Here is a 123221-nt window from a genome sequence, read left to right as displayed (position 1 = left end):
CAACATAAATGTTTCCATATAATGTGTTCAAATCTATCAAATAAGAATAATAAAATAATCAATGAAAGACATGTGGATATGCCTGTATACTGATATCACCAGCACCAGCATATAGAAAATTCAGCAAAGGAATTTCCTCTCTGAATTTACAGTTACAAATGTTGTTATAACATACATACCACATACACAGGGCCGGTTGAAGCCCATGTGTGAGGCCTTAGGAAAGATGTACTGCTGGCACACACCCCCCGGCAAGTTTCAATGACCAATTTCATTACGTCTTGGGGCAGGCGGAGGGGAGGTGTTCGCTAAGCGGCATCCCCTCAGAATATGGTGACCTTGGCAGCCAGCTGTTCTGCCTCATGGGTTCACTAGCCTGCAGATACATACTAATAGCATGAAATCATGTTTAAATACATAGTATAGTTCAGGTGTTAATAGATATAGTTTTCAACTGTTACAATTTTATTAATACGAAACATTTTTATATTTTAGTAAGACTACTTCTCAGTAAAGACAGGGGATATTCTGTTAATTAACCCACAAAAAGCATAGTTTTTCAAAACAAGGTAAAACTGATCATCCCGTAAACCATATATCAGGGGGTTAAGACATTTAGGCGCGAGAATGAAGGCAAGATAATTTAAATATCTGATGGTTACAAATAGCTCCAGATTTCCGATTTGAAGCACAGCCATTTCTATGAAAGGGCACCACAGCTGGAACAAGCTGAGCACAAGCTGAAAACCATGAAGAATAACAGTTTTGAGGCATTTGGAGGTGGATTTCTTCTTCGTATCCGTTGAGGCCATTTTTGCAGCATTCAAGATTTTGATGTAGGTGAAGATGATGGTGCTGCTCATGATGAGAAAGTAGAACTGCGAGGCTGCAGACTTGAGGTGACTTTGCCAGCTGTTCACTATGAGCATTTCCACGCTGCAAATCCTGTATGTGATGTAGAACCTGAGTGGGACTGAGGCTACAAAGATTGGAAGAACAACAAATGACTGGAGGACACTGAAAGCGTGGATGACCAGGATGCCATACAGAGCTCGGTGAGGAGTAGAGATCTCAGCATGTCTCAGAGGCATACAGATGGCCACGTAGCGCTCCACACTCATGGCCGTCAGGGTGAGCGGTGTAGCGAAAGTCAGAATGATCATTACCACGCAGATAATGACGCACAGTCCAGCAGGCATTGGGATTTGGAAGTAGCTCATTACAAGCAAAAGGTCAGACATGAAAAGGAAAACACAGTCACAAATCAGGGTGTGAGCAAAGAAAATGTAACGTGTGTTGGTGTAGAAGGTTTCCTTTTTGAAGAAGGCGAAAATGAGGAGAGAGTTGATATAGAGGAAGACCATCACTAACACTTGCACTATTAATACTTGCTCGTTGATTATTCTTACAGAAGAGTTGATGACATTAGAATGCAGTGTTGTATTATTCAAAGCCATCACATTTCCTTGGAAGGGAAAATACCAGGTTGTTAGCGTCGCTTGACTTCCATTTCAAAAGTCAATACGGAAAAAGATAGACACATATACACACTTTTTGTACACCTAGAAATAAAACACTACAAGCACAATGAGAAGAAATATTTGTTGCACTAGAAAGTGTAAGTCAGCAGATAGAAGGAAAAAAGAAAAATAACAAAAAATGAATGAACTAAAAATAAATTGAATCTCAAAAGTAGTTTACTGTGCTTTTAGTAATTAAAAAAAAGAAAGTTTTGTTGTTCTTATACATTAGAAAGTACCAAATGTTTCCTAGTGTCCTTAAAGTCCTCTTAAGTACCACACTGACAACATGGTGCTAAAGGTGGTGCATTTATAGTCTAAACTTACCCCAGGATGAATTATTCATAGGTATACCTGAACAATTGTGTACAAAGTGGATCTAAGCAACAGGTGTGTAAATTCCCACCTGGTGGCAGTTTACAGGCACACCTCTGATTCTTTACCCTACAGTGTTTTCGAGACTCAAGTGCAAACACACCATATCTGAACACCGAATACTTTATATGTACTGGTTAAAGGTTTCTAACTGACATAATCACATATTTCAGGCATTTTAGGGGCATAGTTCACCTGACCAGATATTGTAGCAGAGCAGGAGCAAACCAGACACCCCAAAAAATGTTGGATTTAAAGCACCCGAACAGAAGGTGTGAGGCCATATTATTAATTAAATCCATATTAAACAAAATTACATTTTAATTTAGTTTCAACATTTATGGATTTTTTTCTCAGATGTCAAAAATGTATATGGTATATTAAGCTGTTAAATGGCAGTCTGTACATTAGTTGGCAGAGAGTTTGTTTGGTGCTAATGTGCTGTGACATTTTTGAATTAGGCCTCTGTGAGTTTATGTGTTTGTGAGTTAGGCTTCTTTGTGAGTTTATGAATTAAGCCTGTATGTAAGTTAGGCCTCTTTGCATGTTTCTGAAATAGTCCTAAGTTTTCAGGGCTGAGTTTGAGTCACCTTAGTCAAGTCTGAATCAAGACTGTATCTTTAACAACTCAACAAAACAAGACCGAGTCCATTACTGGAGCAATGAATACAGAAAAACACAATTTCAATTCTAGACAATGAATCTGAATTCAAAAATCATAAAATTATGCCTAAACAAATACCTGAATTTTTTATGTTCATTTTATATAATTTATAAATATTTATAAAAAATTGAAATCATTATTTTCAACTAAGAAATTTGATTTCAACTAAGATAATAGTTGACTAATTTCAACTAAGATAAAGTGCACACACAAGTTTGTAACACTATGCATGGCACACACACACATATATATATATATATTCTCCACACTAAAGCAATGACATGTTGCTTTCTATAAATACAAGTGGTGTGAGCATTATTTGTGTTAAACGTGCAGGGATGGGATGTCATGCTGATGGCAGCAAATCAATCACACCATTATTAGGCCTATGAGGGGGTGACTGGGCAAAATTGCTGATGCAGATGAAAGAATGTATGTTTTTATTTACAGTGGGATACGTACAAATGAAAACTGAAAACATGAAAAGACCTTAGTTGTCGAAAATCCGCATAGGACTTGAAATGTTCCAATGCCGAAGTATACTTTCAAAGCACTGTCAATCAAAAAGATGTCCGGCCACTTTGACAGTTTCTCCAATCACCATTTACTCCAAGATGCTGAACTTGAAGCACTTGTCCAATAAACATCTAGCTTTTCTGCACTGAAAGCAGAAGTGCCACTGAAGTCTATTTAAGCTGCACTTGAAAGGGTTTTATTGGATCAGGCTGCCACAGGAATGTATTGTATGAGAAACAAAATCACGTTGGACAACCTGCAAGAAATAGCTGATTCTGAATGAACTACCTATGAACTATGAAGTTGAACTTGTTCTACCACACTCTTTGTAATAGCAATGTGAAAACAACAGGACATATTTGACAAAAAAATTTGTGACATTTTTGAGGAGGCGGAGCTTCCCTTGTAGTCTTAGAGTAGTGATCACTGGTGAATAAGCATAACCAGAGATCTCTAGAATACAGTTAGAGACACACATATAATAGGCACATTCAATATTTAAAAATTGAATCTAAATGAGACATTTTTGTTATCTTAGTTTAAGATTTAAGGTTAAGAAAGCATGCTTAGTTGTTGAATGGCAGTCCATACGTTAGTTGGAAGAGTTTTGTTAATGCTGAAGCGTTGTGACATTTGTGAGTTAGACCAATCTGTGAGTTTGTGAGTTAGGTCTCTGTTAGTTTGTGAGTTTGACAGGCTGTACATCAAACTTTTTCCTTGTGCTGTGTGCTTTGTGATTAGGCATAACTGTGTGCCTTGTGAATAGGCATAACATATCTCTAGAGTACACTTAGAAACACACACGTAATAGGCACATTAATTATTAACGGTTGAGCCCTGAGCAGTGCCTTGTTACATCAGAGTGTTTGCGCTTTTGCTAGGCAAACAGGATCTCTCAGTGGGGTTCTACCACAGCAGGCTAGAACTGGATTCCTCATGGCCACACTGAATGGTGAATATACTGAATATTACTATTTTTATACGTCCATTCTATATTTCATCTGTCTGTCCATCCATCCATCCATTTTCTCTACCCACTTAATACTATTCACGGTCACAGGGGGTTAGGGTTAGGGTCTATCCCAGAAGCTACGGGCACAAGGCAGATGATAACTTTAAATAGGCTAATGCAATGCAGTCCAAAACAACACACAATAAAATCTTTCCGTTCAAGTTAATAACTGTATATTGCAAATTTTATTGTTTTGACATTTTTTTGATGACAGGTAATTTTCTCATGGTTATTTAATAATAAATAGATTTCAAAATGCTGTCTATCTGCTGAGCAACACATGGTCTTCCTATTCATCCTGGCGATGGCTTTGTTCCGCTGATATAATCATGTTACCTTGTTAGCTTTAACATGTGGTGACATTTCAGTGACATTGTTTTAAAATACTGTAATTGGTGACTACAGTAAAACAGAACACATGTAAGGTGATTAGAGGCTACTTAATACTAATAAAATTAAGAATGTCAACAAAACAAAATGAGCCTTTAACTGTTTAACTGTTAAAGAAAGTGTTTATGTTTGTAGCTACAGTACTTAAACACGTGTTGGCATAAGCGCATGCAGTTTACGACCATACGCTTCTCCATCACCTATCAAACACTAGGCCAACGGAGCTTAGGCAACCACAAAACCAACCAGAAAAATATCCACATGCTTCTGGGGGATTTCAATAGTTTTGTACGTTTATTTATTTTTTAATGTGATTAGGTTTTCTTCTAAACCATGTATGTACTGAATGAAAAATCCAGCAAGCTGGAAGACCAGCTACAAATGTTATTGCTAGCCAGCTCCCTATAAGACTCAACAAAACCCTGGTGTTGACAGCAGCATTAAGAGCAAATATATACAATCCTGGCTAAAGTGTCTCAGGGATAGTTGATAGTTAGCCGCATCTTAAAAATGTAAAGGCCCCACCGTTCGCAGCGTTAAATTAGCAGGGTCACCTTGTAGGTAAAACCAACATTTCCTGAAAAGCCGTCTTTATGAAAAAATAAGTAAGGCTTTATTCTTTAAAGTTTTTAATGTGTTTTAATGTGACTGCTAAATGCAGTTTACTAGCTCCTACTGTTATAAATTAAATGCTATTAAAACAATTGTGGAAAACTCAGCATATAATGAATGGAAAGAATGGTTACAGATTCGTTGATACACAAAATGTTGGTGGGTCGTTCTCTGGACCTGACCCTACACTGGGTACATGGGGACCATTGCTGACGTAAGGATCTATTGCATACTGTAGGTGTCAAGTCTCATCTCATGGTTAAAGCCCCAGTCCCCGTGTGGCTCAGGGATCAAAAGCTGGTAAAGATTGGTAGATTCCACGTGAAGTGCTGTTTTAAATACGATTTATTCCCACCACCCCCCAAAATTAGTACATTTAAAAAACACGACCATGCTGCATACATACTGTATGTACAACTTTTATTTTGAATACTAAAACACCTGTACATGTTACATTTTAAAACTCATTTTTGTACAAGTTTGAAAAATAAAACACATGTTACATTTTAAAACACTTGTGCAACTTCCATCCATCCATCCATCCATCCATCCATTCACTTCCGCTTATCCGAGGTCGGGTTGCGGGGGCAGCAGTCTCAGCAGGGAAACCCAGACTTCCCTCTCCCCGGCCACTTCATCCAGCTCCTCTGGGGGAATCCCGAGGCATAGTCCCTCCAGCGTGTCCTGGGTCTCCTCCCAGTGGGACATGCCCGGAACACCTCACCAGGGAGGCGTCCAGGAGGCATCCTAATCAGATGCCCGAGCCACCTCATCTGACTCCTCTCAATGCGGAGGAGCAGCGGCTCTACTTTAAGTCCCTCCCGAATGACTGAGCTCCTTACCCTATCTCTAAGGGAGAGCCCAGCCACCCTGTGGAGGAAACTCATTTCGGCTGCTTGCACTCGCGATCTCATTTTTTCGGTCACTACCCACATTTCGTGACCATAGGTAAGGGTAGGAACGTAGATCGACTGGTAAATCGAGAGCTTCGCCTTTTGGCTCAGCTCCTTCTTTACCATGACAGACCGATGCAGCGCCCGCATCACTGCGGACGCCGCACCGATCCTCCTGTCGATCTCCCACTCCATCGTCCCCCCACTCGTGAACAAGACCCCGAGATACTTAAACTCCTCCACTTGGGGAACCCCATCCCCGACCCGGAGAGAGCATTCTATCCTTTTCCGGCTGAGGACCATGGTCTCGGATTTGGAGGTGCTGATTCTCATCCCAGCCGCTTCACACTCGGCTGCGAACTGTCCCAGCGAGACCTGAAGGTCACGGCCCGATGAGGCCAACAGGTAAAAAACTAAAAACTATGAACAGAATCGGTGACAAAGGGCAGCCCTGACTCAGTCCAACCCTCACTGGAAACAAGTCCGACTTATTGCCGCCAATGCGGACCAGACTCTGGCACCGGTCATACAGGGACCGAACAGCCCTTAAAAGGAAGCCCGGCACCCCATACTCCCGGAGCACCCCCCACAGGACTCCCCGAGGGACACGGTAGAATGCCTTCTCCAAGTCCACAAAACACATGTAGACTGGTTAGGCAAAAACCCTCCAGAACTCTGCGGAGAGTATACAGCTGGTCCACTGTTCCACGGCCGGGGCGAAAACCACACTGCTCCTCCTGAATCCGAGGTTCGACAATCCGGCGGACCCTCCTCTCCAGAACCCCCGAATAGACCTTACCAGGGAGGCTGAGGAGTGTGATCTCCCTATAGTTGGAGCACACCCTCTGGTCCCCCTTCTTAAAAAGGGGGACAACCACCCCGGTCTGCTCCAGAGGCACTGCCCCCGATGTCCACGCGATGCTGCAGATGCATGTCAACCAGGACAGCCCCACAGCATCCAGAGCCTTAACCTTAAGGAACTCCAGGCGGATCTCATCCACCCCCGGGGCTCGGCCACCGAGGAGCTTTTTGACCACCTCAGTGACCTCAGCCCCCGAGATAGGGGAGTCCACACCCAAGTCCCCATACTCTGCTTCCACATTGGAAGGCATGTCGGTGGGACTGAGGAGGTCTTCGAAGTACTCCTTCCACCGACCCAAAACGTCCCGGGTTGAGGTCAGCAGCACCCCATCCCCACCATAAACAGTGTTGATGTTGGGCAGGTTCCCGCCCAGAGCTGCCGGATGATGGACCAGAATCGCCTCGAAGCCATCCGGAAGTCGTTTTCCATGGCCTCACCAAACTCCTCCCAAACCCGAGTTTTTGCCTCAGCGACCGCCGAAGCTGCATCCTGCTTGGCCTGCCGGTACCTGTCAGCTGTCTCTAGAGTCCCACAGGCTAAAAAGGCCCGATAGGACTCCTTCTTCAGCTTGACGGCATCCCTCACCACTGGTGTCCACCAGCGGGTTCGCGGATTGCCGCCGCGACAGGCACCGATAACCTTATGGCCACAGCTCCGGTCAGCCGCCTCCACAATGGAGGCGCGGAACATAGCCCATTCGGACTCAATGTCCCCTGCCTTCCCCGGGACATGGGAGAAGTTCTGCCGGAGGTAGGAGTTGAAACTCCTCCTGACTGGAGATTCCGCCAGACGTTCCCAGCAGACCCGCACTATACGCTTGGGCCTGCCAGGCCTGGCCAGCTTCCTCCCCCACCAGTGGAGCCAACCCACCACCAGGTAGTGATCAGTTGACTGCTCCGCCCCTCTCCTCACCCGAGTGTCCAAGACATGCGGCCGCAAGTCCGATGACACGACTACAAAGTCGATCATCGAACTGCGGCCTAGGGTGTCCTGGTGCTAGATCATGGTCTTATGCCTGAACATGGTGTTCATTATGGACAGTCCATGACGAGCACAGAAGTCCAACAACAGAACAACACTCGGGTTCAGATCGGGGGGGCCGTTCCTCCGAATCACGCCACTCCAGGTCTCACTGAACAAGAGAGTCCCGAGAATGAGTGCTCTCCAACACCCCTTCCAGGGACTCTAAAAAGGGTGGGTACTCTGAACTGCCACTCGGCGCATAAGCACAAACAACAGTTAGAACCCGTCCCCCCACCAGAAGGCGAAGGGAGGCTACCCTAACGTCCACTGCGGTAAACCCCAATGTACAGGTGCACAGCCAGGGGGCAATAAGTATGTCCACCCCCGCTAGGCGCCTCTCCCCGCAGGCAACTCCAGAGTGGTAGAGAGTCCAACCCCCTTCGAGGAGACTGGTTCCAGAGCCTAAGCCGTGCGTCGAGGTGAGCCCGACTATGTCTAGCTGGAACTTCACAACCTCGCGTACCAGCTCAGGCTCCTTCCCCATCAGAGATGTGACATTCCATGTCCCAAGAGCTAGCTTCTGCAGCCGAGAATCGGACCGCCAAAGCCCCCGCCTTTGCCCACTGCCCAGCTCACAACGCACCCGACCCCTATGGTCCCTCCTATGGGTAGTGAGCTCATTAGACCCCTTATGATGAATTATAACATAGATCCACATTCTTCCTCACCTGGACGCGGGTTGATGTCGAGCTCCTGGTGGCCTGGTCGGGCACAGCCCAAAGAAGGCACGTGGGTCCCCCCTCCAATGGGAGCCAAAGGGATCGGGTGCAGTGTGAGTTAGGCAGTGGTCAAAGGCGGGGACCTTGGCAGTCTGATCCTCAGCTGCCGAAGCTAGCTCTAGGGACATGAAATGTCACCTCTCTGGTGGGGAAGAAGCCTGAGCTGGTGTGAGGTTGTGAGGTTCCGACTAGATATAGTCGGGCTCACTTGGACGCACAGCTTGGGCTCTGGAACCAGTCTCCTTGAGGACGGTTGGACCCTCTTCCACTCTGGAGTTGCTCACGGGGAGAGGTACCGTGCAGGGGTGGGCATACTTATTGCCCCCTGGCTAGGCCCTCGTACATTGGGGTTTACTACGGTGGATGGGAGGGTAGCCTCCCTTCACCTTTGGGTGGAGTGACGGGTCCTGATTGTTGTTTGCGCTTATGCGCCAAATGGCAGGTCTGAATTCCCACCCTTTTTGGAGTCCTTGGAAGGGGTGTTGGAGAGCGCTCCCCCTGGGGACTCTCTTGTTCTGCTGGGGGACTTCAATGCTCACATGGACAATGATAGTGAGACCTGGAGGGGCGTGATTGGGAGGACCACCCCCCCACCATTCTGAACCCGAGTGGTGTTTTGTTATTGGACTTGTGCTCGTCACGGATTGTCCATAATGAACACCATGTTCAAGCATAAGGGTGCCCATATGTGCACTTGGCACCAGGACACCCTAGGCCGCAGTTCAATTATCAACTTTGTGGTCATTTCATCAGACTTGCGGCCACATGTATTGGACACTCGGGTGAGGAGAGGGGCGGAGCTGTCTACCGATCACCACCTGGTGGTGGGTTGGCTCCGCTGGTGGGGGAGGAAGCCGGTCAGACCTGGCAGACCCAAGCGTATAGTGCGGGTCTGCTGGGAACATCTGGTAGAATCCCCTGTCAGAAGAAGCTTCAACTCCTATCTCCAGCAGAACTTCGCCCATGTCCCGGGGGAGTCCGAATAGGTCATGTTCCACGCCTCCATTGTGGAGGCGGCTGACTGGAGCTGTGGCCGTAAGGTGGTCAGTGCCTGTCGTGGCAGGGATGCCTTCAAGCTGAAGAAGGAGTTCTATTGGGCCTTTTTGCCCTGTGGGACTCCGGAGGCAGCTGATGAGTACCAGCGGGCCAAGCAGAACGTGGCTTCAGCGGTCGCTGAGGCAAAAACTTGGGTATGGGAGGAGTTTGGTGAGGCCATGGAGAAGGATATCTGGACAGCTTCACAGAGATTTTGAGACTCTTCAAGATGGTGGACCGGAGGGTGTGTTCCAACTATTGGGGGATCACACTCCTCAGCCTCCCTGGTAAGGTCTATTCAGGGATGCTGGAGAGGAGGGTCCGTCAGATAGTCGAACCTCAGATTCAGGAGGAGCAGTGTGGTTTTCGCCCAGGCTGTGGAACAGCAGGGTCCTGGAGGGTGCGTGGGAGTTTGCCCAACCAGTCTACATGTGCTTTGTGGACTTGGAGAAGGCATTCGACCGTGTCCCTTGGGGAGTCCTGTGGGGAGTGCTCCGGGAGTATGGGGTACCGGGCTACCTTATAACAGCTGTTCGGTCCCTGTACAACTGGTGTCAGAGCTTGGTCCTCATTGTTGGCAGTAAGTCGGACGCGTTTCTGGTGAGGGTTGGACTCCACCGGGGCTGCCCTTTGTCACCGATTCTGTTCATAACTTTTATGCACAGAATTTCTAGGTGCAGCCAGGGTATTGAGGGTGTCTGGTTTGGTGACCTCAGGATTAGGTTTCTGCTTTTTGCAGATGATATGGTTCTGTTAGCCTCATCAGACAGTGACCTTCGGCTCTCACTGGAGCAGTTCGCAGCCGAGTGTGAAGTGGCTGGGATGAAAATCAGCACCTCTAAATCCGAGACCATGGTCCTCAGCCGGAAAAGGATGGATCGGTGCGGCGTCAGCAGTGATGTGGGCGCTGCATCGGTCTGTCATGGTGAAGAAGGAGCTGAGACAAAATGCAAAGCTCTCGATTTACCAGTCGATCTACGTTCCTACGTTCCTATACCTTACTTAGATGGTCTAGTAGCCAGTAGAGAGGGAAAATTACTTCCCTCTGAATCCTCTACAATGGCAGGATGAATAGTCCTCAAATGGTGCATCATGGCGGATATATTGTTGCAGTACACAAGCTACCTATCACAAGTCATACAACTCACTTTATTTGGGTTTTCTAAATGGAAATGATCCCATACTTGTGATCATGGTCTCTAATGTGGATTCTCCATCTGTCATATTTGTAGTGAAGGTAAGGGAAAGATGGTGATGATCTACTTAGCGACTCCAAGTCATCAGGGGTTTATTGAATAAACTGAGCACATGGGGGAAAGCACCAAAACAACAGGACCGCAAGGGGTCAAAACAGACTAAACTTTAGACCATTAACTAATCACATGAAGGAAATTAGTGCATTACCGTTTGCTTTTTCGCTTTCGCGAACGAACACTGACTGCCACATTTCAAATGAAAAAGCAAAGTCCATTTGCAATTGCATTTCCCATGTCTTACAAGGAACATCCCGGACATTTTTCAAAAGGAATTGTGAATGCAATTTGCAGTTGCATTTGAATAATGTCCGGGATTTCCCTCCATACACTAACTCATTCATGCAACAGAAGTGAAATCCAAGCGCTGTTTTGCAAGGTCGCGTCACACGTTATCGAAAGCGTTATCAGATCACAAAAAACACAATAGGATTCTGGGGATGCATGACTTTCCCGTCCCTTAGTCACCAGTTAGCGCTCATAGTGGCGGTGTTAGGCACTGCCCATTAAAACACATAGGGAGGGGAAACGTTGCCCCAGCACGTAAAAAAAGCCGAAAACGTGATCACAGCACGTTTAAATAGATTTTATGTCGTGATGGCTGCACGAGAATTCGTGAGATCGGGTTGGGCAGAGGCCCCTCTGCAGGAGATCTTCAACTCACACTACAGGCTTCTCTTATCTTCTCTCCCGAGGGAGTCAGGGGACATGGGGCCTGAATGGGCCATGTTCTGAGACTCCATTGCTGAGGTGGCAGTGGGAAGCTGAGGCCGTGAGGTTGTTGGTGCCAGTCGTGGCAGCAATCCCTGAAGCCGGTGTTAAACACGAGTGGTAAAGGAAGCTGTCAGGCTGAAGAAGGAGGCCTTCAAAGCTTGGTTAGCATGTGGGACTCTGGAAGCAGCGGACAGGTACCAGCAGGCTAAGCGGGAAGCGGCTTGGGCAGCTGCTGAGGCAAAAACTTGGGTGTGGGAGGAGTTTGGTGAGGCTATGGAGAAGGACTTTCAGTTGGCCCCAAAAAGGTTCTGTCAAAATGTCAGGTGACTCAGGAGGGGGAAGCAGGGCTTCGCTGATGCTATTTACAGCAGGGATGGAGAATTGTTGACCTGGACTGGGGATACAGTCGGGCGGTGGAAAAAATATTTCGAGGATCTCCTGAATCCCACTGATATGCCTTCCTCAGAGTAAGTAGAGCTGGAAGACTAAGAGGAGGACTTGCCCATCTCTAGGGCTGAGGTCACTGAAATAGTCAAACAACTACTCGGTGGTAGTGCTCCGGGGGTGGATGAGATTCGTCCTGAGTTCTTGAAATCTCTTGATGTTGTGGGGCTGTCTTGGCTGACATGCCTCTTCAATATTGCGTGGACATCAGGAACAGTATCTTTGGGTTGGCAGACTGGGGTGGTGGTCCCAGTCTTTAAGAAAGGGGACTGGAGGATATGTTCCAACTTTAGGGGGATCACACTCCTCAGCCTCTCTGGGAAGGTCTGTGCCAATGTACTGGAGAGGATGGTCCATCCATTGGTCGAACTTCAGATCCAGGAGGAACAATGCAAATTCTGTCCTGGTCGCAGAACACGGGACCATATTTTTACCCTCATAATGATACTGGAGGGTTCATAGGAGTTTGCCCAACCTGTCTACATGTGTTTTGTGGACTTGGAAAAGGCATATCACCCTATCCCTTGGGGGGTCCTGTGGGGGGTGCTCCAGGAGTATGGAGTACAAGGTCCGTTGTTGTGGGCCATCAGACCCCTGTACAAACAGAGCGAGAATTTGGTTTGCATTGACAGCAGTAAGTCAGACTTGTTCCTGGGGGGGTTGGACTCCTTTGAAACTCGCGCTTTGTCACTAATTCTGTTCACAACATTTATCAATTATTAATTTAAAATTTGGATTTCTAAAAAAATATAGAGTGGTCTCTTCATTTTTTCCAGGGCTGTATGTTGTTTTAAAAATAATGTAAACCAGGGGTGGGAAACCGGCGAACTGAGCGCCGTATCCGGCTCCCTTTCTTCCAGCTTGCTCGCTGAGCACAAATATTAAATATATGTTTTATAAATTAACTAAATAAAAACATTTTGAACTGAATAATAGCACATCATGCTGCCTGACCACTATCAGGAGCTGGAAACAGTTACCAAGAGAAATGTTAAACAGTAGTGGTCAGCTGAATATCTGCATGAAAGGAGAATCCAGAAGGAATAATGTGTGAAGTCGACTGCCATCTGATCATTATTGGGATTTTCCGTCTTTAGGGCTTTTCCGTCATTTTCCTTCTGTGTGTTTTATTACGGGTGTTTTAAAATCTCTTGTGCTTGGGTGTTAATACGGTGCCAAAATAGATACCACCCATGCCTACTTAGCTCATGTCCTTACCGCAGTTCACATCGTGCTTACTTTTTTTCCCTAGTGTGCATTTTGCATTATACTGCAGTATACAGTATTTTGGTGGTATTTTCAAACAATATGTTGATTTATTGTTAACAAATAGGCCTATGTGAGACAATGCATTAGTGTTATTTTATGTTAATTTAAGATGCTCTGCAGCCTTAACTACAGAAAGTTGTAGGGTTAGGGTGTAAATATACTACGTTACAAAATAAATGCAACTAAAATGGTTGCAGTACAATTTTTTATTGCTTGCATGTACTGGGCCAAAACTGGAGTGGCTACTCAGGATGTAGATGGACCCCCCCACCGAACAAATTTGAATGGCCCTGTCATAGCTGTTAATACATTTTATAGCTTGACTAAAGACCAAAGCTGCCCATCCCTGATGTAAACAACAAATAAATCAGTAAATATAAGATAATTCATAGACATACTTACCATAAGCTAAACCTTGTCATGTCCCTTCAGGAGGGCTGAGAACTAAGACAGACTTCATCTCCTGTCAATCTCTTCATATTACACGAGAACCATGTGACCTGTGTGATGTCACTGCACATCGTCAGTAATGTTCAGTCTCTAATTTGAAGTGAATCAACAGCAGCATCTTGGTGGGATGTGGAGGGTAATTTAAATAATCCCAGGTGCTCTGGAAGAACTAGGAACATTGAAGATGGGCACATGTCTGGAAGGCATGTCAAGGCAGTGCTGTCTCATGGTGCTTTGTGAAATTTTCAGCAAGCTTCACACGGGGCCTGCTGGTTAGCTAGATAACTTGTCTGATTTAAGGTACCCCAGTTTAACTGGAATTTATCTTTGTTCTACATTTAGCCCATGATACCTTAAATCCGATAAATTATCTCGCTAACCCAAACATCCAGCTTCAGGATACAGACCCAGGGCCTCTGTTATGCTTTGTTTAGAAACACCTGGTTATGGAGCATTTCATCAATCCCAATAAACGCTATTTTTAACATTTTACAATTTATAATTCATATCTTCCAATTTTCCAGAACTGTTCATCTCTGAGATAACATGATAGAAAAATGAACTCAGCTGTCATGCCAGCCATTTTTGTTACTGTCTGAATTGATGAATGAATACCAGACCGTTAAGGACACAAGGCATGTTTGCTTTCACTTTGGTAATGATGTACACACTAACTGCTGTAGTTATAAACCTTTGGGCCCATGGACAGGCTGCTCTTACCAGCTGAAGATGGTTCTCATATTTAGTATATTGCACTACTGGCAAATACTTCACTGATGTTGTTCTTACTGAGAGGGGAATATGAGACAATGAGGTCATCTGTTTGCATCTAGGATGTGTCAGATTGTGCTGTATGGACACATAATTTGCTCCCATGAAACCAATCAAGCTACCCAATTAACCAAAACTCATTAATTATTGGAGAGATCTTAAGACAACTCATTCAAGGGAATTATCTTGGCAAAAAAATTAGATGATGTAACTGCTCCCAAGGTGGTAAATTTGTTTGCACAACAAGCCTTAAAATTAAATGCATTCATCAGAGTTAATTAATCATTAAAATCATTTGTGATCAAAGCATTTGTTTTATAGCATTTAATGAAACCCAGTTATACATTTGAGATTCAGCATGAACTCCCACTGAAAGAGACCCTGAGTCAGTTCCAGAACATATGATGATGTCAAAAGAACTTGGATTGAATCTTTGGTTAAAGTTATGGCACAATTTTGCCTTGTTCTTGTAAGCATGACACATGAATATAGATAAATGGTGATATAAGCTAAACAGAATTTGTGACATACAGGCTTGGGAATACGTATTGTTATGTGTTGTTATGAGATAATAGAAGAATCGAGGATATATAATCCATTCATGTGGTCTGCTGTATTTTGGAGGAAGAAGGGGGGCCAAAACAAGGCCTTTTAACATGTGTTATGTGTTTCAGGGAGAAGAAGCAGTAGAAAGGGTCAATATTGGGATAAAATGAAAGGAATCATAAATAATGTAGTTTAAAATCTGAATCTCCATTTAATGGTAAGCAACATTTACATTACATTTACACTTTTATCCAAAGTGACATACATCTGAGAGATCAGGGTCTGCCAATCCTTGGGGCATCTAGGCTTAAGGGCCTTGCTAAGATCATAGGGACAGCATACTAACCCACTGAGCCAGCCAGCGCTGCCTACAAATGCATGTTCCTTCGAGCCGGAATTGAACCTGCAACCTGTCCAGCTTTATGCTTCTATAGCCCTCCACATTACAGACTGAGGCTTCAAAGGGGGCAGAGTAAAAGTATTACGGGTCACATTCTGCATTTGACCAAACAGGCCAACAGTACCAGTTTTGCATTCAGTTAAGATATCTTAATTAATCATAGCTGTGCCACATATGTCAAAATGTCAGCATGTTCTCCTTGTCAATTCACATAGCAGCTGTCATTTAAGCTATAGGAATTTGGCCTGTGTTTACAGCTTAGAAGGTTCAGACTGTATTGATTGCAAGATAACACAAAAGTAAGATTACCACCAAAAAACAGTTTTCATTGGATATTTGAAGAGATTATTGCCTATGGTGAAATGTCTTTGATAAAAAAGGCACCCCTTACTCTGTTTACAGCCAACTAAATGGGTAAAATGTGAATAAGGAAATAAATATGGCATAAATTAAATTATAAACGAAATGTGTTGTTTGCCAGATTAATAAAGTCATGTCTTCAGCATAAACCCTGAGAGATATATAACTCCTAGCTTATTAGTCAACATCCACAGAGAGACCTTGTTTATCCAACAAAAGAACAAACCAGGCAGTTAGGTTTTGTAGGTAAGTGTTAATGAGTGAGTAGGGGAGACACCGCCCCCTAGAGCTTTGGACCAGACACTCCTGGTCTGTGCTGTGCATGCAACTCACACGCAACATCAAGTTCATTTTAGCTGACTGTTGCAATATACTTGTAGGAGTTTCATCACGCATGACTATGACATAAAACTGTGTGATAAGGTGAAGTCATCTCTCTTCAGACTGTGTGGGGGGCGTCAAATTTATCAAATGATAATTTCTGCAACACCAGAACTGTGATTGCTGCTGTTCAGGTTACCACTTCTGCTACACAAGATTTAAAGAACTGAATCCACTTTAAAGAAAAACATCTTATAAAACAAGATTTGCAAAGTCACAGGTACGCAGGGATGCAGCCATGCACACGTCCATGTCGAGCTGACTCAGAGAGTTCCTTGAAAAATACCAAATTGTAAACACAATCCTAGCTGATCTTTCAGACAGACACATTCAGGCAGGTAAATGGGGAACCGGCTTCAGAGCTCCCTTCATATGAAGATGAACAGCATATCTGAAGGAGGTGCATCCCTCTCTCAGGCTCATCTTCTCTCTGCTCTGCCATTCTCCAACCATTCACTGACTGCTCTGTACAACTGATCACAGACACTGTTTAGTAGATGCATTTATGCAGTTTAAGATGTCAACAAGTCAACAAGATGCATTAAGGATTGTGCAAAACACAGGTGTTACTCTTTGCTAAAAAATCTATAATTTGATGGTGAGAGCACGTTTGATTTCAGACTATTCCAGGTAATAATAGGCAGTTCACTTATCTCAGATTCACAGTGATTTGAACAGTAGAGGCCCACCAACACCGATGAGAGACACTGTAACTGATCAACTCCTACTAAGTGCACCCATTTTTATTATTGATTGGATATCCATCCATCCATCCATCACATAATCGCTTAACCCCAACTGGGGTTGCGGGGGGGGGCGGAGACGTCCTTTAGAACTGCCTCCAGAAACTGAGAATCTGCTTAGCAAATTAATTTAAGCAAAACCCACACTGGATCTTATTAAGTAGTTTAGGGAACTGAAAAAGTACCACCTTAAATCCAGTACCATAATGAACATCAATCAAATTGATATTACAAGCTAGGTATTAACTGGCTATGATAAGGGTGAACATGCATCTTTGCAGTTAACTCAGACAGGGGGCGCCAGCAGTGAAGCTGGCCTAGGGCACCATCTTGTGAGGAGGCGCCCACTTAGCCAGTCAGCCTCACTTTGTCTGTCTCAGATGGCATGTGGCGCTCTGCATGCTCCCTCATGTCTGACATTCTTTCATTGGTATGTCACTGTGGCTCCTTCACTGCTGGTGTATGTGACACCTGGGCTCGCACTGCGGTTTGCTCCTAATGCTCCTCTGGATGGTCCCCAATAGCATTCTATACCCGCAATGTTATGTGGTATTTAGTCACCTGCTACTCATTTAGGGGTGGAATATCTTTGATGTAATTATCTTTCTGTCTGTCAGTTAACATTGAATCTTTTGGGGGATGTAGGGGGATATTAAAATCATTTGCCAGTTGCACAAAGCAAGACAATATAGTTATTCTATATTTCTATCTAACTTTTTGATGTTCGTTATTATGTATCTCATCTCATATGTTAGGCTGGCAGCTGCATGGACAGCACTGCTAAACGGACCCAAATGCCAGTTTCCCTGTAGTGACACCCCAGATGCCAGAGGCCATTTGCTGACATTATTGTCAGAATGGGACGTGTGGGGCTTGGCCACCGTCCATCCAGGGAGGGGGGGGGGGGATTGAAGCAAATCAGTGTTTGCACTGATTCCTTCCACCTGTTCATCTTTACCGGAAATCGTATACAATGGAAACCGCTTATAGAGATCACGGTTATAGTGCTCAACCACTTATATGGATCAAAAAGCTTGGGACAGAATCATTCCTGTACAAATACTGTTTAAATAATTTGTTTTTAGTAATCTGTAGTCTGCTTAGTGTTCATTTAGGGTCTTTTTAAACACGACAATATATGGAAAAGTTTTAAACTGCGTTTTTTTTTTCTTACTTTGATCACTCTACTTCGCCTTGCAGTGACCCCCCTGCTTCTCGTTAGCTACCCGAGGCTAATGCTGCATGAACAGAAAACATGATGGGAAAAAGAAAGTCATTCTCTCAATGACAAATATAGACTCATCAAAGCTTATGATAAACTGCCAAAAACAAGCCAACAACATGCAGTAGCGAAACTACAATATAAAGACTTTGAGACAATATAACGTTGTGAAAATGCACTGGATAAATAAAATTGAATTGAATATTTGTGTAAAATACTTTACTGTATTATAGCGTATTTGAATTATACACGGTTTAGTAATTTAATTTGTGCAGTACTGTAATTTAAAAAGCGTTTGAAACAGCTGTACTGTATTTTGAAATCGTCAATAAAATTGATACATAGTGACGCTGTGTGTTTTATTAATTTATTCATGCAATATACAAATGTCAATTAGATGGCAATCTGCCTGAGACATAAAGAAAAAGGAAAAATCAGTTATAATGATCATCCACTTATAGTGATCAATTTCATCCAGACAGATGTGATCACTATAAGTGGTTTCCACTGTATATGAATTTATCTTCCTTTTGTTTTTATAGTAATCCTAGAACACAACCATTTTATAGTGTCTGAGCTATTAAATACTTGCAGTTGTATTGTACCTTAATAAGAAGGATTTTTGTTGTTTATGTTTGTATTTTGTCCAAGATTCAAGCTACTTTTGAATATGGCATTCAGAAATTAGAAAAGCTCACCTGCTCACTGGCTACTTACTAGCAAAGGCTGTGATGTTCATAAATATGTGGCAATTTATATAAAAATGAATATTAAATTTCATACATGTATATATGTTACTCTTTGGTATTACATGACAATACATTTACATTAACTATAACAACTGACATTTTACATTTTTCGGTGTAGTCTGCATTGCTGAGTTTTAGATGACAGTACATATTTGTACTAAATTCTTACCTCTGACTATCATGTTAGTGATTACAAATTAGTAGTAGTTCATAGTATAATACAAAAAACACTCTCATTATATACTATTATTTTTTCCTAGTCCTTGTGTTAATGGTACATTTAGAGCCTATTTCTCTTCCAGCATCTTTTTGTTCCTTCTGTTGGGTAAAGTCCACCATCTTGTGGTGGAGTAGAAGTTAAATCAGCAAGAGTACTCATGGCACCTGGCCTCTAAAACTAGCTATGCATCCATCCAGTTTCCAACCACTTACCTGGTTAGGGTCATGGGGGGGGGGAGGTTACACAAGCCATCACATGCAGCATAGGGTACAGTGGATGGAATACTACTTCCTCGTAAGGCACACATTTTTAGTCTTCTGATTGCAGTTATAGATTTTTATAAAATTTAATTTCTCCTTGTGGGGACCAAATAAAGGTCAAAATGTCAAATAACAGGTTTTTATCACATTGTGGGGACATTTGCGTTCCACAATGTAATGTATATCTGACCCTCACACAAACATGCACGCACACACACACACACACACACACACACACACACACACTGGCCTACCTATCTAATTGGGGACTGTCCATTCATTTCTATGGGAAAAACCCTAATTCCAATCATGACACCCTTAACCTCTACCCATCCCTAACTTTAACCATAAGTAACCAACCCAAAAAGAAGACTTTTGGCATTTTTACTTTTTGATTGCATTCACAGATTTTAATAAAGCTGAGGTTATCCAAATGGGGTCCTCAAAAGATGCCACGAAAGTGGGGAAATTTCAGGTTTTTCTACACTTTGGTGACAATTTGGTCCTCAAATGTGATCTATGCAACCTCCCCCCTCCACACACACACACACACACACACACACACACACACATTTGTATTCATCTCTCTGGGGACTGTCCATTAATAATCCCAATGACAACCTTAACCTTTAGTCAGCCCTAATTATAATCATAAGTAACAAAACAAAATACATACATTATCAGTTTTTTGATTGCAGTCAGACTTTTATAAAATTGAGTTTCCCAGGAGACTGAAAAAATGTCCCCACAAGCTCAAAATAATAGGTTTTTTTGTCACATTTAATGGAAATGTAATATATTCATGACCACACAGACACAGACACACACACACACTATAGGCAGTATGAACATAACAAGAATGATCAGTCTCGCTATATAGTGGCCTATTACTATCACTAATTGTTAACTCGGTATGTAATAATTGTATGGAATAATTAATTTTTTACAAATGCTGTGATTAAAGACGGAACACTGAAACAGTATAGGCATGAGAACTAAAGTCCATAGAGTGATTAGGCTACATATTAACATTGTTGATGCTGGTCCTGTCTGTGAAAGTGTGTACCCTGTGCATGTGAGGATAAGCCATAGCACGTAGTTCATGTTTAAACAGAACACGTTGTTTTGACAAGCAGGTAAACAGATCGATGGAGCGGTCAGTGGAGTCATGGTGAAGCTCGCATAAATACTTCAGGGTCACTCTCATACAGTACATTACAAACATTGAGAGAGAAGAAAGAGAGCTGCTTTATACAATCTTCCGCCAGGTGTCGACATTTCGCCGCAACAACAACAAACTTGCATCAAAAACAAACAAAAATTAGCTATTTAGGTTTGTTCAGCAGTATAGGTTATTTTTAAATACTGGTAAGTATTTACCAATTTAACGGAGAAAATGCAGGCTCTTCGAAACTGTGCGTTGTGTTCAACGGAGGGACTACTATGTAGTCGGACCGACTTCCTACAGCTTCGGAGCAACATGGCGGTATTTGCGCGAGGGTTCTCCTCTGTTGGTTTATTAAGGTATGTAGCGGATCTTTCAAAATCAGTAAAAACCAAAATCTATGTAAATGTAATGTGTCACTCCATCCATAGTAATTTATCTGTAAAAGTGATAACTGCAGTGGTTAACTGAACATTGAACAATGTGCATCGCTACTACCATATTATTCGGGGATGCACAGAACTGGTGCACAAGTAGAAAAGTACGCATTCTTCCTATAAAGCGATACGCGAGGCAATTTCTTGTCGTAGCAGCTCAAATGCACATAAAATTTACACTCATTTGCGTTGTTATGACAAAATATTACCATATATTTTAACGTTTATACCTCAATTGAATTACGCATTGACTGTGTCACGGCGAATGGGTAATTGCGTACCAGTAATGTGCATCCTTGCATATATTATAATGCAGCTTATGCACATTTACCCATTTCAGTCATCGGAAACGTTGAAGTTGAGTAGTTATTTGTTGGCTGCTTTTTTCTTAAGTGTATGACATCTTCATGCAATTTCAATGCAGTTACTGAAACGTCGGTGAAACTTTAACGCTATTTTGGGAAAAATGCACTTAAAGTTGTTTTTTTGGGGGGGGATCTAGGAACACGGCATGCATACTAAGCAGCAGGAGAGCCATGCGACGGAAGCTCCCCGCGTGGACACGAGCCGATTGCATTTCCCTAAGCGTCTCCGGGGGACTGTGCGCGCTCCCTTTCTATAAGGTCCCTTTACTCGTCTATACAGCACCTCTTATACCTATTATAACGCAATGTACAAAACGTTTGAAACCTAAAATGTATGTACAGGATTTGTTGAACAGTGCAAAATAGTAGACGGTGCGACAATATATCAAAGAAATGGAAATAGCAGAATTAAATACGGGAAGTCGCCTTTTATTCAGCTATTGGCACCTCTGATATGTTTTTTGCACCAATACCTTTTTGCACTCTTTTGCAAATGCTGTACATATATTTATATTTCAAATACAAAGGAAGCAAAAGCCTGTTGTGTAGGAGCTCTTCATATTAAAAATGAATGAAGATGCAGTTGTCTGTCAGTATGGCAAAACTGAACTTAAATATCTGAATTTAAACGTCACATCACAACTTATGTATCAGAACAGCAACGTAACAACAAAAGACGACATCCACAGGCTCACTTAGTAATGCATGTTTAGTCTTAGAGAACTATATTGCCATTCAGCTTCTTGGAGTAGCCAGAAAACAAAAATTTTCTTCTTCTGCACATCATATTTTAACTGAGTGCACTGAGTCTTCTCCCTGTTTTTCCCCATCAGCAAGTGGAAGACCTCTCTCATGAAGCCATAATACGCAGAGCATCATCTCTGGTAACAGACAGTGCCAACACCTACCTGTCGCAGACCACCCTGGCTCTTGTGGATGCCCTCACACAGTATACCCGAGTAAGTAGCCAACATCCCGCAAAACACTGATTCAGGCAAAGTATCAGTCCTGGTTTTATTGGATCTAAGTGCAACATTTTACACAATCTATCACAAAATACCCTTGGATAGGCTTGCGCTTTGGGTGGGCCTCACTGGAACAATCTTGAACTGGTTTAGGATATACTTTGAGAGCAGCAGTTGTTATGTTGAAATTAGCAGTTGTAAATTGAGGTGTCCACCCAGTAATTGTGGAGTCCCACAAGGGTCTCTCCTAGAGTTCCTTTATTCAACCTCTATATGCTTACTTTAGGTAAAATTCAGCAAATTCACAATATGACTTATCATAGATACATGGATGACACACAGATCTACCTGCTCTGTCACCCAAGTCTTTTGCCCCATCTACTCCCTATGTTAATTCCTTGAGCAAATTAATTGCTGGATGCTGCACGATGTGCTCTAGCACAACAAAGAGAAAACTGAGGTGATTGTTTTTGAGAAGAGAAAGGTGTGACTGAAGGTTAGTGCCTAGAGTCTAAGGCCATGAAGACAAAGGAGCTTGTCAGAAATCTTGGCGTCCTGCTTGATGAAGATTTGTTTCACGACCATATTAAGGCGCTATAAAAAATCTTCCTTTTCTCACCTTAGGAACATCTCTAAAATCAGAAGCCTAATGCAGGATCTTGAAAAATGTATCATATACCTTGTCTCCAGTCAGGAGATTATTGGATTATTGTAACGCTGTCATATATGGATTTACCAAAAATACAGTTTACATCACAGATATTCTGATTGAATATGAACGTAACCGGTCGCTAAGATAATTAGCAGCTGGTCAACTAATAGTGCAGAATGCAAGGTCAAATGGCATTCAGCTATTTCACCATTCATAACTTGAACCGACTCCCTAAGTAGAAGAGAAATGCACCAATTGTTGCCACCTTCAAAACCAGGCTTAAAACATTGTTATTCCACAGTGCCATTGATTAGCGCTCCTAATTAATGTTGATGCTTTTTCTTTCGCTGTTAATTTGGTTTTCTTTAACTTGTAGTTTTTAATTATTATTTTAATTGCCTTTTACTTGTACATTTTAATTGTTCATTTAATTATTGCTGTTACCCAGTTTTATATAATGCATTTTGAATGACCTCTCTTTGAGAATGTGCTGTATAAGTTGACTAGACTTTGTGAAGCTGCTTTCAGGCATTATTCTTCTGAAAAAGGTGTTATAATAAGACCCAGGCGCTGGCTTTTACTTTGTAAAATTCTGTGTTGTTGTAGGCATTAGGGATAAATATTGTGCTCTGACCAAGTCTGCCTCTAGCATCTGTTTTTTTTTTTGTTTTTGCTATTTAACACTAAAGATAAGTATTTTGTAAGGCAGGAAATGTCCAGTTTCAAATAACCTTGGGGTCACATTGGCACATGCACACATCGCTGCTGCCTCTGGCCCTACAAACAAGGCCGCAAAGCACTGCTTGCTTTGGTAACTCAGGGTTTTGGCCACAGGCTCTGCACACGCTGATCGCTCTGCAGAAAAGATACCTGACGTCTCTTGGAAAGCTCACCACAGACGAGGAGGATGCTGTCTGGCAGGTGATAATCGGCCAGCGTGTGGAGGTAGGTGCCATTCCGTTTGAACTGGATTCTTTCCCCCATTATATCCTCAGTTAGAAGTACTGCAAATAAAAATGTTAGTTAATTCAGCCCGGCTGCACCAGGATTTAGGGGAGTTTTGAATGCCGAATTCTGCTTCTGCAGTTCAAAGTAAGGTACCACTTTATAGATAGGCTCCCTTTTACCACTTATAAATGGTAGTTACTTATAAATAATAATAAAAAATGGTGTACATTGTTTGCAGTTGTCTATTAATGATTTACAAAGTGTTAACAACCTAATTAATAACCTGATTATAAACCATTCATAAACCCTTTATAACGGTTGTCAATGTGAAGTGTTACCCAGAGCCATATATTTATTTCAAATTTACATTTACAGTGCAAGTATTTTAGTGACCCCACCATGAACTGCTTTGATCCTAAGTTTGAAAATGATTGATGTTGAAATCACATGTGTGCCTTTCTAATTTATTTTCCATCTCTCAGGTGGGTGACAAGCTGGAGGAGTGCAAGCGATATGAGGCGAATTGGGCGAATGCCACCAGCCTGTGCGAGTTGGCTGCTCAGGCAGCACACAATGCAGGTATGTCTGTCATTTTGTGCAGGTTTTAGCTGTCTGTTAGTGGGAAATGGCTGATGATTTTTAATATAACACGAAAACCAAAGTCCCTTGGATTTACAGCACCGTCGCTCATCACACCTTATGTTCGCAGGGGCAAATGAGGCATCTGCAACAACCCAGAGTAACCTGCAGGTGGCGCAGTCACAAGTAGAGCAGGTTCGGCAGCTGTCACTGGTGGCGGAGCGGAAGCTGGCTGAGACTAAGGCTGAGGAGATCCAGAGGGTTGCTGAGTTTGCGGCCAGTATGGAGAAGAGCGGGGAGGATATGCCAGAAGCCTACCTTCGAGAGGACTGATTGCAATAAGCCAATAATCCCGACCCCCTCGCCCCATACAGAAAAGTCAGCTTGTCCAGAGCATTGGTGGGTACATAGTAGTGTAATGATTGGGCCCACATGTGAATGAAAGATCTACCACATGGCTGTAGACAGTTTGCTTTTGCTTACCCAGAGTGGACTTTTCTGCAAATCAGTGTTTTATATAAAAACAAATCTTTGTTACTATAAATCTGTTTGGAAAGATCCATTAGCTGATGCAGGCAGAAATATTGAAAACCATGTAAGTTAGTGCTCAGCTATAGAGCAGTATGCCTGTATAGGGGGCGATGTGTGGCACAGCAGGGTAGGCCGCTGTGCCCGTGGTCGGTGGTTCAAATCCCAGGGTCAGTGGAGTGATGTCACTGTTGGGCCCCTGACCCCCAATCACTCCAGGGACCAGCTTATACTACTTCCTAAATTGTATGTCACTTTTGGATTTGGATCAGCTAAATAAATTTAAAAATATATGAGAGTAATAGACTAAATAATTTCTTACAACAGAACTTAATGCTACAGTTAATATTACTCTGTTTAATGCAAAGGATGACCTGCAGTATGCAGTAATTGTATTTTTCATTTTTGGATGCTAGATTGTATTCGGCTGTGTGTGTCTGTGTCTGTGTGTGTGTGTGTGTGTGTGTGTGTCTTAGGTGCTTGTGGCCTGGATCTGGCCTGGACTGTGTTATAATTATTACATTGTGAGGACCAAATTTCCCCACATTGTGATAAAAACCTGTTATTTTGACCTTGTGGGGTCACAAAGATAACCTCAATTTTATAAAAATCTTTGACTGCAGTCAAAAAAGTTTTGTATTTTGTTTGTTTACTTATTGATAAGTTTAGGACTGAGTAAGCGTTAATGTTATCATGGTTGGGATTATGGTTATAACCACAGAAATGAATGGAGAGTCCCCATAAGTGTATGAATATGTGGACTCTGTGTGTCTCTGTACTGTATGTGTGTGTGCACTGTGGACTCGCATTCTGTCAAGGATATACCATAGCCTGGCATAGGCTCCACTCATGCAATCAGCTGAACATGAAATAAAGATATTTATATGGATATAATGTGAACCTTTTTTATTCTAAGAAACATTAAGTTTTATACAGAAAAGTCAATGGATAGTACTACACTGGTAGCCTTCAGCAGGAGCGGTAACCATAATAGAAGGAAAAACTTATTTCCATTTAATTAAAACACGTTTCACTTTTCAAGCTGTGTTGTTTTACCTTTGACTAAAAGCAAAAGCATTTTTGAAAATATATAAAAAATTTAATTGCAATTGAAATTTGTAGTGCTACAAGTGGCTGAGACGACAGGCCCCAAAAAAGCAGAGGTGGCGCGGTATCCCTGCAGTGTGAGTGACTGTACCGCAGCAGGCTGTCTTGAAGGACCCTGCAGCAGTGAAAAAGCATTCACAGATACGACAGTGTCTCCCAGGTAAAGACCTCCCCATGGTCTGTATAGACTTCAACCCTTCCAATGAAGGAATTAACCCAACAAACAATTAACATGCATAATACAAAACACTGCTTATTAAGTTTTAAAATCAGTATTAAAAGGTAGTAAATCACATAAGCAAAAATTAAAGCCATTAAAAAGTATTAAAAGGTATTACACGCAAATTTACGAGGTATTAAATGTTAGATTTTTTTAAAGCTACAAATTGTCCATTTGTGTTTTAAAGTTTATCTGCTAAATTTCTCGCAAATTATTTTAAATGTGGATTAGGCTCATTCCTTCATTCATAGATGATCTCTGTGATGCTGACGTCATATTCGGTGGTCGAGCGACGTAAATATCACCTGGATGGGGGTTAGCGCTCTCTGGTCGCATATGCGATGCACAACTCATAAATCAGGAATGCCTGGATGAGAGCAGTTAGTCAACTGGTGCAAATCGACAAACTCATTGAAGAAAAAGCCAAACAATTAAGACACTTGCCATGAATAGCCTAGTGGATAAAGATATGGACTTGTGACTGAAGAAGTTAAATGCAAGATGTTTTCAAAATCACGGTCACTAAATTTATTCTGTTGACCCATGTTCCCTATTTAAATTCTGTTGTACAGGCCAAAATTGTGTAACATTATAAATCTTTAAATCAGTTTGAAACTTGTTTAAAAACGGTTGCAACTCAATGCCGTGCGGGTTTTAAAAAACATTGAGAAAGTATTAAAAAAGGTATTAAAAAGTGTTAAATTTAACCTCTGGATTTCTGTATATACCCTGAAAATGTACAATTCCAAAATACAATTGTATTTAAATTTATTAATAAAACTTAGAATTTTCATTATAACACAATCATCCTCTTAACAGTTTGGTTTTGCCCATCAAATGGCGAACACCCCTATCAGAAAAGTGTAATGGTAGCATCCCCTCAAGCTTCACAATTACAACAGTGATAAAGCACTCTTCCGACTGGAATTCAAGTTACTAAACTTACTACCTCCCAGCCATGATCTCCCCCCTTAGCAATCAATGCAAGTACCAATACTGCACTTTGTCTTGTTAGATAGATACCTTAAAACCCAAAGCCAGTCAAAACTGGAGATTATCAATAAAGTGTCAGAACAAAACAATTATAGTCGTACAGGGTTGACATTAGACGGTTTAAGTTTCGTAAGTTTTCAGTGACTACATTCATAATTATGTTCACTGTAAGTGTTTCCAGCATTTTATAAACATACCATGCAGTCACCATTAGCATTATGGTCACAGTCCAGTCACATTACAATCCAGTGATTTTATAATTGTGTTTTCATTCATGTACCTTGCAATTGCTCAGCCTGCCCTGGACAGCCTGCAGACTCACGGGAGGCAAAGGCAGGGAAACTCCCTGGACAGGATGCCAGTTTATTGGAAGCACTCACACTAACACACTATGTTGGGTTTAGAGACACTGACTGGCCTAACCACAGGAATGAGCCCATTTGACACAAGGACATGCAAATCCTGCAGTCAGAGAGAAGGACTGAAGCCCCCCCCCCCACACCTAGAGGTAAATGGAGAAAAACTAGATTAGAAATACATCTACGTATTTATAAGGAGTGTGTTTCAATTTACCAGCATGCCATACATAAAGCACGACTGGCATACTTTCCAAAAATGATTGCTAACAACAAAAACAATACTAGAGTACTATTTTAAACTATAAATAGGCTCCTCCCCCCTTCACAACCTGTGGTACAAGAGGCATCTGCTGAGAAATGTGAGCGATTCCCACTGTTCTTTAAAACTAAAATGACCAATATTAGAGCCTCTATAGTACCAGCTTATGATCCATGTAGCTCTGATAGCAGAGCCCCGTTCTTGCTGGATTCTATTTGAGATTGTCATGGAATGCTTGGAAAGAATCACACAGCTGCAACCATCCACATGTTGCACTGACCCAACACAGTTTTTAGTCATTATGCACCCAAACTACGGCCACAGCACCAGTTAGAGAGGCTGAGTCACTTTCTTGTTTTAAAAAGCTTTTAAAAACGTATTATTTACCCTGACTTCTAATATTTAGTATTTGTCCCTGTATTCTTTTTATATAATTCTGTTTTATGCATAACTATTATCAAAGTTTAGATCTTGATTTTGATCATATTATTTATTCTAATTTTTGTATTTTATTCTTTTATACCATCTTCTTACACTCATTTACTCTCCCCCCCCTTATATATATTTGCACTGTAAAGCACTTTGGGCTGCATTTTATGTATGAAAGGTGCTATATAAATAATAAAGATTAAATAAAGATTATGACACAGAACTTTCTAGCATATCAATGAAAGGAAGTAGAAAGTGCGAGCCCAAAGCGCCCAGTGCCTTGTTTGTCTGGGCTCTTCCTGCTCAGGTTTTCACCCAAACAGGGACAATGTGGCTCTGTTGGGCCTTTGAACAAAGCGTTTAACCCCAGAAAGCCTGGAAAAACGTCTCAACCTGCGCACTAAGCACAAGTTTCGCTTTCACATATAAGAGCTCATACGTGCTACCTATACAATGACAATAAGGCATTCTGCTAAATGGCACTAACCTTTACCTTTGTGAATGGGGGACCAATAATCCTAGATAGATGTCTGAACCACCTCAAATGGTTCCTTTAGATGTGGAGGAGCAGTGGCCTCCCAAATGTCCGAGCTCCTCACCCTGTCTCTAAGGCTGAGCCCAGACCCTTTGCCAATGGAGCTCATTTCTGCTGCTTGTTATTGATCCCCATCGGGAAATTCTCTTTTCTCCTGCCTCATCTTGCACTCCATGATACACTTATGCTCACGCTTTTATACTTAAACTCCTCCGCTTGTGGCAGTAACTCATCGCCCACCTTGACAGGGAAATCCACCCTTTTTAGGTTGAGAACCACGGCCTCAGGCTTGGAGATGCTGATCCTCATGCCAGCCGCCTCACACTCAGCTGCAAACTGCGCCAGTGGCTGCTGCAGGTCACAGCATGAAGCCAACAGGACCACATCATCTGCAAAAAGCAACAGTGCATCAGTCACGGGACCGATAAAAGTTATGAACAGAATCGGGTCGCCCTGGCGGAAAACCACACCCACCCAGAACAGGTCTGGCTTACTACTGGCAATGAGAGCCAAACTCTCACTCCAGTGTCCTTATGAGATTAAAGAGATGGTCCAGCACTCCATGATCAGGACAGAATGTGCATTGTTCCTCCTGAATCCAAAGTTTGGCCAACAGACAAACTCCAGTACTCTCCAGTACCCCTGCATAGACCTTCCCAGGGAAGTTAAAATTGAAACACATCGTGCAGTCCCCTTTCTTTAAGATTGGGACCACCACCCCTGTCTGCCAGTCCAAAGGCACTGTCCCCAAAGTCCATGCAATGTTAAAGAGTCGTGTCAGCTAAGACACCACTCTCCTTATGTTTCCAAAAAGTCCTTAAAAGCTGAGCTTGAATTAAATTCCCCTATAATAAATTATGCAGAATACTGATACAGTGCGACACCAAGAAATAGGAACTGAAATAGTGGACATAGTCAGTAAAAAATGATCAACTGCTGGCGACAAGCATGGCCGAAAATATTAAGCACCAGGGAACCTAGGGGGAGAGCTGAACATGGATTCCCTGACTGAGTGGAGACCTATGGTGGGGATTCCCTGGATGGTGTGACTAATGTGAAAGGGAATCCCGGAGTGATGTAGATGGGGCCCTCCCAGGCTGATCTGATACACTGCTCTTGTCTACAGTATATATATCATGAACAGGTACATATTGCTCTTCTGTTTTGCTGATCCATCCATCCTTCCATCCATCCATCCACCATCCATACATCCATCTTTCTTTTGTTTAGAACAAGGTCATGAGGGGGTGGAGCCTATGCTGGGCAGGGGTTTATCCTCAGAATGCGAGTCCATTGGGTGCGCTCACACACACACACACACACACGCACACAGGTTTGTAATTATATCTTTGTGGGGACTTCATTCATTTCTATAGGGAAAACTCTAATCCCAACATGACAACTTTAACCCCTACCCAGCCCTAACCTTAACCATAAGGAACCAAATAAAATATAAGACTTTGGCATTTTTTTGGCATTTACAAATCTTTGTGAGGACTTGAAAAATGGTCATCCTTAGCCTCCGATACCATCTTCCTTTCAACACTCCTCTTAGCCAATCTAATATTATTTTTTAACTTTACCTGTAGACTTAGATACTCTTGCTTTATTCCGACATCATTAGTTATTTTCCATTTGTGGAACAGAGCCCTTTTCCTACTGACTTTATTCTTAATTTCACTAATAAACCACCTTGTTGCAGTTTCCTAGATTTAGTTTTGCTGGAATCAGGTATAAAGTCCTTTTGCACTTGCAATAATGTGCTTTTAAAAAATTCTCATGCCTCTTCAATAGTTTTGTTATTTGAACCCATTCAGTTTACAGTTTCTAGTTTCAGTCTCATGCCATTAAAGTTAGCCTTCCTAACATTGTATACTTTTAATTTAGACTTTGCTCTTTGGACACTAAAATTAACCTCAAATTTAACCATGTTATGATCACTACCGTCCAGTGGTTCTAAAACCTCTAATTTTCCAGTTATTAGAGAAAATAAGATTGAGAATGGCTTATCCTCTGGTAGGGGTTTTAACGAACAGAGTAAAAAAATTCCATCATCTGAAGTTCATACCCCCCCACCACACACACACACACACACACACACACACGTAGGGTAAACATATCCTTATGGGGACCGCTCATTCATTTCAATGGGAAAAATGCTAACGCTAACTATGACAACTTTAACCCCTACCCTGCCCTAACCATAACCATAAGTAACCTAACAAAATACAAGAGTTTTTGCATTTTTAGTTTTTTCATAGCAGTCACCGATTTTTATAAAATAGAGTTTTCCCTTATGGGGACCAGGAAACCGGTCCCCATAAGGGAAAAAAAACGGATATTTATCAGGTTATGGGGACATTATGTCCCCATAAGGATAGGTAAACCCGCTCACACACACACACACACACACACACACACATACACACACAAATAAATACTGTCCATTACCTACCCTTGGTGCGATTTGTCACAAAATCTGAGAACTTCCGGATCATCACCCTTACAAAGTTTGGAAAAGATCCATCAGATTCTTACCAAGTGTCTTCTATAGCCTCTTTTTCCTTCCTTTTCTGCCAAATATAGCGCTGCTGTTTCATTTCTGGGGCAGTTTCAAAATGAATTCAAGTGTAGATCATCATCCATATAATGTTTTAGCAAAGCAGCAATAAGATCCATCAAACACATTTTAACTCACCGCATTCACAAGGTCAAATGCCATCAGCTTTCACCCTTTACTGCCGCTGAGCAGCATTGGTTCAATTTTGCTGTGATCTGTCTCAGAATTTAACCAGTTCCAGATGTTCACCCATACATGGTATCTGCAGAATCTGAAAAAGGTCCTGCTAATAATTTTTTAGTTATCACAGTAATATGATAAACCTGCCCTTTTCTGTTATATCACTATAGGATGCTGCTTGAATTTTGGTGCAATCTCTGTCAAAATGTATTCAGTTCCAGTCACCCAGATAATGTATCTAAAAAAGTTGAAAAGATCAGTGAAATATCCAAAGCTCAAGGGATTGGAAGATGAATGAATGGATGGATAGTAAAGCAAGGCAGGATAAGTCTACCAGTTTATTCAGCTTAATTTAAATAGTAACACAATGCTGGGGAAGAAGATTTCGTTACTATTAATATCTAAACGTATGTGCACATGAGTATGTGTATGTTTTCCTAATGAATACAGCGACTGGTATTAAATATATTTCTCTGTTTAATGATCCACAGATAAGACAAAATACTTTCTTCTGCCTTTGTTCCACACTCCCCAAATCACTTTTATTATTTACCAGACATTGTCCATTGGAGCAACTCCATGGTCATTATACTGTACTTAGAGTGCTGTCTGCACACGTCATCACTGAACCCACCAGAAGTTTTTGACAAGTTGTTCCACTTGGGAAAACAGCTTTTTTCCAGCTATTATCTGCTATCTGGTCTACTTAGCTCTGATGATCTTTTGGACTTTGGATTTCCCTCCAGCTTTTAGTTCAATGTTCAGCTATATACCCGGAGACAACACACAGTCTGCGTCATTTAGTGTCCCAATAGAGGGCCAATGAAAACAAAAGCTGTTTGTTTTAAGTAGGCCGTGCCCCTTCTGATCTGCTGCGATCAATAAGCAGCCAGGTTTGCAAATTGTGGACCACAGACACCAGGCAGCTAAATCTAACACGTGTCTTTCTTATAGCTTAGATGTCTTTCTTAACCTCCTGAGAAAAAAGTGTCCTTCAATTGTAGGTTATTTGGAGGAAATACGACATCTTACAATTTAGATTTTTTCAAATTTATTTTTATTTTTAATTTCACAGCATGTCCTCTTTAGTGCACAACAGGAATGAATATGTTTCCTAACATCAGTGAAAACATAAATGCAAAAATAAAATGTCCACTACAATGGACATAAATGAATGGGTGGGGTCTCAGGAGGTTAAAGGTCACAGTGTGTCCTTCATTTGATGAGATACATAGGCATAATTTTAGGTATGTTTATCTTTTGCAGGGAAAAATTTAAAATTTAATAATTTTTTTTTTATATTTATAATATCTAAAAACTAAATATTGTACTAATAACTGTGCTTGACCATCCTGGTTCAAATTATTCATGGAAATGTCTTAATAATTGTTATAAAATTAAGCCATTTTTTAAAATGGAAAAAAGAATTCAGTGTGCTGAGAGAGAGCATGTTAAAAAGTAATTTGAAGTAAAGTAAATTATTCACGCCGTTAATATCTGACAGTCCATTTAATTATCTTATTTACCCTGGCCATGTTCCAGAGACCAAAGGATTTTGCTTTCCTTGGAAATGGAGCCTTTGTTAATAATCTGCAAAGCCTTTTCCTGTTGTTTATATGTATAGGTCTTTATAGGTAAAATCAGACATCCTGCTTTTAATTTGTCACAGGTAGATCTTTCTTTCAGTAATTTTTATTTCAAGGTTTCTCGCTGTTTTAACAGCCTTCCCATGCTTATGTGCTGCTATGCTGTAACGGTCCCACACAAGGTATCAGTGAGAAGCACTGTGGCCATGCATGTTCCTGCTCTGTATGTGTGTGTATGGAGTTTGTATGTTTTCTGTGTGCGGTGCAGGTTTGCGTGTTCATCCTTTTCAGCCAGCAAACCAATGCTGCGTCTCTCACGTCTGGTTCTTCGACGGTGGAATGAGCTGTCATAACCACATCCCCACTACGAAGAAATGCTTCAAAAACCCCTCTTTTCCCTGTCCCCACATTGCCTGAATGCACTTTCTGTTTATTTGAATAGTTGTTCATGCTTATTGAGTTTTTGAAATGTTTGATAGGTGTTATATACAGAAGCTCCTGTGAATGGGTATTCATTAGAAACTATGTGCTATGTGACTTACTTGTGCTTTGCTTTCAACAAAATTATCTGCCACATAAAAAAATGTAAATAAATATTAAGTAAAATGGTATTTATAAGTTGCCCATAGTGTATATGTATCCTATGAGGGACTGGCGTCCCATCCAGGGGATTCCCCTGTGCTTAGAGAGACTAAACTGTAATGCAGATGGATGCATTATATTTTTGTTCCTTTCAGATTACCCCATTTGTCTATGTTATATCCAGATAAACTGCAATTGCTATATGCAGTTACCAAATATGTACAGCAGATGGCACCATAATATCAATAAACTCTCTGGATTTGCCATTAAAAAATCTTTCAGTGCAATTTATATTTTGTAGTGACGTGTTTCAAAAACGAGTAGCTATAAACAGCAACATATTCAATATATTCAAGTACTATTCAGTACATCAAATTGACTGAAAACAAATAAATGAGTATTTATGATTGTTGAGAAGGTTATAAATTTGTATAAAAATGGTGTCAAATTTGAAAAGAAATTATTTAAAATGCCAGGGTCATTTTATTTGTACTACACTGACTTCAAATGTTTATAATTTATAACATAGTTTAGTAACGGCTGATTAATCACACCATAAACCTGTATTGAATAAGTGATTAGAAGGTGGATGAATGGAAGGATAAACAATTTAATCACTTTCTGAAAATGATATAATAACCGGAATACTGTATCATAAGATCAGCGGCATCAATTTGTTATGCTGATCTGGTCTTTAGATCAGCATGAAAATGTACACACTGGCCTTCTGTTCTGCAGGTCCACTCTGGGGACAGGCATGGCCGAAAATAGTAAGTATGGGGAACCTAGGGGGAGGGCTGAACAGGGCTTCCCTGAATGGGTGGAGATGTATGGTGGTGATTCCATAGAAGGTGTAGCTGATGTCATGGGGAATCCCAGGGTGATATGGACAACCCCCCCCCCCCCCGCCGGTCTCTTACACTGCCCTTGCCTATACAGACGCTCCTCTATTTACGAACGGAGTACGCACGCTACGCTGCAGCGTGGCGGGAGCAGCGGCCAGATGTCGTATTAGGCGGAATTGACGTGCAGGAAAAAAAAAGGTGTTGCAGACAGGAAATGGGAACCCAACAAACACAATTTGGACTTGCAGTCGTCTGAAAGTTTGTAAGTTGAAAGTTCGCAAGTAGAGGAGCGTCTGTATATATCATGAACAGGTACCTACTGCTCTTCTGTTTTGCGGATCCATCCATCCATCCACCCACCATTGTGGGGACTGAAAATGTCCTAACAAGGTCAAGGTCAGGTTTTTGTCACATTGTGGAGACATTTGGCCCCAACAATGTAATATATACATGACTACACACACACATTATGGGAAATTCTGAGTGAACTACCAGTCTTTGGAGCTTGACACACACAACATGTGAACTTCAGACATGAGGCACTGTCTCACTGGCTCACAACCCCCCTAACCTGGGCCTCTGAGGAGCTGGCACTACTCGCTACACCACCATGTTGCCCTTGATCTATTGCCCCCCCACCCCCACAATAATATGACAGTTCACTGGAAGCACAGATCCGTCTGAGCACCTGGTGTCATGGGCAAGCACACATCCATCTGTTTCCCATAAATGCTAATCCAGTGCAGGGTCATAGTTACCCTGGAGCCTGTCCCAGGAAGCTCAGCAGGTGAGGCAAGGCACACCCTGGATGGGATACCAATCAATCACATGTAGGAAACTGGATTCCTAGCTGGGGAGCCATGAAAGCTGACCTCACACAGAGCCAGGGGAAGAAATCAGATCCGAAACCCCAGAGGGGAGAGGCTATACTACTATGGACTAAGACACCAGACAACACAACAAAGTTATAACCATTGGTAAATAGAGTAATTTAGTTTTTAAATTCGAGGGCAGGACATTGCATGCTGCAGTGTGTTTCCCTCACTAGATTTATTAAAGATTCAGGAACCCAGGGGAAGGGGAGACCTGGGAAAACCCCAGTCCATAGACAGGGCAATGTGGGACACAGTGGGTTGGTGACAAAAGGGCACCTCGGGCTCAAGTCTGCTGCAGCCCATAGTTTTTAGGTCTCTCCCTCAGTGTATGTTAGTGCAGTAACACTTCATATAACTGCATTATACATACCCCCATAATGTATTGTAACGCATTCATAAAGTATTATAAACACGGTTATAAATATTTATAAAAAGAAAGCATAACACATTATAGCCATGTTTATTGTGCATTATGAGTGCTCTCAGCTATAATGCACTATAAGTACCTTCATAATGCATTATAAGGCGGATGGTAGCTTAGTCAAAGGAACGGCTGTGCTGGGTTGAAGTACGCCAGTATTGGTGCCAAGGTGAACCAGACGTTCAGAGCTTTGGATACTTCTAGAGAGATCGGTGTCCACTTGATCCATGCCAAAATGCTATTGGTGAGTCCGGTGATGGGAGCTGCAGTAGAACCTGCATCATAAATGAACCTCCTGTGTTAGTGAAACCAATTAAATGTGGAACCTGTTTAACCTTTAAGTGTTATACAGGTAGCGGTTGGCTGCTCCAATTCAGCATGTACCTTAATCGCTTCCATAGCCACTCCAGGATGAGCAAGCAGAAATCCTAAAAAGACACACTGAATATGTTCCTGCAGTGTCTTAGAGAAAATGAGTATATCATCTAAGTACAAAATGAAAAAGAAATTTTTTTTTTCTAAGGAGTTCTGCAGTCCAGACTACAGTCTATCAGTCTATAGCTGTAGTGCTGGCTTAGCTTTCAGGTGTGTACCAAAAGAAGTTTTCCTGGAGTCGCTGAGGAAGTTGGCTCTCGACAGTATCCTTAGGAATTACAGGTGCTGCTGTGCCTTCTTCAGTAGTGAGGAGGTATTGTGAATCCACGAAAGGTCCTTGGAGATGGCATGAAACTTAAACTTAAATAGATTTGATGATGATGTTGGAGTTATGCATGGGTATACGGTTATAAGTGAAAAGTGAGCAGAGCAGAGGACTCAGTACACAGCCTTGTGGCACCCCAGTGTTGATCAGGGTGGAGGAGGAGCGGATGCCTAGCCTGACAGTCTGTGGTTTGTCAGTTAGAAAGTCTAGGATACAGTTATATAGTGATGTACTGCAGTCTCGGTTGAGGAGTTTCAAGGTCATCTTCTTGGGTAGGATGGTGTTGAATGCTGAGCTAAATGCAATGAACAGCATCCTGACATATGTGTTTTGTTGCTCCAGGTAGGTCAGTGCTATGTGAAGAGCAGTTGAAAGGGCATCTTATGCTGATCTATTTGCTCTTTAGGCAAACTGGTGTTAATCCGCAGCAGGAGAGTGGTGAGTTTTTCATGTGAGCCAAAACCAGTGTCTCGAATACCTTGGTCAATATAGGGATGATTGCAACTGGCCAGGAATCATTCAGGCAAGTAACCACTTACTGTTTACATACTGGCACACTCGGTGTCCACTTGAAAGATCGGAGACAATTGGCTGATAGGGAGATGTTAGCGGTAACCTGTGCTAGCTGATCAGCACAGGCTTTAAGTGTGAGTCCTGGGATGCCATCCAGTCCAGCTACTTTGTAAGCATTTGTGCTGCACCACACCTTTCTGATATCATGGGTGTGCAGTACTAGTGTATCGTCAAGGGCGAATATACAGCTAAGTTTGGCTGGGAAGAAGACCTCATTTGTGGTCAGGCAGGTATTGGTGTTCTTGTAGTCTATGACAGTCTTAATTCCTTGCATCGTGGATCAGTGTTGCAGTTGAAGTGGCCCTCAATCCACTGACTGTTTATTTCGTTTGGCCTCCCTAAATCTCTTCTTTAGATTCTGCTTGAGCATTTCATTGGCCTGCTTGTCCTCCAGAGAACATTGGGTTTTGCATGTAGCCCTGGGCATTTCTTTTGAAAATGACCCATTCTCCAGCAATAAAACGATTTCCCCTCATGCTGTGCCTCATGTTTGCTACACTCAAGAAACATAGCTGCAGAGAAAACATCTGTAGTAAGTGGCTCTGATGCAGGCCATGGTGGAGGCATCTGCTACAGATCTGCTGATCCAGACATATGGCAAAGGTGATCCCAGTCCTGATTTGCGATCTCATCATTTAGAACGTCTATGTGTCCAGAGTATATTAGTGACCTATGTTTTTTCTCCTCCATTCCTCATGCTGGTGAACATTAGAGGTAGTCAGTTGTGTAGCTTCAGCTAATTCCGTAACTGTAGCAGTTTGCTATCATAGCAACCTTCCCGGCAGCACACCCTTGTTAGCTAGTGAAGCTCTCAGTACCTCATTGTGTGCTGTGCTAATCTTACTGTCACAAATCCAAAACCAACAAAGCACAACTGCAGACCCAGGCCAAATATCTTTACCCAAGGATAAAGTTCCTTGAGGGGAGACAAAACTGGAAGAAAGCTCAGAAAGTTCTAACGTTAAAATCACAAAGCATCACAAACCACCAACAGTGGTGGTTGTGTATTTTTTCCCATAGGCAAGCAACTCAATATTGAGCAGAAACAAATGTTACAGTTACAGATTGGCTGAAATTGCAGTCCTCGTGAAGCACAGGTGGTTCTAATCTTTCAACAATCCACCCTTGGAACATAATGATGTCACTTCCTAGGGGTCCGGGAGGTCCTCTGACTTGTTGGTGCCACCTGCTGCTCTAGTGTGGTATGACATAATTATTCGGAAAGCTATGAATGCTTTGTTAGCCATTCAGAAACACTGCCTGCTCAAAATTAAAGTTAATTAATACTACTTTTGTTTTTTAGACTAATGACCATATGCAAAGAAAGGACGCTTAAATTTAGATTTTTCTTAAATAGACACAGATTGTTGGAAAAAGGTTTACAATAGGCACTGTTTTATCCGTGAGGTCCTTTACTTTGCTGTGATGGGCTGGTGCCCCATCCCGGATTATTCCCTGCCTTGCTCCTCTTGGTTCTGGGACAGGTTCTGCACCCTCACTACCCTGCATAGGACAAGCAGGTATAGATAATGGATAGATAGACCCTTTCCTGTGCTTCTGTGCTAAAAAGACAAGCAGAATCCTGGCTAGAAAACACAAGAAACCTTTAACCCAATATACTACAACAAGCAGTAATTTGTGATCTGGTATCACTGCTACATAGCATAAATTTATGGGATGTCAGTCATGCACATCTTGGGAGGGGGGACCATCATGCTTTGCTCCAGGCCATTTTTTTCTCGGAAATAACAATGGAGCCAGATTCACATTATTTGGGTAAAATACGCCATATTTTTTCTGTCAGCAATCCACCTCAGGCTTTCCTGTTGCAAAAGTGAGACAGTAAGCCTCAGTTTTTCTTCCCTTGTGTCCCTCGGCCAGAAAAAAGGTCAAATAAAGTCCATGCAGCTCACTAGTTTTCATCATTCCTTTTACACAGACGTGAGGAATACCTCACATAATTGACTGGACCCTGCTGTTTGCCCTCACCATGGCAGAGCTGCTAGTGAGTGTAATTGCACTACCGTTATTGCCCTGTATTTACGGATTTTTTTTTTTTCATGGAATGCAGTCTCTGTGGTGGAAACTTGACATTCTGTGCTTTGCCTTAATAGTTCAGTATTTTTATTTCTGTCTGCACTGTCAGCAATGGGCTGTGCACCATTTTACCTGAACACATACGTTTTTATCATTTGTCTCGTCACACCTTTCTGTCTTTTTTTAAAAACATTTGTCTCTTTTGCAGCTGGTTAGTGAGCAACTGTGTGGCTCAGCCCACCATTGTTTTTAGAAGAAATCTGACCCTTCACTTTATTTCATGATGCCAGAAAAGGTTCAAGGAGGGTTTGCTCCACACCTGTCAAGTGTGACTTCACCTGTGCAAGTTCATTTTCCGCAGATATATACAGTCAAGCCAGTTTACATGTATTGTGGTACATGATGTCAGTTTTTAAATGTTTTACTATAACTAGCAATTCCTCGTGTTTTAACCTCTGCCTTTTTGGGAGTGGGTATCAGCCAGCTCCACATAACTGTAAGTCTCACATGTTTGTAGAATTAGTAAGATGACATAGTATTTCTCTGTAGGCTACAGTGAGTCTGATTGACATTCGGGAAGCACTTGTTTGGCACATGTACAAAATCAGGCCCACTAAGGTCAGCACTGGGTCAGCCACAAACGATGCAATATGATAATTCCCCTTGTAATGAATACAGAGTTGGCTTACTAATGCATGTAGGGGACACTACAATTTATGTACAAGTACTGTGGCTAATAAACTGGCTAATCAAATAGCATTCTAGTTCTTATAAGGGTAGCATGACCTATAGCTACTTTATTACCTAAGTATTTTATTATCAGTCTTCAATTACTATAATTAATAATATTACCATAATTAGAGCATAGCGTTGGGTTTCTGTTCAACAGTGGCTGAGATGGCTTCATTTTTAATCATTTCAAACCTTGAACAACAGAACATAAATTATGCAAAAGATTCAAACAAACAAATATTTTCGTGTGGATCCCCCCCCCCCCCTATCCATATCACTATCCAACACATAGGCTTTGTTCTTGTCTACCTTTACATGGCAATAATAAATTAGCCAGACCATGTTCATCCACTTTGACTAGAACCTTCAACAAAGAAATCCAAAGACCAGCATTACAAGAACATAGCTTTGATTTCAACATTGGTAAGGACTATATCAGCCCTGAACCCTCCCCACCCCCCACCCTCCAAACACACACAGTACTCCTACAATATTGGAAGGGACACGTCTCTACCATCCATACCTAAATCTTCGCCCTTGCATCAATGATAATCCAGTCTAATCCACTGAATTTCCTGCCAGCTCCTCTGGACTTCTCTGCCATATCAGACCCATAGCCAGTGAATCCCACCGCTGCCACCATATGTCACAATGATCCAACACTTGCTGCTACCAATTCAGTAACTCAGATGCCCAGTTACTAAAGTGTAAGTTTAGGTGTACTGTATACAGTGCAAAAAAATCACTGCATGTGGCTTTAGCCACAGCCAGGGTTGGATCTATCTTTTCAGGGACCCTCGGGAAGTCCATACACAGAAATAAATTTTGGCGTGGGGCCCCCCTCATTAGATTTCACCAATTGGGTTGGGCCCCCCTTGGTAGACCTGGGACTTTTTCTGGCCCCCCGTGTGGCGGGCCGACCCTATACAGCTGTCCAGTTTTCCTATGCCTAGATCCAGTTCTGGCCATGGTCTGTTTAAAGCACAAGTGGTCTACAAAGCTCTTAAATGTGGACATTTGAGCCGATGGAAGTGTCAGCAATGTTGGACTAAAGCCTTCCTGACAATACCTACAGGCACTAAGAGAGGACTTAGTGAAACAAGAGGAAAAGAAAGCACACCATTCGATCTTCAATATAACCAAAGTTTAGCAATAACAAAATTAAGTAGTACCTAGTCTGGAAGGGATGAAAATGGTTAAGTATGACCTCAGTCACTGACAAGGGATAGGCAGAGTTGTAATACCCATAAAGTATGAGGAAAATATACCAGAAAATAATGTGAGCAGGGCCATCACTAGCTCTGTTTTTTTATTTATTTATTTATTTATTTTTGGGGGGGGGGTGTCATAAATGTACACTAATTAGTTTAAATGATGTGTTCTCGTTCGTTGTATTTTCAAAGTCAGATCCCCAAGTAAAAGTTTAGCCTCCCTTTTCATAAATCTCTAGTGGCGCTCCTGAATGTAATCATTGCTTACTGGACAGCAACATTAGACCTCACTAAGTATAATCGTACAATTAAGCAGAAATGTCTGCAAAAATTGCGGGACAACATTTCACAACAAATTCTCAATGCAGAAACAACAATTAAGAGCATAACATTGCTTTCGCAGCACTTCGCACGGCAGCAATAGAAATACGATTCTGAAATGCATATATCTAGCCACTCACTTGTATATTGAGTAAATATGCGGCTTTGGTTTCAAAATATTTCATTGACTAGCTACCGCTTATGCAGAAATGATTTAGTGAAATGTGAAACTGGCTTCTTTTATGAAAGTTGGCTTTAGGACAGTCAGGTGTCCAGCGCACCCCTATTTCAGTCAGCGAAGTGGTACAGCCAGGCGCAGTTCGGTCCCAGTGGAAAGCTGTCGCCGAGTCTTCGGAGTTAAGAAACACGGAGTCTGAGACCAACTGTGATTTGGGGCTATCATGGCGATTATATTAATATATTATCACAGGAATATTCCTTCTTACTTGGGATTGGGGGCCAGAGTACTACTTCTCCTGTTTTTCTTTACCGGTGAGTTGCGTTTGCTTGGACTGTAAGTGTTAGCAGGCGAGCGTGTATCATAAAGGAACAGTACTGGTATCTTTTAGCGGATTCCCAGCAAATCGCCCTGATTCAAAGTGAAGGAAAAAAAGTTGCCAGCTGTATCGAACTGGATTGTTCATTTGCTGAAAAGTTCCACGTATTTAATGTGTTGCCCTGTGTTTTATAAAGGCGGTTTATTGTTCCCTTATGTGGTAATTTGGTGTGAGTACTGGCCAGACGGCTAGTTTTGCTGCTGCCAGTGCCGCTATCTTTCGTCAAAAGTTGGCGAGTTGATAGTAAGAGCACTTTCCCAAGTGGGTCAAGTCGGCTTGCCTGACTAGCCGGGTTACACGAATACGTTTAGGTAGTAAACCGGATAACTCGTAAAGCGGTGTGTTCTGCGGTACTTGGCTTCGGATGTAACTTGTAACAGGCGACGGATTTGGCGGCCATGGCCGGAATAAGTAGTAGAGGATGTGATTACAAGTTGGGTCTCATGCCTCCCTACATATGTAGTTGCCAGAAGGGTAATGTTATACTGTAGGATAAGCTGGGGTCCGGTGCCGGTTTTAATGGGGGTAACCAGACCCTGCTAGCGAGCGGTCTCCTGCGCGTGCTTCTGTTGGGGTCACCGCTGTCATGGTAACAGCCGACATTGCGGCGATGCGCGGAAAACGAAATCGGCCGCTACCTTCGTTATCAGCTTTTTATTTATTCTCCTGTTTTGCCAACTGCAGTGACTTTTGAAACGATGTAGTCAAACAAAATGTAACATAGTGTATTCCGAATAACTGCTTGGCTGCTTTGTGAAGAGGTTGGCATCCTGGTTGGCACTCATTTATCTGTTTATATTTTATATCATCTATTCGTTTGTGTAATTTGGCGCAGCAGTTTCTTGGCCTGGACGGGCTTGAACGCAAGACAGTTAGCCGCAAGATGCATCCAAGTTTTTATTATATATATCATTTTATATTTGCAAACATAAGCAGGATATACAATTTAAAGCTCTTGTGGTTGCCCGGATTTGGTCGGACCTGATGTTTAACGTTATACTTGCGATTTTGCTCTATAAACCACCGAGTCACCTTGTAGCCTATGGGAATTAATGGTGAAGATGATGCTTGCATTTTTCTGTACTCACAACCACTTTTGGCCATTTTGTCCTACTGTTAAGGTTTTTTGGTGATTGAGACACAACTGCTTATTTTGTGTGTGTGTGTGTGTGTGTGTGTGTGTGTGTGTGTGTGTACACGGGCTGACTGGAGAACTTACACATGTGTAACCTCTAACGCTTATGCAGAAGTAAAGGACTCTCACTATACTGCTCCCATTTATCTATTGTACTGTACAGTATTTCCCTCCTATTGTATTCTCCGGACAGGGAATATGTATGGTTTTAGGTCTGCTCCACCACCTCAGACATTTTGCTTGTTAAGATAATAACTCAAAAACAGTTTGTTGGACATTTTCCTAACTTTACAGAGGTATTGTATGGGTGATTACACTGAGACAAATCGCCCCAAAATTGAAGCTACGCTGCTTAATGGCAGCCAAGAGAAGGGTGAAAGCAGAAATTCAACCTTGTGAATGGGTCAAAAAGAGTTTGATGTGTCATATTATATTACCGCTTCACAAATCACAAGATCTACACCTGATTTCATTTTCAGACAAATTTGACAAATTTGAAAAATGAAGCAGTAGCGCTACGTGGAAGCAATATACTGTAAGAAAATGGCAGCTGTAGGAGACACTTGGTCTGGTAACTCTAAAAGTATTTTACAGATCTTTTTCAATCCTTACCAGTATATCGTTGGGGTGACAAACTGAAAGTGGTCAAATTTTGAGATGGATCACCCCAATATTTCAAGGATTGCTGCATAGTGATGGCAAAGAAAAGGGCAGCTCAGATACTTGATCTTCTCAGCTTGATTATCTGTCCGAACTTTTCCAATCTTAATTGTCCAAATCTTTCCTAAACCTGTGGAGCACAAGATGCTTTCTGAGTATTCTGTAGTAAAGTTTTATATTGATTACTTTTTAAATTTAATTGAATTACTAGGATGTTTTGCAGATTTTATCCATAGCAATCTGATAGCTGGTCAATGAAATGTATGTTGGGGAATTTTTTGTTGTTGTTGTCTAGAGATGTAGAGAGCATGGGTAAGGTTGGCTTGTAATGATGTTTTCTTGAGACTTTATATTGGGTATTTATATTGGGACATTATTTTTGCCCACAATCTGATATTAGTGGTATGCCTAAAATATTAATGAGATACATATTGTGAAGCCCCAAAAATTTGGAATCTGTATAAATTCGGCATATCCTTTTGCTTAATAAATTTGTTTAGCAGAGCACGCCACATGCTACTGTTTTGGTAAAGCCAAAGTAGCATGGTGAAGTTGAAGAGAAGAAAGGGATGGCTCAACAGCCACAACATCTTTTAAAAGAGGAGATATTGTGGTTAAATAAGGTAAAAGACGTTGGTGAGTAGCGGCACTTTTTGCAGTCTGATACTTTGTTTTGGTAAATATAGTTTTCATTTTTATTTCATTTCACACATTATTTTCTTTTTTAATGTCTGCTTTTGTTTCAGCTTTAGTTTATGGTAACAGCACCGGTCCCCAAGGTTGCATGCGTGTGACACTCACGCTTCCAGACTCACGCTCGCGCACAAAATCTTACGGCAAATCTATCTTATTCCATTATAAACTTATAATTAGCTGCATCAAAAGCTTTGGGGTAGCTTGCAAACCATACAGACCTTTAAGGTAATAAAACTGAGTGTGCAGACTTGTCGTGAATTTAAAATCTCACGCCAGTCAGCTGAATAAAGTTGACAACCCTCGGTCCCAACAAGCCCAGCTCGCATGAACTAACATATTGGCACCATCAATCAACGTAGAATAAGCCCATATTTTAGCCAAAACATTTTCTCAAACACTTATTCAGTGGAACTGGAAATTCTAAGGCAGCAGGCAGACAAGTTTACGACATTAATAATGAGTGTATTATTTAGCAGCCAGAAGGACAATAAAAGCTCTCAGTACTAATGGTAATTTAATAAACACAAACAGACAACACTTACGATGGTTTTGCCTACTCTTGTGGTCCACCATCTAGAATAGCACTTGTGTATTTTCTCTTCAGGTGCTTGTGCATAACGCTAGTGCCGCACAGTGTGCAAACCACCTTTTTGTTTGGTGATAATTTGAACTACTCACGTTACTATGTATTGATATTTAAGGATTCATTTATTATAATAAAGTTTTCAGAAATCATAAAGGAAATTTCTTTTAAAATAATTTTTTAAAAAGATGCGCCGATTTTGAAATATTCAGCTATGTCGACTAATTGTGGCTGCCCCAATGATTACATTAAACAATTCGCACAAAGTGCACCAGGGTCACTGGATAAATGGCTTTACCATGCACTTGGACCCCAAGCTTTGCTCTCAGCTGTGTGTGAGTGTGTGTATGTGTGTTCACGCACACACAAATATGTTGGTTTGAAAAGGAGAGCAATTTACCCATGTTTAACAATTCAAAAGGTGAGTTGAGGCATCAGGCAAGATGCGGTCGCTTTGTCAGTATTCTTTATTCATTTGTTGGCAAGGAACTGGTGTAGCTTACTCTAAGTGAAAGTGCCAAGAGTTAAAAATATTTTTGTTTCATGTGGATCAAGAGGTTTGGCATAGGAGCCATGGGGGGATTATTAGTACTGAAAAAATGCAGATTTTAGGTCATGGATGTACATAGGTATATGCAGGTGAACAAGCACTTAATTATATGAATTAATATAGCCTAGTTTTTTTTTCCCATTTTTTCCATGGGTAGACATCATTTTTGCACCCATTCCTATCCAACACCATAATGGTAAAGGAATGATACATAAGCATTTTTCCCATAGAAATGAAATAGCGGCCCCCACAAAGATATGATTACAGGTGTGTGTGTGAGTGTTTGTGTGTGTGAGAGAGAGAGAGAGAGAGAGAGAATGCGGTGCAAAAGAGGAAAGAGATGCATCATCACTCCCCACCCAACTAAATGCCCTCTCTGTACCTTGTATGTTTTCTTTTCCTTGGAAAATATCTATGGAAGTTCATTAGTGCCATTAACCAGCTGAATTCTGTAATGTGTGCTTGGGGGGTGGGGACAGGAATCGGGCTTACTAGGTCAGTGACCTAAGCGTTGGATTAGATGATTGGTTGGATTGATGTGCTTTTGCCGTGGTGGTAAAGATTTTTGTGTGGTGGGCTACCGTGATGAAATGTTACCAGCATAAACAGTGTTTTGATTTATAAATACTGTTACTGTTGATTGTAACTAATCTCATGTATGAGAAATGTAAATGAGAATGTATTTTTTTTTCTCAGTGTTTTTTATTTATTTTGCAAAAGGAACATGCAAGTGTAATTCTGCAATTAATGTGAAGATTAGAGTTTGCACCCAACCTGTATATTGCCTGATCGTCCTATATTGAAAAATATAATGCTGTGTCACATTTTGAATCAGAATGGAACATGGTTTGTATTGTATTTCCTGACTGTAAGCTCAATTTTACATTTTGCGTGGACATAAACTAAAGCATGGTGTCAACTGTGCTCCAATGCAGAGTTCATGGATTTAAATCCCAGGGAGCGCATATAATTTGTAGCCCTTCCCTCTGCTGAAAGTCCATTAGGATCAAAGCATCAATTAAGTGTAAATTAGTTAAATGTACTTTGTGCGCATGAAGAAAGGCTCTGTATATACCATTAGTGTATCTGTCATTGTTCTTACTGTTGCTCATAGTGCAAAAAATAAATATGTAGAATGTAAAAGTTTTAAATAAGGACATTTTCAGACATGGACGTTAAGACATGCACAAAGAAGTACAGGTAACCACCTTATTGGTTTGCAAATTGGCTTGTAAGTTGTAAGGAAGGCTTCAGGAGGAGAGCTAGACATGATGGAAAGTGAGAAGTGCTTTGAGCGGGACATGGAGGTGGATACACAGTAGATACATTGAGGAGAAAACTCTCTCAGGGTTGGGTGTGTTGAAGCTAGAGGGGAAATGAATGCATTTTTCAGTGAGTAGGGGAAGAAGGGGGTCGCTGCCGGAGTCTGGAGTTATTGACCTGTCGCCAGGCTGTAGGCCAGTGAGCAACCTCGCCCAGCTTTTTGAGACTGCTGGGAAGCTGACAAGCCAACACCTATTGCTGTCCGAGGCCCTGGTAGAAAAGACCCCTCAATCACAATACAAGGCATCATTGATACAGTCAAAACATGGGCTGTCCCAAGGCACTGCACTTATTTCTCTGTGCCTGCTCACTGTGGTCTGTTTTTGGCCTACAACTATATTCTAGCACTGTGTGACTATTCCATCTCTGCAATGTGGTCCTAGGGGCCGCCAGTATGACTGGCCCCAGACCTCATTTCTGGGTTTTTCTGTGATGACACAAAGCAGTGGGCCAATCAACACTGCTGTATGCCCTCTGTTTGTCTCCATTTTTTTTGTGCCAGGTCTTTAACGATGGTGATGGAGGAGGGGAGCAAAGATATGGTTAGAACCACTGCGGTCTGTAATTAAACTGCACAGCTATATAGTTTCGGCTCTCAAGGGTGTGTGATTTGAAACAAATATAGTAATGGAGTCTACTAAATTGCAGGTTAAAGGGGGGAAAAAAACTTGAAAACACATAAGTATGTTAAGGGAGCAGGTCTAATGAGGGTTAAGGAATGAAATGGGCCTTCAACTTTTTTTTTTTTGCTGTAACTGAGGGTGTGGAGACGGCTAAAGGATTTTAATCCTGGGCTTTCGGATTCAGCGCTATCAGGCTGCAAGATTTAAAGTTTTTCCTTAGGAAAAATGCTTTCAGCACCAAATATGTATTTGCATGTTTCTCAGGAAGTTTCTGTACTTAATTCTGATGGGTCTTTTGTGTTTGAATTTGTTGTTTGTGTTGAATGTTTTACTATCATGTAGAATTGGTATGGTGTTTCTGAAAGTTTGGTGCAGTAACATTGTGTACTGTTGGTATATTTCTGTAGATTTTAAAAACCTGCATTCATGCATGTGCACAGATATTGAGTTATTGGAATGTTTTTAATTTAAAGTTGATGTAAATTTAATGGTTTGGTGGCAAAGTTTCCTGCCTTTTTTGTTATACAAATTGTTGTTCTTTTTCATGTTTAGATATAGGCCTAACCACTATATTGTGGAGCTTCTGTGCGTATTGTGTTCTCTTATGTGTTGCAGTCTGACATACTGCTTCTGAAGACCTAAAAGAATAAATGAAAAATCATTTTTATTCTTTAGGTTGTGGTGCTGGTGTATTTGCTTTGATATTTTATATAGTTATTTATGTTTACAAGCCTGGCTTTGAGCCATGCAGTTGTCCAGGTAACTTTAACTGCATTGCACAACTTACTGAGCTGAGTTGTTGTCATGTGGACATCATGTCTTTCAAGGTGCATGTGTACATTTTTTGTGTGTGTGTGTGTAAGAGGGGTTGGCTGCAGAGGACATAATGTCTGCCAGCCAGTCCATCCCTATCTTGGAAGCTTTGGCAACAGCCGGAAGATTCTCAATCAAGCTAAAATGTTTCTCTTGAAAGAAGCCCATTGGCGGGAGAGGTTGCAGTGGCAGAAATGAAGTGGTCAGGGATATAAACTGTATTCGCAGTAAGTGATGTTTTGCACTCCTTTGGCAGATGGGCTGTCGTCTGATGTAGGCTGTCACCCCTGCACCACATTTACAAACACAGGGGAGAGACCTTGACCTTAGTGCCTTCCGCTCCTGGCCATGGTTTTCCTTTAAATGAATGCCCCATCATGAATACCTGACTCTGGGCTCTTTCACAGGTAATCTCAATTTTTGGGAAGTTATTACATTGAAACCATTTCAAAAGAATATCGGTATCCAACTTAGGGCATGGGTCAGGGCATGGATGCAAATTACCAGCTAGGTCTGGGAATGTGCGTGGGCAACTTCATGGGTGACATTTGATAGCCCCAGTACCATTGTTATGATATAGTTTTTTTTCTTTATTGTTTAATTTTAATTTAATATTGTTTTTCCCCTATCTTCAAAATGTATTATGTTCAGTTGATTTTGGAGAGAGCTTGTTGTCTAATTCGTGAAAATTCTTGGATTCTGTGGAGTTTGAGTTCTCTCCTAGTGGAGTCTGCAAGTGTAGCATCATAAATAATAAAAATTTAACACTATTAGTAACAAAATTAATACCTTTTAATGCAACACTTGGCTATTAGGAATGCACCATATCAGTATAGAGTCAGATACCCTGCTCATGTGCTCATACTTTTCCTTATGAATATGGAATTGTAGTAGAGAACAGGGAATTTAATTCATTTTGATTATTGTGTGTGTGTGTGTGTGTGTGTGTGTGTGTGTGTGTGTGTGTGTGTGTGTGTGTGTGTGTGTATTTCTTGGATGTCGGGGAATACATACTGGTCTGCTGTCGCAAGACACTTTGCTTTTTTTACACAGGTGTTATGTGGGTGCCAGCCTGGAACTGATTGACTGATCACACCAAAATTGAAGCTCTATATAGTAACAACAAAGAGAAGGCCAGCTCAGACACTTGATCTTGTCAAGATGATAACTCAACTCATTATTAGGGCGATTTTTCTTTTCCAAACTTTGTAGACACATTGTATGGGTGAAGTTCTGGACATCTTAAGATTTTGAGACAAACCAAAATTGAAAACATTTCTTTGTGACAGCAATGAGAAGGATGTGATAGTTAGAGGCTTATCCATATTAACAGGACTATTCTGTTTCTCATTGTTACTCTATTTACTCTATTGGATCTTTGATGGATCTTATTACTACTTCACAAAAACTTTAAATGGATGAAAATCTAAATATGAAAATCAACCCAAAGTTGCGTTATTTGGGGAGGTGGAGAGAGTGTGCAATGTAGGCTTATAATATTATCTTTAGAATACAGTATTTTCATTTACATACACAATTTATCATACAAGCTGCTCCCAGGTCACCAGATAGACTTTACTTGCATTCAGACCCGAAACTTCACTCTCAACTGTGTGCATGAACACTTGTGTATGTCCTAAAAGGAGAGTGATTTAACCATTTAAAACCTGAGTTCAAACATCAGGCAAGATAGTCATTTCTTCGGCAGTATTGCTTCTTGTTTTGTGGGCAAGGAATTTGTATACTCCTAAGTGAAAGAGTTAGAAATACATTGATTTGTAAATTACTCTTCTTGTTGATTGTAGCCTTGTAGCCAACCTCATATAGACTGTAAATAACAATGTTAATTTTTTTTGTTCAGTTTTTTTTTTTGCACAGAAGGAACATGTCAGTGTAGTCATGCAAGTGTTTTCAGAAACATGAGGATTAGAGTTTGCACCCATTCAATAACCCTAGTTATGTTTAACAGTTTGATTGACAAAGGTGTGCATCTCTAGTTAGCCAAACGCAATGACACAGTGAGGGAAAAAACTAAGATTCTGAAATGGCTGATTGATGCAATTTAATTCTTTGTTTGACAGGAACTGGAATTTTACAGGACATGATGATGGTGAAACCTCTGGCAGCAATGAAAACTATAGATGTGCTTTCTTGCTTTGAAAATACGAAATTATTTTCAATTATTATTTGTCATATTTAAATGAACTGAAGTTATATCACTGAAGTTATATAATGTTTGACTGATGGCTCCAGCTTCTTGCGTGTCACACCATTCCTTTTCATTTAAAATGAACTGGCATTTCGAGCTTTATCTGTTAAAAAAAGAGATCTTATCTGAAATGACGCATAATCTAATATGCATACATCCTGTTATACAGTATAGACATAAATGACCTTGTATTAACCAAGCCATTGGCAGAGACTTCAGAAGGGGTTCTTTACAGATGGATGATTTACACAAAACTTTTGCCTTCACTGAAATTGTGTAGTATTGGCCACATTTACATGTATGTACTGACACATGGACAATTAAGAGTAAGTCTTAGTTTTTAGTCTTGTGCCATGATGAATGTTCATCTTCTTTTTAAGAATAGTTTGTCATTCCAGAGACTGTCATTAATAACTTAAGCTTGGACTCTAGTGGAGTCTGTGCCTGTATTGGTGTATGAACTTCAGGGCATTTTGATGAATTTCAGTCAGCTATGGGCATAACATGCATTTTGATCATTGAACTGCTGTTTCTGCATAATTATGCCAGTCTGACTGATCATATGTCCATCTCTCCTGCGTTTGGCCAGACTCCACTTGCAGGAAATGTAGGTGGTGTGAGTTATGGGGGTGGCCCAATGGTCCACTGTCTGAGCATCGTCTTGCACACGGGCTTGGCATTTGCCAGGTGGCAAAAAACATTGTGAGTCAGGTCTGTGGGCGTCATCTTTCCGCTTGCCTCCGCTTATGCTGTCGCATTCCATGTGACCCTTCTTGTCTTGCTTTCTCTCAGCCATGAAATAACAATCAGAAATCTGCTTTGTTTGTGCCAGTGGTTCTGTGGGAATGTGGTGAAGTGAACATCTCCATTACCTAGTCAACATTCCTGTTTTCCTCTTGGACTAGAGTGGAGCAGCAGAATATTCTACCTGTCCTCCCAAATTTTCCACTTCCTCCCCCAAAACTCTTGTACTGGCTTCAGTCCCAGTGTCGCATGCAGCAGCAGCAGCAGCAGCAGAGAGAAAAAATGGTGAGTGCAAGATGTAGCACGACAGCAGAGGAGGACATCTGCATTTGCAAGTCATGGAGTCAAGACTGATTCGTATCTCTTGAGTTCCTGTGTTCCTGGCCATGCAAGCAGGGAGATATACTTTTTTTTCCTTTAGAAATTGATACTTAGAATGAGAGTTCACACAGCTGCTGTGCTACTGCAGTGGTATTGCCTGTAACCGAACGTGTGTAAACATAGGGCATATATAGATGGTCCACGCAAGGCAAGTTTCAATATCAAAACAGTGGTTTTGTTGTGTGTTTCCAAACCAGATGACTTGGCATTTTAAAGTGGAATATATCTAGGGTCATCTACAGAGTATCACAACTTGTGTTTCGTGTTGAAAAACACCTGACTGTTCTGTTAGTAGCTGTTTTCTACAATCCTTTTTGAAATTATCTTAATAAAAACAAAGTTGCATTTTTTTTTTTTTACCATTTCTCTGCATCTTTTAATCCAACTTGTACATGGTGATAACATGCTTTATTTACTGTAACATATTTTTCATGTAGGAACTATATTATTGAGAATGGGACAAAATGTTAAATCTTATAGAAAATGTCAGTGTAAAGAAATGCAGACATTCACAAGAAAATGTTAATGCCAGGAGAGTGATGCATTTGTGGAAGTTCTCAAAAGCTCCTTTTTTGTAAAAATGTGAATATACTACTGTTGACCTTATTTGACCTTTGACCTTATTCGGTGATTGAGAAGTTTAAATAAAGCTGATTTTGTTTTTGTTCATTTATACATTTTTGAATGCCGATTTTATGTGAGTGCAGCTGGACAACTGAACTTGTATTTTTAATATTGGCAAGAAAGTGTAAATTAGAATGTGATATTTTTGTTATGGGGTGTGGTTGAATCTCTCATTTAAATACAGTGTTCAGTGCTTGGTCTCATTTGTGGGTCCTTGTGCTGTTATGAAATTCATTTCTCCTGTGCAGATTTATTTTTTTTTAAGCAGCCAAGAATACACCGTGGCTTGCAAAAGTATTCAGCCTCAAACCAAACAAGTCACATTTGGATGAATTACGAATTGTGTTGTGCAACAAAAACTTGTAGAGTGTGTTTATGCCTCCAAATAAAGAATTATAATGCTTATAGGTTACTTACGGTATTCAGAAAGTTGCATGCACCCCAGGTTAAATGTATGGAAAGCAAATGTTTAGTACTACACAGCGGTATGTATCGCTGTCTCTCAATATTTCAGTTGAAGTGTTTTGGCTTTAGTCATTTTGAGTAGGCCTCTGCCAGTTTTTCAGTATTTCCTATTGCCAGACAATTACTCAAACCCTCATGTTCAACCATTTCTGTATAAGTCACTGTCTTACTGAAGTTTCACATTAGTTCCAAGTTATATAGTGTCGTTTTTTTGCGCTTTGCCCAGTTTCCCAGTCTCTGCTGACACTCTCCTGAGTGTCTCCATAACATGATTCTGCCAGTCGCACCAGACAAATAAGTTTATCGTGATGTGAAAAAAAAAATCATCATTCTGTTGATAATTCCATTATTCAGGTTACTAATTCTTTACTTCAAGGCTTCTTTTGGCTTTAAAAATCCTTAGACTTCCCCTTAAACATATGCAGAACATGAAAAAATATAACACTGAATGGAATGGAATAATTTTAATAAGTAAATCCTACAAAAATACACTTTTTTGTCTTAGTGTGTAACTATAAAACACAGACAGTACAGTTAATTACTGTTTTTTTTTCTTTTTTTTCTTGGACTACCTCACTGCTCACTCTAGGAAAGGGATTTTACATTGCTTGTAGAATTGCCACACAACCCTTATTGAAAAATACAACTCTGTGTCCCATTTTGAACCAATGCAGGACACTGTTACCTCTTTTCCACTAGTGTTGTGCCGGTGCTGACTGGGTGCTGGGTAAAAACAACATGTGTAACATGCCAAGTATGCACACGGCAATGGGCATGTAACATTTTGAGTTTGTGTAATGATATTTTTTGACAGAGAATATTTATAGTGATGCTAACTCAAGCTATGGTTAGCATTAGTTGTGACATTCTTTTTTACTAACAATTAGCTAGCTACATTACAAGATATTATTAATTATTAATTTCTGCATCTTTGCTGTGTAGATTTTGCAGTTGTATGGAAGATGATTGTCACCTGGGAAGATGGTGGCGCAGGAGGTAGTGCTATCGTTTGGCAACCAGAGGGTTGCCGGTTCAAGCCTTGGTTCCTCCTGACCCCATCAAAGTGTCCTTGAGCAAGACACTGAACCCCAAAATTGCTCCCGGTGCACAGGTTGGCGCCTTGCATGGCAGCCTTTGCCACTGGTGTGTGAATGTGAGGCATGTATTGTAAAGCACTTTGAGTACTTGTAGGAGTAGAAAAGCACTATATAAATGCAGTCCATTTACCTAATATGGATGGTTCCATGCTTTTCCACTGCCAGTCAGCTAAAAAACTGGCTCCAGCAAATTTCTGGTCTGAAAGTGTGAACCCATGATGTTGGTGCTGGGGGGGTGTAACAATATGTTGTAAATTTCAGCAGAGCTGCACTTGATATTTCCAGTGTTTAATGTTTTGTTTGATTTCTGCATTTAAAGTACAGCTGGAGAAAGCAAGTTACTTACATAGTATGGAGCATATTATTAACACATAAAAAAAAAAACTAAAAAAAGATACCAAAACATAATAAAACTCGCAAATTGGCATGGGACGATAAAAGCTTCAAAAGGCCCCATTATTCTGTATTCATTGTTGGTTGCGACACAATCAAAAATTGGCACTTGCTGTCTTGAGTATACGTTCAAAATGGTGACATATGGCCAAATGCCTCGGGTCAAACTAAAGTCTTGGATGAGCTTCATCCAGTTGAATCTAGTGTCCCACCAATGATTTGTTTGTGGAATTCTGCAAACAATGGATGATGGCAGTCTTCCATCCGACCTACATAGTAAAAATGCAGCAAACAATTAGTAATTAGTGATACTTTATAATGCTTGGAAATGTTGTCTTAAATTACCATTAGCTTAAACATTCTTTGTCATAAAACATTATTTAACTAACTCAAAAATGTTACATGTCAATATTTATGTATGTGTGCATGCATGCCTGCACTCACTCACTTGCTATGTTGTAAGTGGTGAGATAAGTTCTCAGTGTTTCCAGTTTTAGTTGGCACGAGTTTTCAACAGAGTTTACTGTGCACAGCACCAGACTTTCATGTTGGACTTTAAATTGCCGAAGTACAGCCACACCACTGATGTCTTTATACCTTATTTATCCACAGTATCTCATTTTTAAAAGATATTGTGGGTGCCAATTTGCTGCTTTTCTCCATCGACGCTTGTAGTTTCCTCTGAGAGAGCGCTCATGATTACCAAAACAGTAGCATGACTTGTGCTCCACTAATTCAATCAACCCTGCTGTGCGTTTGCTGGTTGCCCATTCATGATTGTTTGGAATTGCATTAGTTTCTGTCTGCAGTCTTGCTCGTCTTGCCAACAAAGCCTTTCTCCATATCTCTGTCAAGTCATAGATATAATTTCTTAAACTATGCACAAGGCATTATCATGTAAGCAGATAAGGGTGAACTATACTTCTGCATAGTATCTACATTGTTGGTACCCTGCTGGTACAGTGTAGGGTAAGTGGCTATGCAGCTATAAATCAGCTTTTTGGCACAGCAATTAATCAATCAATCAATCAATCAATCAATCAATCACTTTGATTACTAACAGAAAGACAAGCAGTCTTTCTGTTAGTAATTTTGTTGTGGTATGTATCTAGTAGGGTTGGCTCAGCAGTGTTCAAATATCAAGAATGTGTGTAAAATAAAAAATCTTTAAATCAAATTTAAAAATAATTTTACATATTATTTGGCAGCAATATAATTAGTTATTTATCAATTCTGTAATTAGTTTGCAGTTTACTTGTTTTGAAGTTTATCTCTGTTCTTTTCACTTGAGCTCTGCATGAGTCAATCGCGTGACGTGTTTCTGAGAAATTTAACAAATCAGTGAGGCGAAACGCAAACAAGAACTAATCAGCAGAAGACATTTCTCTTTCACTGTGTGGAATATTTTTGGAAATATTTTGGATTCCATAGAGACGATATTGAGAAAAAGCAAGTGATTTGTTGTCACTTCTTTATACCTGTTGGCACAGATTGCAGCAAGTGTAAGAGAATCTGATTATGCTGCCGCAGTTTATTTTGTTTTTGTTTGTACATTTTGGTTTTGGTTCATTAATGCTTTGTGAAATTTTGTTCCTAATAAAATTTAAAAATGAGAGAATTGTCAGTGTACTGGTAGACTTTTTGACAAGTTAACCAGTAAAAACAGACACTATTGGTAGATTAAGAGATTAAGTTGCATTTGCATTCAGTTTATTTTGGGTACATTTCCAATTCTTTTTTTGTTTTTTAAATATTGTAATGTTTATTGAAGATTTCAAATACCACAATATGAATTTTTCCAATATTGTTCAGTCCTAGTTTCAAGGCAACATTTAAGGTTTTCAGTTATCCTTTTGCTACAGTGAGTAATGTCTTATTTTGTATGGCAGTAAATTAATGTAGGAGCCTATAAGCTGTAGAAGTATTGTTAGGATTGTGTTAAAAATAAAAAAAAATCTTTATTTGCCGTAACTGCCCAAGGCCCAGATTATTAAATGTTATTGTATGCTTCTGCACTTGGACTTTTGCTTCAGTTTAATTTCAGTTTCGGTTTAATTTATTCAAGCTATTTTTGTAACGTTTTATTTTTAGTTTTTGCAGCAATGAGTAATATCTCTTTTTGTATGGAAAGGAATAAGTATTTTGATCCATACTAGACACACTTTTCTTTGTGTGTAGTGGGGGTCGGGTTAATTGAATATTATTGAAATAATGACTGGTAAAATTTGACTAGTAATTCTGTCTGAAATGCCCTTCCTTAGCATCTGTTTATTTGGTGAAATATTTTTGGATAACTTTCTTCTATGGGGGAGCTGAATACATTTAAAGCCACCAAATTACAGCAGCATTTTTAACTGCAACTAATTTACATACTGTAGGCATTTTATCTTCATGCACATGGAGAAGATTTGTGCTGATGTTCGGTTTTGCTTCAGGGTTATGGCATGTAAGTACCATGTGGCACCTGTTACATGGAAAGAAAAGAACTGCAGGAAGCCACAGAAAATGGCTAATAAGAATGTTTACCTCCAGTATGAAGAATTTTTGTATGTCTGTTCAGGCTGTGGAAAAGAGTCCTTTCAAACGAAGGAGAACACAGCATTGGTTTGGATTGAGAAAAGGTGGTGATCCCTTGCTTTGTGGCCACAAAAATTGTTTCTTTTTTTTAAGGTTTGTCTTGAGGTTGATTTGTAGCTTGACCACAGTAATGAAGAGGGTCATAGCTGAAAACTCAGAACTTTCCAGTGTCAATAGGATTCCAGGTGGGTTGTTGCTGACGTGAGAGAAATCCACAAATCAGTATGGGGGGAGGACTGTAAGGCTGGGCAAGGGAGAAAGCGACTGGTGTTTGACAGAGATACAAGCCTCATCAACCAGTCTCCATTTAACATTAAGTCTCCAATATTTCTTATTTTCCATAAGCAATTTTCCATTATTTTTATTTTTATTTTTTATAACCACTTAGTCAGTGCAGTTTAATATGCTATGGTGTTGGTTCACTTTGTGTACCTTAAATTTTCATTTACCAGTTCATGTTATATAAAAGAATCCTTGGAATAGCATGTTATGCAAAGAAGTGGCCTAAAATGATGCCCACTCATGTATACGTACACTGACACTCGACTTCCGATGCTTCAGAGGCCCATTGTGGGAAAGTGCAGTAATTACTCATCGCGTCTGGGGAAGTGCATCACAGATGTGCCAGCGGCCAAGTCTCTGAGCTTCCATCTACATGTAGTCCAAGTTTTTTTTACATTTTAATTTTAATTTCCTTATTTTCCCCTTCTGTACAGCTACTGTGATCCAGCTAAAGGAAAAATAAGCAATTGACCCTACTCGGGAGCAAAAACGAGCTTCAGCTGGTTACACTATTTACCCTGCTTGTTACAGATGCTCTTGTGGGCTGTCTGAGAGGCAGTAGTCCTAACAACCAGCCCTGAGCGAAACTCCACTTCCTTCAGTAACCCCCCCCCCCCCTTCCAGTCAAGGAAACTATGCAAGATTTTGGTGTCACACTCTGTTTCTGAGACATGCAGGTGTTTTTGGTATCTGCCAGGCAGTGTTTACTTTCAGGTGACCACCAGCGTTTCATACGTGTGGCTTTGGAAGTAAAAGTCTTAAAAAAAAAGCTCATGTGGGTCCTACTGTAGGATCTCGGAAGGCAGGAGCCTCACTTGAGTGTTACAAGTGTCATTTGTGTATGTGTGTGTGTGTGTGTGTGTGTGTGTATGTGTGTGTGTGTGTGTGTGTGTGTGTGTGTGTGTGTGTGTGTGTGTGTGTGTGTGTGTGCTTCTCAGACACTTGTGGCCTGGAGCTGGCCCGGGCTTTGGCAGCTTTCATACTCCATTGTGCTGTGGTATGAAGGCAGCCAGATGTGGACACACACGCCAGGCCGGGTTTCCCAAGCACTCCCATGGTGCTGAACAACCTGTGCATTCTCACTATTTACCGTCTGCTTGGCTGATCTCATTCTCACAAACTCACTCAGCACCCAGCTGTAGATATTCATATCTAGACTGCACTGTTCTTATAAATTAATAAATAAATAAATAGCTAAGTGGTCTGTAATTTAGAGGTGTGGCTTGTCTGTGTGTCGAACAGTTCGCTTGGTCTTTGTCGGTTTCGTCTCAAGGTCACAGGAATTGGTGGCTTATTTGGTGTGTGTGTGTGTGTGTGTGTGTGCGTGTATGCATGTGTGGATTTGTGTGGGTCTTTTGGTAGTTGCTAGTGGACTGGTGTGCATTCCAGTTATGAATCACTCCAGACTCCCTTTTTGGTTTGTGACTTGGGGGGGGGGGGGGGGGGGGTTAGGTTCATGTAGGAATCTGTCTTAAATGTGGTTTGGGTTCAGGTCAATAAGCACCACAAGAGATCAGAAACTAATTTGCACCTGCATGAGTATTTCCTAGTCTCTGGACTGTGCTCTGTCTCCTAAGTTCACTTGTGTTCTGAGTGAAGTAGCAGCTATTCAGAGAGTCAGATTCCTGATGGCGTCAAAGCTTTTTCCTATTTGCCACATGAATGTGTTGATGGGAAATGGTGATTGGTTATTACCAGTTGGCAACAATGGTCAAGCTGTCTGCCTACTGGAAACAAGGAACTGAGATCTAATGAGAGAGAAAAATTGTGAATTACTTAACTGTAATGGTTACCTGTAATTAGCCTAGTTTAGAAGGTAATTTTTTTTCCTCCTCTCTCTCTAAGCTAATTAATGTAGTGAATCCCTGTCATGGACTGGTGCCTGGGATAAGCTCCAGCAATTCCACAGCCCAGGACTGGATAAACAGTTGTGAGACAAGTGTAGGCTAGCTACCTTGGTTTTATAGCAAAGTTTCTTTGGGGTTTCAAAACTAACTCATTGATTTATGTCAGGGCTGTACTATATTAAATCATGATTATTTGAAATGTTTGTGCTCAATATTGGGCTATCTATAAAACAAAAGGGAGATTAAATTTACCCAAAATAAGTTCTATTTGGCTATAGTTGCAAGTTGTGTCAACAGACAAATCAGTGCCGACAAATGTGATGTGATTACAGGGGTCTAGATAATGGGCATGAAGATATTGTCCTGACGCCAACATTTTGGTACTATATGGATGTTTACTTATGCCTACAATTTGATAAGCAGATTAGTAGTATGCCATACGTTTACACTTATCCTTGAACTTTAAACTTCAAAAAGTACCACCACACCTCCGACCTCTTATTTATTCACAGTAACTCTTCTCTTAAAAGATCTGCTGATCTGTTCCTTTCTTCACCGCCACTTCAGTGCTTATCACTTCTGTGATATACCAAAATAGTAGCATGTGGCGTGCTACTCTAACCAAATTTAAAAACATAAGGATATGCTAAATTTATATAGACTAATAAGTTTTGGGAAACCCAATACAATACTGTCAGGTTTTAGGTGTACTACTAATCTGTGAATCAAATAGTGGGCATACGTAAACGTCCGTATAGTACAGAAAAGCCTGCATCTTTGCAAATTTTTACATCCACTACATAAGCCCTAGTGATTATTATACGCATGAACTCATGTCATGATTATATCATGATGTGATATCATGCAGCCCTGACCTATGCATTTATTTCTTGTTTTTTTAGAAGTGAAGCCTAATAAGATTTTACATTTGTGCATTGAAATACATTTTATTTCATTTTATTTCGTTTTGTGGGTTTTTTCGCACAGTCAGTAATGGAAGTCAGTTAAGCCAGGTCTGCTTAGCTTGCAGACACATACTTGGACTCTGAATTAGAACTGTAGCACACAGCTCTTCTTTGCTTTGTGTGATTGGCTACAGATGGCAGTGATAAGCTGCAATGGATGGATGATAGAAGGATAAGTGGGTGGGTGGGAAAACCTTGGGTTTCGGATTGTGTGCATAAAAACACTTTAAGTGAACACAGAAGAATGAATATATATGGCAGGTAATTTTGACGATGGACATGGAAGTACTGTGTCATGAGACAGAGTGCATGCATGATGTGATAGAATGAAATGGAGGAAATGGAAAAAAATATATGTATGTGTGTGTATATGTGTGTGTGTGTGTATACAATATATATACACTCACCTAAAGAATTATTAGGAACACCTGTTCAATTTCTCATTAATGCAATTATCTAATCAACCAATCACATGGCAGTTGCTTCAATGCATTTAGGGATGTGGTCCTGGTCAAGACAATCTCCTGAACTCGAAACTGAATGTCAGAATGGGAAAGAAAGGTGATTTAAGCAATTTTGAGCGTGGCATGGTTGTTGGTGCCAGACGGGCCGGTCTGAGTATTTCACAATCTGCTCAATTACTGGGACTTTCACGCACAACCATTTCTAGGTTTTACAAAGAATGGTGTGCAAATGGAAAAACATCCAGTATGCGGCAGTCCTGTGGGCGAAAATGCCTTGTTGATGCTAGAGGTCAGAGGAGAATGGGCCGACTGATTCAAGCTGATAGAAGAGCAACTTTGACTGAAATAACCACTCGTTACAACCGAGGTATGCAGCAAAGCATTTGTGAAGCCACAACATGTGCACAACCTTGAGGCGGATGGGCTACAACAGCAGAAGACCCCACCGGGTACCACTCATCTCCACTACAAATAGGAAAAAGAGGCTACAATTTGCACGAGCTCACCAAAATTGGACAGTTGAAGACTGGAAAAATGTTGCCTGGTCTGATGAGTCTCGATTTCTGTTGAGACATTCAAATGGTAGAGTCAGAATTTGGCGTAAACAGAATGAGAACATGGATCCATCATGCCTTGTTACCACTGTGCAGGCTGGTGGTGGTGGTGTAATGGTGTGGGGGATGTTTTCTTGGCACACTTTAGGCCCCTTAGTGCCAATTGGGCATCATTTAAATGCCACGGCCTACCTGAGCATTGTTTCTGACCATGTCCATCCCTTTATGACCACCATGTACCCATCCTCTGATGGCTACTTCCAGCAGGATAATGCACCTTATCACAAAGCTCGAATCATTTCAAATTGGTTTCTTGAACATGACAATGAGTTCACTGTACTAAAATGGCCCCCACAGTCACCAGATCTCAACCCAATAGAGCATCTTTGGGATGTGGTGGAACGGGAGCTTCGTGCGCTGGATGTGCATCCCACAAATCTCCATCAATTGCAAGATGCTGACCTATCAATATGGGCCAACATTTCTAAAGAATGCTTTCAGCACCTTGTTGAATCAATGCCACGTAGAATTAAGGCAGTTCTGAAGGCGAAAGGGGGTCAAACACCGTATTAGTATGGTGTTCCTAATAATTCTTTAGGTGAGTGTATATCATGTATGTATATAATAATCTTGTGCTTACAGTAACAAAAAAAGACTATAATTTTAAAGGCATACTTTTTTGCAGTTGCTGTATGATATATTTAACTCAAAATCAAAGTTTGGATCATCTAAAAAAGAGAAACGCCAGTTCAATTTCCCTTCTGTCTGTTAATGTCATTATGCAATAATGGCTTGCAAATTTCATGGCTGTCAGCCCTCTGAAAACAAAAGTACATATCCAAGTACATTGTTCATAGTCTGCCTTTGTTTATGAATGTGAGTAATAAAAACCAAATCCAACCTCAAACTGAACCTTCCAGTCGTCTATGTACAAAGCTGGTGCTGGTGGCCTTGACTGGAAATGTCTTTAGTGCATGTCACTTTTTAAAGCCACTGAAGTTAGAAGACCTTTCAGCTGATTTTTATTATTATACCTAAGTGAACACATTACCTATTGTCAAGCACTTAAAGCAGGACTTGGAGAGAACCTAACATTGTGGCTTTCGTTATGGCCCCTGCTAAACTCATTACGTAGCTGTATTGCAGCCAACTGTGTTTTTTCTTTAGCTCCAGGGTGTCGTCTGTTGACTACATTTTCTTTGCCCTGTAGCTGTAAGCAATGCTTACTTCTGTGACTGGAGACTCCAAAGCCAAGTCTCCATTTTTAATGCTTCCACCTGCGTCTGACTATTGGTTGTTTATCTGAAGCCCAGGTCTAGCATAGCAAGTTCTTCTTAAAAGGTTTTAATGGGATTGTAATAGTGCATAGCTTTCTTATCCTGCTGATAACAAAAGTATTTTGGAAGCATTGTCTGTATGGATTTTAAGCTGATTTGTTTTGGCAAATTTGATTTGCTAGTTTTGATGTAATACACATTGAATCATCTTACAGTGTGGAGTCCTTGTTTGAAGGTTCTACCATTTACTGACAGGGAAGAAATGTTGGAACCATCCCCAAGACGTACATTATTCCAAGTGTAACATCTCTCTTCTCCTTGCCTTTAGTATTGTGGAAGAGCTTTTTCAGGGAAGGCCAGGTAACATCTACAATGTGCTAAATTTTGAAGGCACTGCCCATGTTGACAGGCCTCTTGCTGACATCGTTGATTTTACCCCTCTACCCAGATGGTTGTCTGTAATCTTAACGTGGCAGGCAGCATGCGGGAAGCCTTCCATAGAACAGAACCCTACAGTTTTCGGAAGCCAGCTATAAAAACGCAGCACGGAAAAGCCTACCAAGACAGGCTTGTGCCTGGTCTGAATTAACCAGCTGGAGCTCCAGTTCCCAGTGAGGAACAATACCAGGAAGAAATGCAGCAGGTTAATGTGAATTCAGTCACAAAGAGCATGATCCCACTTACTCATAAAATATTCTTGATTTGACCTTTTACTTTCTAAGCAATTTAGATGGATTAATAAATATACACAGATGAGCCAAAACACTATGATCACCAGCACCTGAGGCTCATAATGTTAACTGTCTTGTAAAAACGGTGCGTATCAACGTTTACGATATACTTAAATGTTAATCTAACATTGAGTACTCATAATCTACATGTCGAATGCATAAGAAATGGGAAGAGGTAAAGAGCTGAGTGACTTTGACAAGGGCTAATTCATTGTAGCCAGACCGAACTCTGAAAAGGCACGACTTCTGGGGTGCTCATGGTCAGCCATGGTAAGTGCTTAGTGAGGGTGGTCTGAGTAGCTAAAAACATTGGACCTCAACAGGATAACACGGCCAAGACTTGTTGGTGCAAGATGTGAACAAATGCTATCTCGTCTGGACAACTCAACAGAATGGTTACTGTGGCCCAAATGACAAATAATTTTGGTGATGACCATGACAGTACCATGTCTCAGCACAGAGTACATTAAGCCGTGCTGTGCATTTTTTTTGGAGATTTACAGTCTTCTGGCCATAATGATTTAGCCCTTGTCAGAGTGACTCAGATCATTACCCCCATGCCCATTTCTTCTGCATTAAGCATGTTGACTATATGTACCGAATGTCAGCATACCGTGTAATACATGCCATACCATGACATGCACTGTTTTACGAGAGAGTCAACATTATGATCACCCCCAGATGAAGTCAAGAATGTTTTGGCTAATCAGTGTGTAGTATTGGCTCTCCGAGTGTAATAAAGACCTCTTTTCTTTCAGTGCATTCCTGCCAGGGTTTAACTGGCTCTGATTTGTGCTTGAGTTGTGACAGCGAAATGTTTTGTTGTGATTCAAAAAACTTTTAAACTTTCTGCATTAGCTACAAATATATCAGGACCTACTTACTCAAACCCAAAAACATCTGTTGGCCATTGTTTTTCTTGGATTATTTTGGATCCCTGATGCATTCTATTTTAAGACCCTTCAGTAGCTGACGGATGGGCCGGGGGTGCAACAGTAACCATAGGTCACACCACCTTGAAACCTCAAAATGTCAACACACACAGACCCTTTTCTAGGGCTAGGAAGTTAACATTTTAGAATCAACAACACTGTTTTTCATTGCCTTATTTTGATTAAATCATAGGCAATTAAAATTCTATACATTTTTATTAATACTTAATTTTCTCACTTTTTTTGTAGAAAACACGTCAACAACCAAAACAGCTGTTGTTTATGACCACCCAGTTTGGAAGTATCCTGCAAATCACAGCTGAGTCTTAGGTGACAACTGCATCCCTTCACCACAGTGCAGAAATGTGGGTCATGAGATGCCTTTGCCCCACGGGATGGGGGCGGGGGGGCTGTATGCAGAATAGGAGATTGATGCCTGGGTTTTAGACTCGTAGACTAATGCTGTCAATTTGGAGACTCAAAGCAGTGGGAGGGGAAAAAATGACCATCAACCTGAGACTGACAAATTAGGCATACAATTAACAAGGGATATGGTCAAAATGTGGTGTTCTGTCATTGGGGCCTTCCTGTCTGTAAGGCACTGACAGATTTATTGTGTTTGACCAGTGAAGCTGATTCTTGGTGCATCTGTCTTGGTCTTTTATGGCCTTTTAGATAGGGATGCACCGATCGATCGGCCAGCGATCGGAATGGGCCGATTTGCAGCCTGATCGGCCAATCAGTATTTCCGATTACGAACCGATCTTGTGCATGCACAATAAATCATATGCGCAGAGGCACACACTTTCAGACACGCAAAAAATGTCCGTAATTTAGAAATTATTCAGTGTGAGCCAAGCGGACGCAAAATTTGCTGTCTGCAGCAAGTGTAAGGACCAGATACACCGTGGGGGAACCAATACAAAGACATTTAACACAACAAATTTGATTAGACATTTAAAAACACATCACCCCAATGAAAACGCTCAGTTTGAAGAAGCTAGCAAAGCGAAAGGTGCTAGCAAAGCATGTTCGACGCCATCTACGAGCCAGCAGTCTGTTATCTTTTGTTGGTATAAGCAGTGAAAAGAGCAAAGAAATTAACGAGGAAAATTATGGAATTCATGGCACTGGATGACCAGCCATTTTCTGTAGTTGAGGAGAGAGGCTTCAGAAATCTGATAAATGACCTCAGCCCAAAATATAGAATACCAAGTAGGCGTTACTTTTTGGACGTCGAGCTACCGGAATGTCATGTCACACACGTTTACTTGCTGCACCTCTTATTATTTTAAAGAATATCTTAATGTTTGGTCGTAGTTGGGGTTTTATTTATTTGTTTTAGTTTCAATTATTTGAATTTTGAAGTTTAATATGAGTTTGTTATGAAAATAAAGTTTTGAGGTGAAGAAAATGTGATTTTTGTATGTATTTGCTGTTCTCAGGGCAAAAATCGGTATTGGAAAAATCGGTATCGGCCATACCAAAAAATTTGTAATCGGGATCGACCAGGAGAATTGCAGTCGGTGCATCCCTACTTTTAAAGCATTGCACCATAGGCCTACATCAAGCAAATATAAATGGCATTGTCTCATTTTAAAAGTGTATTTGTTTGCAGGCCATTGTTTTGCATATATTGTTCTTCGTGGATGCCTGTCCAGTGCGTGCAGATGAGGCTTTCTATAGACACAGGTGTGTATCTGTTTTTCCATACTCTGTGTCTCTCTATCGAGGTTAGGTCAGGTTATCTGCTGTCATGTCTGGCATCCTTGAAGGCTTGTAAACATGATGGTACCACTTCGTCCGAGATATCTGCTAGCAAACACATGATGAATCCTTTAACCCCCCCACCCCCAATGAGAATAGCTGAACCTCACTCAGCGGTGCCCTTACTGATGTACTTCAGAGCTGAATTTACAGGTGCCCTGAGTTTAGCATGTGTTTTTTATTCCTCCTGTGCCATTCACCTGACACCTTTTCTAGGGGGAAAAGTGCTGGAAGGGGTCCTTTGAGCTAATCTCTCAGGTGTGTTCAAGTCTTCTGTCTTATCTCACCACTGCTGTATTAGCTGCCTTTTTGTCTTTCTGTTGCTTGGTTGTATTGCATTGTTTGGAACAGTTTCTCTTGAACTTGGACTTGAACTGGAAGCTGGACTGGATTCCGGTGGTATTTTGAGTTACTGAAAATGTTGCACAAGCAGAAAGCGAAAAGGTATCTTCGGACACATCATGACCTTGTGTATCGTGCATGTCTGGTATATGCTTTTTGCGTTATCTTCCTCATTTTGGTGGTGTGAACATTGGTGCTGAGTCAGATGTATTACAGTGGTGACCTTATATGGAAAAAAAAAATTCCATAATGCCAAAGAGAACTTAGCATTTGTGTTTAACCTCAAGTCAGTGACAATGCTGTAACTATAGGATCATTATACATTGCTGCTGCTTTCTGAACCAAGGAAAAGCTCCATATTGTTGGGGGTAACTCTGTGTCTTTGTCCTCCTGACCCCTTCAGTGCAGCTGACCGAAGTGTGTATCTCACCATTCTTGCTGTCAGTTCCCGGGTGTCCCCTTGATTCCTTCTGGCTTGTGACCTTGTGCAGAAATTGACTCAGCTGTGCTCTCTTAGCTGTAGTATCCATTTCTGTATTCACTGCTCTTTGTCTGCTTCTTCCCTTTCTCTACTCCTCTTATATCGTTATGACCCTTTATTCTGCTCTAGGTAAGGGCAGTTTTCTGTGTTCACACAGAACAGGGACTTCCCATTTAGTCCTGGTGCGGTATGTTGGATTCTTGGTGGTCTTTAAACTACGTTCGACTTCTGTCCTGGGAAACTACTAAATTAGTTATAATCTGTCAAGTAGAAGTTTCAAAGTGGAAATATGTACTATGACAAAAATGGCCATATAAATGGCAGAATGGCAATATAGCGAGAGATCTAGATTTATATAATATGTATAAAATATGATTTTTGATGTATTTGATGTAATGCATATGGTGATTTTATATAACAGATTCTTCAGTTTCTAATCTTGCTTAAATTAAGAGAAAAAAAGAAAAAAAAAAACATCAGAATTCCAAGCTAAGATTTTGGCCGAGATGACATCATATTCTCAATACTGGACATTGGGATATTTCCTGAAAAAACAAGCCTCTCTGCATGCAGCATGTTTGTCCTCCCTCCCTCCCTGAGGTCTGGGGGGATCACGAACAAGGCTGGGTCAGGAAGGCATGTGCGGGGGCCTTGGCCGATCCATCTGGCCCGTATGGAATCTTTGAGGCAGTTGCTGGGTGGCGTATTTCTAGTTAGTTTTGATTATCTATCACCAGCATAACACTGTCCCAACAGCTTGTCCCAATTAGTGATGTCAGCAGAGAATAAAGCATAACTTTTTCATGAATTAATTTTTGCCCTGCTTTGTACTTCTACTACTCAAGCCCCCCATTGTTTTTTATTGAATGAATCTGTTCTCTTTGCATTGCATTACACCATCACTGAGGCATTTCACACGTGAGATTGTGTTTTAATCATTAGGGTCTCTACAGTTTGGCATTAAAAATGATCTAGATCAGGCAGCAGGATGACAAGGTGCTTCTGCTGGTGGTCCTGGGGGTGGGATTGGGGGGCTATGAGATCTGAATGCATCAGTGCTTCATGAAATGTCATCGCTGATCTCTTATGATTGCATGGTCATTCACTTACAGTAATACAAGGTAACATTTAGCGAATGGTTTTCTCTGACTGAGGCAGCAATACTGGCCTTGCGCTGTCCTGCAGTACTCCATCTGTGTATCCTGTGTCTGTCACCAGTGAGAGAGCTTGTATGTAAGAACGCCATGCACATTATTTAATCATTCACTCCTTAGGATGCAGCTTAGACATAGGCCCTCCAGATGTCGTGGAGAAATTGTAGTAAAACTCACTTCCTGTCTGCTTGTTCTGATACTGATGTTTGATATTTAATTTTATCTGTTCAGTGTTTATTTATTTATCTTTTTTTCAGTTGTGGTTCCATTTCTAGGCAGCTCTCCTCTCCCGATGCAGCAATGAACGGCTGGCCTCCAAATCTTCTCACTGGGGTTTTCGGGTGTCCCGCACAGTGGCCATCTGTTTCCCCTCTTCTGGAGATGGGGGCAGAATTAAGCCCCGTGCCCCCCCCCCCCCCACTGCCCCAAGAGCTGTGCATTTGTGCTATTCCCATCCCAAATGCGATATGCATATGTGACCTGTGTTCCCAGTGTCTGCCTTGACACATCTTGTGTACAACCAGTGGTCGAGTGAAACAGATGAGGCGGGAGGGTGTTCTGTCCCAGGATGGATACCATGTTTCTCAGCTGGCCGTTCCGGACGATGCCTGTATTTCCCCCTCAACTTTGTTTATCTCTGTTTTGTTTTATTGTTCAGATTCATAGCAGACACCTTTTTTTGTTCAAATGAACTTCTGTTCTGTTGTAGTTTACATAGATTCCATTTCTTCACAGACCACATCAGTTTCCAGCTTTCTAAGGCCGGTTCTCTCTTAGGAATTTAACCTTCAGTATTATTAGCAATTCATTTCCCAACCAGTATTTGTTCATGTGCCCTTTACTCAATGTGAGTATTGTCACTGGTGCTCTGGGAATGGGGGGTGTGTCCACCTGTTTTGTCGTCTGCTGGTAGCCAGTCTGTGTGTAATGTGAAACAGTTACTGTTTAGCTCTGAAACTCCGGCAGCCAGTGCTTCTGGGTGGGTTTTTTTACCGTTAATGCTTCCCTCTCTCATGGTTGCACTTATTTTCTTTTTTCTATTAATATTTGCTACCCTTTAAAATGCTCGCCCCCTTCATCTTCTCCTGTTCACATATATTCCGGTATACTATTTACAGTGCCATTTTACTACAACAAGGCCCTCTCTGGGATTTGAACTTACCTTCCAGTAACCTTTCTGAATCCTTAGCAACTATGCAACCTGCTGAGCGCCCAAGTGGGTATGTGGGCATATAAAGCTGCAGTCGAAAATGAAACATTTGGTTCGGTGAACCTGCTGAAAGCACATCGGAAAAAGGCAGAGTCATCGCCCACCCACCCACTCGCTCCCCCTGTCTTTTTGTCGAATTGGCCTGCGTCTGGCATGCTGGCGCTCGCTTCTACCTGCGCCCAGCTGTCCTGCCTCCCTCTAAGCATGCCTGGCTTTTGGATGAGGAAAGGAGGCCAGGCTGGAGGAGGGGCTGCCGTCTCCACGCTCGACGCCTCGCTCCATCGGAGTGCTCAGTTTCATTGCGCTTTTCTTAGAAACTGGCTCCGTCAGCTTTCTTTTGACTTTACACATATCGCTCCGTCCTGTGCCCTGCCTCCTCTGGGCACGCGCACGTGCACTCGTGCTCTCGTGCACTCGTGCACACTGGCGCTGTGTTGTAAAAGCGGATGTGCTAGGGTGATTTGGGTGGTTTGTTCAGAAGTATCTCCACCCACAAACTGTAACCTTCTGCACCCCTGCGCCTCCACCTCCACCTCCACCCCCTGCATGGCCCACCGTAACCTTGTAGTAAGCTAGAATGAACTTTTTGCATTTAAACTGTTATCCATTATCCACATGGGGGTCCCAGACATAGACAGAAACGCCTATAAAAAGTCAAATTGCTTGGTTTGTTTGATGCTGTTCCAGAATATCCTGCTTCTTTGTTTGGTGGTTTGCTTTGCCAATTAGTAATGGGGACAGTGAGGGTATCCCACAGAGAAGAAGAAGGCAGCACACAGAATGCTCATTAAAATATTGAAGTCTGACGGGTGGCTATGGCAAGACGCTTCCCCTCATAACTGATGTTGGTACCCCAGCTGGAGGGCAGCCATCTTGCTTAAGGGCGATGTGGACCCCCCCCCCCCACCATATGTGTTTTAATGGCCACCCTGAGAACCACAGACAGATGAACTTTCTTCTGGCCTTCAGGGAACCAGAGTTGGCGTTTGCTTGATTTTCTTTGTGTACATGATGACTAATGGCAGCCTTTTGAAACTTCCTCCTGATGGATCTCCCGCCCCTTACAGGAGTGATGTGTAACGAGGTGCTGGTCCCGAGGAACATCGATGCTGTGCTGGGGAAGAACATCACCCTAGGATGTCAGATACAGGTGGGGTCCAACCTCAGCCTGACACAGAGCTCGTGGGAGCGCCGTGTGGCTTCAAGCACTGTCACCCTGGCCGTATACAACCCCGAATTCGGCACCTCCATCACAGACGAGTATGTAGGACGCCTCTCCTTCCTGTCAGCATCCAGGCATGATGCTACGGTCCTGCTGGAGAACGTGGACTTTGCTGACGCCGGGGTCTACACCTGCAAAGTGGCCACTTTTCCAATGGGCAATAAGCAGGCCTCCACAACCGTCAACATTATGGGTAAATGTGTGTCGCCTGCCTGTAGGTCCTGTGACTTGTGTCTGTGAGAGAGAATGAGTAAGCATGTTGATATTGGTGTAAGAGTGTTTTGGGGTGTTGCTAAGGTACGTGGTCCCATGGGATATGGAACCCCTGGCAACTCTCTGCTGTCTCTTCACTCCAGCTCTTAATTACGCAACAGCCGGGAGTAAAAGCTCATAGTGCGATATGTATTTTTCAGTCTTATCTTGCATTATCGTTAGTGGGCATCACTCTCATCACATGCGCTCTAGTGACCATCAGCCGCATCGTGTCATGCGAGTCCCGTGAGCGGACCGGGGCTCAAAGTGGTTTCACTGTCTGAAGATCGTTGACCCCTATGCTCAGGCAGTCTCCTTCCTGACAGGGTCTCCAATTTAGGTGTCCATGCTGGGGGCTGCCTGCTGCGGGAGGCGGAGTGACGACGCCGCAGTATTCAGTGAGGGGGGGGTGTCAGCAGTAGGAAGAATGGGAGGAATGCCAGGAGGGGTTCTGTTGGCCAGAGGTGGTGAGGGGGGAGGGGTGGGGAGCTATTTATGTCTATTTTAGGTGCAGTGGGGTGCTGAACTGCAACGATGTGTTGACCCACAGTGGTCATATTTCTGCATGGGGTTGGGGGCCAGATTTTAGAGGCATGGCATTGTAAATTTATGCTGCAACTACACTGACTCCGACCTATACTGAGTGTAATGCAGGCAAACTAACGGGTTTTTTTTTTTTTTAATAAATCAGTGCATTGGCTGTGGAATCTGGTTCTGAGAATAAAGAAATGGAATTGCTGAGGGAAACTAGAAAAAGCCCCACCCCAGCTCCCAATACACAACCGTGCTGTGTCATGTGTAGGAATGTGTCTCAGGGGACAACCTGTCTAGCCGTTTGATTGGCCTAGATACTGAGAAGTCGTGTAACCAGACACGGTCCCCCTGCGCTTAACCGAAAGCTTGGCACCGTTACGATGGGAACTGCGCAGTAGAGTAGGACTGTAGCAAAGGACCAAGCAAAGGAATGCAGATGCTGAACATCGCACACAAAATAGTGTCTGGGAGTTCGATGTGAAGGCGAGTTTTATTGGGGACTCCTGCCAAAATGTGCGTATCTGGTTGCCAGTGAATGAATGTACTGCTTGCTGCTGCCGACCGGGCTGACGCAGTCACTGTGGAAACTTTGACTGTGTTTGGTAGAAAGTGGTGCATGAATATATAGTTACCTAAATGGAAAACCAGCATGGCCAAAAACAACATTTTCCTATTCTTCAGTTTGCCCAGCGTCTGAGTGTGGGTCCATGATTAATATCTCATTAATCCTCAGAATGTGAGAATATGCTTGTGTAGAGACCAGCAAGTAAGTCCCCCTCTGCTCCAGAGCGCAGGGGCTGCCAGCCATAAAAACCACTGCAAGAATTTCACACCCCGGCTTTAGGTTTAAGAGTGACATCTGTCCATTTGCTCATTTCTGGTGTGTGTCTGAGTGTGGGCTATGTATACATTACAGTACTCCACAGTGTGGGCTATGTATACATTACAGTACTCCACAGTGTGGGCTATGTATACATTACAGTACTCCACAGTGTGGGCTATGTATACATTACAGTACTCCACAGTGTGGGCTATGTATACATTACAGTACTCCACAGTGTGGGCTATGTATACATTACAGTACTCCACAGTGTGGGCTATGTATACATTACAGTACTCCACAGTGTGATTAAAAACCTGCTATTTTATTGTGGAGAAGGTGAAACTTAATTTTCTAAAAAAAACTGAGACTGCAATCAAAAAAACTGAAGTTGTCAGAAGTCCGGTGCCTGTGTGTTCATTAGCATTGTGATAGGGATATTTTGTGTATATGCACTCCTTTCCCCCCTTAACCTGTAATATCTAATATTCTGTGGTTATACCTGTTTTCCTATTTTTCCATCAGTCATCCATGTGAAGCTTACCTTATCTAAATTGTGTGCAGTCTGCCCTATAATACATAAAATTATTCTTCTCCCGCTCTGAAAATTTACCTGTTGCCCAGAATCTCTAGCTGTACCCCTGCATGTAACCATGCACCTTTGGCTCCCTGCTTTACACTGGATGCTGCTTAATTGAAAATTAACTGTTTGATTGTAAGCAAATCGAAGTGTTTCCAGTCCTTGAGTCCTTCCATCTTTTCTTCTTGGTCCATTTCTCATCTGTCCAACAGTCTGCTCTAGGGCTGAACGATGTATCGATTTCAAATCGCAAAGGCTTTTTAACTTAACACAATCACAGCTTTTGTGATAATTGTTCTATGTTTGATTGTTCTCTGCTAATTTAAAGACAGCAGTAAATACATGTTGGAAGCAATTCTTTAACTTTTCATCCTTGCATTAAATATAGACCACTTAATATTTTGATGGTATCTTATGATAATGCTGCTTCATATGTTTAAAATAATTTGTGCACTGAATTCTGAACGGAAGCTTGACTTTTAAAAAAATATATTGCAAATCAAATTCACGCAGTATCTGTCAGAAAAATTGTGATTAGATGTTTTCCCCAAATCGTTCAGCCCCGCTCTGCTCTCTTTCTCAGTGGAGCCCAAGGTGTATGTGTCAGCGAGCTCCGCCCCGTTACTGGATGGGGGGAATGAGACAGTGGTGGCCACGTGCAGAGCAGAGCGAGCCCTGCCCCCCGCCGAGGTCTCCTGGGAGTCTGACCTGTTCGGCCGCTCCCAGGAACACCAGCAGAAGGAATCCGATGGCACCGCCACCACGTGGGTCAGCTACAGCTGGCGGCCCACACGTCACACCCAGAAGCTCTCCCTCACCTGTGTGGTGCGGCACCCTGCACTGCAGACGGAGTTACGATCGACTCACTGGCTCAATGTGCAATGTGAGTTTTCTGGCAGGGGTGGGCTGGAGAGGGAGGGAGGGGTGCTGAACACCCTGGGAGGGAGGGGTTCACCACCACCACCACAAGCTCACCAACAAACACAAAATGATCACCAGTCACTTGCTGCCTGCCATTGGAATTCCCTCTGTTTTTCATTATGATGTTGGTGTAGTGCAACACTATAGATATAACAAGCACTGGTAGTTATACCAGTCTCAAGCTATAGAAGGATGGCTCTCCAGGGTTACCTCTGCTGTGTAAGGTGTCCGTGCTTCCTGGCCCCGCTGAGCTCCGGCAGTATCCTTATTAGCATGTTTTTTTGGTGCTGGCTAGTGAGACGCTGTATGAAATATTGATAAAATATCACCAGTTACAGCTGTGGGCAAATGTGGGAGGTGGAAATGGACAGAGAGGATCCCACACACAGATAAACATCCCGCGCTGAATGGGCCGTGGGCCACATCATGCTGGATGTAACTTAAGGAGAACTAATGGCGCAGTGGGATGCTGTGCTTTATTTATCACGGAGGGGATGCTTTACCTTCTGTAAGGCCATAAATCGCTACTTTTTAAACATCGTGTACACAAAGCATTTTTGCATGGATTCAGTCCTAAATTGTGTTGTGGTGGTTTTCCAGCAATAAGTAAATTTTGATCATGACATTTACAATGTTAAATGAATTAAACAGCGAAGAGAACTAGTCTTTCGTATTAAATTTCACCCTCCTTTGGTGAAATTATGGGAGAATAGAGTTAATGCAGATTACATATGTATTGTTTATTATGCACTATAATATAGGCATACATTTATGTGTGTGATTTTGTATATTGAGTATCACAGCACAAGCCATGTGTTTTCCTGAAACTCAATCAGCTATGTGTTGGGTGGTGTAATGGTCTCTGGGAATTGTATGAGCCTTCTATCCAAAGAACTGGGAAATTCCACTTCTTACATATATAAATATTCATTGTTGGGTGTGGATGGTGTCTAGCAGGTGTTTGTGGACAAAGGCTTCCAGTTTTTTTCCACGGTTTCAACCTTTGTGCCTCATCTCTTCCAGTTGCTCCTGAAATCGTGCTTAAATCCATTGGGGACTGGCTTGTTGGAGGAACAGACTCTCATCTGCAGTGTCGAGCCAATGCTAACCCACCTGTCGGCTCCCTAACCTGGTCCAGGTAGGCGTTTCTTGCAAAAGTCCATGCTGTTGAGTTCTTAGTGCTAGAACAATTTTTTTTTCAAGTGTTTCCCACAGTTTGAGTAGAAGTTTACTTTGGAAAGTCTTGATATGACGTGGCTTGGAGTCAGTAGGAGTTTGGATGCCTTCTACAGGAATCTACTGCTGTCATTCAGGGATACCCTCCAAAGCATGCTGCTTGTAGGCATCTGCCCAGAACGTCCATCAGCTGTTAATTCAGAGTGTGGCCCAGTTACCGGGAATTTGTGTATTTTTATCTTAATGTTAACAAGTATGAAAATCCTGAATGAATTAGCTGGTCCTGTAGCTATTTCCAGCAACTCACCTCTGACAAGGAATGATGTGCCATAGGTACCTTGGTCGTCAATAAGGTAATTAGGAAAAAAAAAAAAAAGTAATATGCCAGAATGCGAAAAGTTACACCTATTGCCTGTGAAAATCACATGGCCGTTACAGTTAAGTCCTGCTTTTCACTTGCCTCATAACAAGAGCACTGAACACGTAAAAGCAGATAAAAGATATATGTGTACTTATGGGAGTGGATGACCATAAATAAATTATTTTTAATTTAAATTTGCAACTCTTGCAAATATCAAAGCAAGAGGATTTCAGGTCAGTTAACTCTGTAATACTGTAAAAATGAATCTATAAGTCTTCTCTGATTGAAAAGGGCAGTTCACCCCAAAAATTGAAAAAAATGACACCAATCGTGTCACTGCGCAGAAGATACTGCTACGGTGCTCGTGCTTGTATCTTCTGTGAAGCCGTATGACTGAGGTATGGAGTTTGGATTTTTCAAATGTATTTTTCTGGCACTTTAATCACCACAGAAACAATGCCATTCACTCCCATTATATTAGTCATCAACAACATTTCTACAGCCGATATCTCCAAAACTAGTCAACTCTAAAACATTTCTTTATTCAGTTATTGGCATGAACTTCCCCTTTAAAGCTTTTTCACACTGAACGTGACACGTAAAAAAAAACTTGAATTTTACTTAATATTCAGATGCAAATTTGGTGGATCAAAATCTTTCACACCAAACACTGCAAACTTTTTGCAACTGATTGAGAAAAGCTTGTATACTGAAAAAATTGTCAAACTAGCGACAAGCACTAGCAGCAGTGACAACAACTTTAGGGCTAAGCGGTATTTCAGGGTAAGCAAAATGAATACTAAGAACATGGCAGCAACATAATCTTACTACAGGAATAGAGAAAACAGAGCTTATTGATTATTTTTATTGGATTTTCATGGTATACAGTCTAGAAATCAAGTGAAATAAAAATATTAATAAATAGCCACATTGTAATATATTCCAAAACGCATATTACAAAATTTTCAAAAATATTAATAAATAACCAGCATAAACACAAGCATCCAGAACAGCTGCAAACAGCTTAACGTCTTTGCCATCATATAAGACAGGCTAGTATGGATTCTTTCGATCTGAATGTTTTCATTTTGAAAATCGATTAGAATTAGAATATTGACATTTTTAACCTTCTGAGTTAAATATTTATATTATATGGATCAACGTATGAACTGCTATTGGGCAGGTATGCCCATAAGTGAGGAGAAAGGGGCAGTTGCCCAGACACTCTGATCACTTCACCGAAAAGGTAATCAGTCTATCATTACAGGCTTGTGTTATAAACCAAATTAATGGTTTTCTTCCTATTAATAAAATAATAATAATAAACTGATCACTTGTAAAAACTAACATCCTATTGATTGTTCTTTTTTTGATGCACCCGAAAAGTGCAGAAATCAAGCTCTCTCTGAATAAAAATGTGACAGATCATGACAACGCGAATTTGTCAGCCTTGGTATGAGAGCTTTCTTAGAAATACGTTTGTTTGTTCAGAATAATGTTGTTCATTTTTTCTTGTGAAAAAATCGGACTCTGTGTGAAAAGGCCTTTAGTTAGTATGTTATTTTATCAACAGTTTGTAACTCACTATTGCTAGCAGTTAAGGGTCAATGATTATTATAGGTTGCATGAATTTGTCACTGCTGAATGTAAACCAGCAAGAAATAGTAAAATCCACACAGTTAAGCAAGTTAGTGTTATTCCTTTACAAAAAGCCAGTCAATCTGTAGGAAAAATGGCAAGAATTTTTCAAGTGTTTGTAACTGCTGTGGTCAAGACCATTGAATATTTTGAAGAAGGTGGCACTTATGCAGAGAGAACAAGGTCCTTCAGGCCAAAGGTGACCTCAGCGAATAAGTTCATTTGAGCCAGAAATCTTTAGAACTGACAATTAACTGATCCTGAAATAATGGGTCCAGCTAAATACTACTAGAATAGCAGTTGTTTTAATGGGAGTATGGAGCAAGCCTAACTGGAAGAATCACTGCATAGAGGCCACCATTAAGAGTGCAGAATAAGAGGAAGAGAATTACCAGAACCCAAAAACATTGAGCTTCTGAAGACTGGAAGCCAGACATTTGAATCGGTGAATGATATGAAATAGTTTGGTCCAACTGTATATTTGTAAGAACATACATATGAAGAACATGACTGCTGCATATGTGGTTAGCACTGTGAAACATGGAGTAGACAATATTATGGCCTGGGGTTGCTTTGCTGGTGAAAAAGTATTTTATCATTATTTAAAAACAAAAAACAAATCCTTGCCAATCTGGCTGTCATAGTATACTAAAGAATTACAGCTGACTGGGCAGCCCTTCATTCTTCAGGAAGGCAATGACCCAACATATCTCAGAATTGTGCAAGACCTATCTGGCAAAAAAGGAAGGTGCCGGAAAACTGAAAGAATGATGAACTGTCATTCATGTAATGAACTGGCGTTTCCCAGTTTGCAGCCCTCAGTCACATTTAACTTTTATGGCATTAATAGGAATGAAAGTAATTGCAAAGCAAGCTGCAGACACTACAGGGGGCTCATTTATGAAGGCTACGTACGAGCGAAATAGCCACGAAACATTTGTATGCACATTTATACAAAGATTTTCAGATCTGAAAATACCCTAAAAAGGTACGAGCATTTATGAATGGTCCAGAGCAGTTGTATAGACATTTTGGAGGAAACAGAAAAAAGTGGCATCTATAGTTGTGAGAGAGAAGAGTAATGCCGGTTTATTGGATTTTTAAATCTGGCCATTTTTTTTTTTTATAAATAATTCCATCTTCCGGCTTTTTGAAATGACCACTGCAGTCACATGCTTCCATTTGGCTTTTTCTTGTAGCACTGGCAGATGTACCATCAAATAAAATGCTTTGCCATTTCTCCCTGTAATGTCTGTACGTTGCATTCTGAGAAATTCCTTCATCCCCCTCTTGATAGTGGCTCTATTGTCTCTGAAATGGCATCGCAAATGTTGGATGTGCGCGTATATAAACGTGGCTAATTTGCATTGCCAGTCTTAGGGCAGTTACTGGGTAGGAATGGGGTGGCCTCTTATGAGTGTGCATGTGCAAGTCTTCAATATGTGGGATTTATAACCTGTATGATACAAATCACAGTTTACACAAGGTTTTGTGAGTGTAGCTGTTACTATTCGTATAAATGAACATTTCCTCTTCTGCAAGAATGTCAGGACCATTTTTTATAAATGAGCTCCTCAGATTTCCAGCTGCTGCAGACCAGCTGATTTTCTGCAGAAATACGTTAACTGACTGCCCTATGGTTCCTATACAAGCTGTTATCAAGGTAAATGGCAGCCATTGTGAGGAATCCAAGATTTAGATCATTTTACGTTTCATTGAACTCTTCAGTGATACTCCATGTTTTGTTTTGTTTTTTTCTTCTTCTTCATTTTCAGGTATTTTCAGAAAAGTGTATGTATGCAAACCAGTGTCATAGGTATTTATAGTACATACTGTATATGTGCATTTCTTACTGCATTAATTATTCTAACCTTTAATGCCGTTTAGATTCATTGACATTGTTCAGGGGCTTGGCAGTGATTAGTGAAAGAAGTATTATCTGAGAATGAGTTGTATATGTTTATGTTTTATGACGGATCCAGGTTAGCTCTTTCCATGGCTTTCAGTGTCATTCTGTGGTTTCTGAATGTGCTGCACATCTTTGTAACAGTGTTGTTACTTAAATTACAGATAATTAAGGAGACCACAGACTGTGGCATATTTGTCAGCTCTTGTTTATTATTGCCCCCCCACCCTACCCTCCCAGGTTGGATGGGCCTATGCCAGAGGGAGTGGATGTGGTAAACGGCACCCTCTATTTCATGCGGCCCCTGCAGCAGAATGATTCGGGAGTGTATCGCTGCACGGTTGAGAACGACATTGACACGAGGAGCAGAGAGACTCGCGTCTGGATCCGAGGTGAGGGACAGCCCACCTTTTCTACTTCTTTGGGGTCTATGAGTGAGTGGAAGCTGGTGTGTCTGCTCAGCCTTCTGTTTGGACGGTTTTTGGGGGCGGAGAGTAAATGTGACCTTTCATGAAGGCTGCATTGCATAATTAACCCTTTCCTTGCCCAAGCAGGAAGCCCCACAGAAATACCTACAAAGTTACAGCTTGTTACGGTTTGCTGCTTATTTAGTTCTTTTCCCCACAAAATAACGACAACAACAACAAAAGCCTTCAGAGGTTTTTTTTTTTTTCCAATGACTCTCTCGAACGGAGGGTTGGGGGTTGGCTGTGGAAAGGCAAGGTGAAGCTAGAAAAATCTGAAACCTCTTTCTTGTATGTATTGTGGAGAGTTCCGGGAAGATTGCCATCGCTTTCAGAGACATCCCGACTTAAGCACATGTGCAGCACATCATCTGCTACTGTGGCCAGGCTCTTTTTGCACTTGATACTTATCAATGTGTGTGGCTGCTTTCTTCATTTCCCCCCTCCCTGCCGCCTTCATTTCTGCAGTGCCTCTGTGCGCCGTTGCCAAACCTCTATTCTCGAAACCGGCTGCTGGAAATTTCTTACCACATTAAAATTAACGATGTGAAGGCAGAAGGTACTGCATTTTCCGAAAGAGAGAGAGCTCTGTTAAGCTGGGCACTCATGTCACACCCTTCTACCTGATCCTCTGTGTAGTCATGTAGTCACGAAGAGGAGTTTTACTTTTTGCAAGTGGTAGTGATTGCGACTGCCTCCCTTTTATATGGCCGTTCCCCTTCTCTATAGCTAAGACATTTGAACTGATGTCTTCATCAGCTGCTCCTTGCCTGCATCCTCTTTAGTCCCTCAACTAGGGCTAGCAGATTTGTGCGTGTATGTATATGTATATGTATATGGTTGTATATGTATATATGTCTATATGTATATGTTTGTATATGTATGTCTGTGTATCAGTGGCACTTTCTTTCAGGTAACAGGTGAAGCAGAGTTTTGCTAAAAAAAAAAAGGATACAAAACATTCCTATATCACAAAATATTTTTATGACACTAAATAGTCATAACAGATATTTCTGTGTGGAAATCAAACAATTGTGGCTGTTCAGAAAATTTCTGAAGTATTGTGCAAAACTGCACCACTCTTAGGTTGATATTAGTAAATTTCATGAAGCAAGACATTTGCTGCCTCACTAAGCTAATAGACTTCAGTGTATTTCTCATCATGTTTTATTTAGTAGTTGATTGGATAGTTATGACACATTATTAAATCATGCTTCACCTGGCATGCTTCACCTAGTCTTTCCAGTTATGTGTGCTCTTGTGTGTTCTCGACCCAAAGACGATTGACACACTTCTAACCATTCAGAACATGAGTTAAACTATCAGGCGAGAGTAACTCACTTGTTCACCAATATTTCTTGCTGGTGTGTGGACAAGGAATTGTTATTCTCTAAGTAAAAAAGTAAAAAATACTTTGATTTATAAATATTGGGCCTCATTCACCAACCGTTCTTATGAACAAATTTGTTCTTAAACCCCACGTACGCACTTTTTTACGAAGATTCTGATCTATTTATAATCCGCACGATCGCCATTACTACCATGAAAATAATTTTTACACTTAAAAATTATTTTTTATATTTTACTTTTATAAATTGTTAAAATACTATCATTTTATGAACTGTAGAATGAACAAAAATGCTATAACCAATTATTTTGAACAAACTATCATTACTCAAATGTGTGTACGAATGGTCATGAGTGTGCATAGATTCTGTTCTTAGCTAAGAATAAATTCAGATAAGAAAATATTGGGGAATGTCAGAATCTTTGTAAAAAAAAGTGCGTACGTGGGGTTTAAGAACAAGTTTGTTCGTAAGAACGGTTGGTGACTGAGGCCCATTGTTCTTACTGGTTGTACCTAACCCCATTTACACTGTAAATAAGAACGTTCATGACACAGTGATAAAACCAAGAGATTCTGAAATGGCTGATTGATGCCATTTAATTCCTTGGTAGTTGAGAAGTGGCGTTTAGGGGACACAATGAGAGTGAAAACTCTGACAACAAAGGAAACTATAAGGAGTTTACAGATGTGCTTTTCTGGTACGACATGTTATGACTGTTTCTGTTGTGTTGTACATGTAATGTAGAGCAAAACAGTGTAAAGTTGTATCTGACTCCTATGTTAATAAGGTTTCTCCATTACTTTTACTCGTATTTCTGTAATAATTTTATTTCAGCAAAGGCTGCACCTACTGAAAATGGTTAAAACAATTTTAGTCAGCATCACTTTTTAAGTATCCGCTCAACGGGTCAATAGTTGCACAACTTGAGACTCAGGTTTCTGGCTAAATAGAGCTTTGACTGAAACTAGCAACCAATGGAAGATATAATGAATATCTTGCTATTCACTGTAATACTTATAGTAATGACTAATATATGATGAGGTCTGAAATTATACGGGGGGGGGGGGGCTCTAGGGTTTGCTTTGTGGCAAATTTTGGTCAACAGCCACCAATGTTACCTATGTCTGTATACATGTGTGTGATGACATCTAATGAAATCGCTTGCCTCAATAATAAAATCTCAATTATAGTGCTGGTAGTAATTTCATTTCCTATTATTGTCATAATAAAGTTCTGTAAAATACCAATGGAAGCTCCATTTGAAGGCTCCAGGGTTTGCGTGGCATCTTCATTTTAAATGTGTTAGTGATGTCATTATTTGATAAGGAACTAAGCTCCTTCAGTTAACTAGGTATAAATCAGTTTCCACATGGAAAGTACCTCACTCCCTGGACACGGTGGTTCTCAGTACATTCGGATTTGCCACCAAACTCCTAAAGTCCTAGTCGAACAAGACATGCCTTGTGTGTTTATATTTTCCTCTCCCCTCCCATACTGGCAGCAAAAAATTCTTAAAGGTTCTTAAAAGGGATAAAATGTTATTAGACATTTAAACATTTTCAGAAATGAAACGGCAGTTTTTGTATTTGCCCTGTATTTAGAAAGCTTATGTGTAAGCATGAAGAAGCATGAAAATCGATAGTAGCTCACTTGATTTATCATTTCCGTTTATACAATTCTACAGCCAGTTCTTTTTCATTTGTAATTTGTAATATCCTATACACTTCAGTAATTGACATGATTAGGTATTTGCACAATTTAAGATCAAATGGTGTTGGTTTATATACAACCATTATTTGGGCAAGAACTTTGCACTACTGACATTGTGTACTTTTTTTACTACTTTCCTTCTCTCTCTCTACTGGTTCACTCCCCTCCTCTCTCCCTTTCCCTGACCTTCCCTTTGAACTGCCCCTCATCATTAGACCCCCCTCCCACCACAGCTGCAGCTCCTACCACTCCCGCACCCCTCCATCCTAGTGGCGGCTTCTCCCACACTCCCCCCACCAAGCAGCGTGCTCAGTTCAGCTCCCCAACGCTGGGCTCCTCTCCCGACACCAGCCTGGGCGCCATCGTGGGTGGAATCATCGGTGGTCTTCTGCTTTTGGTACTGCTTCTGGTGCTGGTTGGCATCTGCTACATGCGACAGCGGCGTACCTTCCGGGGAGACTATTATACCAAGCAGTACCTGGGCCCAGCCGACATGCAAAAGGAGCCCCAGCTGGACATGCTGGAACCCCACGAGCTGCAGGAGGTATATGGGGGAAATGACTTGACAAAGGATAGTCCGGACCTGAAGCCCAAGGCTGCCGGGGACATCATTGACTCAGAATACAAGGAGAGGAAAGACCGGGAGGACTGGGGCGACAGCATTCGCGGCAGCCGAAGGATGCATGGAGAGGAGGACTATTATCCCAACCACCACAGCTCCCACAACATGTACCCAAGGGAGATTCCTATGCCCTTACCAAGTGTGAACAATGGCTCCCCCTACATGTCGGAGGACTTCTATGACAGCGGTACGGACAGCGAATATGTTTCCCACCTTGATGGATCGGTCATTTCTCGTAGGGAATGGTATGTGTGATAGAGGAGAAAATGGGACTAAGACAGTAATTTAAGTAGTATAAATGCAGAATTAAATTATCAAATTATTTGGATGGATGCAATAAGTAAGACAACCAAAATTCAGGGGGAATATGCTCTTTCTTTCATTGGCGTGAACTGTATGTAATCGCCATTGACCGATTAATGGCATTATTCTGCTTTACCTGGCTGGGTTTTATGAGTATTAGCAGAAGACTGGTGTGTTGCTGTCAGATGTCACTTGACAAACTTGCACACCTACTCTTGTCATTTTGCTGTTTCAAATCGTCTTTTTAATTTGTGTTTGATCTTCACAGCCAATATGTACTTATGTGCTAATGCTGCATTAATATATGACATTTTGAACTCTACACAAAGCTGTATTGACCAGATGATGGACATGGTTCTTTCTTTTGATTAAATTGTCATGTTCCACATTATAACTGCGAAGTACAAGGGAAGGATAAAGTGAGAGAGCCGATGGGAGCTAGACTTTTAGACTGAGGGTTCCCCAGGAGCGGAACTTTAGGTACATATCCTGACTCGCTTTAGTAAATGTGCAGCTGTATAAACTATAATTTAGTGACGTTAGATCACTTTAGGACAAGCCAGAAAAAAATGCCGTTCTTCTTCTCTGTGTTTTTTTGGAAACTCTGTGCCATAAGCCTGAGCCCAGCGGTTCCCGTCTGCAGGGTCTAAGGCTCTTCCTTGCATCACCCCATGCCAGACGAGTTAATAGTGCATTTTGTGTTTCCCTAACCCGTTTCTGTAAAGAAGGGCTGTGTGCCACCTCCTGTTGGTTTGTGGCAGAGGACATTCAAAGCGTCTGTGGTTTTCACTTGTTATTGAACATCGATAATGGTTTTGGTTTCGGTTTTGAAGGGCACTGGCTGACTTTTTAATTTGCCAATTTATTTTTGATCCCCTGCCCCACCTTGTCGCCAGCTGTCCTGACACTCCCATCCCTGAAAGTTCAGATGTCCCAGAATAAACTGGGGTACATTTGATGCGAGCTCACACATCTGCTTCATGGTTTGCCCCACCTATCTTCAAAGAGGCTTTTTTGCTCCGAATGGAAGCTTTTTAATTCCGTCTAGATGTCCTGGTGTGTTCCCTCAGTGATGTGTTCAGTGGCTATGATCGGCAGCTCCACTAATGCTTTTTAGCCGCTATAAAAGTTCCATCCAGACCCCCAGCTGTGAGGGAGAACAGAAAAATAAACGTCTAAATTACAGTAATATTAGCTTCTGGCTAACTATTCACTGCAGGTGATTCCATCTTTTTAGACTGTATTTGCTAGATTTGACAATCCTCACTTTGTTTACACACTGTGTATCTGGAATGCATACTCTTCTGCAGGGAAACCAATGTGTACACTTCCATTGTTTATACTTCTACCTAGGGTGCATGCATTGATTCATTAATTTATTCATTTGTTCATTCATTCTTTTATACATACATGCATTCACATTTTCAGCATGACATGAAGAATCCAGGGACAAAAGTTTGACCATCACAATCCACTGTGAACTTTTTTTTTTCCTGCATGCCTGGAGTAAAAGTAGTTGGAATTTAAACATTTTGTTCAATAATGATGATAGAATGTAACATTTAAATTATGATTCTTGAATTCTGGGAAGAGAACAGGACATACGGTACTGTGCATCTTCTGAGGCATTGTGGTGCTTTAGCTCTTGCTATTTTAGTGTTCAGCTGGAAGGATTTTGCATTGTATTTCTTTTCCCCATTATAATATTTATGGTGTGCACCCATACATACGCAGTTGTTTAAGTCTTGAGTGAACAAGATCACATTGACATACATCAATGAGACTTGGTCATCCATGGAATTAGCCTGTAGCTGGTTTCCAGTCTTGGTCAGGGATCCTCAACTGGCACCAGGTTTTTCCTGTGCTAAGGAGACTAGGAATTATGTGCCTATAAGTATATGTCTTTCAAGATGATGATGATGGTGTGGCGGTGATTAAAAAATGCACAGTAGAATGTATGAGTAAAATGATTATGAGGATGTGGTTATTCTGTGGAGAGCAGACAAGTGTTGGGGAACGATAAGGGAAATTTGTGCTTTAATTGTTTGCCTTCAGAGTGAAAATGTGTCTACAGTAACTATCCCAGGGACTTTGTGATGTTATTTTTTGTACCATAGACAGACATGGAAACAAACTTTTTGTCCTCAGTAAATGACATTTGCAGCACCCAAGTTGCAATGCACCTGATCTATGGGCTATTTAGCAGACTAATCTGCCAAAGTTTTAAGGATTGCTTGTAAATATTTTTTCTAAAGCCTATATGTTTGTGCAAAGCCTAATTCTGTTTAAAATTCTGTTCCTGTTTATTGTATGGATATATTGATTCGCCACTTTTTTCACTCCTTTATTATTCTGTAAATAACTAGAAAAAAATTGATTTGCTGAAAAAAATGAAACTGGAAAAAGAAACATGCTTTTTGTTACATACTATAGATAGTTAAATTTTATGTTTGGAATAAAGAATTGAAGCATTTTTGTGAGCAATGTTTTGCAGCAGTTTCCCCCGTCCCCCCATACTTCAGGGTCTGTGTCTCATTGCACTGTATCCATTTGCAAATGTCTGCCAACCTACAATTTTCATCAGATGGAAGACTGTGGTTCTGTGATTCTCTAAGCTGTGCGCAGGGGGTGCGTTGAGACTGCCATCACCCTTCTGATTTGCCCTTCATACAAAACAACTGTCAGACACTAAAATGAAACTTTAGCTCCACATATCCTGCTTGGGATCTGTCCCTTCCAGCTTTGTGGATATGTTGAAGAACCATGATGTCCTCGTAACAACCTCTCCCGTCTCTCCCACCCACACTGCCTGCATTCTTTCCTCTGTTAGATCTTCATGTCTTCTTGACTTCCTCTGTTAGGCAGCTTTGTTTCTGTGGTTTTGTGTCTGGATGAGTGTTTAGAGCAGAAATCCAGGGTACTATTCACCAGTATTCAGATCAAACTGCTTGTGCACTAATGCTCAGAACTTTACTTAAGTATCATTTGTTCCCCATGGCAACAGGCTTATAGCAGTATGAGTGGCCAGCTTGCCCCTTACTGTAAATAGCCCAATACCAGCACCTTCTCTCCTCTTCCAGTTAGGAGCTGACATCCCAAAAAAGCAAGATTTCCAGACTGATAAACTTCCCCCAAGTGTACCTATAGTGAATTATCTTGCCTTAGCATGTATCGAACACAATAGTCAATAGTAGGGTTGTATTCATTAGGTTTACCTGGTTGAAACAAAGAGAAACAATATTATTGTACACTGGTACACTGGCCCATTCTTCATGCAGTGTAGGTACAGTGCTGTAATCTGCCAGGCTGGTGCTTCATGGGTCTCTTGCTCGTTTATTTTGCTTTGAACTCAGTTAGTTCAAACCTTTGATGTTCATACCTGCTGTCATTAAGCAGCCGCTGCTGTGTCTGTACACTACTAGTTATAGTCTGTCTGGGAACAGTTTGTCTTAACTGCTCTTTGTAGCAGAATACTGAAGGAAAACCCGTAATTGTTCATCTTTTCTGCACTTGCTGAAACATACTCAGACCTCTCTGACTCCTCGTCCAGCTCCACACGCTAGACGGCTGCCCAGCCTGTCCTCTTGCTGCTTCCCTTTCTCACAAGGTTTACATTATTTCTTCCAAGCCTGTTTACTCTGTCTATCTGGGTGAAGTGAAGCCCATGTGTCTGCTTTGCCCCTCCATGCACTGGCTACATGCCCAAGCTGTAGGTCTCATGTTGTCCTTCCCAGTGCTAATACCACATTGCTACTGGATTGTTTCCCAAAAAAAGCCTTATTCTTGACATTTTTCCATGTTCTTCTTGATTATCTTAAATAGCCATAGCAGCAACATATAAGGAAAGCAAGTATTGCAATGACATCCAAATTCTTGAAATATATGTGTAATGTTATTTCGACAAAGGGCTGTTTGTTTTGTTCCTCTCAGTCCAAATGCCTTGAATAAGTAATGCAAGTAAATTTATACTTTTTTTATACCTATAAGGTGTGTGTCTATATATTGTGTCTATATACTGTATGTAACCTATCTGTCTATATATAAATGATATATATAATTTTTTTTTTGCTTACACCATACTCCCCAGAAGTGATTATTACTACATTCTACATTTCTGGATGCCTGCTTAAAGTGTTACTGCAGACTGCATGCTTGGTTAAGTAACTTACATCACGTTGCTGAGCTCACTGCTGCTGTCTTTGCACCTGTGTCTGACTGTTAGCTTCTGCAGTAGCTCGCATTGCTGCATTTTACAATGTGAAGGATTCCGTAGCTTCGTGTCATTTATAAGTTATTAACTGGCATCGTGGTCGGCAAAGAGACCGTGAGAACGTTCTTGGTCCCTGTGGCCAGCCTTGGCTAGTTGTCCTGGGTGTGTACTTAATTATTTATACTTATTTATTTTTTAAACTTTATTTGTCTCACATATCATTCCCATGATCTTGACCTGGATAAATGGTTGCAGGGTGGATAGATAGATTACCTTTAGCGAGTAGAATCCCATCCAAAACTTCTCACCCTGTCTGGTGTCCTATGACAGGACCCAGGGTGTATGGATGGTAGATGGATGGTATATTATAGTTTTATGAAGTTGTTATATGTGTAATATGATCTACTTTTTCCATATTAAACTTGACCAGTATTAAGCTATATGCTCTGCCTTTAACGAACTGTTCATTCAGTCCCAGCTCTGCATCACAGAGCCTAAAGGTGCCCTTTCCACTATGGTGAGCTAATTAACACATCTGGAGTGACATGAAAGGAACATCAAAGGCCGCAGTCGACACAAGAATACAGAGTGTTTGGGCTTGCAACTAAAAGACATGGAACACTACAGAAGATTGGGGGTTGGGTGGTCACCTGGGCACTTGCTGCAATGAAAGTGTCACATGGGAACGTTCACATTCGGCATGGAATCTGAAGGACAGAGTCACTTGCGCAAAATTAGCCCGGAGGTGGTGAAGCTGTGATCTGGGTAGAAAAAGCTAACAGGAGATGATACAGTCCCAGAGTTCAAACATTGTAAAATTATGAATGTGAGTGAATATTTTGTGATGGACAGAAGTTTGAACGATGTGTGTACCTCAGTTTTCACCTAAAACAAGCATGATTAGTGCTAATAATGCAGTGGAGATGAGTGCACGCTAATCTTGAAAGAATATGACGTAGGTCCAATTATTGTCCGCATTTTTTAAAATGGGGCAGCATAAAGCTTTTCCTGGCATGTTGTCTTGACTCAGAATAGCGCTTGTCCCTATAGCTGTATAAATATAATATTAAGTATTTGATTTTCTTGGTATAAAGTTTCACTGTTTCACGTTTAAATCACTTTTGTTCATAATGGAGACCAGGTCTAACCAATGAAACTGAGGTGCAGCAGTTTAGTGTTTGAAACCAAATTATTTTAATATGGACCCAAACATGGATTTTTTTCTTAATTCATAAAACATTTTGCTTTTCAAAATTCAGTAGATGTATGCATTTTATTAGCCTTCACTGGATTTTATGCATTTATATATCCATAGATACATCGATAGTATTTTCATTATTCAAAAGAATGAGTTATAATATTATTAAATTCCATGTATTTTTATTACTGTTTCATGTTTAGATATGAGATAACGGAAGGGGGATTTGGGATTTTCAACATGCAATGCTTTGCAGTCACATTTTACAGTTGTTACAGATATGTAATTCACTCTGACTTCTTTAGGCTGTCTTCCTTCCACAAGCTTGATTATTTTTTCTGTCATCAACTTCACTTTTCACCAACTGAAGCGACACAACCCCCTGTCGCAACCGCGTTAAGGGTCCGTCAAGAAAATGTGATTACGTTTGTGTTTTGCCTGCTCCCAGTGCACAAACTTTTAGCCCACATATATAAATGTAAATAATAATAATAATAGTGATACAGTGGTACCTCAGAACTCGAACTTAATCCGTTCAGAACTCCGGATCGAATCCTAAAAAGTTGTGATCGAATTTTCCTCATAAGAAATAATGGAAAACCAATTAATTGGTTCCCGGCCCCAAAAAATTACACCTAAATATGTTTTTTTTTAGCATTTTAACACAAAATGAACCGAATAAAACAAAAACAACATATACTGTACTAAACACATCTAAGCACATTTATCAAAACAGTAATTTGTAAAGTAAGAAAATAAATGTATTCAAACAATGTGTCCTGCCCCGATCGTCCGCTCCTTCCGTGTGCCACGTCCCCTCGTTAACCCCGTCTGGAATCCTCATGTGATCTGCTATTTCTGGTTGTTGTCATTAGTCCTCTATTTCGTCCGCGTTTCAGTTTGTTTCCCCAGTCCGGTCATTGTATTGTCCGTCTGCGTTTTGCCTGCCTTACCTGTAATTAAACCCCGTATTCCCCGATACCCTGACGTCTCCGTTCCATCCCCGCTGGGCACAACAATATTATTATAATTAAATGTATTAATGGTTTATTATTAATATTAAAATAATGAATAAGAAATCTTTATTTTTAAATGTATTTTATTATATAATAATAATTACTGTTACTGACTATCATTGTCTAAATGTATTTTTACTGTCTAAATAGATGTATTCAGTTAGTGTAAACATGCGCGGTGCTATCACAGCTAATGCGAGGCTGAGACTGAAGCGTTACCCTTTGTTTCCGCTGAGAGACGTGCCGCGTGACTCATTTCCCCACGCGTACAAGTTATCTTAGGCCGGCATTCACAGTTTGACTTCTGAGATTCAGATCGAGCTCTAGGTAATTTTTTTTCGAACTGGTTGGTTTGACTTCTAATGAGTTCGAGAACCGAGGTACCACTGTACATTTATTTCAGGCCCAATTAGCATACATATTCAGGGGGGCCACAGGGGGGACATGCATGTTCTCACATGGGCATTGGCCCCCCTCAGACCGGCCCCTGTTTAGTCATTATTGATAATGTTATCATGAGATATGAGACGCTGACAAGTCGTTCCATAACAACTGAGTGGCCCAAGTGTGATTTCATGGTGCAGCACTGCAGAGTTTATTGTGTGTGCTTCTAACGGGCCCCTGCAGTTGGTAAGGGATCAGAATAGAATGCGTGGCCAGTTGCATCCATTTTAGGATAAACTGTTGTTTCCGCCCCTCCATTGTTCTGCTGTGCTGCAGTCGCTATAATTCGGAAAGATTTCAAATCGCCGCCCAAATATCAGCAGTCCCTGGGGACATCTGCTGGGAGAACAGCACCACTAAAGGCTGGCGTGACGTGAGAGTTTTCACAGACGCTTCTCCATGGAGAGTGAGAGGTATCGCCGGTCCACCAAGGGAATCGGGGGAAATGCCGCATACACACTTTAGTGGTTACCTGGAAATTCATCTGGAAATCACACGTGCCACTCAGTTTTTGAATGGTCATTGCAATATGGAACAGGTGGCATGGCTTTTGGAGGGCAGTTATAACTGATGTAATGTTTAAGTGAGGGCAGTACGTCCCCTCTTATTAATAAACCATTAGACTAAATCGCTATGACATGAAGGTTCTCATATTAAATTAATCCCTTTTAAACTGCACTCCACTTAGCTCACCTTTTATACCAGCTACTGCTTTAATACTGGCAGGTTGACCAAAACTATAGCTATAGCTGTGCAGCCAGCGCCAACGTCACCTTCTGACTCTCCTGTTCATTTAAGTTCACTGTGTGTAGCAGGAGGTGGCAGTATTGCTCTGCATGTCCTGGCAATTACTAGAGATTTTATCCTTAAACTGTAAATTGATTCTTTATACTTAGATTTATGAGTTAAAGATCAGTGGCTCAGTAAACAGCATTATTGCCTTGTGTACCCCTGGGTCACACCCCTGCTCTTTGTGTGTTTGTGTTCACCGTGTTGCACAACTTTCCTCTCACAGTTTAAAGATATGCTATTAGATTAACTGTAGCCTGTAATGTGGTATGTGATTTTGTGCGTGCATGTGTGTATCTGCAACGGACTGACATCCTTCCCAGGGTTTTCCTGTGCGCGCCCCCAACCCTAAACTCCCCCCCCCCCCCCCCTCCCGGCCCATGTTTCTATTCTGGATAAATGGTTTTAATACATTTTGTAGCCTCTTTACAAAATACAGCAGCCTATATCATCTGTAGTCATGCTTTTATGTGAATACTAAGAAAATCTATTCTGCTCCACATTTGGATAGATGACATTGAACACCGAAGTGAATAGTAAATCGCCCTGGAAATACATAGAGCTGCATGCCTATGAACTGTGACTATTCTGGGCCATCTGTGGCTGTGTACTCAGGGTTTGAGTGCTTGAAACATTCAGGCTTCCATAATTATTCCGCAGGCATGTTCAATTTTAGATATGATGTCAATCTTCTAAGAAGACTGTGAGCGTGACGCGCACGTGTTACCATAGCGAGTTGGAGAAAGCATTGGACATAGGAAATAAAATGTCTTTCATAGGAAGCCAATGGTTGACCCTCAGATCACAGCCAATTGGGAATGAGGAGGAGAGTAAGCAACTGTCAGATGCCATCTGGTCAATCTCCTTTCCCGTCTGTCTGTGGAGCAGCCTTTGCTTTTGCATGCTTGCTTCTCTAATTCCAGAATGGTTGTTCTGCTGTAAAGCAGGAAAGTTTGCTTTGCCCCATGCCTAGCGGGCACATCTCAAAGCCAGGCCAGATGGGTGTCTGGGAAACCGATGAGCTCCACAGAGGTCACATGGTATGTGACTGTATCTTGCCCAACCCAAAGCACTCTGTGCCTTTGTCACAGGGGGGAGATGCCATATCGTAACCTAGCTGTGAAACAGAAGCCACTTCCACAGGGAAACCTCTTACTGTGAGCCGTAGTGTCGACATATACAGATATCATGTATGCCTACTGCACCCAGAATGCAGGTGTACCTACAGTATATTTATTTTTTCCCCCCAACAAAAGGTGTAGGAACTGCCTGGGGGTAGCAAAAATTGGTGGGATTTGGTGTTAGACTGAAAGCCAAGACAGTTTTGGAGATGTGTATCCAGAAGCTGAATTGTTGAAGCTCCGGGAAACATGTTCCAGCAGTGGACTGCATTGCACAGTGCCAGGTTCTGTAATAACTGCAGATGTTTATCTATCGATTAGCGTAACAATATTCACTCTCTGATATCAGTTTATTGTAGATATCATATACCATCTTATTTACCTCTTATAATGTCTTGTGTTGTACATTTTTGCACCTGTTGTGATGTTACGTGACATGCATCATTTGATTTTACCTCGTTCCCCGGCTTTTCACAGTTCCTCTATTATATCACAGGAAGCCTCATTGCTTCCTGTCTGAATACCAAGTCCCCCTAAGTATTGTCACGATATGTTCAAAACCTCTGCCTGAAATAAGCTCTTGTAAGTGTTCTAGTACAGAAAGTTGTATTTCAATTATATCTTACGAGTGCGTTACATTAAAGCATCTATGTCTTTCTAAGTCCCATTGCTTCTAATTGTCACTGGCACATAAATACTCTTATGTGATTACTGAATCTTTATTAATAAATAGCTAAGGTCAATAGCATGTACACAACATAGCTGACAAGAAGGAATCTGGAATTAAAAAATAACAGCAAGATCAGACAGGGACTACTTTTATTTGTAATTTCTGAGAAGGACAGAAGTTTGCAGTCTTCATAAATGTTGTGAAAAGGGGAAATCCGAGCATCTGGAAGCATTTTAAGGTCAGCAGTTTAAAGGCTTGAATTGCATGCTAAACAGTCACATTCAGTCCCATGACCCACAGTCCTACTGTTGTATGGAAGTTCTTAACCTGATTATCATATAGTACAGAGATAGCTGCTGCATAATATGTATTAATGCAAGCCTTACTGAGAAATTCTCACTTGTTGATGTTTCATCTAGATGACTGCACTGTTATATTGACTAACAATTTGTTCAGCCAGTCCGAGTTGTTGTTTGAGTCTCATAGGGCTGTTATCCATTGTTATGTTCTATTTGCATGCATGCTATGATGCCTGCTTTCATTTTAACGCTAAATACCAGAATTTTTATCATCCCCTCAGGACACCTGAGATGAATTGCCCTGTCCTCTCTGTCTCTCTTTTTGTTGTTCTTGTTGCTGTTGTGATGAAAGACTGATGGGATCATTTGACCATCTACGGTTACATCTTTTTTTTAACGCTGTCCAAGAGGAAAAATCCAGTTTCACTGGAGCGCCTCATAGTCATTTTTGTCCATAGCCTGTCACCTCTCAAGATGATTTCTGGTCGGATGCAGTGCAGCGGATCTCTGTGCCGACCCAGGCTGGGTCATTGATCGTACTCTCGTTTCGTAATTAAACTGCCCCCTGGCTGCACCTCTGGGAGAATTTGTGAATAGGTGTCATTCCTAGATACTGAGTCAGGAATCTGGTGACTCTGCTACAGTACCTCTCTATGACCCCAGAATGCAGGGAAACACTCTGGACGACCATCTGACTCCACTCTGATTTTATTGACAGTCATCAGATTATTGTTATTATTATCTATTGTCAAATGTGTTTTTTATGGACACTGGACAAATCAATCTTTTTATGAGGGCAATCTGAATTTTATGTCTAACATAGTTACCTTAGACTAGGGTTAGATGTAAATTCACAAACTTGTCCTGGTTTCAAATGAATCATTTGTTGCAGATGGTGTTTAGTATACTTCAGCTGAGGAGCATGATTAAAAGCACAAACTGAAGCACTTTATTGTCCATTTCAATAGATTGATTGTGTTTCTTCTAAGCTTCCTGTGCTAGGAGAAAATGTTGGAAACATTGATACATGAATGTTTTGTTATGTTTTCCATTCAAATTTTTACTCACTGACTCATAGGCCACAGCACTCTGGAGACTTTCTACTTCTAGGGGTTTTTAGTTTCATTTTTCGATGTCTAGTGATCACATCATAGCAAAGCCCAGTCATTGGCAGACTGTCCAAAGCTAATGCCATGGTGGGCTGGGCTTGGTTAGCAGCTGGATGAGGAGCATCCAAAGCAAACCAGCTTTTTCCTTGAGGTGGTTTTGAGTTGCTCCAAGAGGAGCAGGGCAGGGTAATGCAAGGCCCGTTCACACTGCATGATTCATCCCCTCTCGTAAGTTGCCTTTTGAAGTCTCTGATTCTCAGCTGTTATTGAAGAGTACACAGCACATACTGCACCCCCCCACGCACCCCCATCATTGGAGTAATGGTGTAAGACAAGAGTTCTCCATATGTAAGTAGGGTGCCTGTTTGCTCTTTCAAAATTTCCTCCTGTGGAACGAGGAGAAGGTTTACTTTAATCCACATGAACCACTCCTGCCAGACAAGGCCATTAGTTACAAACATGCATGCATGCAGAATAAAATTTCTATTTCAGTCTGTCTTCCTGTTGTGTTCCTTCAGACAGAAGAGTATTGGGGGATATTGGGATTTATATAGTTTGTCAATAAAACATCGCATCATGGTAGATTTCAGAAGATTACTATCTGCTTTCAAGCACCAACCCAAGTGACCTTAAAGCTTTACATTAAAGGGGATGCTGCAGTGTGGAGCAGAGCTTTAAAATCTGCATGCGCTATTTATATGGGCTGAATTTTTCAGTCAATTCTAGCTTCATTAGTACTTGGTCAATAATGCTAATAGTATAGCAGAACACAGGGTTCTGCTGTAGGTATGACACAGCAGAAAGTGTACTTTCTAGCTGGATCACATCCAGAAAGGGCAAAGCTTCTATAGGATTGTACTGTACATCAGCTCAGTATTACTTGATGGTCTTGGGGCTTCCTCCAGATAAGGGCATGATGTACATTGTTGAATCCCACCCCTGTTCCATTTGTATGATGTTTTGAATGTTCTACCTTTGCTCTCCTCCCATAGCCCAAAGCCTTTAAGTTAGATGAATTTGTGCCACTAAACTGTCCCTGCTGTGTGTGAGTGCCCTGTGATGGCCTGGCATCCTGTCCATGATGTGCCCCTGTATGGTGTCCTTTGCAGCATAGGGCACCTGGGCAACACGGGGAGAACATGAAGGCTCCACGCACACAACGGTGGTGAGGCTCAAACATACCTGAATATGTACGGTAGGAGTTTGGATTAGGGGATGCTTAGGTTCAGGACAGTGGAGTCCACTTTAGCTCCATTTGGCTCCACGCTCCTTTTGAAACGCACTGCTTCGCTCTTGCATGCAATGCAGCAAATGAAAAATCGCATATTTTCTTTCTGTGATCTGTAGGTGGCGGCAGAGAGCTGAGGCAGAGTGATCTGTGAAGCTCCCGATTAATTATTCAAACATAAGCACAATTCTTAAGTTATTGCTGTGTGATGAACAGCGGGGTCATGGTTTATTTAATTTTTTTTGCAGAATGCGATGCTTATGAGAGTATGTTGGTTGAATAAATAAAAATAATTTGTGACTGAATTTAACTCACACAAAGATCTGTGGTGATGATACAACAGTTTTTCTGCAGTGGTACAGAAACGTTTTTATGGTTTTCTATTAATTTTTGTTCTGCCTGCTGTTTTCGCCCCCAGTCTCCTAAAAGACCGGCAGTGCACCCTGGATTTAGTCCTTTCCCTTTGGAATCCGCAGCTTGCCACTCACCTTGCGTAGCTTCAGATTGAGACTAAGGTCTCCCTTGAGGTGCCAGTGGGAATTTTCTGCAGAGTCAGCTTTGGGAGATAATGGGGAAACGCACGCCTGAGAGGCTGCGTGATTTTTTAAAGTTATTCCAGTTTTAATTAAGAACAGTCTCTGGAGGAGTATAGCATTTTTAAGAGTTTAATCTTTTAGCAGTTTTTTGAGCATTGCAGTTTAGGCTTCTCATAATGTCTGTGTCTTCTTTCAGTCGGATTAATACAGTTTATGTTTATGCATTGTCTTTACGCATTATGCACCCAGTAACACTGCAACCTGCACAAACAGACAGAGGTTTCAGAAAATGCATTCACGCTGCAATGCATAACATATTCCTCTGATTTACAGTTTGCTTGTGTGTGTGTGTGTGTGTGTGTGTGTGTGTGTGCGTGCGTGCGTGCGTGCATGTTTCACCCCTGTGTTTACTCTCCCTTGTTGCTAGTAACACTCAAAAGTTCAGTCCAGGTCAGCCCAAGTTCACCGAAAGTTCAAAATAAGAAACTCACACGTGCCAACAAAAGTACAGACTCAGTTTCTGTAGTCTGTGAACAACGGGTGAAAAAAAATATCTTTTCATTTTAAGGACTATAGATATTTTTATTGTTAAGTGCATGTGGCAGAGAAATGCAGGCCGAGGAACTTTCCAAACTAGATGCCCTAAAAGGTGTGAAGTAACTACAGTTTTTGATATTTATTGTATTCCTTGGAGTTTGTTTATATCTAACTTGTGTAGAGTTAAATATAAATGACTGTACATTGTGTTTTCTTTTCTTTTTTCCACTACACAACTGTCCTTGGCCCCTCTAGGTCTCCATATATAACACTGGTATTCAAATTTTATCTTGACAAGGCCCCCCTTCTGCTGATTTATTTGGCTTGATTTCCCAATCCCCCCCCCCCCCCCCACACACACACACAAAATGGTATTCCAGACATGCATTCTCATATTTTCTGTTTCTATTTATTTTAGGTCTTGCTTTGCCATCACAGTTCCTTTTAAAACTGCGCGCAGTTAGAAATTTCTCCACTCTTTGTCCAAGTATGTCAGCATTAACTGAGCAACTTTCCCTCTTTCCTCTGTCACTGTGTTACTAGTCCCAATAGTTCAATGTATTCAGTACGTGGTGCCCGTGTCGCATAATGTGTACAGGCCTTTAATGTGTTCACATATAATGTGTACAGGCCTTTAATGTGTTCACATATAATGTGTACAGGCCTTTAATGTGTTCACATATAATGTGTACAGGCCTTTAATGTGTTCACATATAATGTGTACAGGCCTTTAATGTGTTCACATATAATGTGTATAGGCCTTTAATGTGTTCACATATAATGTGTACAGGCCTTTAATGTGTTCACATATAATGTGAACAGGCCTTTAATGTGTGCACATATAATGTGTACAGGCCTTTAATGTGTTCATATATAATGTGTACAGGCCTTTAATGTGTTCACATATAATGTGAACAGGCCTTTAATGTGTTCACATATAATGTGTACAGGCCTTTAATGTGTTCATATATAATGTGTATAGGCCTTTAATGTGTTCACATATAATGTGTACAGGCCTTTAATGTGTTCATATATAATGTGTACAGGCCTTTAATGTGTGCACATATAATGTGAACAGGCCTTTAATGTGTTCATATATAATGTGTACAGGCCTTTAATGTGTTCACATATAATGTGTACAGGCCTTTAATGTGTGCACATATAATGTGAACAGGCCTTTAATGTGTTCACATATAATGTGTACAGGCCTTTAATGTGTTCACATATAATGTGAACAGGCCTTTAATGTGTTCATATATAATGTGTACAGGCCTTTAATGTGTTCACATATAATGTGTACAGGCCTTTAATGTGTGCACATATAATGTGTACAGGCCTTTAATGTGTTCACATATAATGTGTACAGGCCTTTAATGTGTTCACATATAATGTGTACAGGCCTTTAATGTGTTCACATATAATGTGTACAGGCCTTTAATGTGTTCACATATAATGTGTACAGGCCTTTAATGTGTTCACATATACTGTGTACAGGCCTTTAATGTGTGCACATATAATGTGTACAGGCCTTTAATGTGTTCACATATAATGTGTACAGGCCTTTAATGTGTTCACATATAATGTGAACAGGCCTTTAATGTGTTCACATATAATGTGTACAGGCCTTTAATGTGTGCACATATAATGTGTACAGGCCTTTAATGTGTTCATATATAATGTGTACAGGCCTTTAATGTGTGCACATATAATGTGTACAGGCCTTTAATGTGTTCATATATAATGTGTACAGGCCTTTAATGTGTGCACATATAATGTGTACAGGCCTTCAATGTGTGCACATATAATGTGTACAGGCCTTTAATGTGTTCACATATAATGTGTACAGTAGGGGTGTAAATCACAGCTTTCCTCGCAATACGATACAGTGTCGATTCCTTAAGCCAACGGTTTGATTTTTTTTGATACCTCAGAAATTCCCACGATACGATGCGATAAGATACGATTCGATTCAGTTCAATACTAGGGATAGTAGTCGAAATGATGAAAGGTACTATTCCAGGGACTCCCAAGCAAACCAGCCAGCTCATAAGCGAGTGGTGTCCCGATTCCTAGGTAAAGATTTCAAACCCTACCCCTTGTGGCTACGATCTGTGAAGTCAACTTCAGAAGGGAGGGCCCTCGAAATCTAGTGGTAGGGCTTAGGGAGGAGAAATGGGATTAGGCCTTAGAGTAAAGCAGAGGGGCTGAGACAGGGAACGATCTCATGCAGAACATGCACACATACAATCTCAAATTTGAAGTGCTCTTTCAGCTATTATGATTATTATTACATTTTATTTATTTAGCAGATGTTTTTATTCAAATCAACAAACATTTTTTTGAGAAAACGGGGTTAGACAGTCCAGGGAACAATTAGGGGTTAGGGGCTGTCCTCACAGGCCCGTGGTGAAATCATTCTGCTGACAGTAAATTTGAATTTATGATGAAAAACTGCACAGTTTCAGGACTCATGAGGCATGAAGGTGAGCTTTTTTCACAGGCAAACTGCACAACAGGTCTGTGGGAACGCAGTGTGACAGACAAAACCACACACCTGAGGAAGACAAACACACAAGCCATGTGGCTGTTTGGGTTGGAAATGATCAAAAGTCAAAAATCCTTTGCTGTCACGCTTCTGCTGTTTTTTTTTCTCATGCTTCTGCTGTTTTTTTTCTCACGCTTCTCTCTCACCTTATGTAGTGGTTCTTTTTTTGAGTGTTTTCCAAGGATGTCTTGGTTGGACGTCTTGGTTGGTTTCACGTTTGTTGGTTTCATGGTTCACATGCGTATACATGAGCTCATACTCAGATACAAAAACAACAACTGTTTGACAAAATAAGTGAATTTGTATTAGATATAACAGACCAGCATGAACTGGGGGGGAGGGGGTTGGGGACATCTAAGTACCTTCCCTTTTGCCTGAACAATTAAAAATGCCCCGCTTTTGAGGTTCCAAGTGGTGCTTTATGATAACCGATGATCATGCCAAATTTGCCGAGGGGGAGGTTCCACGCCACAGTCAAAACAGTCTGTGCATGGCACTGATAATAAGATTATATGTGCTTGTTTAAAGTGCATTTTATCTGAGCACACGGCCATTGACTGCAAGCATCCCTCTTTAGCAGGACCACCTACTTAATGGAGAGTTGAAGGACCCTAGTGCTGCTGGAGACTAATACTGTGCATTATGGGGATGGTCTATAGTGTAGAATGCCTTCCAGGTGTCAAACGTTCACATGATATCTTCATTATGGGCTGTAAGATGAATAATGTTAAAAGATTATGTTTAGTGCTATCACTCAAAGAAAGTAAAACCAAATTACATGGATCAAGATATTACCACTTCAGTACAAAACTCCCCTTTATTTTGTCAAGGTAACAGAAAAATCTCTTCATTTATGCTGCAAGTTATACTTGATAGAGAGGAATGCGTTTTGTATGTCAAGAATTTTATCCATTGTGGTTTCAACAGGCAGACTTGATCTCCACTGACCTAAATAGTAACTCAGCTGTCACATGTGTGACCTGAAGGCCTGAAGAAATAGCACATCTAAACAAATTGGCATCACTAACATACTGCAGTTTCGGCACTTGGACATAGGCCTGACTTCCTAGTAATGACATCATGAAACCCCACTGACAGTTTGCAGCTGCAGACTGTGATGAGTCCAGGCTCCTATCAATCACAGTGACATGCACTCAATACAAAGAACAGGGTGTGTGTGTCAGGACAGCAAAATTAGCAACGACCTGTCCCTAAGGGCAATGGGTCTGGTAATTAGTCATTAAAGTTCAGGGCTTGCCCAAAAATATATATAACCATTGGTGTTAGACCAGGTTTTGGATGGACTGTCTATGATGCATAACTTTTGTACTATTGTATAAGACAAGAGATATTTCATGTGGTGATGTCAAGGCCCTCGTAAATGAAATCCCACCTTTTTCCAAACATGACATTTAATCGAATGTAAGAGAAAAACTCAGATAGGATTTTAATTGCGAGTGTCGGAGAGAAGCACCACCCGCATGTGCCGCCCTCTCCCCAACTACAGAGTGTTTATTTTACAGCTGGGTTTCATGGTTTTATGTCTACGAATGGAGTTTGTTTTGGAGTGCTGGCCCACCTCTAAGGTGGTGATGCCACTCATTTTTCATTTTGTTCAAAATGTACAATATTCCAGAATTTTTCTGCTTTCTAAGCAAATGCAAACATATGTGAATACAGTCAACAGGAAAAGGTCTCCAAATTTGTTTTACCGAGAACCACCAAGTGAGGTACTGGACAGGACAGAGAGGACGAAGTACGGGACAAAGACCATACCCGGTCTATGTAAAGTATGTTTAAAGTGCACTTGATACATAAAATATCTTCCCTCTTGTTGTGCGTATATATAAGGACTGTCAATATTATGTAGAAGACTGTGTCAGCAAGAATGTACAAACATACATAAGTGACTTCAATTTCACTGACAAAGGCTCCAGAAAGTAACAGTGTCACTGTAACATCATTTCTGTCAGGGGAATGGAAAGGCATCAATATTCAAAAGCAGGTAAGAGAACATGCATTATCTTGCTTTAATATGTGCTGTGAGGACAATAAAATAGCAACAATGGGTAAACTTGCTGCAAAGTCAAAGTATCAATAAAACAGAAAGGATTTTAACATTATTGACATAATGTCCATTTCTGCATTTAATGATGGAAGCTACATAAATGTAAGAAACTGTGGAATGACGATAGGTCTATGGTATGGTATAAACCCAACAAAATAAAAAATTCTGAGTGCCTGGTTTCCCGAGTGAAAATGCAGCTCCACAATGATATGAGGCTTGTTTTCCTATCTATTGGCTACAGTTTTGGTCTAATCATTGAAATAGAGGCAAGGGTTCAAACAATATAACCTGCCTGACCGTTGACATTCATCTTTACCAGGGGTGTCAAACTCCAGTCCTGGGGGGCAAGAGCCCTGCACATTTTTGGGTTTACCCTCATTTAACACATCTGATTCAACTCATTGCAACTCCTTGTGCTAATTGCCACACAGCTCTTGAGCTGAATCCTTTGTGGAGGAACAGGGAAAGAACTAAGCTACACAGGGCTCCAACCCCCCAGGACTGGAGTTTGACACCCCTGGTCTATACTGATGGTTTTCAGCTTATAGTCTGCAGCGCCATCGCAGGAGTTCAGCACAAACGTATATTGACAAAATGTTAGTATAAAGATCCGGTTTACACCACATGGAAAATAAGAAATATTAAAGGCCCAACCCCAGTCCCCAGGTCTTAGTTACATTAGTGTTAGGGGGTCCCCAACTCTGAGCTACTTTCATTTTAGATTTTCTGGTTCATGAAAGGATGCAAACCCATGATCTATATTTTTCTTATGACCAGATGGGTCATCCAGCAAGTGACTCAGATTAGTGCACTCTCTGGGTGTCTTGTCTGTTTTTTCAGCATATGCTCCAACTGTGGTGACACAACAGGTGTCATTACATTTTAATACATTTTATTTGCAACTTCGCTCGGTGGTTGATGGGTACCAACGTGGTGACACTCCTCCTGGCACTAACAGGGCTGGCTATGAGGATTGTGTCAGTCCCCACAGGTTTGGTGATCGTGGTGAAAGTGGCTCCATTTTCCTTGACTTTGAAAATTGACCTTCCATGACAAGACCTTGAAGGTTGCTCAGGGTTGTGTTGGAGTTGCTGGTGTTTCCAGTTTCATCTCACAGGACACCCTGGATATTATTGAGAGCACGACTTGATGGCCACTCTGGTCTGTACTGGGAGCTGACAAGGATGGCTGCAAGGGCTCTGAGGGGAGATAAGGAGATGTTTGTTAGAGGAATCTGTGATTAAGTGACACACCATCTATGATCTAGCAACCCATGTCCTGCTTACAGAAGAAATGAAGCATTATGCACATCCAAATCTGGTCCTCGAAGAGTCACAGTCAGGGAAGGTGTTGTAACCATCCAGATTGAATTTCGCCAGGCTAGTGGTGAGGCTGTCCTACTGGCATTGCAAGCAATCTTTTTCCAGTCATCCTAACTGACTAGAAAAAATGACTTGTTGTCCCTATCTGGAAAAGGAAAAGGAAGGGTGATTGCCAGGATTGCAACAACTACAGGGGGATAACACAACTCTCAGTGCTGGTTAAGACCCTGCTAGGGTCATCCTCAACAGGATTCTTGATCACTTGCTTGTCTACCAGCTACCGGAGCAGTCTGGTTTTACGCCTAATAAGTCTACCATTGACCGGCTCTCATTGAGTGTAAATGTGTATATCCATAGAGTTTCTTTGCAACCTTTGCCGATTTTCACAAGAGGTTCGACTCAGATTAACAAGCTTCCCTGCGGGACATCCTAAGACTTAGTGAGGGACAAGTCACTGATTTTGACTCTGATCAAGGCTCTCGAGAGATTGAGCAAGGAGTCTGAGTTTGTGAGTTTGCGAGGTTCTATAGGCCTTCAATGACCTCTTGGACACACCCATCAGCAGTGTTTCTATCAGTGGAGAGAATGTCTATTGTGTTGAGAGGTTCACTTACCTTGGCAGCAACATTCAAGTCTCTGGTGCACCTTCTATGAAGTCAGTAGTCAGATTGGGAGAGCATGGGGGGTCATGAGGTCACTAGAAAGGGGTGTGTGGTGCTCCTGACATCTATAACATGATAAAGGTCCAAATCGTTAGAGTCCTGGTGCTCCTTATTTTGCTGTATGGCTGTGAGACATGGACACTTTCCAGTGACCTGAGATGAAGACTAGACTCCAATGGTACTGTGTCTCTTCGGAGAATCCTTAGGTACCACTGGCTTAACTTATGGAACCAATTTACTTAAAGCATGGTAGCTCTAGGACTGTAGTTCTAGCAAACTTCACTGAACTTACAATCATCATGGCCATTCAAAGTAGGTAGTATGCTGCTCACTAGTGAACAGTGCCCCAAAGGTATATATACCTGCATACAGGCATGCAACTATAAAGACATTTGAGAGTCAGTCTAAACAGAGGCATAAAGCAGAACCTTGAGCAATAATTTGTGAGTTTTTGGGTGTTAAAAAAGATGTCAGCATTCCTCTCAGGTGTGTCATGTCATTAAAAAGTAACCGGCATGAGGCCCAAACATCCAACTCTGGATAACAGTTAGGGCACTAGAAGGATTATTTCAATGAGGGAGTACTTTTGTCTTTGGCCGCTAAACTGTCCTTCCCTAGCCGTTTTGGATGCCTGCCATTACTTTCAACTATTAAGCTTCATAGCTCCCTGGGCAAGGATTCATACTGCAGTAATGAAAGTAAGACCTTGATTTATTTGTAGTATGAATTAAATTATCTGTCAGAGAGACTAAGAAATGAGTGCCAGAGTGAATGGTACTTTAAAGTGTGGATGTCAAGTAAAGAACTCTGGCATGAGTCAAATAAGTGATTGCCTGGTCTCCAGATGGATTGTGCCTGGTCATTTTCATTACAGTTTAATCTTTTAAAATGATAACCTTTTGGATGTTTCCAGTTCCATATACCACTTAGGTGTCTATGGCAGAAGCTAGTGGCTTAGTCCCCACGCCTAGATCAATAGTAAGTGAGTTTTTATTAGCTGTTTTTGAGTGGACTGGAAAAATGAAAGTGAAATTAGAGACTATTTAAAAAACATTTATGGGATGTTGTGTAGTGGGAACCAAAGGGGTTGCCTGTTTGTTGTTATGCGTTAACGTGACTCATGGGTCAAGTCCTGTTTTTGCACACATTTATCAGCCCCTGAAGACAGATTTTTCCAAATGCCTACATGGTGTTGCTGTGTAGGACCGAGCCATTTTGGTTATGATGACCTGCGAGCGGTCATTGGATATGGCTTAAATAATCAGTGAAATAACAACCATTGTTAATTTGCAGCCATTTGTTAAAGGGTATTTATTATCCATTAATTGAAGAGAAATCTATTTAGTTGATGTTGGTGTAATTTGAACAGTGTTAATATCGTAATACTACTTGAAGGATCACGAATAATGTAGTTGTACACTTTCACTTAACATATTAATTAACCAGAAACTAAGTGTTAGTTACGAACTGATCCCCTGATCGTTCATCATCAATCAATCATGATGTTTCCTGTATTTCATGCAGATACTATATTTGTTCATGATTTGTAACTGAGTAGTAACTGAGTTACTAAGTTACTTGAGAGCACGACGATGGCCGTTAAATTCAGAGAGCTTCCTTGGAATAAGCATAACATTCGTCTTAAGATGTAGCAGAAGCAGTGCTGGAAGAGGCCTGCAGTATAAACAAGGAAAACTAGACAAGTTTATTTGTAGAGCACATGTTCTTATATAATGGTTATTCAAAGTGCTCTACAGAAAAGGGTATAAAGAAATAAAGTACATAAAGTAGAAGTAGATGTAAGTAAAACATAAGAAAACTAGAAAGAAAAGTGCAAGAGATGAGAAAGTGGGACTAGTGGGAGGAGCTCATTGGTAACTGGTCAAGCGACAAGTCACCTAATACCTTATTTATTTATATTTGTCTTTCATGTCTTTTGTCCCTTTTACTTTACATAGTTTGGGTGAGGGTGGCAGCAGGGGTGGGTTGATGTTGTGTTTTTTTTGAGTTTGCAGGAAAAGTGTTACATAAATAAAGTCTGATTGACTGAAATAAAGTCTGATACGTACAACATTACAACCTGATGGGGTCCGATGCCCTTTAACAATTTGACCACTAGGCCAGTGGGAATGATACGGGTAGTGTGGGTTGGTTATTAGTTACTGAACTGGCCAGAGGCAGAGTGTTGTGTGTTACGATAATCGTTTGTAATAATCACTGACATAAGCATGCGAAGAGAATGAATCTCAGTTTTTCTCAGTATGAATCAGGTACTGAATGAGACCAACGGTTGTCAAGAAGCACTTTCAGAAAGTCTGCTCTCTGAAACCTCAATGAGTGGCATTGATAGCCTCAGGAGGAAGCCAGAATGTGTCATGACTCAACTCAATGTTTTGTTCTGGAAACGATATCTGCATGTGGGTAACTGCTCTGCGACTGTTTGGAGCTGTTTTGCAGTGACAGTCAGAAATTCTGGTCAAATCCTTTTGCTTCTTATTGCATGTTAACCCATATTTCCTATTTTCAATCATCCTGTTCACATCTTTATCTACTGAAGGTGGTTCAAGGACAGCATTGTGCTTAGTGCATCATTATGGTTTCTGCTTTACTTGATAAGTGGTGTTTCCTTTCTGAAAGCCTTTGTTCCCGTACTATGCAACTAAAGTCAGAAGGGAGAACATGATGAAGAGATGAACCTGAACCAGGTCATGAGTCATGCAAACTTAATTGATGATAAAGGGACACCTCATTCTGCAATAGAAGATGTTTTGTATTTATATAATCTTACTTTGGTCGCTTTCAGGATTAGGGCAAATGTGAACTGTTTAGAAAAGACTGAATTATATAAAAAAAACACAATCTAACAATCATGCATATAAAAACTAAAAGTTACATACAATGCACTAATTTAAATGTAATAATTTAATAAGATTTATATAAAGTGTGTTATACTGTATATTGCTTAGACTGCTCATAAATGTGTTTTTCATGTGATGCCTTAAAGCAGGATAAATGAGCATAAATGTGTTATTGACACAGTCAACTTTGATATGGATAAATATCACTGGAAACTGTATTGGAAAAGACCAGTCCTGTGAGTCAATTGCTGGCACTAAAGTTCATAATTATGTAATTTCAAAAGGGATTTAAAAATATAATATCTAACATTAGTAAAAAATGTTTTTTTGGAACGAGTGACAGTATTTTCATTTAATTTATCTTTTTACAATCCCCTGCAGGCTGCACTCCAGCTACGTGGCCTGTGCTGCCTGGGTTGGGGCCCCGGCCCCGGGGCCCTGAACAACCTGACCAGCGATTGGAGGCTGGGGATGAGTTTGTCTTTTTTAATGATATTTGAATTGTTTCAGTAGCATAATCCTGTGCCTTTCTTGATTGGGATGCATACAAATTCTTAAATACCGACCATACCGTACTGTGCATGCTGAACAAATTTTAGGATATTTAGTCAAATTCTTGGAGGATTTTCCTACAGATGGCACAAACGGTCAAACAAAATATTTGTTTCAAACTGATACCTACAGAAAAACCTCAAACGGCTTTTTAGGGATGTGGTTTAACTGCTCTTTCAGCTATATCTGAATGAGTCAGGGTGTTGCCTTTATGGCTGCTCAGCACCCTTTCGCACTTTTTTGACTCAGCATCTTCAGTTTGACAAACATGTCCATGTCAGAGAAACTGCCAGCCACACTGTGAATGAGTGAGGAAACATCTGACAGCCAAACTGAAGTGTCATCCTCTGCTGAACTCTGCCTTTCTTGGAGTCAAGCAATCTAGCATAAATCGGGGGATGCTCAGGTCCCTAATGATGAAACGTGATACCATGCAGGCATTCCAGAAAAATTATACTTGCAGGTAATATATTAGAGGAGAACTGTATCAAAGGAAATGCAATATATAAAAAATACAACAGATATAAAAAGAGCTATTTTCTGGATTAGTCTGTTGCAGAGACAGTCCTTTAGGCACCTTTCTTCATTTGGGTAGCGTCATTGAGGGGAGCAGCCTTTGGGATTTAAAGTAGAGTGACAATGACAGTATTAGACAGGGATGATTAGCTAATGAGTGGCAAAAAGAGAAGAGCTGTAGCATGGAGACTGGGAACAGTCAATGATAATGCTGGAACACAGCCAATGGCAGTGCTGGAAATCAAAAATCATAATGAGAATTTTTGTAAAGGGAGCAATAGCGAATGGGAATGCTCAAGAGTAAATCGCCATTGAGATGACGGGATAGTTTACAGGGGCATAGATAAGGGAGCATTAATATGAATTAAATTACACTGGAACAGAAAATGGATGGATGGGTGGATGATGTTTAATGTATCACAGAAACAGGGTCAAGACAGTGGCTAATGCTCTTCACTGCACAAATATGCTTAATGCAGATACATTACATTTCTGAATGTATGTAGAAGAAACAGAGCAAGATGACACAAAATGGGTGTTCAGTTTAAATGACTTTGAGGCTTTGAATAAATTAAACAACAGTGGCTCCTACCCAGCTTACAAAAATTCATAAAAATGTAAAGTATGGCTTGCAAGGTCAATGTTGCAGCAGTTGGGGGCTGGTGGGTGGGTGTTGATATAGAAATAAAGGGAAGGAAGTTTGCTGATCTGTACAGAGTGAAACAGCTGTGGAAACACAGCCATGCTAGCTGGTGAGTGTGTGAGAGTGTGTCGGGTGCAGTGGGGGGTGACGGCCGGGCTGGGGGGGGAGGGGTGGAGGGCGGACTGAGGCCACAGCCGCTCTGTGGGCTTTTACCCACCATCAGGACAGAGAATCGAGAAGTAAACAGGCATATGCTGCCAATGATGACATTGCTGATCAAAAACTACAGAGGGTGGCAATGAGTTGTTGTTAAGACAGCTTCTCTGTGGGATGGAATTATGAGAGAGATCTCTGCTGGTGCTCTCATCACCTCTGGGTTCCTGTACTGCTGGTCTAACTGTCTGTTTAACTAACACACACACACACACACGCACACACGCACACACACACAGTTAAAAACTTTCACCTCACCTTTCTCTCCATGAGACTGAAAATGGGTGGTTCAGCTCTTCTATTCCTGGGCTTAGTGTTTAATGTCTTGGGTAAGTCTGATTCTAATTTATTGCTAAAGAGGTTTTTTAAATGTGCAAACTGAAATACATGGTTTTCAGCTACACTATATGCATATGCTTTTTACTGTTACATATGTCAAATTATAATATTTATAGTTTATTGTAGATATTGTTATATATAAGCTTTGGAAATATATACAATAATGTAATTCTGCATTCTCTCCAATTTACAGTATCAAAAAGTCATTCTGCACATTTGATTTAATTATATTTTTCTATTTCACTAAACAATGGCTGGTAAAGGTAAATTGATTCATTTTAACTGTTATAAAGTATATTAAATAAGAATTTTGTGTTCTGTAACTTAAGAAATTTTGGACAAAGGACAACATTTTAATACAGATTTTTTTTCTTATTTTGAGTCAAGATTGCATTCTTACAGGTGTTTGTATCTGTTGTAGACAATTAAATCTGCCTACCAGATGAAATCCTTTCAGGCACATTAAAACACATTTTTATGGTATTTTTTTGATACTTCTATTGGAAACCATCAACATAATCCTGTCAGGACCCTATTCATAGAGCCAGGATGCTTCCTTTTTTGAATTACAATGGGCTGTTATCTGGGATGTTATTAATGCACATTTTATTACTGCTGTGGTGCTGTATTCACAACACAATTGCCACAAAGAAAAGCATTTGTTCAAGTAAGCATCCACACAAGCACAAACACACAATATGTCATCAAGCACAACCTTTATACCACAAAAGAACTGAAACTCTTAGTAATCTCAGTTTCGCCACAGCATTCTTTATTCTCTCAGTGGTTATTTACAAATCTGACAACATATCTTAAGGAGCCACGGAGAATATCAGACTGATACCAAAGGACACTGAGGTGCTTGGGGAGTATCAGGACACTTACAGAGGGTTGATCATGTCTTGTAAATCAGAACTTTGTGACTGTTTTTTAAAATGACATGTTAGCAGTATTTTTCATAACTAATGAATAATAATTTAACATGTGAGTATATGTGAATGTGGGTGTACCAAGCTTTCTGCTTTCTCGTTAAGCTTCTTGTTGTTAGCTTTTCCATTCAGGAGGTTCATGTTGACTGGTGAAAATCTTTGCATCACCGCAAAACAAAGACCAACAGTTTCGTTACCCCCTCTGACCTTTTGCCATGTCTCCTGTCTTTCTCAGCTAACTGTTGCTGCTCTGATGTTGAGATTCAAAAGAATGTTGTAGGGGTTCTGGGGGAGACGGTGGTTCTCAGATGCCAATATGTTGGCAAATCGAATATGATGGCATCCTTCTGGACTGAGCAGCAGTCAAGTGGGAATTGGAAGCAGCTGGTTGGGTTCTTTATGAAAGAGGTCCAAGTCAATGATCAGAAGTTCAGTGTTCCGGTGTCTCCAAGCAACCTCACAATAACGATGAACATCACTAGTTTGGAGGATGAGAGGGAATACAAATGTAGCTTCTTTTCTGGATATGAAATTATGGAAGAAACAATGACCCTCACTGTCCTGGGTAAGGTGTGCTTATATCTACAACTATGTGCGTGTATGCTTTTGGAGAGATGGGCTTGCATTTTGGTTCCAAAATGTACCTTCTACATATTACAAGTGAATGTTTGGGGAGAGTTTTGTACCACATTATTACTGCCTATACCCTTGGTTGGCACAGTACACTGTCACCTCCAACCTCTGGGACCGTGATTCCCAACCATGACTCTGTGTGTGGAGTTTGCATGTTCTCCCCGTGTCATCATGGGGTTTCCTCCAGGTACTCCACTTTCCCCCCATAGTTCAAAAACATGCTGAGGTGAATCTGAGTTTCCAAATTACCTGTCAGTGTGAATGGTGTGTGAGGGTGCCCTGGGATGGGATGGTGCCCCATCTTGGGTTGTTCCCTGTCTTGTGCCCATAGGCTCTGGGCCCCTTGCAACCCTCAATAGGACAAGTCATTGCAGAAAATGGGTGGATGTCTATACACTGCTGCTGGATTTGAACCTCCCTCTCTTTCTTATTTGTCAAGCTCGGCCATCAGTTCAGATTAACGAGGCTATGACTTTGGAGAATGGAACGCACTACCAGAAGGTCACCTGCTCTGCCGCTGGAGGGAAGCCGGAAGCTGTGGTCAGCTGGCTGGTCTATGACCAAGAACCCAACAATGTGGCATTTTCTGTAACCACAGAAACACTCCAGCATTCTAACAGCACCTTTACTCAGACCAGCACACTTCACCTACCCATGCATCTTATGCACGAAGGCAATGTGACCTGTGTTGTCAACCACCCCGCTTTGGCCAACTCTACACATGTGAAAGTGAAAGTGCAGACCTTTGGTAAGATGTGCTATTGTGGGATGATATGCAGGAATCTTGTGTGGGTCAGATGTAAAGTTATAAGCAAGCTGATATTTATCATAGTTAAATGTGTGTTCAGAGATATAGCTACAGCCACAGACTGCCTGCTGGTTAAATGGTTAAATGGTGTCTCATCCATTTAGGCTGTTTATACATTTCGGCTGCTTACCGCACTCTCCTATCTGAGCCACTCATGTGGTAGAGCTCAGGCGGCTCTTCCTGAATTCTGGTGATGTCACTGTCTGCTGCTCTTCCAGTCTGCTTCCTGCCTGGCCACCTGTGCCCCGTTCCTAACGTCACAGAGCAGTCTGCACCTCCTGGGCCAAACCCCTCATCCAGTTCAGCTGTGTAACCACACTGGCAGACATACATAAAAAAAAACTTGCGCAGATGCTCGAGTGAATCTGAAAGTAGATCTGATTTGTTTTTTGAAAGAACATTGAGTTTACATCAACTGCTCTTGACTCAGAAATTGAATGGAAGTCTATCCATGGAAGTCCTAATAATAATAATAATAATAAAAACAATAATGGTCCATAAGCACTTCGTGCTTTGGACCCTTAATAATAATAATGACAGCAGTAGCAGCAACAACAACATAATAATAGTAACAGTAAAAATAATGGCAATAACAACAACAACAATAATAATAATAATAACTATGAATACTTGAACAGCATTTTGCAGAAAGTAACCTAAATGTCACTACAGATATGTAATCATATGTTACATATATATGTGGAGCAGACAAAAAAATCCTGTCTGTGGTTTATTCCGGAATCTTTTCTCTCTGTTTTTGATGACTAGTATAGAACTCTTTCCTCTCTTTCTGAAATTGCTGTTTGTTGTTGTAGTTACTCCGGTTGTGACCATGAATACAACTTTGCTTCAAGATGAAGGAGAAGAGTTTCAGGTGGTAACCTGCAAAGCCATGAATGGTAGACCTGCTGCCAGACTTTCCTGGTCTCTGTCTGGAGACACAGCAGAGGCCAGAAACATCTCAATGGACGTCGGAAGTAAGATCGAAATGGACATGGACACAGACACGGAGACGGCCATCAGCTCACGCAGGTTTCCAGCACACCTTCATGAAGGCTGGAATATCACCTGCATGGTCTTGCATCCCACATTTCCCAGTGAGCAGAGGAGGACCGTAACCTTTCCCACCTACCGTGAGTCCTGGGGTTGAGGGAGACCTTCCAGTAATCACTATAGAGCAGATGTAGATATAGGTGGATATAAAGAATCTGTTTTCCAAAGCTGAGAGCGTAAACGTATTTAAATGACAAATAAAGATGGATGTGAGATTTATGCATGTTCTGGGAACCCAGGCTTTTCAGCAATGAGGGTGCTAACCCCGAACGGTGTGGCTGTGCGACACGTCTTGGTGGATGAAGGACAAAGCAACGTGACCTTTCAGCTTGAAGTTACAGGCAATGTGCCCCGATACCAAGTCAACTGCATCAAGTAATCCCTGATTTCACCCTCAGAAGAATGTTTTTTCAATTATCATTTATTTTTTACTGTAATTATCTTTCAAATGGACTTTGTATTGAGTATTGAATGAAAATTCCATTCTTTAATAAACAATTTTGTTTATATTGTACCTTACTTAATATTTGGTATCACTAATGATGTATTAAAAAGTGTTTTTTGTGAGATGTCACCCATTTGGAATGAGAAACAAAAACCACAGAAGATGAAAAATGGACAGAGGATGGCGCTGTGCTGAATAACCTTCTCGTGAAAACAAACGGCCTGCTTCACGCCCTATGCGACATCTGCTGTGCTGTTTACAGTGGACAGCCTGAGAGAAGACCTTCTTGGGCCATTTTAACTGGATGTGTGTTTGTGTTCTCTCTTCCTCCACAGAGAAGATGGGCCCCTCTCTGCAGATATGAATGTGATGGGCAGCTCCTTGCAGGTGATGGGGCCTGTGGGCTTACATCACGCTGGAAAATACAAGTGTCAGGCTTCCTATTACAACCACAAAGCATCAGTGGAGCTAGAAATGCAAGTAGCCCCTAGAGAAGTGCAAGAAGGTACAGTACAGTAGCCTTGTCCTGTGGTTTCTAGCCCTGGTTTGCTTTCCTCACTAAAGCTTGCTCTCTCTCACCCTTAGCTCCAGTTGCTCCAAATGTTACTATACAGACCTGGGAAGAAACAAATCACAGGATCATCCAGTGCTCTGCTGCAGATGCCGTGCCAGTGGCTAACGTGTCCTGGGTCCTACCTGAGGGTCTGCTTGCCACTATCAGGCCTAATTCAACGCTTCAGAATAGCGCACATACTGTCAGTGTCGCCTTGCTATTGCCTGTATGCTTATCTGAGGAGCACCGAGTCCAGTGTGTGATAGAGCACCCTGCTCTCTTAGAAACAGATATCAGGGAGATGACGATTCCAGCATGCTGTGAGTATGCACTGTCAGGCTCAGCAATAACCTGTAAATGTCACCGTTTCTGCAGCAAATCTGCTCTCCTTAATAGTTTCCACTCAAAACCAAAATGTTACTGTCTGCTTCTCTGAAATGCAGCTCTACTGTCTTTAGCCAACAGAATGACTGATAGGACCGGCCACTCTGACCTTTGGCCTGTTGTATGTGTTTTTAGTAGCTGGCCCTGAAGTTAATGTTAGCATCACTACCACACGGGAAAATGGGACGCGATACACTCTGGTAACGTGCAGAGCCGATAGCAACAAACCTGCAGCCACAATCACCTGGAGTCTAAGCGATGATCATGGAGGCAACAGCATCAGCTGGTCTGAGGGGGTCCAGACTGCAAACTGGACCTCCCCCAGTGGGTCTGCCACAGTCGTCAGTACGGCTCCAATTCCCACCCTGTCATTCTTTGGAAGGACTCTGGCCTGTATAGTTACCCACAAGGCTCTAGCAGAACCAGTGAGGAGAGAAACCTGGATACCGGCAGTTGGTAGGTTTTATATGTGAAGAATGGTTCGCTGTACAAAGAAAGCAGCATTACTACACATTCAGCAGAATGAGCCTCTTTATTCTTTCTGTTTTTCTTCAGATCCCCCTAAGCTGAGTGTCTCGTTCATCATGCATCCCAATTCCCCACTGTGTCTCATTGTCTGCGAGTCCAGCTGGGAAATGGGCACATTTAATCTCTCCTGGGTCCTACCTTTGAATAACACGGGCCGAGCTGTCCAGCGCTCAGGGAACGTGACGGGTCGATTCTGGGCTAACAGCACTTACGAGTTTCTTCTGGACCTCCACGAGGGGCAGAACCTGACCTGCCAGGTTAAAAATGAGCACATTTCTGCAGAGAAGACTGTACACATTCCTCAGTACTGTAAGTTCAGCAGGGCTAACTGGTGTGTCGTTTTCATACATGTCATCACTGAAATCCATATTCAAATTGGCAGTGAAATTAGCTTCCTCCTAGGATTTTACTGTCCTTAGTCACTGCATTCCTTCAATGAAAACAATCTAAACACCAACACTGCCGGGTCTCACAGCAGAGTTTATTTCTGCTGATTTATGAGCCTGTTTTCACTTGTTTGGCTCCCTCAATTTTTCACGACACTACAAACACAGCACTGTTACTTATAATATGTGTCTGTCTCTCTGTCTGTCTCGTTTGCCTAAACTGCTGCTCAAAGAGGAAACCACAGCAGACCACAGAGACTCGATGTTTTTTTTTTTCCTTTCTAGATTTGTTGGTTGTTTTTTCCTGTTCATTGACCAGGGTGTTACCTTCACAGATATCTCCTCCCTCAAACTGCTGAACCCCGTTTCAAGCACGGCAGTACAGAGAGTATCTTTAAAAATGCATCTCCACAATCAGAGGATCTCGCTGAAAGTCTGCGGCAAAATCCCAGCATTCAATATCACATGTGTCAGGTCAGCCTACCTTCCCATACTTACAGAGCTGAAATGAAGTACATATCTCCCTTGACCTGGTCAAAATACTGGTACCTTTAGTTTTAAAGTCAGATCCAAAGGGATTCCTCTGCTGCTCTCTCAAACACAGCACTGCTGCCATTAACAGCACCATGACTCTGTTTTAATTAATGCTCATTATCACTGCATCTGTCTCCTTAACACCTCTGAAAACTAGCCTCATTACAACCATACCTTTACTGTTATTTTCATTAGTTACACTTCTTAGAATAATGCAGCACTCTGGGAAAACAGGCTGCATACAAAACTGATGAACACTGAACATTAACAAAGTAAAAAAAAATCGTTATTGCCGTTCCATCACGCTGCTACCCTTTCCGCGCCAATGAAACTCTATTTTCTTTTATGCTAAGCAACTTTCATTAATAGTACTCTACTCTGCAGTTTAAATAAAGAGCAAACTGTCTTCACATAACCACTGACTTTCAAACCACACTGCTCTCATTACCAGTGCCGCCACATTCATTGACATCCTGGCACTGTAATTACTACTGCAGCTCTCACTGCAAGGGCTTGCAAGTTCACGTTAAAGTTTTCATGTCTAACCCTATACCGATAGTAAAATTTTCACAAAGCATGTTTCCTGACTGGAACTTCGACTGGGTTCTGAGATTCAGTTATCACATTGCAAGGATGAACCGTCATCAGAAATTATCTTTGCAGCTTAACACCTTATTGACTGGAGATGCACCACAACAATGTTATTTCTGAATGTGGTCCTTGGGACATTTTCAGCCAGGGAATATGACAGCAGACTAAGAGCACTGCTTGAGTTATTCATTAGGGCAGGGGTTCAGCAACCCTGTCATGGAGTGCCAATATCCAGAAAGTTTTCTATCTTACCTGATGAATTTCTATCTGCCTGAGATCAGGTGAGGTTCATCAGAGACCAGGTAGGATGGAAAACCTTCTGGATACCGGCACAGCAGGATCAGGGTTGCCCACTGCTGCATTAGGAGAATCCTGGCATTTAACTGCTCCTCTGTGTCCTTTACATTGCGGGTCCCAGGAGTGATGACTCACCTGTGAGGACTAAAGGTGCCGCAATAGTCTTCCCGTCCCCGGTGTCCCTACACGATGCTGGCCTCTACACCTGCCGAGCCTCCTTCCACCACCACTCCGCGACCCTCTCTGTCCAGGTGGAGGTCACCGAGGAGGACCAAGAGCTCTGTAAGTGCCCAGAGATGTGCATCAAGCCTCAGACTGCCCAAAAATGAATGTGCAAAATTGGAAATTACTAACATTTTCTTGACATTACAATAGACATCTGGGAGAGAACCTTATGGCACCCTTTGCCATAAAAAAACAAGAAACCTTACCAACACACGTCAGTCTTGTATCGGCTGTTTATGATGTTGCTTTACACACTACGTATCCTGATTTCCAGATTTGTAATGTCCTGAAGTAAAACCACTGCATCTACTTACTCACAGCTCTGCAATTCCCTTTCCTTATCCTGCTACATGTGTTAAAATTACTGCCAGTACAATTATTGCTAAAATTAAAGAATTCTGTTTTGAATACTGATTTTACTATTATTTTTAGTATTTAGTATTTGAATACTGTTTTTTTATGAAACTTTATTATTCTGCTCTTTGAATGTCCAAAACTCTCTTTATGCTTTGCTCCAATTACAGGGAACATTTTCATCATATGTATTCCAACGGCGCTTGCAATCGCTCTCATCCTCATCGTGTCTACCTGCGTCCTTTGGTGAGTTCTGGTCTAAGTTGCATACAGTCACAGGTAAGATATCTACAGGTACCACAACGGCCTGACAAACAGGAAGCCATGTTCCATCAGGGTGATCTTATCAGGCCTCGGCGTAACCAATGTGGTGCCTTCTATTCATAAACAGGAAGTGGTGTGGGTGTGGCTAACATGTGCACTGAGCCCTGGCACGACATGTGGTCAGACACAGTCGGGTTAATCCTGTCTGCTCACAGACATCATTTACCGTGATCTATTGCTTGCAGGTTTTTACAGACAGGTTTCCTCGATCTGGTATCATGGCCTCTTTTCTTTTAGTTTTGAATCCAAATTGCACAACATTAAGCTTTGGTCCATTTTTTCGCTCACGTCTGTGTAGTACTTAGGAAGTCAAAGAAAATGTTTCAAGCTATTTATCTGGTTAGTATATATTTATTTGCTCAGAAAATAATATAATTTAACATTTGAACATGCATGTTAACCGCAACACAATAAAAAACAATTTCTTCTCTTCTGTAAAATGTTATATATATCTTTTTGGATGCCTAAATGAACTTCAGTTCCCAAACCTTATATCTCTCTTAAGTCATCGAATGAGTCTTGCTATTTATCGCAAAGATCTTTTACTTCAATGTGTGTATGTAGCTATGTATATATGCATGTATATATGCATGTATGTACTTTAAATCAGAATAGAATTTCCTGCTTACATTATGCCTTTGGTGCCCATTCTGTGTTGCTGGATGTTGGAGGTTAAACTTTTCTCTTTCTTCTGGATCCCATCACCATATTAGCTTATTCACAAATGACTTGCAGGCACAGACTATACAGACTGAAAATTAAGTTTAGGAGGTCCCACAGTGGGTAGTTTTTTATTGAAGTAGAAGCAATTTGGTTTAGGTATATGGCATGTAGATGTCTATATATGTTTCTTAATGATTTTTATACCTTGCTTCTTAACCTTTCATTTTTTGTGATTGATTGATTGATTAATTATACTACATGATTTCTGTTTTAGCAGGAGGTATAGAGGTGATTCTTCAACATCTGTGGTAAGCATTGTATTATTGCCTTTGTTGCAAGTTCACTCTTCAAAGTTCTTTTCAACTTTCCCTTACGGTACTTGTTGACTATGTTGTGAGGTTTGTTAGAAATGTGATGGTTTTTTTCAGGCTCTCCATGCTCTCAGACATAGGATACGTCAATATGCACTTAGTGCAGCTGTGTTATATAGCAACTGTGGTCAGCACCATTACAATGCAGTTCTTTTGTTTTCTCTTTTCTCTCCCTTCCTTCTTTTTCTGCGCTCTGCCCCCCTCCTAACCGCATCTTGGTACTGCGGCGCCCCCCTGCTCCCAGGGCTCGTCTCAGAAGCACGATTCCCTGGCGGCGCTCACCTCCCTTCTGGTCGAGCACCGCTCCCCGGAGCTGAAGAAGCCAGCGGCACAAGCGCTGGTGCCCGACAAGAAAGGCCCACTGTACCCAGAGCTCGTCAGGTACTCCATCGTCATCGACATCAAGAGCACCGTGTGAGGCGGGGTCCGGCTAAGGAATGTGACCTCTTTCGGGACGGAACTGGGGTCCTGATTCACAGCAGCAGGAGGCAGGCGGCAGAAAAATGGCCAGACCGCGGTTTGAAAGTGTTACGAATGTATGTATATTAAGAAGTAAAAGAAGTCGGTGACATGTATGTGACAAAATAGGGGAATGTCATGGACATCCCAGTGGGAGTGGTGGCCTTTGTTATCACAGGGATTTCAGTGCCTTTGATACCTGCTCCTGTTCTGTTGATGGTGTCCCATCGAGTTGGATGTTGGCCTCTATCCATGATTAAAAACAGCAGAATGTCTGTATGTAATCAGGCTGACTAACCGTATCCATCTCAGACACCACTGTGTTGTTCTTTGCCTTTTTTGTAATCCTCGATAAAAGATTCTTTCTTGATGTTTTATGGATTAACCTCAATGGAAACATGCAATAATGCGACTCAGTTCCTGTTCTCTGCTTGGAGGAGCAACAGAAAGAGGCTTTTTATTCTTATTGTTATTTTTTTTGTTTTGTTTTTTTCCACACAGAAGTTACTCAGTTTCTGTATATTAGCATTAGAATATACAAATATTGCACAACCTTTCTCATAAGGGCTTTTAATATTAAAAATGACAGATTTTGAGCCTGTTTACATAGCATTGATTTCCGTTTGTACTGTATTCATTTTTTGTATGTGATTATATTTTCTAGGAGATCTCGAGCATTATTAAGGTAGAGGCAGGCGCAATTCACAAGTTGATGTATTACTTGTTTCTTCTTGAAATAAAACTTTTTTTAACTTTGTGAGCATTGAATTCAACACACAATATTCATACTAGATACCAAAGAACAGTAACGTGCTCTCCCTCGCACACACACACACATACACAGACACACACACACACACACACACACACACAGGTTTGTAATTATATCTTTGTGGGGACTCTCCATTCATTTCTATGGGGAAAACTCTAATCCCAATATGATGACCTTACCCTCTACCCAGCCCTAACCTTAACTATAAGTAACCAAACTAAATATGAAACAGTGTGTTTAGGGGAGAACGGTTGAACATTTGGTCCCCACAATGTAATATAAACATAATTCACTCACACACACACACACACACACACACACATACACACACTAATGTGGTTGCAAGTGACAATAATGAACGTACAACTAGCACATAAACCAACAGTGTTGGCCTGCTTATCTTCTCCTTTCATCATTTTATCTTCCAGCTTCTTAACCAATGATTGATGTGCAGTTAAATAAAACTGCTACAGCCAGCCCCAGATCACGAACAAGATACGATGCCTGTGTCTATCTTTAATTCTATCTATAAGTCTGTATAAGTCTGCCTTGAATTTGTAGGCAAGTCAGAAAAATAATAATACAGTACATAATAATGATAATAATTATACTGTAATAGTAAAAGTACATATGATACTGTACTGTACCTGTACTGTAAAGTACATATGATACTGTACTGTACCTGTACTGTAAAGTACATATAATACTGTACTGTACTGTACCTGTACTGTAAAGTACATATGATACTGTACTGTACCTGTACTGTAAAGTACATATGATACTGTACTGTACCTGTACTGTAAAGTACATATGATACTGTACTGTACCTCAAGCTAACAAACTGCCGAAGCTGTGCAATATTTTCACAACCGTCACAAAGGAGTGCATGCATTCATTTTCACAAACTATTGTATTTAACCTAATTTTTTAATATAATGGGCTTTATGGCAATCTCTTCGTAAGTATGAGTTGTCCGTAAGTTGAACATTCTTACCTGGGGACTGCCTGTATCTCTAACTTGGTTATAGATTATGAATGTGTCTGTATTCATCCCCCTAATCCACCCAGCCTTGTGCCCTGTGTTGCCTGGGACAGGCTCCAATTACTGTCCAGGATAAGTGGCTCATGGATAGATCTCCAAAAATTGTGCTGCCTAACTTCATAGTTTTGGAGAGAATTATAGAGAATTATATACAAAGCTGCATGCATATCTGTGTGATGATACGCAGGGCAACTTTTTGAGCAATGTTGCCGGGTACTTGCTAACCATCTGAGACAAAGGACAACTTATCTTCATCTGGATGACCATGAAAAGTTGCCCACTGCCAATCAAAGTTTTTCAAATAGAAATTTGTTGCCCCGTGTATCGTTACTAGTGATGGGCAAATGAAGCTTGATGAACCATTTGCTGTATTTTTTGATCTCACTAGATGGCGCTCTTGGCTTGCTTCGGGGCATGGTTTGAACCTTTTTTGAACAGACAGCACCATCTAGTGGAGTCAAAAAATACATAAAATGGTTCATATGTATCATTTTGCCCATCACTAATCATTACCCTTACATTTTTACACTTATCTATCTGTACAAATGTTTACTGAAGCATTAATTCCCCATAAACACTCATCCAGTGCAAGTCTTGGCAAGGCCTCTCACAGATGTAATTCAGGTCACAGTGGTGACTTTTTAACTTGTAACCATTTGGTCAGAAGTTTGGTTGTAAAGCAGAGGGATACATCTGCTGATTTTGCAGACTTCTGCCAGTCTGGTGCTTTCATCAGTGGCTTTCAGTTGTTAGACGTCACATGGCTTAATGCCATCGTAACTGGTGTTGTCACACTCCCCACTGGAATTTTCATAGACACTTCAGTTCGTGGTCTATGATCTGATTTATCCTGTCACATAAACTTCACCCAGATGCAAAGATGTTATCTGCTAAGTCACAGCTGCCTGCCCGCAAAATATTTATTACATTTGGAATTAACAGCAACCAATATATTTTAATATCTGTCTCATACAAAACTGACTTGGTTTACTTTGCAATTGAAGTGACACAATGAGGTAACAGGCCTGGGTTTGTTTACATGGATTGTTGCTGTGTCTCTGTTTATGAGTATGAGTAATTTTAACTAAATTAGTTAGTACAAAGACAAAAGGTCAATAGTGTTTCAAAGTCATTTTGATGCCAGCACATGAGTGAATTCATTAGTCTGACACAATTTGGATTGTGACACTGATGGTCCAGTAAGTGCATGCTAAGCAACTTGCAAGAAAAAACATCACTGAAATAATGATTTTCTGTCACAAGAAGTGATACCTCAGAAACGGCATGGGCGGCAATACAGTATCGAACTTGTAAAGTGTACAATAAAATCTCATTTCCACAGTCACGGATGCTATAAAGCCCTTTGGTGAAATATTTCTTTCTCACAGTTAAATAATAAAAATGCCTGGACCTGTGTTTTGGCCTGGAGTTTTGCCAGGAGGGGTTTGGCCTGTTGTGCCTTTAAGTAGAATATTTAATCAAAGATAAAATGCTGCAAGATAAAATTATTACCTAAGCATATGATAATAATAATCCATCAATCCTCTGTGAGCACTTCTGCAATGCGGGGTTTCAGAAAAGCTAGAGAATATTCTAGGAAGAACAGGACAGAGAACAGTAATCTCAGCAAATACACACTGCAGACAACATAGAGCAACCATCCATTCAGCTTCCAAATGGCTTTCCTGGATGGGCTATCAGTGAGCTCCGAGCCCATGCCAGGCAGCTTCGGGCACAAGGCAGCATGGGATGCCATGTCCGCCCACAATAACGGGCAAGTAGCCTGATTTCATGTCTTTGGACTACAAGAGGAAATCGGAGTAAACCTGCTTGACAGTAAACATGAAAACTGCCCTCGTGCAGAGTGGGATCTGACCCCCCCCCCCCCCCGACACACAGACACACAGACACACACACGTAAGGCAGTGTCCCACTATACTTGCTGCTGGTTTCTTCCAAGTTCACAATGAACAATTTTTCTCATGTACCTGAAGGGGGGGTTGTTGCATGATAGGCAATCTTCCATAAGATGAATCTACTTCCTTCCAGCAACAGCTGTAATAATGATAATGAATATGGCAATATGGTGATGTGTGAAACACTGAAAACAGAGATAATATAGTAATACACATCGGGTGGTGTGCAGCTCTGTGGATTAAAACTCAAGGTTTAGTCTCAATGGTTGCCTGTTCAAATCCCGTGAGCAGCAGAGTAACCATGTCACCTTTGGGCCCTTGAGCAAGGCCCTTAACCCCAAATACTGCTCCTGGGGGGGAGGCAGGGGCAGATAAATGGCTGACCCTGTGCTCTGCCCCCAAGATTTGTTCTCATGTGTACAGTATATGTGTTTTATTATAGGAGAGCAAAATGTGGGAAGATTGAATTTGGTTGGCTTTGATTTCACCTGTACAATGATAATAAAGGCATTCTATTATGTAGCAACAATGTTTAAGGTCCACTATACTTTATAAGCAGCGATCAATACTACATTTGTACCATATATATGGCACAGGAATCTGCTGAATGCATTGATATTTTCAATCAGTTTGATACGATCCCCTCCCTCCTTTATTGCAATATGTAATCCTAGATCGCCCTCTGGTGGAAAAGAATGAAATTCATGCGATAGATTGTGTTTTCCGCGAGACTGGCCTTGTTGAACATATTTGAAAGCACAAAATAATTATCAGTAATTTGTTACACAATCCAATAAATAACATCTAGCGCAGCAATTACTTACAATGACACTTTTTTTTCAGCAATAAAACGAATCATCGAGCTTTGGAAAGTGCATAAGGAAGTTTATATCTGGCCGTCCATGGAACTGGGGGGGGGCACAAAGGTCTGTTTATTGGAGCTATAGCAGCTGCCACTCTTCTGCGAAGGATTTCCAGTGTGTCTTTTTGAATTTTTGGCTAATCATCCAGAAGAGCATTTGTGATGTCAGGCACCGATGTAGGACATAAAGGCCTGGCTCACAATCTCTGTTTTAGTTCATCCCAAAGGTGCTCAGTGCAGTTCAGGTCAGGGCTCTGTAGGGGGCAGTCAAGTTCTTCCACACCAAACTCACCTAAGCATGTCTTTATGGACTTTGCTTTGTGCACTGGGGGCACAGTCATGCTGGAATGGAGAAGGACCTTCCCCAAACTTTTCCCTGAAAGTTGGAAGAATAGAATTATCCAAAATGTCTTGGTATTCTGAAGCATTAAGAGTTACCTTCACTGGAACCAAGGGGCCTATAGCCCAACCCTGAAAATAACCCCATACCATAATCCCTCCTCTAGCAAACTTTAACAGTTGACACAGTGCAGTCAGGCAGGTAATGTTCTCCTGGCATCTGCCAAACCCAGACTTGTCCTGCCAGACAGATAATAGCAGTTTGTCACTCCACAGAACATGTTTCCAATGTCCCAGGGTCCAGGGTCACTCCATCGGACACTTGGCATTCTGCTTGGTGATATGAGGCTTGCATGCAGCTGCTTGGCCGTGGAAGCCCATTCCACGAAGCTCCCAGCACACCTTGTGCTGCTTTTGTGCTGGGATTTATGCCAGAGGAAGTTTGGAACTCTGCAGTTTTTGAATCAACAGAGAACTGGTGACTTTTATGCACTATGTACCTCACACTCTGTTAGTTTATGTGGTTTTCCACTTCATGGCTGAGTTTCTGTTGTTCCTAAATGCTTCCAGTTTACGATAATGCCACTTACAGCTGGAATATCTAGCAGGGATCTGACTTATTGTAAAGGTGACATGACAGTACCATGGTTCAATTCACCAGCTGTGATCGTTAGAACAACCCATTCATTCACAAATGTTTGTAACCCTGACTGCATGGCCAGTTGCTTGATTTTATGCACCTATGGCAATGGGTTTGAATGAAACTCCTGAATGTTGTGATTAGAGTTTAACCCATAGAAATGAATGGAGAGTCCCTACAAATATATAATTACAAACCTGCGTGTGCGTGCGTGTGTGTGTGCGTGCGTGCGTGTGTCCTGCAGGACACCGGATTACATTTACTTTAGTATTATGAACCAGCAGTGTTGCCGTAGTATTGTCGGTGCCATGGTAACTAAAACTAACATATCCCATTGGTATTATGCGGTGAGTGAATACAAGCCGATCTAATAAAAT

The 123221-nt window shown here is 41.3% G+C and overlaps 4 protein-coding genes and 1 long non-coding RNA gene across 7 annotated transcripts; 3 read left to right on the top strand and 2 right to left on the bottom strand.

The window, feature by feature from the left end:
- Positions 1-500: 500 nt before the first annotated feature.
- Positions 501-1364, bottom strand: LOC111856812 (odorant receptor 131-2-like). The gene has a single exon (XM_072701642.1). The coding sequence runs from the start codon at positions 1362-1364 to the stop codon at positions 501-503; it is 864 nt and encodes a 287-aa protein (XP_072557743.1).
- A 19138-nt stretch (positions 1365-20502) lies between these two features.
- diabloa (diablo, IAP-binding mitochondrial protein a) lies at positions 20503-25936 on the top strand. Its single transcript, XM_023837059.2, has 6 exons — positions 20503-20927; positions 21508-21628; positions 22204-22329; positions 23822-23932; positions 24418-24514; positions 24645-25936. Exons 1-6 carry the CDS (start codon positions 20800-20802, stop codon positions 24845-24847), a joined length of 786 nt encoding a protein of 261 aa, XP_023692827.2. The 5' UTR covers positions 20503-20799; the 3' UTR covers positions 24848-25936.
- Positions 25937-41866: 15930 nt separating this feature from the next.
- Positions 41867-87513, top strand: nectin3a (nectin cell adhesion molecule 3a). The gene is made up of 6 exons (XM_023837075.2): positions 41867-42059; positions 70071-70418; positions 72995-73294; positions 74356-74470; positions 78654-78805; positions 82152-87513. Exons 1-6 carry the CDS (start codon positions 41969-41971, stop codon positions 82811-82813), a joined length of 1668 nt encoding a protein of 555 aa, XP_023692843.1. The 5' UTR covers positions 41867-41968; the 3' UTR covers positions 82814-87513.
- A 19860-nt stretch (positions 87514-107373) lies between these two features.
- LOC111856805 (uncharacterized) lies at positions 107374-118030 on the top strand. Of its 3 annotated transcripts, none has more exons than XM_023837055.2 (14): positions 107374-107726; positions 108901-109230; positions 109738-110046; positions 110922-111239; positions 111399-111534; positions 111940-112109; positions 112190-112477; positions 112680-112997; positions 113097-113378; positions 113791-113929; positions 114999-115159; positions 115627-115702; positions 116718-116751; positions 117059-118030. In XM_023837055.2, exons 1-14 carry the CDS (start codon positions 107666-107668, stop codon positions 117230-117232), a joined length of 2796 nt encoding a protein of 931 aa, XP_023692823.2. In that variant the 5' UTR covers positions 107374-107665; the 3' UTR covers positions 117233-118030. The 3 variants fall into 3 exon arrangements, with proteins under 3 accessions (XP_023692823.2, XP_023692826.2, XP_023692822.2); XM_023837058.2 differs by having other exon boundaries at positions 112677-112997; positions 116721-116751; XM_023837054.2 differs by having other exon boundaries at positions 112677-112997.
- On the bottom strand, positions 108488-110521 carry LOC140579133 (uncharacterized). Its single transcript, XR_011983324.1, has 2 exons — positions 110237-110521; positions 108488-109143 (listed from the first exon to the last, which is right to left on the bottom strand). It is a non-coding gene; the product is annotated as an uncharacterized lncRNA (long non-coding RNA).
- Positions 118031-123221: the final 5191 nt, after the last annotated feature.

This window comes from Paramormyrops kingsleyae, chromosome 17, assembly GCF_048594095.1.
Source record: "Paramormyrops kingsleyae isolate MSU_618 chromosome 17, PKINGS_0.4, whole genome shotgun sequence".
Classification (NCBI taxonomy): Eukaryota; Metazoa; Chordata; class Actinopteri; order Osteoglossiformes; family Mormyridae; genus Paramormyrops; species Paramormyrops kingsleyae.
Note: the sequence above shows the minus strand (reverse complement) of the source record. Positions and strands in the feature narration are given on the sequence as shown.

Bases quoted from the DNA above. Each gene is read 5' to 3' on its own strand.
- LOC111856812 (XM_072701642.1), bottom strand. From the start codon at position 1,364: ATGGTCTTCCTCTATATCAACTCTCTCCTCATTTTCGCCTTCTTCAAA.
- diabloa (XM_023837059.2), top strand. From the start codon at position 20,800: ATGCAGGCTCTTCGAAACTGTGCGTTGTGTTCAACGGAGGGACTACTA. The intron at 20,928-21,507 runs GTATGTAGCGGA...GGGGGGATCTAG, and splicing joins TCCTCTGTTGGTTTATTAAG to GAACACGGCATGCATACTAA. The intron at 23,933-24,417 runs GTAGGTGCCATT...TCCATCTCTCAG, and splicing joins TAATCGGCCAGCGTGTGGAG to GTGGGTGACAAGCTGGAGGA.
- nectin3a (XM_023837075.2), top strand. From the start codon at position 41,969: ATGGCGATTATATTAATATATTATCACAGGAATATTCCTTCTTACTTG. The intron at 42,060-70,070 runs GTGAGTTGCGTT...CGCCCCTTACAG, and splicing joins TCTCCTGTTTTTCTTTACCG to GAGTGATGTGTAACGAGGTG. The intron at 74,471-78,653 runs GTAGGCGTTTCT...CTACCCTCCCAG, and splicing joins GGCTCCCTAACCTGGTCCAG to GTTGGATGGGCCTATGCCAG.
- LOC111856805 (XM_023837054.2), top strand. From the start codon at position 107,666: ATGAGACTGAAAATGGGTGGTTCAGCTCTTCTATTCCTGGGCTTAGTG. The intron at 112,478-112,676 runs GTGAGTATGCAC...ATGTGTTTTTAG, and splicing joins GATGACGATTCCAGCATGCT to TAGCTGGCCCTGAAGTTAAT. The intron at 116,752-117,058 runs GTAAGCATTGTA...CCCTGCTCCCAG, and splicing joins GTGATTCTTCAACATCTGTG to GGCTCGTCTCAGAAGCACGA.